The following is a 122918-nucleotide window of genomic DNA, read 5'->3' on the forward strand; positions in this document are numbered from 1 at the left end:
GTTGGTCTCTTGGTATTCCCATCGCTGGCTGACAGAGTGAGTGCCTATAAAACATGCAGAATGCCATCTGTGACTTTTCCCTTTGGGCATGACTTCTAATCAACAGCAGTCACAGAGCTTTGTTCATTTCTTTTGTTCTGTTGATGCACACAGCATCACAACATCCAAGCCCTTCAGTTCAGTTCACCGCTGATAATTGGATTGCATGAACAGTTTTGTGCGCGGCTATGTTTTTGCAGATTTATAAATATCTTATTCTCTGGTTCACAATATGCAGTATGCCATGTTCGTGTCAAGTGAAGCGGTTGGAGTTTTTACCGGTGTGACTGTTCTTTTTTGTCTCGGTTTAGAGAGGACGTTTTTGATTAGCATCAAAATTTCCTTGTTCGGATCAAATAAAATAACGCATTTGCTCAGTGAGGTCTAAATTACCTGGAGAAATCCTGCTGTTAGCATTAGCCATTCTGCTCATCTCAAAGGCAGGTTGGCAGGTTCATCTTGCTTATGTTTTTGTTGTTGTTTTGTTTGTTTGTTTGTTTGTTTACCTGAGCCATAAATCACATCAGTAATTACTGTGATCTACAGCAGCTTCACGATGCTGATTAGCTGTTTTAGAAAAGATTGAGCAATTTCTTATTTATCATACGATATACTGAAAAAAGTATATGTAACTTTTTTTTTTTTTTTTTTTGCACGTAATTGCAATTAATTGAAAATTTAATTTAGTTTAAATGTGTACTATATTTAGTAGTATTATGGAAATTTGCCTTAACCCTAAATCACAAATGAAATGTAAAATTAAAAAAACTGATGTTCAAAACAAATATTTTACTTTAAATATTTTAAATATTTTAGTGTATTTCTTTTTAGTTGAACATATCCTCATTAACATATTACTGGAACACATCTCTATTTACACATTTGTAACGATAAAGTTGCAAACAATTAACATGACACTATATTTATGGCTATTTACAGCAGATATATACATAAACATTTTTCATCCTGCATGTTTATTTTATTTTTTTAATTTTTTTTACCTTAACATGGGATGACATGGAGCATCAACCAGTGCGACATCCGACATGATGCTGTGAATTCACGCTTTTAATATATAAATAAATTATTTTTCAGTGATAAAACATCTACAGTATGTACAAATTTATATTTGTATTTAAACATAAAAAATATTAAATTCCTTGTTTATCTTTTTTCCACTTTTTATTTTCACTTGGCAATTCATCCGTTTCGCACTTGCTTATTTCTTATTGCTTGTTTCCTCCTATCATCAGATTTTCATACTTCCCTCTTTCTCTCTTGGCAGATCGAGGACAAAATGGAAAACATCTGACTGCAGTAACCCAAACCCAAGCTAGGGGGCAACAGTAACCACCTAACAGATGGTCAGGACAAGAGACACGTCCACACAGGGATATGTTGAAACACTTCCACTCTTCTAGCGGTCCCAAAATGAAAAATTACACACTCGCTGATTTGAGTGATGAGTAACCGAAGCAGATGCCTGAAGAATCTGGGCTGTACATGTAAGCTGTTTGCATGTAGATTTATCACAGTCAGTCATGATATGCAGGGGACTGGTGCAGAAAATAAACTTTTTATTGCTGCTGGAAAGTACAGTGCACATCTTCCAGTTCGATTCGGCTTTGATTCACGCAACTGTAAAATCCCATATAAATAAAAGAATCAATTAATCACGCGGACAACGCACAGCCGACATGCATGACTCCTGATGTGCCCGCCATTTCCGTCCTTGATTTATCAACGGCAATAAACGCAATTTCCGTGGTTAAAAAAAGCAAGTCTCTGAATCACCTGTTCCTACAGATGGGATCCAGCTGCTGTGGACTTGGAGAATGAAGTCTGGCTGTAGATCTCTCCATTGGGATGACAGCCGTGGGATTTTTCCATATGGACGGTGGTTATATACATGTATACGTCTAAAGCAAACACTGCTGTCTGAAAATAGAAATGTCGGACGGCGGACGAGCGTGTGCTTTAAAACGGTGCATTTCGGAAATAAGGATAAACAAATGTAATGAAATTTCCCCAGAACTTCTGCCTATAATCTCCCTCTTCCCACTGGAGTAGGAGCAGCTGGTCATCTTCAGCAAATGTTGCCCTGCTATAAATGGCAACCCAGACTGCTGAATTACGGCCTAACCCACTTCTTTTTCTGCAATATATTCTTTTTATAAGACTGGAGATCATAGCCTTTTAGAGACGCTGCTTCGCAAACAGGAAATGCTTACGGGGTGTTTGTCTTGCTCTGCTTATCCATTACACTGATGAATGTTTCGTCTCTTTATGAACTAACAATGTATTTTGCAGTACACTGTAAAACACGGCTGATTTATTCAAAGGACTTCTCGTTTGTCTCCGTAACTGAATTGCATAAAAATGAAAAGTAGTTTTCCGAATGTTCTGTGTTCAGCCTTCTTATCATTTCCCATTTATTGTTGCAGAAAAGATACATTCTTTAACATTTCTTCAATGGTGTGTACCAGCAGTTATTACTTGTGTTAGTGACCTTGTGACCTTTTTGACTAAAAGGCGCTTCATTGTCCAGAGCAATATCCAAAAGTTTAAAGCATAAAAATCCAAATTTTTGTTAAATATATACATGCATGGGTTTATATTTATATGTACAATTGTTTGACAGCACTAGACATAGAAATGCACACAAATGCACGTATATATTAAAGAAAAATGTGTTATGGTTAACCTCTTTAAGACCTTGCGTGCTCATATAAGGACATATATTTTAGTGAGTTTTTTTAGAGACTATACATGTCAAAGGATTGGATGTTTCATCATGATCACTCCCTCTCCTTGGTCTTTAAAAATGGTTTATTAATTTAGATGAATTTAGTGACACGCTTATGGAAATGCGATAATATTTTGTAATTAACATTTAAATAGATTTTTTAAATCGTGTGACATAAATCAACATCTCAGGGAAATGTTTTAGGGTTTCGTAACAAAATATGACTTTCGGGACGTTGATTTCATACATGTCCTCAATATGAGAAAACATAAGAAATTAATAGGGAAAGAAATTATATTTCAGTATTGTATGAAGTATTACATTTTATAATGAAAGGTTATTACTCCCATTATCACACTTCTTTTTCCATAATATGTTGCCCCAAAAACACATTAATATGCAAATTAGATTTAGCTTATAGATACATTGTATGTAATAAGAAAACCCTTTTATGACCGTTTTACATACATTTTGCTGAAAGGAACATGGTATATCGAATAATTCTGTTAAAATACAGTTGAGAATCATCTTTATACAGAAATTGTTGATTTGGTGATTTTAAAACTCAATTGTTTTTGCCTATGCATGTTCACTCAAGTCCTGATAACATAACTTATGGATGAAATATCTTTTTTTTTTTATTGCACATTGTTTTTATGCTCCAAACTATCTAAAAACGTTAAAAAAAATGTCCTTACAAATATATTTATATAATACAATGTATATGAATATAAATATATACATGCAAATACATATGCATATTTTAAAAATACATGCCGTATATGTGTGACTTTATGTATAATAAATAAAACACACAGTACACACACTTATATCATGTAAACAAAAACTTTTATTTTGTATTTGATTCGCACTAATTCACTAATCCCGATGGAATTTTAACCATCTGATTCATTTAAAGAACCTTCAGAAATCACGATCATAAAAAAACGTTTTGTGTATTCAGTAAAGAAATACTTTTCGTAAATAATTTTCACGTAACTTTAAAGACAGTTTTGTCTTATTTTAAATCATTTTACCCTTGGAGGTGGGTCCAGAACCACTCTACACCATCTCTGGCGCCGCACGACTGCCTCTGCTCAGATGATACGAGAGAATAACGAAATCCTGCTTCATTCACGTCACCCATTGATTACATAATTCCTCTGATACACTACGACCATGCTAAACAAGATGTGGGAGACCTTTTGTTCCAGAGCAGTTTGTTTCTGTCAGACGAAAAAAGGTTAGGTGGCGTAGAATTGATTTGCGTTCAACAAATGCAGCCGCCGTCAGCATGAACATGTCAGATTACAGCCCATACATGTTGCAGAATGCCACACAATCTAAATGTTAGAGCTGACACCGTGCTTGCACTGTAGCTGACTCCAACACTCGGAAACGCAGCGTTCCAAGGGCATTGGCGGCGGCTGCGGCTGTTACCCTGTCAGTGAATATGATATGTACTCAGACTGACAGCCTCTGAAAGGCTTAATGGAGTTCCGCAAGCTAACCATGCAAGCCAACAGTCTATTTCCTCCCCCAATGACGGCTGAATGATATGACATTGCATTACTTGCTACACGGAAAAGACTCAATCATCGTTAGGTTACAAAATACATACATCAGAAAGACTGAGAAATACTGTTAGCAGCTTATGAGCCTAAGCTGAAGACGTGCTCCGCTTTGATCTGGAGAGGAATGGTAGCGTAACAGCTTTCACAGAAACCATCCATAATAAAAACACATTGAGCCGGCTGGAGCTTCTCCGCTTGAGAGAGAATAAAAGGCGCTCTCCGTAGGGTTGTATTATATAAGTAATAATCTGTTCGCGTCCGGTATTTTTTATTTTTTTTCTTCACTTATTTCAAATAAATGACGCGTTTGAAAGTTGAGCACAACACAACAATTTATAATTATTTAAGCAATGAAGTTTTAAGTAAAAAGTTTTATTAAGATTCTAAAAGGCTTAAAGAATGTTATTTCTTTAGTGCCACCATATTAATAATTTTATTTAAATTAACCGTATCACCCCCCCCCACCCTTAATCCTTTTTGATACAAATGTAATAGAATTTTTAAGAATGTTTGATTAACTGCTGCCTGACATAAAATTAAGCAAAATTTAAAAGAAGTTTAAATTAATTTGAGCAAAAATGTGTTTTTTAGTCAGTTATTTCTATATTTTGCTGTCGTGTGTCAATAGGAAATCCAAAACATTTCCAAAACATTTTCATTTGGCATTAATTGTAGTGCACCTTGAAAAAAAGGTACAAATTGTTGAAACAAAGCTGGTCAACTAAATGTATTTATTTAAATGTAGCTAAAATAAACTGATTGCAACCACTTGCAAAAAATAAAATAAAAAATTGTACCTTTTGTACTCAATTGTAGGTGCACTAGAGCATGGTTATTTAGGTAGCTTTTCAGGTAGGTCTCTTGAAGCATCTTGAAGATGTTGCCACATTTCTTCTGGATTTAGTCTGCCTTCAGTGTTTAAAAATGTAGTAAATTCAATTCATTTATTTATTTTTTAATTTATTTATTTGCAGTGCAGGGCAAAAGCTGCTATTCTATGTATGGCTTTATTTTAAACGGCATCCTCATTTTAAAGCATTTTTATACAAGTGCCCATTAGCTTTGCAGACAGGTTTGTTGAAGCATCATGGGGGGGAAATGCTTGAAATTAAGTTTAATTAAATACAATTTATTTTAACAGAATAAAAACTTGCACTTTTAAGTTTGTTCAAATGCTTTGGATTTCGAATAGCACGTAACGCGTAAAAAGAAATGTGATAATGGCACCTGTAAACTAGTAGGCCTGTAGGTTTAGATCACTTTCCTTAGGCCGGTCGGAGACTACAGTGCATAAATAGACTGACTCTTAAGTTTTACACATGGGTCAGTGAGTCCAAAACAGTAAGTGTGTGAGCCAGCCATGTGTGTGGCTTGCAGCAGCTGTCCTAAATGAGTATTTTAAAAGAATGCGCTTTAGAAATTCAAATGCCAATTCACATTCACATTAATTCCATTTTCAATTAAAATCGTGCCTACACTAATTATATACAGTGCATTCCAAATAAATAGGCCTAAACAGGTATAGTTATAACTTATTGCAGATATATTCCCCTGTGCAGAATCTAAAAAAATCACTATTTATTAAATAAATATATCCGCTCTTATTTAGTACATGAATAAGCTATGAATTTTGCCATAAGTGTTCAAACAGCAGATGTTTACATATAGTCTGTATGACAAAATAATAACTAAATGAACATTACAACCCATTCTTAAGTTGAAGGTTTAGATAGATTTTCATATTAGATTTTTAGATAGATAGATAGATAGATAGATAGATAGATAGATAGATAGATAGATAGATAGATAGATAGATAGATAGATAGATAGATAGATAGATAGATAGATAGATAGATAGATAGATAGATAGATAGATAGATAGATAGATAGATAGACTGCTATGCTCCAAAGGATAGGCCTTCTGCAAGCCTTAGTTTTAATAATTTATGAACCATTAGGCTACTGCTTAAACAAAAAGCTCCAATGGAGGACTGTAGCCAAACTATCAGCTCTCTAACTCTCTATTGTATGATTTTGTTTCATGTTAAGTATTATTTGGACACATTCACCAAGATGACTGACTATAGAACTATAGTGCCAATATTGTAGGCTCGCTATTATATTAGGGACTGAAAAAAATGTTCTTTAAAAAAATGGTCAAGAAAAATTACAATTATAAACAGCCTACGTCTTAGTAAAATGTGTCAAATTACATTTAAAAAATGTCATATTGCCTAAAATGTGAAAATTCTCCTGTCAGAAGACTCATGCTACGAAGTGTCCTCCTCCCCCGAAATAGTATCCAGTACCCAAGGCGTGGTGATGTCTACGTCGTGTCTACATGTGCTACAAACCACAGGGAAAATACGGGCACTCAAGCTGTCTGTCAGGAAAAGCTCCGCCTTTACAGACGTCCTATTGGACTTTGCAGATAGCGCGCTGCATCTGATTGGTCGACCCCGCTGTCTGTCAGTTTTCAAGCGTTTCTCTGCTTCCTTGCCGCTGAGCGATGTTTTGAAGGGGAAATGGGTTCAGATTTCTTTGATGGGGACGGAAGGGGGAAGTAAATAATTGAAATGCCTGTAATATCTGGCAATATACATTAAGCGACTAAGCAACCAACACCCATGCCGTTTCCTTGCTCCTGAAAAAAGTCGTCTGGATAACCTCCTGGATTCGTAAGACTGAAGTTTGAATCCCGTCCACTCCTGTCTTTGTTAACGTACAGTAGTCGTACAGGGGACGTCCGTAATAAAGTATAGAATAAATGACAGTACCTTTGACATGAATAGCTTACAATTTTAAGGACTTTATGTTTGCTAGTCTTTACCGTTCTATTAAATGTATGGCTACCAGGCGATGGATAGCAGAGGGTCACAGTCTGGTTTGTGCGAACAAAGGATGTGTTAACTTGACCGAAACGGATCAATGTGTATATTATCAATAGCGCGTTTTCCAAAAGCGGAAATAAAGGACTCGCTATCTGGAAGTGGCCATTTATGTGGCTAGAGTTATAAAAATCGCACGAAAGAAGATGGCAGCAACTAAAGGCAAAGCTGGACTAAATAACGAAAGCAGTTCTGGTCGGGATAGCGGCAGAACAGACGCAGGCAGTCCCACGTTATCCGCAGGGGCCGCATCCCTGACCGCCAACAGGACCTACACGCTGGATGACCTGGACACCATCGCCACTGTCGGTAAGTTAACCCTTATGAATCGAATTAAAACACATTTTAGTCAACGGATATTTCCTAAAACGTCTGCGTGTCCTTCTAAACGTTTACAGCTGTGTTTGTCCCACCAAGTGTTTTGCTATGCCATTTAGCTACCGTTTTTTTTTTTTTTTTTTACCAAGGTTTAGTTTTTGAGCTTACCATTTAGAGACTGCCCAACTATACAAAGAGATAAGCTCGAGCTGTATAGCAAGCATATTAAGTTGCCCTGGGAATTCCTTCGGGATGCCTGCAGTAATGGGCTGTCAAGTACACCTGCACGCTCGCTTTACCTAAATATAGTTCGGTGTTATGCCTTATTGCTTGTCACCGGTAGAATCTAGTCACACTTTGTATTTATTTGAGGCCCTTTCGTGGTAACTAACATTTCAGCTGTCATTTTGAAAGTGAGGGTCAGGTGGGAAACCCCGGAAGTAGTAGGTAGTAAAGGTAAACATCAGGAACAAACTGCTGAGCAAACTATAATATGTATCAGGACTTGATGAATATCTTTTGAAAAGGTGAATCGCATTAACGTCTCACAAATGAATAAGTGAGCAATAAACATGCTAAAGCCTGATTTTCCCAACGGCAGGAATTTTTTGTTTTTTGTTTTTGGGGAAATGTATTTTCACTGTTGCATCAGCTGACTGCTCGGCACCCAGGTGCACGGCCTACTGAATAGTTTCCATTCACAAGAACAATGATTACACAATGTCTTGAATGCACCCCCTTTGCGATGAGCATGTTTTTATGATTTCTGTATTTAAATTCGAATGTGTTTTTTGGGGACGTGGTCACAAATATCGACGTGACACAGTTGTGCTGCGAAAACAGGAATAGGAAAAAAGCTAAGCAAAAACTTTAAAGCGAAGAAACAACGCGCTCTGCCTTTCGATTAACAGTTTACTTTAATGGTAAAACCTTCTATTCATCAAAAAATCTCGTTCCATGGTTTCCACAAAAATGCTAAGCAGCGCAAGTATTTTCAACACTGATAATAATGTTTCTTGAGCGGCATGCCTGCGTATCAGAGTGCTTTCTGAAGGACCACGTGACACTGAGCGGCTGCAGCGTCTTCAGCTAAAATTACATTAATGGCTTTTTTAAATATATCAAATTAGAAAACAGTTATTTTAAATTGTGCTTTTTGAAGTCCACCCACCCACAGCAGCTGAAATCCGTTTCATAATCCAACCCATAATGCTTTTCTCATCTGCGTTTTATAGATCGGTGTGCAAAATCGCTAATGGCAAATTCACTTTGTAATTTACTGCTTCTAATTTCTGCCCGTCCGTGAGCCAATAAGAAAACTCGATATCATGTATTTTTGTTCTTCCTCTTCCTTATGCCCCTGAAGACCTCACTATCTTAGTTCACTCACACCTCTAACACATTTTAATTAGTTTCATTACACACCTTCACTTCTACTCCCACATTCGGCAGTGAAAAGTAATTTAAATGCATACGTGCCATGCAAACAGATGGAACAAGGCCCATCTGACAAGGAGTAAATCTCATGTGACTGAATTGCATCTGTGAATAGAATGCTCAGTTTCTAAACAAGCCCATCTATTTATTTCGAAATACATAGCAACAACATGTTACCTCCTTCCTGAGCACCAAGTGCTTCCTGGTTCTCATTAGCGCCATGTGATTTCAGGCAAACGCTGACAGGATTATTATTATTCGAGCCGACAAACATCATGACTAAGAGGACGACCATCGTTCTAGCCTGAACTAGCTCCGCCAGTGGTGTTTAGCCACTGATGACAGTCATGTCACGTACATCTTGGACACTGCTAATATTAGTTGTGCAGTTTTTTTTTAAGACCTCCTGTCTAGGTTATTAGTAGTTGTGGAGATGTCTACTTTTAGCTGGACTGTAAGAAACCGAAAGGACAGCTCATTTTTTAAGGGCCCCGGGGTGAGGAGGAGAGCAGTTCATGTCTGTGAAAAAAAAAACGGGTCAGGTCGGAATCTGTACACTGGCATTTTGCACATGTGTCAGCTTGTTTTTATCTGGTATTAGTTGTTGTCACACTGCATTTTGATGACAGTTGATTATTAATATTATTATTATTATTATTAAGATTCCCCTTTTTCCTTTTTTACTCTCATCGACACTCAGCTGCACAGCCACAGTCAAAAGAATAAGCAACAGCAGTTAAACATGTCAGCTGCACGAACTTCACTCTGACCAAGGCTGATGTTAGAATAGCAGTATGTAAATTTGTTTAGCTGAAATATATAATTTTTGCATGCGAGTAAAAAAGTGAGCTAATTGCAACTTTAAGGCTGCATTTACACGACAACTATGTAGTCAAAAACCGAAGTTTTTCCTTCGTGCCTTCCAAAATGATTCGCAGGTCATTTACAGATACCTGTTGTTCATCCAGATGTCTTATTCATGGCGATAGCCTCTTGAGCAGCAACAACACTAACTTTTGTATGTTTGTTGGCACTTGCCTTAAAATGTGCATGTACTGCGCATGTCTACATACCTAACATGTACTACGCACATACGCAACTTCAATGTTTTCCTAAATGTATTGTGTGTGGCAATATACGATAATGGTGGTGTTTTCAAAATCTAGCTGAAAACATTGTCAGGTAAACGGCCCTTTCGTTTGTCACAGATTTTGTCTTCTAGTTGCAACATGTCACACTGTCACTTCATGTCATACTTTAAAGACATATACTTCAATCACACCTCACATTCACCTTTTTATTTATGTTATAAAGCATTAAAGCCTCACATTTATCTTTTTATTTATGTTATAAAGTTATGTTAAAGCATTAACCGTCTTCCATACTGCGCACTGTAAATAATATGTTGAAACTGCATCTGTGTACATCAACCTTGTGAGGTTACAGTTTCTTGAGGATAAGCTCGTCATGCTGGATTCCTGTGAAACCTAGCAAGCCAGTGCTGGTTAGCTACAGTGAGGGTTAGCCGGCCAATTAAAGCCTTTCCTGCTTTTAGTTTTAAACTTTAGATCAGAAGAACTTTAGATTCAGATTTTTTTTTTTTTTAAATATAGACAACATATATACAACTTATGATAAAACAAAAAATGAATCAGCCTAATATTTAAAGTTTGCCTATGCTTTCATACATACATAAATAAACTCAATAAACAGTAATGGGTACAAGTTCAAAGACTAAATGCATTCGCATTAGATGGTAGAGATCCAGATCTTTATTAGTTTGTCTAACCCATCAGTTATCAGTGTATGTGTTTGTTGAGCAAACTGAAAAGGTTATATATGGTTACTTTTACACTAAAACAAGTTCATACTCATTGAAACTAAAGAGAATTAACCAAAGAGGGCACTAATCATAGCAATGCCACCTTACACAACTGTTACAACAAAATATGTGTTATGGATAACAAATGTTTATTCCCTCACGAGTACTTTGACTAAAACGCATTACTCAAGTTCATCATAAGTGATCAAACAGCACCCTGCTGTGTTTTATTTTAACATTCTTCTGCAGAAATGCAGTAAGCCTAAGAGTAGAATTAATGCACCGAATGTTCGGCAACCGGAAAGACTTTATTATTTTATGCCTTTATTAAATTATGGCAAGCAATGGTGTGATGTGATCAAATATAGGCGTGTGTTAATGTCAGCTGCAAAGGTCCATGTAAAGGTGTAAATGTGTCTGAGAAAGAGAAAATAATAATTACAACAGCTCTATTAATACATTTATTATAACACTCATGCATACTGTTCCAGTTGAATTTTCGTCTACTCAGCAAGGCTGCATTTATTTGTACAGTAAATATATAAATGTTATTTTTATTTTTTGGAAAGCTAGACAAAACTGTTAAAAACACATGCTATTTAATTTATGCAGCTGTGGGAAAAATTGACTAAATATATGGGGAGAATGCGAAAAATCGTGTTTGGTATTTGGCCTTTGGTGCAGTGTTTCGTTTTGTTCGACTTCGGCCAAGAAATTTCATTTCAGTGCATCCCTACCACATGCTACAGATCCTTTATTTTTGCATAATTATCGGAGAAGCCTCAGTTTTTTTGTTTTTTTTTCCCGACCAGATACGTAAGTGCTATTTCCAAGAAACAACACTCTTTGTCATATCAGTGATTTACAGTACAAGGAAATTGCTTTGTGGTCTAGGGGTAAATGTTTCTCATAGCATGCTGAAGGCCGATCTCCTGTATAAAAATGGATCTGAAGTGTATACTATAGCATTAGGCCCAGCGTAAATAATCCAATTTGCAGAGCTTTTTGTGGGATGCTAGAGATTTACTGTATGACGAATGATTTAAGCTTCTATCCGAATTCTCTTATCGTTAAATTGTCATTAAAATAATGAGGAAAAAATAGTCCGAATTTGCTCAGTTTTTATTTATGGCAGAAGAGAAGTTGAATGTGGATAATACAGCACAAGTGTTCTTTTGTTGACAAAGGGCAAATGCAGCTAAAAACAATTGAAGGCATTTGATTTCACAGCAAGGCTAAATTCAGCTGAGTGAAGGTTATCCCTACCCAGCAGTATAAAGACTGGCACTGGCAGACTATTACTAAAACACAGGTTTCCTAGTAAAAGGCTGAAAATGTGCTTTACAGAGACATGCTTTTTAAAAGAAGCATTACAACCTTTAAAAAAAAAAGAAAGACCGGTTTTAGAAAATAGTTTGCCAAGAAGTTTGAGTCATATAACTTGCCAAGAAGTTATACGAGTATTAGATGTAAAAATAGAGAATACATGTGGGTTACACTTCTTTGCTAAGGAGAACACAATAAAGTAACATTTTAATTCCATTCTGGTCCCTGTTAAAAGAAAACGATTTTTGTGACAACAAAATATCATTTTAAAACACTAAAACACAAACCACAGAGATGACATTCATAATCATAATAGTACAGTAATCCAAAGGAGTCAAATTTAAAAGTATTTTCTTCACTCTCTTACTGAAACCCACAATCCGTCATGACCTAAATGTCCAAAGGCAGCTCGGTCCACCCCTGCGCACCAGAATACACAAATGCCCTTCGACCATACCATCTTAAACTTACCCGAATCAAGATCCATGCTCTGTCTAGAAAAAAGGCCATGTCTTAATATAACCTGAGAAAAATAAAAATGTAAATATACTGTCACTCTGTTATTAATTATTCTCTTTACTATTTGTTAAAATTCAGAATCTTTTCCAATCATAAGCACTTAAACTTTTAAAACCATTTTAAAAAAATGCATCTTGCCATTTTCCCAACACTTTTCAAGCAATATTTACTTCACTGTATTATCAGTCAGCGTAATTAACCGATGTTCTATTTGCTAGAACTATCAACTTTCAACAACTAAATCTTTTACCTCATTTTAACCTAAAAGAATGGATTACGGTTCACCTAAATATAATAAAAGCTTATTTTCTGTCAGACATTCCTTCACTCTAACAATGCATTTTTTCATGAATTTGTTCAGACTCGATATCTACAGTTAAAAGAGCAGCATCATCAGCATATAAACACTAATTTTCCTCACATGCAGCCTGAATATAATTTTTATATAATAAAAACAATAAGGGCCCGAGTACACTACCCTAAGGAACCCTCAGAAAGTACCCCTTTCACTTCTACTTTCTGCACTCTACCTGTTAAATAGAAAGCTAACCTAGATTTTACTGTGGAAAATCGAGCAATAGCATTAATGACTCAATTTAAGTGTTCATTAATGATTCAAAATAAGATCGGTGTCTCATAATCATGGTAATTGTGCGAAAAGTAAAGGGATGTGTGGGATTCCCTTATCTAGATAAAGTGCCATCTGCCACCTTAAATGAGACCTGATTGTTTAGAAAACTGGAAATATGTAATGTATTTGTAATGTATATTGTATATTATGGATATTCGGCTGGATACTGGTTATTTGAAAAAAACAAAAAAAACAAGCTATTAAAAAATGTGAATTGAAATTTGTACACTGATGGCCAGAAGTGCATTATTCATTTTAAATGACATAGAGAAATGAGTAATAAAACCTGGAAATATGTTGGTATTTTTACACTTACAGTTCCATAGCCCTGAAATAATTTGCTGAAGATATTTTCACCAAAGTTAAAGAAAGCACGCTCAACCACATGAAGAGGTGGTGCAACCAAAAATCAATTCATGTTTTTAAAGAAAAAAATTCAATCAACTTTATTGGGTAAACGTACAAGTAATGTTTCTTGCGATTTGTATTTAATATTTAGAATGAATGAAAATTGGTTAATTTTTGAAGATCTTGGTAAACTAAGCACTGAAACTCTAATCTGGCTTTTTGTTGAGTGAACCAGAATACTTCATCCCTGCAGCTATCTATTATGTAATTATGAGCAATGAGATATATTACTTGAGAATTTTTGTGATTATCATTTCAAATAAATCTGATTTGCATCTTACGTTGTGTTCCCTATAGAATCACTATAATAATCAACCTCTCAAGATGTGAATGAAGAGAGTTTAGACTTTGAGCTAAGGCTATGCTCTAAGTTTACATTGTGAGAAATGCGTGTGAATTGTATGAAATGTCAAATATTTACTAAACTGTGGGGTGGGTTTACCACATTACACTTCCTGCTATAACTAAACATTCTGTTCAATTCTTCTACAAAGTGCTTTTACTTTAAAGCCATGAGTGGTTTATTTTAAAAGGAGTATGGGGTAGGCCTGCACGATATATTGGAAAAAAGTCACGTTGCGAATGTAGTTTTTTTTCACGATGGTCCCCAAGAATGTTAATCCAAAAATGCTGATCCATTTTTATGTAGTTTTGCGCATATGTGTCATTTCAGGCACAAATAGTAGCTCAAGTCAGCCCAGTCTCATAAAAATGTGTATAAATAGTATGGTAAATAAAAATTTTAATTTGTGTTATTTATACGAAAAATGGATTTTGGCATATACTGTATATGTCGCACATGTTTTTGCATGCATATGACACAATTTATTGGTGTGCATATGATATGCAGTTTTCGCGTACATATGATACGCATCTACCTCACAAACCTAATACCACCCATCACGTTGCATAAGGACTGAAAATCTGCTGCTAAATTTATTTAAAAATGAATATCTGCCGCTGTATAGACCTAATCATTGTCAAGATACTCTATATAGCATCCATAATCCGAGATGAATCACCTTTGATTATGAGCGCAATATTGCGTAGCTTGTCAGCGATCTACGCCTCTGTTGATTAAATGCAGCTCCATCTGAATGCAGTAGATAAGAAGCCACATCAGATGAGAAAATTAAGTTATTTGAAACACTTGCCTGACGGAAACTGATTGAGCTTCGAAGTCGTCATCTGATTGTGGAAAAAAACCTAAATGTGATTGATTGCTTTACCTGTCAGTCATGTGGCCATTCATTCTTGGTCATTCAAAGTGTCGATGGATGCCAGACCTTCTGCTGTCAGTCTGAAGGTCTGCTGTGTGAGACCCACTCACAGTCACAAATGATTTGATCATGGCCCAAAAGTAGTTTTGTTTCTGAGATATTTATATTATAAAATGTAGATATTATAAGTGTCATTTGACTTGAATCTGGCCTGTTATCATTTAAAGCTGTAGTTCTGTACACAATAAAATCAATGCCTCCAATAAATCCATGTCTTTAACTTAATAAGATGGGACAAACATCTCTCCTCCACAAGCAGACTTTAGATTTGTGATGCAAGATGCAGTGATTTGGCAGTTGTTCATTTTCATTTTTGTAGATATTTTAATTAAATTCAATTTATGAAATTAACTGTGCCATTTTTAAACCGCTGGGTATTAAAAAAAAATAGAGAGAGACAGAGAGAGAGAGAATTTTCGTTGTCATTTCTGCCTTGTAGATAGGTCTATCTTTTATACCCAAAATATAATTTATGTACTCTGTCTCATCAACTGATTGGTTTGTAAGACCTAAATAATCATTAGATCTAAATACACCCCCCACCATTGATTATTGGATTATTGGATTATTTCAGGTCTGCATCTCTCCTTTCAATCCGATCAAAATTTCAGATCTTTCAGATCGAGCTCATTCAGGTCGATTGACATTTACAGGAAGCTTTTCAATCCTATTAAGCCATCAGTCCAATCGCTAACTGCTTATTTGGGTGCATGTAAACACAGCTATCGAATGCACCCGACCAATAAGAAGGTGGAGGAGAATAATGAAGCAGTCTGTCTGTCGTACTGTTGTATTCTATAGTGACTTTGATTTCTTCACTTATAAGTAAACAGCAATAACTGCCAGCTGAATAAGATTTTCCTGTAACAGGCAGGAAGCATGATCTAATAATGTGTCATCAAGTCTCTTGCTTCACGTGTTACCAGTCCCGTCCCCTCCCCTCTGACAGCTAAGGCATTTGTTTTCTTCCCTGCTTGTGTAACCATGTCAACTCAGTGGTCTCTGAACAAAGATTCTTTGTGTAAGGTAAATGTGTTAAATGCCAACATTCCATGTCAGTTATTCCATCAGTATCGTCGCTCGTAACTCATCACAATGCAGCTACAAGGAAATGTAGGTCATCTAAAACTACCCCGTTACGAAAAGAGCAGAGATTAGTTTGGAGACATTAAACTTTTTGCTTCTGTTTCTTGAAATCTTGTTTTACTGTACATGGAAAAAAAGAGTCATAAGTCTCAGTACTGGATTGTCCTTTTTAAGGTTATTATAGGAAATGGTTTTATTCAGAAATGTCAGTAATAAATATTTTTTTCAGAAATGGTTTTGAATCTTTATTAGATATTTAAAGGGATTGTTCGCACAAAAATGAAAAACAAATTGTAATTTACTCTCCCTCGTGCCATTTCAAACCTTTCTCGTGTTGAATATAAAAGAAGATATTTTGAAAATAGTAATTCTTTCCCTGCTGTGGAAGTTAACAACCCCTCAAAATATCTTCTTTTGTGTTCAAAATAAGAAAAAAAAGTCATAGGGGTTTGGAACGACATGAGGGTGAGCAATTGATGACAGAATTTTCATTTTCTAGCGAACTATTCTTTTAATTTTGTTACACAATTTTTTATATGCCTACCTTTTAAAAAATTTGATCTATAAAAAATAAGTAAAAATTTAATTGATCAATTTAATACATCTTTGCGGAATAAAAGTATAAAGTAAGATTAATTCAAGGTATTAAAGCAATAAAATAAAAAATATCTTAATGACCCCAAACATTTGAACGCTAGTATAAATCAAAAACCACAATTTCTTTTCTTTTTTTTTCTTCTTTTTTTTACGATAACATCCATCAAAATGTCAAGGTTGTTTGCTCTGTCTCAGGTGTAAAAAGTCTTTCTCAAGCCAAAGCTAGGTTAAACAAATAAAACACAAGGCTCTCTGCGGTATCTCCTTGATCTACTTCATGGCCCTTAAACCCAAACAACTGCCACTCCACGACTGTGGTTTTCCGCCTCCTGACCCGAGTGCTACACCCACGAGTCCTCACGTACACATTTCTGGGCACGTCCGTTTCTCTTTTTTTTTTTCCCATGATGCTGCAAAGTTGTTTGGTTCATCATCAAGGGTTAGTTAAGCATTAAGCGTGAGGCTTGGGTCTAAGATCGTATAATAGGATGTTTTGTCCAAATAGGCTGTCAAGTTGTCCCCTGTAGGTATTGACCTCTCAGGCTTGTAACAACACTCCGGTGAGACCGAGTAGCCTGTAATTTAGTGGGTGGTTCAAGGTGCCCTGCTCTCTCAGCTTGAGAGCTCTCTCTGTCTCCATTGATCATGTGTGCGTAACGTAAGATCTGTTACCCGCTGAAACTCGTGTCCCCGTACAGTAGAAATCAAAGACTTCTTTGAGACATGTCGTCTTTGAGAGTTTTACTCTCCCAGCTCTGAGTGCCATTTATCTGTGGACAACAAATCTCTGTGGAGAGACCAAACACAAACATGCTTCTATACTCTCAGATAATATTTAAGAAGCAGGCCGAAGTGGCCGTCACAAAGGAGTTTATAGATTTGATGGTTTTCTTTGGATACTGGGAAGAAAATCTCAGAAAAGATTCACACCCATTTTTAAGTACGGCTTAGGTGTCTGTCTATATATTTTGGGTTCACTGCGAATAAAGAAAATGCGTGTTAATATTGTTTTTTTGTATCGTAGCCGTTCACCTTACGTCAATATTCCATGTTGTTACAGGTACAGGAACCTTTGGAAGGGTATTTCTGGTGAAGGATAAAAAGACGAGAGGTTTTTTCGCTCTGAAGGCGATGAAAATCCCAGATGTAATACGTCTGAAACAAGAGCAACACGTGCATAATGAGAAAGAGGTTCTGACGGAGGTGAACCATCCTTTCCTTGTCAGACTGTAAGTGAACACTACTCTATATTAACATATAGGATATATAACAGAAGTGAGAATGTTGTTCAGTCATTTCAGTCAATTTTAAACACTGATTTTGTATTTATCTTTAAATTGTTAAATATGTTGAGCTATAGATACTAATCTATACTATACCAATGGTTCTCAACTAGCGGTTATCAAGAAATAGTTCTTTGCAAATTTTACTTTTTTTGAAGAGGGATCACATCTTGAAAAACTTTATTTTAAAAGTATGATTTCCATGTGTGAAGAAGTGTAAACGACTAATACAAACGTATAACTCTGTGGGCATTTTTATCACGAATACGCATGTTTCTAATTATACAAAGCATTAAAATGTTTTAAAAATAGGTATACTATTTTTAAAAAAAACGTATCCAGTAATTATCTAAAATCTAGAAAAGTCATGAGGCATTTGAATATATTTATGATATGGGGCCTTGGAGTCGAAAGAGTTGAGAACCATTGCACTAGATCATGATTACTACCTCCGCTAGTGTTCCTACTGTAATTATTGTTGTTGTTTTTTTTTGTTGGTTTTGGAATGCAAGTCTTTTGACGTATAGCCCATTTGTCACAAGCATATAGCAAGTGTACATACGTATATGTATTCTATGACATGTAAATCACATGTAACGCATAATGTGTAACTTTTTCAGGTTCTGGACGCACCACGATGATCGTTTTCTGTACATGTTGATGGAGTACGTGAATGGCGGTGAGCTCTTCAGCTATTTACGCAGTCGAGGACGTTTCAGTAACAGCACAGGAATGTTTTACTCAGCCGAAATTGTCTGCGCCATTGAATACCTTCACTCCAAAGAAATTGTCTACAGAGACCTGAAACCAGAGAATATACTGCTGGACAGTGAGGGGCACATTCGACTGACAGATTTCGGGTTCGCTAAAAAGCTTTCGGAAAGGTATGTTGGCAATTTGTTATCTACAATAAGAACAGGGTAGTTTTCAAAAAGTCGTGCACGTACACACTCACACACACACACACACACACACACACACACACACACACACACAAGAGTCACTCATGGTCACCAAAGCCGCATTTTTTGATTATAAATGCATATATATATATATATATATATATATATATATATATATATCCACAGTGAACAGTCATCCAAACAAAAATGTAATTATTTATATTTTTTATATTTTATCATTGTCTATAAGCCTAAATCTGTTTAATTAATTGCATGCATCAATTTAGGTCCAACTCTGTGTATACGCGCTTGACGAATAAACCAAACCAAAAACCAATACAGCGGAGCATTAGAGCTTGCAGACAGTTGAGTAGGTTCTTGTATTTGGTCTTATATAAAATACCATTGGTGCATTCCTACCTGAAACGGTCAACTTATGATAAAATTTAGCTGCAGTTGTCAAACTGTTTTTCTGTTTGTTGTTAATGTCTTCTCAGCTGATGTATTATTACATTGAAATATAGTCATTTTCCCTTAATACGCTCCTAGATAGATCTGTTGATGTTGTGAAATCTTGTGAAGTTATTTTTAAGTACATAAACCGGAGAGATAGAGATAGCTGAGCCGCAGTTATCTGAAGTGTGCACCCTTGAAGATTAAAGTTGATTTTTAAGATTGGATTAGGCATGCTGCAGATTTTTACCTTTATTCCATGGCATTTTAGCATTCCTAGTGTTCTCATTCTCAAATTAAATGTAAGCCATTGGTCCTGCCTTGAAATTCTGTAGGTGATCAAATTTAGTTGTGCGGTTCGTGGAGTTTTTCAGAATCTCAACTGTGATGTTGGTGAATATATAATGCAGTAACGAACCACCACATCACTCTCCGTCTTTCAGAGTAACCTAATAAATGCCTTCATTCGGTGTGACTCCCGTACAAAAGACATATACGATTGCTTCTCTGCGTGTTATTAAAGCCGTCCTAATATGAGTGCCTTTTAAAAAAGGCTTAGTTTGGCCCCCTAGAGCATCCATCAACCCACCGTTATTAATTCTGAATGAGTGCAACCAATGGACCATGGACCAATTTAAGAGTAACCTTGCTGAAATTGAAAATCCCTCTGGTTGTGCCCCCTGATAGTATCATTCAAATACAATAAAAGAACAAGAGATTGTGTGTGTGTTTGTACGTGTGTGTGTGTGTGTGTATCCATCTGCAGTGCATTGCAGAGTATTGCAGTGCTTTTTAGAGCAAGCCTTGACCCCTCTGATGTATAAGCGTGGGTTGTGATTCTGTTTCTCTGTGCAAAAGGAAGGACCTCAGAACATCGGGGGTCTGACTATGATGTGTAAGTGACCCACATATAGACTCCGGTCCAATAGAGAAGACAACTGTCCCTGCAAGCAACAGCTTTGGCTTTTACAGTTTGAGTAGATAATGTTTGCACAGACTGTCATGTGGCAGCAATGCCACCTGGTGGCCATATTTGAATTTGTCTTTATGTTTGCGAAATATTTGCTGTTTACTTTGATCAACGGTCATTTGAAGCACCTGTGTTGTTCAAACAAGTCAAGATTGAGGACAGGATCAGGCATCGGGGATTTTTTTTTTTTATTCTTGTAGGTGGCATTAGGGCATTTTTCATCTCATCATCTTGTCAGAATGTCTTCTCAAAACGAGGGCTCATTATTGTGTCAGAGTTACTGACGAATTGCAGGTCATGTTTGGGGACGGAGGAGGGAACTTGTCAAATGCTAACTGCGCAGCTTCAAGAAGCCAATCAAAAAGAAAAATAAATAAATTAAAGGAATTCAGAGAAAAGTCACCTTCATCACAACAGATTTGATGTCCTAAAAGTATTTTTTGAAAAGCCGACTGTATATTTTGAGACGTTTTTCCGCTTGTTACAGCAATGACATAAACTAGTCGGCCGTCTGTCACGTCTTTGTTGTTCTTTTGATTGATTAAAAGACTATTTTTGAACCACACCGTGACGCCGTCACCGCAAAGAGTAACAATGAAATAAATAACATACAGGCCTACCTTTTCTAGTCAGACATGCAAATACAACCCTGCAGACAAACGTATTGTTAAGTGAGTCATCTGTTATGCTTATATTAGTAACAGGATATGATCTTGATAACCGGATCATTTTCTTCACTGCTCCTATTAGTATGCAGTCTGATATAATTAGAGTAAACATAAATCATCAGAGCCAATCGAAAATCACATCACAGCAAACCTCTCTCACAGTTCATTGGAATGCTGTTGTGAGCTGACACTGAGGCTCCGGTTAACATAAGGGAAACTAATCCAGACAGCTGAGCACAGAAAGGTAAGGAAAGAGACTGAAATAGAGAGCAAGAAAAGAAGGGATATAAATACTGTGAGAGACATGCGCAGAAGCTATTCCAGACCCTCTTTCGTGTAAGTTTGCTGTCAGCAGTAATATGGCCCAGTGAAGTTAAACTGAGAATAGAAGAGGGCCAAGCACTGAACCCTGAGGTCCCTCGCTTCTGTGACGTGATCTAGACACCCCTACGAAATACGCATTACGTTAATGTTGAATAAAATATTAAATAAAATAAATCTGAATGTTGTCGCTATGTAAATATAATGTATAAGTGACAAGTTTATAAATCTGCAACTTTAGGTTCGAAAATTGATTTAGTATGTTATTATTAGACCTGTTAAAAAGTAATTTACTCTCATACTTATATAATGTACTTTTCTTAAACAAGGTCGAAGACCCAGAAACAAGAACAATAAGAAGGTTGAGCTAAATATCTGCTAAAACCACAAAATCTTTTTTGTAAAAAGTCTTCAGTATAGTGTTTATGTTACTAATTTTTTTTCTTTGTATTGACATGCGGGTATTGACAAGAAATCAGATCAGCAGCTCAAACCAAATAACAAATAAATAAAAAGACTCCTTTACATATATCCTGTCCTTTCCTTATTGACATTCTGGTATCAACAGATACAACCTTATAATTCTGTTACAAAACCATGTCCAAACAGAGAAGCAAAGGGCAGCCGTTTGCTGAAGGACAGGTCAACAGACTCATTTATCGACCGGCCCCATGGCCCCAAACAAACACAGATTTGTCATTTCACCCCATGGAGCAGCAGCTACTCCGTGTAATCAGAAACCCTCTACTACAGTGAGCTTTCACCTTAGCTTCTAGCTCAATATACAGTTACGCTTATAGTATTCTTGGCTTGAAGTGGATATACTGTCTTTACCTTACACTAGCCAATACAATCCGGTCTAGATAGCCAGCTGTCACATGATGCACTGTAATTACACCCCTCTGTGTGCTATCTAAACAGTCACTGTAGTAGATGGGCTATGTTACACTGGTTATATATCTATTTTTACTGGGTTAAATATATAGCCAACACAAATCAATATGTCACGTTCATTTATTTATTTATGGTAATTGTATTTGTCTTCCAAGCATTTTCAAAATATCTTCTAATTTATAGATAAACATAAGATATACAGGTTTAAACAACGTGTATGTGTGTGAATGATGACCATGAAAAATGATTTTCATTTTTGGGAAACCTATCACTTAACGATTTAACATGGAAAGCTTCAAAAAATAGTTACCTTTAACAAAACATTCCATTTATTTCCGGTAATGAATCAGATTTTGATCTCAGTGGTCTATCAGTTTTGGACCCTGTGGGATTTTCCTCTGTTTCTGTATATCACTGTTTTATTCTGTCTTCCTTTCCAGGACATGGACTTTATGTGGTACTCCTGAGTATTTGGCTCCAGAAGTGATCCAAAGTAAAGGTCACGGGCGAGCAGTGGACTGGTGGGCTTTGGGTGTTCTCATCTTTGAAATGCTTGCAGGGTAAGATGGCACTGTGATCACCTCCTAAACATTTTACACCAGAGATTTCAACCAGGACTCTGTGTAGTCCTGGTAGTGTGTAATTTACTTAAGGGGTACCACGAAGATGTATAAATCAAACCAATTTTTTATGACATACTTTGATATTTATTTAAAGGAAATGTATCCAATTATCCCTGGTAATCATTGTATATCGTAATAATGTTATTACAAAGTTTTACCAGTAATATTTATATCTGGTTACGCTTTATTTTATTGTTTGCATTCCAATGCACTTATATATTTAAGTTCTGAGTTATATTAATTAACTGCATGTACTTACTATATATTTAGGGGTTAGTATTCGAGATTGGTTTATGATTGCTTGGAAGTAATTATTCATCATTTATTGTTATAAGTAAGCAGATGTAACACGTAAAAGGTTACCTTAAAATAAAGTGTCAATATATATTTTTGTTGGGTTCGTTTAGAATCGGAAAAACCTCTGATTTACAGCAAAACAACTCCGTAATTGAATTCCCATCTCTTAAAAATTCATCACATGTCTGGGACTTGCACATGTTTGTGGAAAAAAAAAAAAAAAAAAGGGGGAATTTCAAATCTTATTTTATGACATCTATTTTCCATGTATAATTTAATTGCCCTTAAGCTAATGGCTACTTGACCAAAACCAGTCATGAATAAATGCATAATGAAAAAGAACACTTTCTATTTCTTCATGTATGGCACAGGCTGTATTTGTACTGGCTTGTGGTCAGGAAAAATCAGCAAATTGTCAAATATACACCACTAGAGGGCAGCAGTGGAATATTACTCGCTGGGTTCTGCCAAAGGCCCAAACCTCTATGTGCATGTCTCAAAGCAGATGGCCTCTTTCAGTGCTGCCTTGATATTCATCCATATTATGATATTTATCCTTATTTGCCTAGACGTTTATCCCTGCAGCCTACATTGTGCACAAACGGGCATATTTAATATTCGCACAGATAATCTGCTCATATTTCCAGTATGTCAGGGGGCGGATGCAATTCTTGGACTATATCTTGTTTACAGAAAGATTACATCCAGATTAAATTCTTATTATCAACACATGTGGGCATAAATGTGTGATAGAACAGCACGCAAAATTTTCTATAAATTTTGGACGAATTATATTAGATATTTTTATTTCTTTTGGCGCAATATCTGTCTTGCACAAGTGAATGTGTTGATTTTGTCACATAGACTCCAAAGCAGGTGTGAAACAAAACTTCTTCCCTTCTGGTATAATTTTGGATGCTGTAGCGCACATCCCGTCCAAACTGCTCCATTTCCCCACCTCGAAATCTGCCCTAGAGCTTTCACAGGCTCTCGTGTGGAGGAAAAAGTGACCCACCCTCTTCATTCATCCCAGACTTCTTTTGAAGTGTTGGCTCCTGCATGTGAGTGAGAGAAAATGACCTGCTCCCTTATTTTTTTTTCTTGAGACAGGCACATGGGCATAAGCACAGCTTGCCCAGACATACAAAAGCTCCCTTCAGTCACCTCTGAGACTGTGAGCATGCTTGTCAGTGTATGTCAAAGGTCGTTTGAGACTCCTTTTGCGGAAAATGTAGCAGGAGTTGAAATGTCTCCTCATGGATTGAGCCATGAAAAAGGTCGCAACCTCCACATATATATATGGAAGTGAGCAAATGTCTTGTTGGTGCTATTCTATTTCAGACATGTAGGTGCAAAATCGGTGTATATATCAAAAACTAATTGATATTGTTTCACCATATTGAATCACCTTAAAATCTACACATTTTCTCTTCTCATTGGAAAAAAATTGATTTCAGAGGAGAGGGAGAGGGTGGGATATCGCATACACTACTTATCATAAGGAATTTCTAACAAAATATGTGTTTTCTATTCATAAAATCAAAAATAGCATAAGAGACTTTCAAGAACTTTTACAAAATACCTTACCAACCTTGACGCTGATTAATCCTGAGGGGAAAAAAAAACAGCTACATTCCTGAAACCTGGAAACTGCAACAATCTTACAAATCTGGAGATGGCACAAAGTATTTGTGTATTATATTTTTGGCCGTATGGAATACCTTGACCAAAGAACAAAGCACAGGGTATTTATATCCACCTATACACAGTCATCATCTTCTGACCCATGTGCACACTTTGAAATGAGGATTTTTATTAGATTTTTAGGAACTGCTACAGGCGCATTTACCAAAAGCCTAAGAATTCAAAAACAGCTGAAGTATGTATGAAGTGTAACAAAATAGAACAGAATGCGAGGGTCTCAAGACACAAAGTGTCTTAAAAATACCGCAGTCACGGGGCACAGGGTGCTGAAAAAGAGCAAGAAAAGAGCATAAATAAGTGTCTGCATTTGTACATAGATTAATGATTTGAAAATACCAGATGGACAGAATTCAGTAGCTGTCTTGGTCAATGCAAATATCAACAAATTGATTGATTTAATGATTAACTAATATAAATGATTTTGATTAAGTGGTCTTAGCTATCATACAATAGTTACTTCAAGAGTTCAAGAGCTTTTTTGTTTTATTTTCTCAGTGGAATCTTGGCGACACCTGTGCTGTTATGTAAAAGTTTCGGTTTCATAATTCTCCTTTTTCCCCTGTCACCGGCCACTGCTTACAGTAACACTATAGAGACTAATACGTCTCTTCTGCTCACTTTCTCCTTCTCTCCATCTCCTTTTTCCATCACCCACAAGAAAGCATAGCTGCAGGTTCTGCTCTCCTGGCTTCTCTCTCTGTTTATGGTTTCCACGCTCAGTCAGTCCTGGTCAATCCATTATGTGGAACCACCTTATTTTACTTCTTTCAGAAGGCTGCAGTCTTCAAAGATATAGGACATTCTGTCATCATTTACTCACCTTAATGGCATTCCAAAACTTTCTTTTATTCAGTCAAACACAAAAATAGTTTTTGGGGTTTTTTTATGTTCTTTTCCATTAAGTGAAAGGTTATGGTGACCAGACACTCTCAGGCACTATACAAAACTGAATCAATCAATAATAACAGTAATACACATATGAATATGTGCATGGCTATTTTTTGTCATTAATTGATGGTATTAAATTAAGTATTAAATCTAAAAGGAATAGCTTACACAAAAATGAACATTTGGAAAAAACCTTCAGGACATTCAAGGTCCTGAGGAGCTTGTTTTATCAATGAAGCATGAAATAGTTTGGAGAGAAGGAAAAAAAACATTGCATTCGTCTTCACCAGTTGATCTTGTGCAGTGAATGGATGGCGTCAGAATGATAAAAACATTACATTAATCACCAGTCCATCAATTAACATTTTGTGAAGTAAAAATCTGCATATTTGTAATAAGCAATTGTTACTCTAAATGTCGTTTATCCATAGTGGAAAAAGTCAACTTGTCTGAATCAGGTGAAAAATATGCATAGATCAAGCACCATTTACAAGTGAAAACAGTCCAAATCAGTTATAAACAAATCTGTTGATAGATTTTGACATAAGAGGGATGCACACTGTAGTGTTGTTATGGATTACAGACTTTTTGCTTCACAAGACTTCAACTGATGGATTGGAGTCATGTGAATTAATTGTGGATTATTGAGATTGTTTTATCAACTGTTTGGTCTCTCGTCCTGACGGCACCCATTCACTGCAAAGGATTCATTGCAAGCGATGTAGCTCAAAATTTCTCCAAATCTATTCCCGTGAGGAAACAAACTGATCTACATCTTGGATGGCCTGATGGTGAGGCAAATTGTAATTTTTGGTTGAACTATCTCTTTAAATAATATGTTACTGCGGTCATTCTGGGTAATACTCTTTTAAGCCGTCTCACATTTGTCCTCCCTGTTGTGCAACTCTGCAGTAATGGCTTGTTCAGTGTCAATCACTGCAGGGTCTTTTGCTGCAGATGTATGTCTCATCTTCACTGTTGACACTTGAGTTCTGTCATTGTCAGTGATCTGTGCCCTCATGAGACTTCAGGTGGTCGCCTAGTAACAGGCTCATTAGCATCTCTCACCTTATCTATCCCTCATATTCAGCGGCTCTTTTCAGTGCCAGCTGGATGCAGGCTCATTGAGAGTGCAAGGATGTTTGATGGCATGTTGGTCGAGGCTGGAAGTCTGTAATGGAGGGGTAATGGATTACACAGTATGAGCTGGAGAATCACTCTAACAGTCATTAGAGAACACACATCACATGGGCAAGAAGCATTATACCGAGACACAGTAAACAGCAGTCATTTAGAGGCCTAAATGGTACATTCAGCCCTTGCGGTCCTCCTCAGTGGCACAGACTAGGGATGCATCTGTGAAATGTGCACCTACAAGTGATGCTTTATACAAAAGAATGGTCTAGAAAACATTTGTCTTTATTGAATTTATGAGTCATTTTTAAATTTGCAATTATATTGAGACGAACATTAATATATACATGAGTGCAAGTCATAGATAACGCCTGTGCATTAGTTCTTTGCATGCATTTCAACAGAACTAATATCTGTAAAGCTTTTCCTGCTCAGTGTCTTTCTGACACATTAATTGGTAATTTTTTGTAATTGTAGTTTTTTTTTTTCCCCTAAGGTATCCACCATTTTTTGATGATAATCCCTTTGGCATCTACCAGAAGATCCTGTCTGGAAAGCTGGAGTTTCCACGGCATCTGGATTTCTATGTAAAGTGAGTTTGATAAAGAAAACACAACCGAATGACACATGCCATATTTATAGTATACATAAAACACAATGTCTAGTGAAATCATGTCAGTATCAACATGAAATATTGTTTAATCTCAAACAAATGTTTGGGGGGCATCTGATTATTGCTATATATATATATATATATATATATATATATATATATATATATATATATATATATATATATATATATATATATATATATATTATTATTATTATTATTTATTTTTTTAAATGAAATACATCTGGGGAGAAACAAGATTTAACATTTGTTTTTAGATGTTAAAAATATTAGTTGAAAATCTATGTAACTAAAACTTCAAAAGATGAAAATGAGAAATGTTATCGAAATACTGAAAATAAGCTGAAGTTCTAAAACTGCTTGAATAAAAAAACTCCATTGAAATATTAAAGAAGATCTAATATAAATTACAAAAGCATATAACATTAGAACAAAATAAAAATATAACAATAAAAGAGCATTTATATTCTAAAAAATTAAATAAAGTAAAAATAAAGAAATATACGTCCCTGAATATCATAATGGCTATTTGAATGCCTCCACAACAAAAGCATCTTAAATAGAATAACAACATCTGTTAATATTGTACTCTACATGTTATAAAGATAAAACTTGTACAGACATTTTTATTTTCAAAAATAACAGGGTGTCCTTTCTGCATCTCTACAACCAGAAAGGGGTTTTAAAAACGTTGAAAACCCTTGTTTTAGAGAGTTTGTAGTTAAAAAGAGATGTTCTCACAGTTACTCACAGCATACATGTGCACACAGTTACTAACTAACCCGTATCCTCTAATGAACTTGTCTAAACACATCAGCTAAGCACACTGGAGTGGAGGCATCCAGATTACAGACAGGCGGGTGTCTATTTACTTTATTACTCATGGTGCTTTTGAACTAAAGTAGCTCAGGATTCAGCAAATGGCCCACTCTCCCCTCTTGATGTTGAAAACATCTTAATAAAACACAAGAATATCCTCTCCTAGTTTTAACAACTAAAAAGTCCTCGCAGCTACACAAACGCATACACAAAAAAATCACAGCTGCATTTCCTAACATGGCTTTTGTCCACTAGGGGCTAAATTAGCTCTCGCTGCTTCAAACGGTCTGCACTCCAAAGACAAAGACAACTTGAGGAAGCTCTCGGAAATAGAGACAGACAGTCACCTCGGGCAAAGCGAATCCGTGTTTCCTTTCCACTGGCATGTTTACTTTAGTTACAATTATGAAAGTAGCCAAAACTACGACTTATGTCAGTAGGGATTTACCAAGCTTGATAAGATAATGGTATCCTGAAGTCAAACACGCATGATCAGTGGAGAATGAATAACATCTGCAAGGGAGGCTAGAGTGAATGGTAAGGTCATCTGTAGCACGATCGCTCCAGGCATCTCTGGTGTTAGGTTGAGTGAGAACATCAACGGCGCAGCAGTAAACATGCTAATGCGCTCGTGTTCGCAGCTTGAAGTCTGTTGGGTAATAGATACAAAGTGATTTTAAAACCTAATACTGAAGAGTTATGTGAAATACTTAATACTGGTGGATTTTTATGCGTGTAGTAGAAAATGATTTTGTGTTAATAAGCGACATTATGAATAATAGGTTACACTTAATTTTAAGGTGTCCTTGTTACAGTGTACTTATACGTTTTAAGTAAAGGGTAATATTAAATGTATTACATGTACTTACAATATGGTTAGGATAAGGGTTTGTCTTAGGGATGTTTGCATGTAATTATGCATTTTGCATTTATTGTTGTTGTTATAATAGTAAGTAAAATTTTACCTTTTATAAATATTTAATTAACCCAACCTAACATGAACTAAAAAACAAGAATATGTTGTAGCAGTTGTTTGGTTGTTAATTGTAACCGTTATTGTTATTTATTTCAACCCTATTATCTAAGATTGATAAATACTGCAACTGTAAAGTTTTTCTTTTTCGCTCTTTTTTTTTTTTTATTTAATTTTAAGTAATATTAGCTTGTGGGTGATGCTTCTCATCATCCAGCACAAAATTATGGAAAGCTGTGCTTTATAGTGAAGATTTAACCAATTTTTCTTTAAAAAATTCATTTTACTTTTGAAAAAGTTTTTTTTTATGTTTTAACTATGTTAACAATATTACTTTTTCAGGACTTGTTTTGACATATGTGTATACTTATTTTAAAGAGCAGATTTCAGATATTGTACATTTATACTGCTGTGATGCCTAATTTCACTTCAGCATACAAACAAAAATATTTCCATAATTTACAATTTTTTTGTATCAGCCATTTATTGTTTATTACCCATAACATAAAAAAATATTCATTTATTTGAATCAGCCATAATTTCAATATTGGTGCAGTCTTGTCTGTATTAAACTAATTTAATGTAAATCAAGTGTGTTTCACCGCAGTGGTTCTCATGTTGTCTTTGTTTATCTAGGGACCTAATCAAGAAGTTTCTGGTGATTGATCGGGCAAGAAGGCTTGGAAACATGAAGGTAAGGAAGATCCTGGTGACAGATATTTTATATGGTTCTTCTCGTATGGTTGAGCAAAGTATTTCAGCAGGAATCAGCATCTGCGATGTTTCCTTTGAGAACACTGTATGGCTGTATGGATTTTTTATAGTCATATCAAATACAAGGCCGTCTATGAATCATCGAACAGAATAAACTAGGCCAGCTTTGCATCTTAATATAGCTACACGTGGCAAATAATAAGACCTTGATTGAGTCTTGCGAGAACGTTCTCTCAAAGCCCACAGTATGCCACATATGTTTCCAATTACGATAAGAAGGCTTCCTATCTGCCTAGAGGGGATGAGATGAGGCTCTGGAGAAACTCCCTGGACATTCAGAGAGCGATTCTGACACCGGGCAACTCTCCCACTATACCTCCTTCCAACCCCCATCAGACGAGGTGAATACAGGGGAAAGAACTACAGACAGTTCTAGTGCAAAGTGTTTCTGCATCTCCAGCTATAGTCATTCAAACCATTGCGGTTTAATGGCATTTACTTTACTAAATTGTCCCTTCAGAGGAAATAATTCTGTAACTGGCGCCAGATGAAGTGGCAGCATGCGCCAGGCCTGTCATGTGTAATGTGATGCATATTGCGATGGTGATGTCATGGGAAGTGTGTGAATGGTTGCGCCTGAGTGTCGTTTTCCCATTAGCTCCGGTTAATGCCGGTATTATAATTCTCCACAAGCGAGGAATGAGCTCTGCTGAAATATGCATCTCGCTGTTCTGTTTGTTTCGGGTTTGTTCTTTTTTTGTCATCAGATCAGATTCAGAGTAAGAGACAAAGATGGAAATGTCGCTTTGGGTGGACTTTCCAGGCTAGATGCTTCTGTTGTTAATTTAGCACTTTCTTTCTTTTGCTTTTTCTCCTCTGACTACATGCAATGAGAGTTTAAGACCCGGCAGCCTAATCACAGCTGTGTTTGCACTGTTTCCACAGCAAGGCCAGGTCCTGCTGGCAGCGCTCATTCACAAGTGCTGATATCTGTTATTCCACTTGAGTGAATGTGGATCTGTCATGCTCCCACAGTGCAACGCATGGCCCAAATTCTGAGGTTTCTAGAAGACCTCAGTAGGTTAGCATAGTTTTCCCACTTTTCTTTTCTCTCTCTAAGAAACTAAAAAAGACAGTAGAGTGGCTGAAAAGAACATTTGGGGTCAAATGAGAAGTGTCATGTACGAGATTAAATTACGTTTTTGTTCTTAGTGTAGTGGTTTGTCTCAAAATGTAAGACTTCATTCTACATATTGGTTTATTTAGTTATATTAATCTACCATGTTGTGTATCATTTGTGTCATTTTCCAGAATGGAGCTGATGATGTGAAGAAGCACAGATGGTTTAAGTCAGTAGACTGGGATTCTGTGCCCTGTAGAAAACTCAAGGTAAGCATCATATAGAGCTTTAGAGCACGTCCTGTTATGAATTATTAAGTTTTATGTTACTATTCATTTTTGTAAGATTTCAAAGTCATTACTGGCTACATAAACTGTGACAGCGCCTCATTAAAAAGTGATCATCTTTTACTTTATTTACTGGTAGAATTATATAGCCAGAATATTTCCCAGAAATACTTGGTTGCGGATAGTGGAAAGTATACATGCCCATGCAGTTTGGGGTCAGTCAATTGAAAACACAGTAAAAACACTAGGGTAAGACTTTAGTATTCTCACTGTAAACTATCCAAAACCTAAACTTAAAAACTACCTTACTATTAAAGCAAATTAGGTATTTACTGAGGTAAAAGTAGGTAACGGTATATTAATAGTGACAATTGGACCTTAAAGTGTGACCAACAAAGCATTGTGATCACAAGATAACAACAAGTAGACATGCATGCAAGGTCCTATTGTGTTACTACATGCATTTATTTTTACCTTACCCGGTCAATGACTCTCTGTGGACTCCCTCCCTCAACAATTAATTTTTTCAAACCCCTCCTTGTGGCACTTATCTGCAGTGATTTGTTCGATTGGTTTTATTCTCCTTTTATCATGCCTGTAATGTCTGATAAAGCAGGTTTGTGAGCATAGTGCTTTTTTTTTACAGTGTTATCAAGGAAACCACTAGTTTAAAGCTTAAAAAATGACACCTAGTGGCAAAGAATTAAATTGCATTTACATTCAGACCAACGTGAAAGGACCAACGAGTAGTCAGACAAAATGCTAATATTTCTTATTTATGTCAGCATGAAACGACTTTTGATTCAGTTTAAAAATGACTCTTTTCAGTGATTCAGAGTCAGCTCTTTCTTTTGAGAGACATCACAGTGCACTTTCAGATTTTAAACTTTGCATGAGGTTTTCATTCACTTGCCATTACTCACTGCATGAAAGGAAAATTTTCAAAAATCTGTAGAGGCCCTTTAATATTACAATAGTTATTTAACACAACAAATTATTAATTGAATATAATCGCTTAGTTTATTCCTGTGATTGCAAGGTCTTATTTTCAGCAGCCATTACAGTCTTTAGTTTTACATGATCCTTCAGAAAACATTCTAATATGCTCATTTCTTACTATTATAACCGTTGAGGAGAAAAAAACAGTAATACATTTAGAAACTGTAATAAATTTTTTTAAGATTTTTTTCATGAATACTGTCACTTTTGATCAATTTAATAATTACAATTATTATTTTCTTAGCTGACTGCACACTTTTGAATGATAATGTGTCATTCACTTTATTTAAAGCCTCTTTAATGACTTTTCTCATTGCTGTGACAGCCACCCATAGTTCCCAAAGTATCTCACGAGGGTGACACGTCTAACTTCGACACATATCCAGAGGATGAGTGGAAGAAGGACACGCCAGTACCAGCTAAGGATCTGGAAATTTTCAAGAACTTCTGAAAAAAAGATCTTTTTAATGAATAAAAAGACAGGACTGGTAGAAGTTAATGATTTAGAGCTGAAGTTTTCACCTAATCCTTCAGGGGACATTAAAAGGTCATAGTTGCATTATTATAGGCATGTCTTGCCTGCTTGTCCCTGAGTCCTGCACACTTGAGAAACAGAAACAGACTTCTTTCGATCATCATTATTGTCAATATAATCATGGTCAAACAATTACAGAGAAAACGGTTCATCACTTCAGCATCATCTAGTGGGTGATCGGCAACTTGATTCAACACCCTCTCTTATATTATGCAAAAGTAATGTTTTTAAAGATTTTAAATAAGCAATATCAAGGTTCTGTTCAATGTTCTTTTTGTTGGATCAAAACAGTGTCTTCGCTTATGCCTAAACATGTATGGTCATGGTTGTGTTTTGGCTTTATATCTCAAAAAGCTTGCTGAATTAGAGCTTTAAGCCTGACAAATTTAGGTTTCTGGTTATCTGAACTTGCTGTGTTGATCCTTTCCTCCCACGTGGTATTGCTATATAAGTTTCGTAACATTAGGCCTGTTTCACACTGCACTCTCGAGCAGGCATGTAAACAAAGCAAAAGCGTAACTGCAGCATTATGCTTTTATACTAGCAGTGTTTTTTGAGTGTAACAACCTAGTAGGTCTATACAAAAAAATCCATAGACTATGTAATTGGCGGCAATGCATTTTAAAATGGTATTATTAAAAACAAAACCAAGAATAAGACTACTAAATTTATAGTCTGCAGTGTCATTTACATTTGGTTGTTATTAATCTACAGAACCCAAACTCCAAACTAGAACGGTGACTTGGGTTCAGTCATATTTACCTAACAGAAAGTGCTGCTGTGTGTGTGTGTGTGTGTGTGTGTGTGTTTGTTTGTGATAGTTCACTCCTGTTTTGGATTTTTTTGTATACTGTAACCTTTTGGTGTTGTATGTAGACCCATCAGAAAAAAAAAAACGCTTTGGCAAATTAATTGTTACATCAAGTCATAATTATGAGAGGGAAGTGGTCGGAATTGTTAGTTAAAAAGCTATAATTATGAGATTAGACAAGTTAACCCTTAAATGCATGAATTTATTGTCATCATTATTGTATATCCAGGTCTTTAGCGATCCAGACCTATTTATTTCAGCACGGCACGGATGGATCTCTAACTGCTGCAATAGCAAAACAATTTTTTTTAAGGTCAGTTACAGAAAAATAAAATAAAGCATTTGTTGTTACCTTTTCAAACTTTTCAAAAGGAATAGTTCACCCCAAAATGAAAACTGTGTCATCATTTATGTATGAATTTCTTTGTTCTGCTGAACACAAAGAATATTTTGAAAAAGTCTGTAACCAGGCTGTTTTGGGTCACCATTTACTTCCATAGTATTTTTTTTCCTGCTGTGGAAGTCAGTGGAGACCAAAACAGACTTGATGTCTAACTTTAAAAAATGAAAGAGGGACAATGATGCCTTAGGTCTCTAAAGACCCACGGTATGCATTTAAAGGTTACATTTGTCACAACTTCAACTGTTTGTGACTTTATATCTAAATTTTGACTTTAACATAAATTATTACAAGTCATGACAGAATTTTGAAATAATTCAATTTTTAATACATTTTTTGTATGATTTCCAGTTCCCTCAGTTTCAACTTGTCATAACAGTTTATCTCATAATATGAGATTTTTGACTTTTTGTCATTATTTAAGCTTTTTATCATTTGAATTTTTACTTCTACTTTCATCTCATAATTTTATCTTGTAACAGTTTCTTTGTCATAATTGCAAGCTTGTATTTCATAATTTGTTTTATTTATAATTTAGGCACTTTGTCCTTCATTTTATTTACCAAAGCTCTTATATATATATATATATATATATATATATATATATATATATATATATATATATATATATATATATATATATATATATATATATATATGTGTGTATGTATGTATAATATATATATCCCAAAATATAAGCACAGGAGTCATCTGCAATGTGAAACAGAACATGTTTTTTCTGTTCTACTGTGCTGCTATCCGTGCATTAGACAGATGTGTTTGACCATTGCGTCTTTTTTGTTTTTGTTTATTTTGCATCAGCACTATATGTTAAAATAAGTACGACTGCCCGGCTCTCCCTGCCGTCTTCTCCGTTCATCAGTGTTGCAGCTCTGCAGTTAGATGCTATTGTGCAGTATCTCAAGTTGACCGCAAAAGCGCAGTTTGTGTGAAGAATCCAAAGAGCTTTTAAACACATTCCTGCCAGGATGTCAGACTAAGAATAGCAGGTGGAAAAAGAGGCACAGTAGCACTAATCATGACCTCACAAACCTGTAGGTAACTAATAAATTAGCATTAATGCTTTATTATTAGATGCCTGATCACATACTTTGGCTGTTGTGCTTAATGATGTTCTATATGTGTTCACTAATCGGTGAAGTGCATAAACAATTTACTAGCCAGGTGTTTTCTAAAGTTGCCTATCCTAGTCATGATAGGCCCTGAATTTAGCAAACACAGTTTACATTGCTTCGTAATGCTACTTAATGTATGTTCGGCATTTAAAAGCCTTGCATAATGGGAAGAGAGTTGACTATGGTGTGAAATGCTTTAGAAATGTAGCTACTGTGTGTACGTTCAAAACAGTTCTTCTGGACTTCCATAGTTTTTCTTAACTGCTTGTGTCTGAAGCAGTAATCTATCATTGTAAAGTGTCTACTGAATATCATTTATTTGATATCATTTCTTGAAATGACTGTTCTTTTTAAATTGCAAATGCAGTTTTATACTAAGGAAAGCAACTTGAGGATTTCATATGGACTCGACAGCTGTTACCATCTTGTGGATTTTTTTTTTCTTTTACTGATTGTTTGTTGTTATTTCCTGTGTGAATAATTTTGCTGTGTTCTCAATTTTTAGTGTTTTCTTTTATATGCTTGTTTGAGAAAAAAGTAAATAAGTAATTTATATTGTTTGCAACAGCAAAAACTAAAATGAAGTTCTGTGAACTTAAAAATTGACACAGATCCAGCATAGGATTTTATACTGGTGTTTAATCACACTTTTTTTTTAGTTTATCAGTACTTTCATTTTATTGCCTTCTGAACATTTATGGTGTATTTTGGATGGTACAAGTGCAATGTTACCTGCAACCAAGCTGTTATAAAAACTTGAGGAAATCTGCAAATCCTTTATCCATGAAAATAAACTGAACTTTTCATGTGGGCAAAACTATCCGTCCTATAGTCTGTTCTAACTTTTCAGTGTACTCTGACCAAACTTGTTGAAGTCTTATTGAGAAGGGATGGACTCTCACTTTGATGGCACCAAGCCATGCGTCCATTCACACCATCCTCAGGAACCTTTTAAACTACAAGCTTAGTGGAAATTATTAGTCCATTTACTCTAAGAGACTTATAATATCCTCATTTTCCTATATATCCACGATTAAATGCCTGCCACAGTTTCATATGCTAGTATTTCCCTCAGTTGGTCCCTTTATAGTTTATTTTCCTTAAGTATTCATGTAAATGTACATTAACAGGACAAATTAGCATCACTCCTTTCCTGCAAAAGCAGATGAATGATCTCATCCATTAAGGTGCCTTGAGACTGTTGCATTTTTAAGAGGTTATTTCACTCTCTAACCCCTGTGGTTAGACTTCACCCGTAGAGAAATGTTCAAACATAACTTTCTTTCTTCGCTCTGCTCCTTGTAAAATCTGACTACAGTTTAAACATTTTAAAGACTTTAAGTCCAGTCAGACACACTGCTGGGACAGACTAATTTTACTTAATAGTTCCCTTACGGTCTTCAAAATGCCTGTACGATGGATCTGTCCTCAACCTGATAGGAGATGGTTTTAATGTACGGTATATGTACCCTCCGCACTTTGGCAGCTCTGCGTAATATATTTCTACTTATGACAGGAAAGGAGAAAAACACATTTCCATTTAACAACACGGTTATGGTGTATTCATCTTTGTGTACACTCATGTGTTTGCGTTTGGGTTGCTTAAATCCAACAGATTTTGGATTAATCGCCATTTGAAAGCTGTGATGTGAAAAGTTGCAGCTGCTGTTTAAATTCTTGGTACTGTCAGCACAGTTCTTACCTGATGACACTTTTTGGCTGAGTCTGGCGCTGAATGATGTTCTTTAATCTCTTTTTGTCCTGCGGAAGACTGATTTTGTTCGTTTCTTGCATCAGAGTTACTTTATTTATTAGCAAAAGAAATTACAGTGTCGGTGCTGCTGTGTTGGAAATAAACCTGATGTGAATTTGCAGCTTGGAGCAAGGAACCTTAAAGTTGCTGAGTGCGGTGGACTCTACTCCTATAAACCCAACAAACCTACCATTACTCCATCGTTCACCTACATGGCTCTCGCTTAACCCCTCACCTCCTGGAGTAAACGGGTCAAAATGCCTCCATTTAGAAACAAAACTATGGGACGACACCTTGTAATGACTGGTAACCACAGTGATCGGTGCAATTAAATGGCTTTAGGTTCTGATCTCATCAAAGAGTCCTGTCATCAGACCACCACCACACCCGCAATGAGATATTATCATAGAGGAAACTCCACCCATCTACCTGCTACACCTTCACATGCTATCACACATGAATGGCCTCTCAAGTTGTACTAGGAACTTCTGAGGTTAAAAACATAAGTCTTTCTTGTTGCTGTGTAAATGTACTATAAACCGCTTATTCATTTTTCAAACATGCACTGTAAAAAATTCAGTAAAATTTATGGTGAAATTTACTGGAATTCTACTGTAAAAATGCAGGAATAACGTTGAATGTTTTAAAGGTTTTAACTTAAATTTACAGTCAATTTAAAGTACTGAAATCTTTTGTGTACCTTTTGAAATGCTGATGACCACCAGAAGCAGGTGGTGACGAGAAAGTTGCATGATGAACCAAAGCCCATCACAAGCAGCTTTTAAATAGTGACATATATAGAAGATGCACAGTGTCGTTCACACAAACACTAAACACCATCATGGACTCAACTCATTAAATTGAAATATGCAATAAACATTAATTTAACAGCATTAGATGCATTAACATGCAAGCAGTAACATGCAACCCTGATAAACATAACTGATAAGATAAGCTAAGAAAAAACAATGATATTAAAGAAAAAAACATCAGATGTGAACAGTTTTTCCCTGTATATTTTACAGGAACTTACCATTAACCATTTAACAGGTTTTTACTGTAGCATTTTTTTACAGTGTATACATTGCATACACCTGTGTATATTTACATTATTTTACATAGCAAAAACTTTCATTCTATGCAGTAGTGTGAGGGATGTTTGTAGGTTGGCAGTGAATGTGGAGTTACATTGGATCTGTTCAAATCTGTTGGATATTGATATGCTAAATGAATTTGGATTTAATAAGATTTCCCCAAGCAATGGATAAACACAACCCTGGCGATCTCTACGATTCCTATTATTTCCGATAAGAAAGGAGATGAACAGAACTAATATGTAATTACACCTTTAAAATTGGAAATTCAGAAATCAGCATTTTAAGGCAGAGTCACACAGCTTCTTGTCCATAATGCCAAACTAATTATGATATTAACAGATCTAATTTAAAACCCCTTTAAAGCCACCTTGGTTAAAAATGACAACAAACAAAACTATCTTACTTTCGACTTGTTCTGTTAAAATATTCAGATTATTGTAGATTTATTGTTTGATCATTTTATTACTTACTTTTAAAGACCCAACATTTCCATAGTTACTGTAGATATGTTGCACACATCAGAAAGCTGTTAGTGGGCTATACACCAGGCTTTTGAAAAGGAGGAGTGTGTCTGTGAATGTGATCAAGATGCCTTCAGATACTTGACTTGGTTTGCATTTGGCTCTGATTTAAACTTTTTCTGTGTAGAATTATCATATGCAAGTCTTTTACTGATACACACCTGTTAGTACTTAGGAAGGGAAGCTCACCGTCTGAGAGTTTGTGTCTCGGTCAATAGAAAAACAATGATGGTTTATCCCAGATTTGGCTCACATTCAGTCTCCTGGAGAAGCTTTGCATTGTTGAGATCCATCATTATCAGCACTGAGTCATGCAACTCTTTATTATCCCTTATATTTAATCACAAGGGGGGAAAGTACACTATATAGGACCCAAAATTTGTCATAATAAAATAAAGTGACTGTGAAGATTGTAAGATTTTTTTGACTATTTGTATACTTGTGCTATACATCTCTTGGACATGCAGCAACATCAGACAACTTTGAAGTAAGAACAGGTTGGAACAGCAAGCTCCAGACAAGCTATTAACTAGGTTAAAAACTAAATATTCTTTTAGGTTTTAAAGGGATAGTATACTGTTCCTCCAAGTGCACTCACAGTGAGCAGCTTCTTGGTAATTAAAGGAGCTGTAAGCGAGTTCAGGCATTTTTCTAGTCTCCACCATTACACTAACTTCCATTACCAAACTCCACCCTCTCTCTCAAAAGACAAACCTGCAAAGTGAACTGAATTTCAACTTACAGCTACTTTAAGAGAAGTGTGTATCTCCATTCTGATGTTTCCAGTTGAGTCAAATGTGCATTGTATTGCCAGCCCAATCTCACTGCAAACCTCACTTGTACAAATTCATACGATTTTTGCTAAATCCATATATTGCAAGTTGCCAGTTCGAATGAATTTGTGTGAATGACCTACACATAACCCCACCCCTAAACCTACAAGTCACTGGGGTTTAAATTCGTACAAATTAGCCACCTCGTAAAATAGGACTGAATTGGTTGTGAGACTGTGTTGGTATTGCAAGGGCTTTGATTAAAAAGCTAAGCTGAGAACATCAATGAAATGCGATAAAGCAGACGAAAAAGCAAATCATCAGTAGATAGTTAAACAGCTTACTTCATTTCAAGCATGGTTGGGAACATACTTCTTAGAGATTTGTTTCAAGTAAACACAGAAAGCAGGCAGCTGGATATTGTAACAGGAATAAGTCAACGTGCATCTGTTTCTAAGTTATGCACTAATTGCATTTCTCTGCTCATAATTTCCATATCCCTGTGCCCTTTAGCTGATCAAGGTAAACACATAATCTAATATAAATGATTTTGCAGACTTGGAGAAGTTCATAGATCAAAAGAGAATCCAAGCACTGCTCTATGAATGAAGCCATAGGTTTTGCATTTATATATTCAAAAACTGTCTAATTTATAACAATTACAAATGTTACTAGAGAAATAGTTCACCCAGAAATTAAAATGATCATTTACTTTACTAAATATATGTTTTACTTTATTTCAATATATTTTTTTAATCATGCAATGAAAGAGTTGGTACTAACGTTGCTTAGTCATTACAAAAAAATGTTTTGATAAAGGTTTCAACTGAAACGCATGAAAACCCTGCAGTTTTGGGGACAGTTAAGGTCAGCCATAAAAACCATATCTAGGTCAGCCTAGAGTCCCCATTTTACCACCGGCAATGCTGTAATATTTCTTGATTAACCAGCTGTTGAGTGTAACAGCAGCTGAATTTAGAGCAGGCCTCTCTGGTGATGGTCATTGCACAAATATGCTTACTCAGATCTTAACGTCCATTTGCAGAGCCTCTAGGGAAGGAGTGAACTGTAGCTCTCGTGATTACAGTCTAACGGTCTGATTAGAGGGGACGTTGTTGCACGGAAATGAGAATGAAATTAGAGGGGATCTTCTTGCATGGAGAAGTAGAAGATCTAATAGGAATAATATTACATTTGATCTGTGTCTTATCCAAGTGGTGGATAAGAGCAATAGAGGAGACTGTTATATTAACATGTTTATGATTTATGGCTGTAACTGTCACAATGCATCAGTATCATCATGATTTGGACTCGTATAAAAGACTGATCCAAAACGCTCAACGCTTAATTAGCTCTAATGCTTTTCTCTGGGCCTTATGGGTACCAGATTCCTTCACTGTTCATCCAGGGTTGTCTTGAGTGAATTTGATCTGACTTTATTCAGACTTTTACAGAAAAGCAGACACACATGTATGACACAAATAAATCATTTTAATGGTTGTTTTCCACAAAGTCTTCAAATAATGGCAAGGCTCTTTGTAAATGAATTGCTTGGTGGTCAGTCTGCATCATCAGATTGACTCGGTTTGGGTTTTATTCATAATGGGAAACTGACTGATTTGTTATGTCTCGTCTTTGTTCTTGTTTGGGAGTAATGGCGTCAAATTTTTCGCTTATGAAAACAAGTTTAAGATCTATACACCCAAATATAATCAAAGATGTCTCTCAAAATCGCGCCTGGCTATTATTTAATACAACAAGCGCCACGTTTTTAAGATATCAAGATGTCAGAGAAAAACAATTCTGTTTGTAAAATGTCCTCCAGACCTGCATTCTGCCTGTGAGTGTTGTTGAATGAGGAACGTTGTGTTTTGTAGCAGCATATGGATGCAGCAGTTCAAGCTTGAATTGCTCAAATGGAAAGAAAATCTTATCACAAAGTCTAGTTTATTTTAAGGTGTTGCTTTGTATATGTGATTGTAATAAATTGCATATACTGTATACACTGTATATGTGACCCAGCTGGATCCTTTAACGGAAGCATTCTGTGGTACAGTTGTATCTGCTGTGGTGTGTCTGTGTTTTTATGCTCGCCACTTGAGGTTCTGACATTCGTCATGGCTTTGTTTGTTTCATCGCTCCAGCAAGCACTGCTTGTTTGGACATTTTAATTTTCCACTTGCACTCATTGTGTTTGGACTGGTGAGTCACTGCATGCTGATCCATACATACCATCACCATGAACTATTCCGCTGACTCAGATTATAACATTGGCCTTTGTCAAAACAAAGCACAAAGAGTTTTCCGAAGAAAAATACAATTCTTAACTTTATCACGTTTTAGTAAAGCAACAGTTGGTATTCTATTTGCAATTTATTATATGAACACGAACTCACTTTCTACCTTAAAGGAACATTCCACTTTTGAAGTGGAAATAGGCTCATTCTCCAACTCCCCCAAGAGCTAATAAGTTGAGTTTTACCATTTTTGAATCCATTCAGCCGATCTCCGCGTCTGGCTATAGTACTTTTACCTTATCTTAGTATAAATCATTGAATCTAATTAGACCAGTAGAATTGTGTGCAAAAATGACCAAAGACTTTCAATATTTTCCCTATTTTAAAAAACGTGCACACTTTTACAATGCCTGCTACACCCCTGTATGCAACACTAGCTTTTTACAATCAAATTAACAACCAATTAATAAGATCAAGTCTTGCTCTGTGTTGTTTGAAACTCAATAAAGTTTCTGTGTCAAGTAAGGCTGTACATTATACAGAACTCATAAGGATGTAGCCATATAACGGCAGGCCTCTGATGTGAGGTCATTACAGTCTGTGTTCCTTCAAGAAGAGTTTGTCGATATCGGTATTAATCAAGCATTTTCCATGTGATCTCAACATGGAAAATAATTGAGTAGGCAATATGGTTCATATTCGAACATTATATGCAAATGGAGAATGAATGCTGCAGTAAGTGTGATGCAATATAATTCGATTTGATCATGGTGAATTCAGTGTCCCACATCCCAGCTGTCATTCCTTTTATAAGCCCCTATAAAAGCCCCTCAGTCCTTGACACACTGACATACTCAATAGGCACCAGTAGACAAGTGAGTCATGTCCTGGCAGAAGTAAAGTGTATTCTGGCATAGTTTCCAGGAGATGTCTTAGCTTTGAGAGAGGAAACATAAAACTAAAGCTCATGGCTGAAAGACAGTCCAAAGATTTATCATACCAGCAGCACACTGCAAGTTTAAGCACTGCCTGAGGCCTTCCTATCAACTCATCTTGTTATTGTATGCAGTTTACTTTAAAATAAGTTCAGACATTTCCAGGTCAATGATAACAGGTTGATTTCATTTCTTAACAAGTATATAACAATGCATTTCACAATTGATACAAACGCTGTATAAGGATTGTGGAATTAATTACTGTACTAAGTAACTTCTGTGCTATGTTGAGGAAATAAAATGAAATCAAGAGAAGAGCTACTAATTTCCATGAATGTCTTTCTAACCTTTTGACATGGAGTTATGATGCAAACATGGTCTCCCATAAAGGTCGACCCCTGTCATCACCCTGTTATTACTGCCTTGCAGGTAAACTGAAATTAGTTCACCATTTCTTCACCTTTGAAGTGTGACCAAAGACATCTTATCAAAGGCTTTGCTGTTGTAGCTTCAAACATCAAGATATCCTAAAAGGGGCATCAAAACAGGTTAAAAAATAACTGGTTGACTGGCCATAATCTTCAAACATCTAATAAAAGTAACAGAAGTTTTGTTGCTGTTGCTCTTGTTTTTGAGAAAGGCTGGTGTGTTCCATAAATGGAAAGTAAGTGCCAAGTTAGCACCAGGTACAAGGTATATAGACACCAAGCAATAATTTGGTTCAATAAACTTAATATAACTTAAAGGGTTCGTTTTTAGGACAATTTTTAATATAACGCCGATTTGATTAATCTGACAAAACAAAGTCACATAGGGTGAACTAACAATTTATAAATGAATGGCTTGCATACTTTAATTACGTCACAATTTTTAACAGACTGTTGTTGTTTTGGCTGGCACATAAAGTATTATTTTGCTGTGCCAGTGAATAGCATGTTAATCAAATAACATTCAACCCTTCTGTTGTTCACTTGCCTCGAAAGACATGAAAGATAGGCATGTTTATCTTGAGATATCTGTTTATCTAAAGTTTATCTCATTCCAGAAAGCAAAAGGCTAGTACTGTATGCAACTTTGATTTAACACTGGCTGTCAGGGTAGTGATGTGGCAGCCTCATTAACGTCTGCCACAGGAGGAGATATAAAACTAATTGCATTTATGCTTCCAGATCTTATCATTTCATACCATCATACAGATGCTCATCTACATTAATGAGCAATGTATGAATCTAACATCTCAACCTGTGTAATTTAATTACTCTCCCACAGGCGACCCTTCCTGAATCCTGCCAGAGTCTCTTCCTCTGGGGGTCAAAATCTTTTTTCCACATTCTAGTCCTTTCACCAAATTCCTCCAAAGGAGTCCATGAGGATTTCTTTAGAAGTGAATCTGTTAAAACCCCAAATACTCTCAGTTATTAAATGAGAATACTTAATATTTTCCTATTCAACATTTTGCATTGTGTGATATCAATCTTTGCAAATAAGCACTCTGAGCGTTGCTGGTTCAAACCTATTCCTCTGTAAACAGTTGCTGTAAGAGCAATAATGTATTAGTAGAACATATCCGACACACCCCAACCATGTTTAACAAGTTTCCGAAATATTTCAATCATAAAGTGCAAAACAACTGTTCTGGAAGCACAGCTGAATAAATCTCAGTTTATCACCCTTTGGTGGACAGGCTGCTCTACAGCAGATGTTAAATGATAATAGGTCTGTTACACCATTTAGTGATTCATTGGTAAGTTTATGTCCAATTTGATGTCCAAGGAACATCTCACGCCTCTTACTGATTTCACCGGGAAGAACATTGGACAGAAGTTTCCATTGTTTTTAGGAGGTGGCAGTTTTGAAAGGAATTCTTCGAATGTGTTGTACATCTGTTGAGTTAATTATGTGAGCAGGTTTGTGTTTTAGTCATCACTGGTGCTACAGGTAGTTGTTATATAATCCTGCACTTACAGTAGAGCATTTTATGCGCTTAGCATCTGTTTGCGATCTGAGCCAGGCATGTTGAAAATATGTTACACATTGTAATCTGGAGTATCTGGGATAATCCTGATTTATATTCTCTCTTTGACCTGAGAGGTTTTCCAGTCACCGGGGTTCAACATTTGCATCAATTTCATTTTGTTAAGGTGTAAAAATTTCATTCTTTCAAGCTCAATTTGTATTATCTTTTAAAAGTTGCCTAGCTTAGTCAGAATCACTTCCATTTTGCCATTCCATTACTCTTTTTATTTCAGGGGTTTTATTAATGAACATTCTAAGATATTCTATTTCACATGCGACAACCTGGAAATAAAGGACTTAATTTCAGTGCCATTCCACAGATGGTCTTCATTAAATTGTCTTAATCAGAATACCCAAGCTCTGCTTCCATCTCTGGAGACTGGATTTGTGAGAAGGGAAACCCCCCTAGAGGACACAGACTAATGTAAGACCTACATAAGGCTGAAGAGCTCTCCATAATTTTGCGATGCCTCTAACCTGTAAAAAATAAAGAATGTGCCAGGGCATGTTTGGTTCAGTATGCAATCATATCCAGTAGTTTCCACATACCTCTGCCATGATTTCTGTAGTACACACAGTTCTGTGATTTACTGTCATCTTATATCACAATAATCAAGGCCAGGTGTTATGTTGAAACTGGCAACATGTTATTTAGCTATTGCAGGAAGCAGTTCATTAACAAAAGTGGGGCAAAATGCATTTGTGGGTAAACTGAAGTTTGCCCTCCTCATACTGCAGTATCTTGCTAAATTGAACTATAAAGTATATATAAAGATTCAAAGACTGTTATGAAGGGCTAGTTTAGCACAGAAGATCTTTCCTGCCTGCTGTAGACAGATGTGTCAGTGAAGAGATCGTCTTACCTTGTTTGCGGAAAGACTGCATGTGCTCATTCTATTTAAGATTTATTTGGTTGTTTTTAAATTCTGGGCGAGATTAACGGTATTAATCTTGAAAGTATGATGAATATTTCCCAAACCAACTTTGTATAACAGATAAGTTTGCACACTGAAGGAGTGCTATGCATTTGTCTGTGAATCATTTGTGTAAAGCTTGATTACACGACTTAGATACGCAGTGTTTTCAAGCTGTTTCCTACAGTTTAGCTGGATAAATATTGACTCAGCTGAAATGCATTATAAGAGCATTTGAGGAACATCAGAACAGTTTAGTCTTTGTCTTACTTTAGACTGCAGAATACATTGTGTCAACACAAAAATAATTGCTTAATGTGTGTAATTCTTTGCAGTCTTTTGCCAGTCTTATTTCTGCTTATTCTGGGTAAATAAGTGAAATTAGTGGATCTCCAGAAGAAAGGGGTAGCTCTGTGACACTTGTTTGAGTGTTCTTACTAGCCAACTCAAGCAAATGTTCAAGCAGCCTGTCCAATAAAATACATTTTTGCACTTTTGCTACACCAAATAAATAAGAATTATTATGTCACATTATTGACTTTTTATGTAACGTGAGACCCAAACAGAAAATAAGTGACTGAACACAGAGCAGTTTACTGACTAAATGATGAGTGCCAGTGACAATATCTAAAGTATGCAATAATTGAACTGGTGAATGTCTCTTTTGCAGCGATGCAATGTTAAGATAAGTGTTCTCAGGTGCTTGATAGCTGATGTGAATAAAGTGTGGAGTATGAATGAGTCTGGGTTCTAGTTAGTGATTGTGAAATTAGAATTAAAGGGATTGTAATCAATGAAGGAGAATGGAAGGTGGAACCTAGTGTATGCATGACAGATAAATCTCTGAATTATGAGGGGGTGTCACACATGTGGACTCCTTTGTTGTTGTTTTTGTCTTGTGCCATGTGTTCGGTGTGACCTATTTCTGTTAATTATCTTAGTGTGTTCACCTGTGTCTAGTTAATTTTGTGATTTCCTGTGTGTATTTAAGTCCAGTGTGTTTGAATTCAGTTTGTCAGACTTTGTCTTTTATATGTGTGGTTTATGTTCTGCCTGCCTTCCTATTTGCAAGGATATACTTTATTTTGTGTTGGGAAGATTAAAAGATTTATTTTGTTGCATTCTCGCCTAGAGCTCCTTCTCTCAAACCACACCATGACGGTGGTGGAGGAGTCAGAATTTTAAGATTTATCCCGTGGCAAAAATAAGGTTCCGTAACTACTGGTGCAAAAGTTGGACATCTTATCTTAAATGCTTTTCTAAACAATTTCTTTATAGGCTGTAGTATAAAGTAACTGTCTGTATTTTGAGGTGTCCATGGTTTTCCACTCTTTGTCTGGATTCTAGCAATAGCCCCAGCTGCACACAGCAGGTTGGGAGGCTGTTTATTATACAGTCCTGTCCGTGTGGAGGCCCTGGGGATCTAGGCCAAAACGGCAAGACAAAAGCTATTTGAGAATTCAGGGAAATGGCCTATAAACGTGAATGCTACAGTTTAATAGTGACACTGAAAACCACCTAGTCTGCTCTACAAAAAAAAAAAAAGACTAAAATGGTACCTCTTATATCTGTCTTGTCTGTGCTTGCCTTCCAACTTTTTTTTTTTCTCAGATATGCCCTTTAAATGTCCATCAACTGCCTTTTTTTCATTAAAGCTGACAAGGTTGGAAATATTTCAAGAGTCATGGCAATAACAGATGTGATTAGTTGTTCATTTCGGGACTCAAAGTTTATTTTGCATGCTTTGACCAAAAATGTGTGTAATATATTCCTTTATTAGAAATATGACAATGTAAATAAAAGCTACTTTACCCATTATAGGATCATTGTCTCACAGTTATCAGTTTAACATATGTGGGCAGACCACCAGGGAAAATAAACAGAATTTCATTGTCTACGGGATGTTGTTTATTATTCGTTGTATTCTACAGGTCATTCTTCAGCCAGATGGTCAATTTGCTGATTCAAGACCAGATTTACTGTTTCCTTTCTTAATGGATAAAGCAAGGAAACTGATCTGGGAGCAGCATGAATGTGCAACTGACACTTTTTGATTTATGCGAGGAGAAATGAAAAACACATTTCGGTGTCTAAAGATGACAAAAATGGAAATGTAAAAGCTGGTAAAATGTTGTAAATCACTGAGGATAGAGAAAACAGGTGCTAGGTTTTTTTTGTTTCGCATCTGTCACAGGTGCTGTGGGTAATGTATTCAAAAGGTAAAAAGTACATGTTATACTCATAACTAATGGTTTTGTACTTGTTTTGTTTTGCATTTAAAGCTGGAAATGCTTTAGAATATATTTTAAAAAGTACAATTAATATGCCGAATGAATATTAGCGTTTTCCTACATGTATCATAAAGATCTCAATTGCCTGAAACAAAGCTTTTTACTACACCTGAAAGGTATTTGCAAGGATATCATGCATATACTTGGTCTATAGGTCACTTGGATGTCAGAGGAACTAGCGCTCAGGGACCACTGGTAACATGTGCTAACCATGTGGACTGGCCTGCATTGTATACTGTAGATTCATTGTTGAATGGTAGCTACATTCACTTTCAAAACAGTGTCTGGAAAAACAGGTGCAAGCTTTGATGCTTCCCACTACACCAAAATATTATTAATCCAATATGAGGTTATTGCTAAAGTGTGTGCACACCCTTCAAAGCTCATTTTAAATTATACCAACAAAGGTCTTTGATTATAATCTTATCAAAGAATCGTTGACCTCACAACTTGACTTGTTATGTCTTTAGCCTCCCTGTTATTAAATTTACTCATGTCTCAGACATAACAAACTTACAACAAGCCTAAAAGTAAGAATAGCATTTTTTAATTTTTACTGGACCCTCATACTTTAATAAAAGCATAAAACCTTCAATTTAAATGCACACTTTCTAAAGATATTTAGCTCATCCTTATACAAAGGGAAAATTTATTACTTTATTAATTTACTATGAAATATATTGTATGCAATTTACTTTAGAATTATTTTCAGTTAGTAAATTTTCCAAATTACAATATCAAATAACAAATTGAGTAACCCTGTAATAACCCTGAATTACACTTTTTTATAGAAAGGCTAAAATCATGTTTTGCAATTAAAAAAAATCTTTATATTACGTATTTTCAATGTTTAATATCTACACCTAACAGGTTTTAGGATGAATATAATATAATATATAATTTACATGCATATATGTACAAAAATGTATTACACATGCATAAACATACATATTTGTATGGATTAAATACATTTTAGTTTATGAAATTGTTCTAGTCTCTAAAAGGTTTTGTCTGTTTCACTACATAAGATAGTAATTCTATAAATGAAATAAATGATTTTTTATTTTATTTTTGTGTATCTACCATGACTTTCTGTTTTGATTTGGTGTACTATGTAAATGCACATTCATAAGATCGGGTAAATATATATATATATATATATATATATATATATATATATATATATATATATATATATATATATTGATGTATGGGTTTTAGTATAAAAATGTTTACATTTTTTACTTAGGAATCCACCTTTAGTATTTCTGCAATAAAACAAATTGCAGACTATGCTACCCATAGCCCTAGATCTTTGTCATACTGCAGGTTGACTCATGCTTAATAAGAGTCTGTTCATATATGCAGTGTGTAGCAAAGGCGCTGGAGGATGAACTCCCAAGTCTGCTCCAGGTGCACTATTTCATCTGACCACAGCAGAAGTATATTGAAAGACCACTCAGCGTGACTGTGGTGTATGACTGGTCTGTGGCAAAGCGTGAGACATTTTTAAGAGAGGCCTGTTTTTTAAAACCACTCAGTCAGTTGTTGTTAAAAGATTCTGACAGCAGGTTCTTTCACTGTGTTTAGAAGTTATTCTGCCATTAAATGAATGACATGTGGAGGACACAGAACATGAATTACTAATTTGTTGAGCATGTCGTTTGAAGAATGTGTAAATGTGCTCTCTGAGAAAACCAGTTACTGCGGGATATCCTATAATAGTCTCATTGCATTTGACATAATACTAATAAAAAATACATTTACAAAATGCACACTAATGTTCTTGGGTTGGTGATGTCTCGATGTATCTTATCGTTTAATAAAAAAAATATTTTTAGTAATTTATTAGTATAACATTTTGCATTCATTTATTCTAATATCAGTGATTTATTGTTAATAAAACCTCTGTAAACTGAAACGGTATTAAACACTTTAAATGGGATGATCTCCCTAACAAAGAAAGTTTCTTTCTTGAACATGGTGATTACATTTTGTTTCGGATTCTTGTCTTATCACGATCACAATCTGTGTATGCTCAATACCTCTGTTTCCATCGCTGAAGATGACTGCATGTACGTACATATCATTTTCAAACAGGTGTGCTTTCTGCTTGGAATGACATGACGTGATGTATGGAACCTCCCAAGTGGTCAATAACATGGGCAGGAGCTTGTGACCTCTGCCCTTGCCAGCCCCCTGCATTTTCTTCTCTAAATGCTTCAGGGTGCCTTGTGAACTCAGGGGACTTCATGCATCAGTTTAGAGTACACGCGGTATGTGTATGTGTTTGTCTGTGAATGGAATGGAGGACCAGTGTCTAGAAGGGAAATAACAAGGCTTTGAACTCTGTGTAACCTTTACTTATACAGAGCCGGAACCTTTAAAAAATCACAGTGGGGAGATGCAGTAATTTCAAAGCTACCGTAAACAACATGTTCTTGTTAGTTAGTATTTCTTTTCAGGAACTAATAGGTTGCAGTAGGCCTTAATTATCTGAACTTATACACTATACTACTATACGTATTACTCAAAAAGATTGTATCTCATTTATAGCATATAATGAGTCGTGTATTTTGCAGAACATGAACACCCCGAATGCAACAAGGTGGGGAAAGAAAAGAAAAGAAACCACAAAAAAGTCTGCTTTTAGTCTAATGCGATATAATTATAATTTTTCTCTTTCCTCTAACATGAAGGGTTAATGCAGTACCGTTTGCCTGGGCGGCGTGCTTTTTAGCATCTCCTCGTGTCGCCCAAAACACTACTTTGAGGAACGCGTGTAACAGGCGCACAGTCGGTCACTCCCCCGAGCCCTGCGTCCTTTGCGCAGACGCGTCCACGCGTGCCACCGCCAGCTGAAAGTCCCATTCTCACGTTTCTAACAGAGCGCGCGGCTTCACAGCTGGATCGCGCTCCGCTTTCTTTAAGAGTTTACTCGTTTATACTGTTTTGGCGTTTCCGCTCATCGGAAAACTTCCAATTTGATTCGTTTTGAATTAACAAGAAACAAAACAGTTGATACCTGACCGAAAACATTTTCAGTTTTTCTCCAGTGGATAATTTGCTGCCTGAAGTAAATTGGACTGTCGTGTGAATCTTGGAAATGCGGTTTTGAAGGGCTGTTTGGACTAAAATCATGCCGAATTGTATATGGAATAATCTCCTGTTAACAAAGTTAACATAAGGTTTGCTCTTTCGCTTTTCTTGAGTGAAGTCTATTTCAGCTGCGCTCCCTTACGTATTTTTCTTTTTTTAAAAAAACAATAGCCTGACCTCACTACATAACCAGGGTTTTATTATAGTAAAAGTGTATTAACCATGGTTTTTTTTTGTTGTTGTTGTTTTTTGCGTACTGATAGTGATTAGTTTTGCAAAACCATGGTTACTATGGTTTAACTCTAAGCTGGCTATCGTTTAACTTTAGTAACCATGGTTTTTTAGTTGTAGTAAAACCGATGTTTATTTGTAGTAAAGCTAATGTTTAATTTTCGTACGGGGGATTACTCATAAACGCGACATTTAAAACTAATTTCTTTGTTTCAAGTTTCAGTAAATATAGTTTCACCAGTATTTAGTCATCTCTGGTTGGGGAGATACTGACAGTATTTTGTAATACTCCGCGTCTTTCTGCAGTCTAAGGCGCTGCTGTGGAGCTGAAGATGGGTCGCTTGAACGCTCAGGTTTTGTTGATGCTGGTGATGGTAGCACTGCCTGTAGTGGTACGGTGTTGCCCACGGTCTTGTGCCTGCCAGCAGCCCGCAGAGGTGCACTGCACGTTCCGCTCTTTGCTCACGGTACCTGCTGGCGTGCCCAAACAGGTGGAGCGGATGAATTTGGGGTAAGAACGAGTGTCATAAGTTCATTATTCTTAGACATTGTTTTCTGATATCATCTTTCCTAAAATAACACTTTAGCACACCCACTTCTAAAAATGATTTATCTTGTGATTGTCATACAGGTCATGGAAACATGCTGAAACTGGCTCTCATTTCGCGTTGTTTTAAAACGTTTAATTCAAGTGGGTTCATTTGTAGGCTAGTGGGAATTTCCCTTGATGATGTTAAATGCCAGGGATATTTCGACCATTTTACAGGTGACCTTCAGCTATTCGGGTTGTTTAGGACTCTCCCAGGAAGGATTTGAGATGGTACTTTGGGGAGACAGACTAGTTTTCACACTTTGTATGTTTTATTACTCAGTTACTTAAAGATGTACAGTACATTTCTGTTATTGCCCAAGAAATCTAAGATTCAGTTGTCAAAATGCAATATTTCATCGGTGTGTGTGTGTGTGTGTATATGTATATATATATATATATATATATATATATATATATATATATATATATATATATATATATATATATATATAGTAAATAATAAATTATAGATTAAAAAATTATTTTCTTTTATATTTATTATATTTCTTAATGCAAGGAATATCTGAGCCTGCAAGAGAGGTTTGACCAAAAGTAACAGCAGGAGGACTTGAATGCGACCTTTAGGGTCTATTACACCATAAAAAGAAGGGTGGTGACACCTGGGGTTAACTATACTGGAGACGCACCTTTAAAAGGTGATCCATTGTACTTTTTTCTCCTATCTCCTATCCACGTTTGGAAAAAGTACAGCTGTTTAAGAATGGTAACCTTGAAGGGTGAGACAAGGTATAAAAGGCAGGACCGCCCTGTCGTCTTTGTCACTTTTTCTGTGTGTTTCTGTATGACCTTCTTGCAAGAATAAAACTCTAAAAGACCATCCTATTAAGTCATTTGTGAGTTGTTTTTCAAAATTGCCACAACAAACCGTAAGTTATAATCAGCTTAGTTGAACCATGTATGTAATTGTTGTTTTATTATGTTCACTTGTTTACCCCAAAAAAGTTCAGAAAATATTATATTCACTGTGTTAACTTCACTTTTAAATTAATTGTAACAATTAGGCATTTGAATACATATTTATGCAATTAGTCAAAAACATGCTCTGGTCTGCCCATTTAAATTGATAAAAAAAAAAATTTGTAAATCATTTAGCAAAATCATTGTATAATTAACATTGATCTCGCTGACCCCTTATTATGTCCCTTCTTCATTCAGGTTTAATTCTATACATAGAATAACTTACAGCTCTTTCGCTGGGTTACGAAAACTGGAGCTTCTTTTAATGCATGGCAATGATGTGCATCAAATTCCTGATGGAACATTCCATGACCTCATATCCCTTCAGGTACTGTCAATTTTTTCTTTTGAAAATTCATTATTTCTGCATTTCTTTTGTTGTGCTACTGTTCGCCATTACACTTAATATATTTATGGAACAGCTATTGCAATGAAATGACACAAGTTAAAATGCCTTTCTTCACAGATGCTGAAACTAAGCTATAATAAACTGAAGGTAATTAGCAGACAGACACTTGTGGGTCTCTGGAGTCTCACTAGGTTGCACCTGGATCACAACAGACTTGAGTTCATCCACCCCAATGCATTCCAAGGCCTCACGTCTCTTCGCCTTCTCCAACTGGAGGGCAATCAACTTCAGCAGCTCCACCCAGCCACCTTCTCCACTTTCTCTATTCTTGGGCACTTCCCAGTTTCCACCGTGAAACACTTGTACCTGTCTGATAATTTACTGACCACTTTGTCACAAAGGATGCTAGCAGGCATGCCCTACCTGGAGAATCTCTCCCTACATGGGAACCCTTGGGCCTGTGACTGTCGCATGAGGTGGTTTAAAGACTGGAATAAAAATTCACCAGGTAATTATCATAATGTCAATCATTTTGATGTTAACATTAAAAAATAGGATGTTGCTTCAGTTCATAGGGAAAAGTAGTAGAAATCAGGAACAGTAATAATCATATGGGATTATGCATGGGATTATATAATGTTGTTTATGGTTACACTTAACATATAATAGTAAAATTAGTTGCAGAATTGTTTCCAATATTTATCACTTTATTTTATCTTGAAGATTTTCCCTATTTCTTTTCCAGGAGTGCTGAAATGTAAAAAGGACAAAGCCTATCCAGATGGCCAGCTATGCCCTATGTGTTTCTCTCCAAAACATCTAAAGAAGAAACAACTCCAGGAGCTGGAGAAACCCACTTGCAATAGTCCCATCATCAGCATGACTCACAGAGCCATTTCCCCAGATGATACAGAAAGTGACCTCTTGACGACTGATGAAATTCGTCAACCCCTTGGCAACATTTCTCTGAGCCTGTCAGATGAACATGGGCATCAAGTAGACCTGGAATGCCTTGTCACTGAGCCAAGAGAGCTAACTAGCATAGGCTGGGACTATGTTAACCAGTATCAAATAGCAGCAAATGTGACTCTGACATTAGATTTAAAGTGTGCAATTGACAGGTCCAGTTATGAGAGGTTATGGAGGCTGATTGCCTATTACAGTGATGTTCCAGCCCACCTTCAAAGAGAAATTATGTTGAGTAAGGAGCCTTACACAAGCTTCAGATATCGGCAAGATGCTGAAAAGGATGCTCTTTACTACACAGGAGTAAAAGCTAACATAGCAGCTTACCCACCTTGGATAATGCAGTCATCAATGAACCTTCAGCTAAACCGACTTCAGTCTACAAGTAAAGGTGTTCGACTAATTCTCAGCACTCATATGACCGAGGTTATGGAAAATGAATCTATAAGACAGCAGAGTAGGGGCTGGGTTGTAATTGAGTCCAAGAATGACACTAGAACAATGCAGGCTGCTGTCGTGGGACATCCTGCTGAGATAAACTGTTCCATACATAGCTCAGGGAACGAGTCAGTTAAATGGATGCTACCCGATGGCTCTACGTTAAAAACACCTTTTAGCAATGGTGATAATAGGCTTGCAGCATCAAGTGCTGGTCTTCTTAAAATCAAGACTGTGGATCATTCTGATTCAGGAGTGTACTACTGTATTGCAGAGGTTTCAGATGACCTTACCATACTCCCTTTTCGCCTAACAGTGGAGGAATCCTCCAGTCCACCTCCTGAAGGTGAAGGAGTAACTGAGCCAGTTACAGGATTCACAGGTGGACCTTTTTTGCTTCCATGTGTTTCCACTGGATCCCCTGACGCGGATATACACTGGATTCTCCCTGATGGTAACATTATAAACAAGTGGGTAAACATTTCCAGGATATCTGTGGCTCCAAATGGATCTCTGATTATTCGACACAGTCAGCTTTCAGACAATGGATACTATAAGTGTGTTGCAGGAAATCAGCATGGGATGGATACTTTGGCAACAAAAGTAATAATATCAAGGCCACCGGGGCTACCATTAAGGAAGTACTCTAGTAGACCTCAGCCTGCTGAGGGAGTTTCAACTCAAGTCCTTGTGACGAATGACATGGAGTCTTCTGGGGATAATGAACCTGAAGAGTTTTTAGAGAAAGTGCTTCCTAGGCAAGTGGACTTACCCAATAGGCGGCGGGTCCCAAGTGTAGAAATAAAGAGAGGTCATCCATTTAGGAACTCTTGGAGACGCCCTGCCACACCAAGAAGGAAAATAGGAAGCCCAGTAGTGGATAAGGTTAAGACTGTGGAGTCAAGAAGAAAAATGAGTGTATCAAACAACCAAATAGACCCAAAGCGCTGGGCAAACATTTTGGCAAAAGTTCGCAGTGGTGGAACTAGTTTAAAAACCACTACTCCAAACTATGCTCAGTCCAGCACAAACAAAATACTGGAGACACAGACTTCCTTTACAAAGAAATCGGAAATTGCTATCAAGATTGAAGGATCATCTGCAGAAAGTGCAACAATAGAGGGCACCAGGGCACCAGTAAAGGATGTGTTGAACTCAGTGTCTCACAGTGAACTCACAGTGTCACAGATGCCCACTGAGGCTACTGAGTACAATTTGGATATAAGAGCTCTGGATTCTAATGATTCGAGAAATGTTATATACCAAATAGCTGCTCCTGAAACAGATCCAAATTTGTTTACAGTTAGTACATATATCACACAACCCACAGTAGGACCACTGATGACCCATTTCACTTTGGGAGATTCAGACGTTTCAAAAGGAGCAGAAGAGAACACTGTGTGGAGTACAGCATCATATGGAACCCATTTACAGGAAAACCAAAGCCACACAATGGATGGTGGCAGGGTAACTGAAGCAATTCAGAAGTCTGAAGAAGATGAAGAACATGGGGTTTTACAAAACCCAGAGGTTTTGGGAAAGGTTTATCAAGGAAGGATGGATCACAGCTTAGCATCAACCACAGCAAAAACCTTCACAGAACCAAGTCCAGAAACCGCTGTGTACTATTTTACTGAAATTCTTACTACAATTAAGCAAGGACCACAGACCCCACAAAAGCACATAACTCAGAAAAAACATAATGTCTCAAAAATTCCACTGCTCCTTACTGTGACACCAACCACCAAACCCACCTCAGGACATAAAGCAACCTTCACTAATTTATTTAATGCCTCTTCCTCACGTGCTAGGAACTCATCCAGTTTGAGGAGGAGGAATGGTGGAAGACGAAGAAAGCCTAATCGAATTAGAACTAAGACAAACAGTTCTAAATCATCAGTACATGTCACAAATGTCACCACACAGCCCACTTCAGCTGTAACTGTGGAGGTTACAAATGGGTTTTCAGTCATTACTAAGACAACTGCCTCCTCTCAAACTAAAATAGAAACATCTCCATGGGCCAAAAGTGCAGGAGCCAAGATGAATATTACTGTTCCATTAACTGACAGCCAACCACCGTCACTAGGCAAAATGACTCATGAAGAGAACACAGATTCATTATACAGTGGCAGGAATAACAAAATCCATACATCCAAATCTCAAGAAAATGTATTTATGACAAAGGATACACACTCATCTAATTCTAAGTCAGCTCAAGAACTTAAAAACACTGCAATAGTAAGAGGGTCTCCATCAATATTGAGTAATTTTGGAAGAGAACAAGAAACGACAGCTATACAGAAAGAAAACAAATCTGCCTTGTCCTCCCATATTACAAATCCTCCTGTGAAGGTAGACATTAATGAGTGGTTTACAAGCATTCATACCCCTGCGGCTAAAATGTTTGTAGAGACTCAACAGGGAAAAATTACAAGAGACCCCAGCTCAATCCCAACATCAGACAGCTCTCATGCACAATTAGAGGAGCTTCCAGGTGCAAGTCCAGATAAAACAAACAACCAATATAACTCCACAGAGACTGAAAACATTCTGTCTTACAAAGAGCTTGAAGGAAGGTTTCCTGTGAGGCCATTTACTTCATCTTCCCCAAGCGCTCAGAATGAAATACTTAAAAATAATTTGGATATCCAACATGATTTAGCAACAGCAGCCACTGCAATTTTTGAGGGGACACAACATAATTCACAGACTCCAACAGGCAGCCCCAAAATCTCTCCAGTATTAGTGTTGGCAACAACAAACCCAAGCAGCCTTCCAACTGACAGCATTCACAACAGAGCAGAATCTTCTTTATCCATGAATCCTTGGGCTCCATTAGAAAATTCTGATCTGCCTCCAGTTACAAAAGAAAACATTATTTCCACGACAACAACTACAACAGCTCTGAAATCTCCTACAGTATATACCCATATGTTTTACCAAAATACACCCACGTCTGCAAATATGCTAGATGAACTAGACAAAGTTAATCACATTCCAGACAGCAACAAAGCCATATCTGTAACCCCAGGCAAAGAAACTATTAGTAAGATAGAACTTAGCAAAACAAATAGCAGAGCAGGACCTCGAGTGACACAATTTCCTTATCAGTTAGCCAGTGTTTCTGAGGAAACAGTACCTCAAGAATTAGAAGACGACATTCACAGAAAGACAACTACAAAAACACCCACGACTCAACCACTTCACTCAACTTCAACAGGTTCTTCACAAAAACTTTCTAGTAGGCCAGGTGTTCAGGGTAGAGGAAGCTCTTTAATACGTTATGCCACATCAGGAGGACCTCAAAAAAGACCAACAGCAGCGCCTGAGGGTAGTAGCAAGCCTCGGATCATCAGCACAGACATTAGATCAGTAACAGCACATGCTGAGACTGATGCCTATTTGCCTTGTGTGGCTGTGGGGAAACCCAATCCCTTCCTTTCATGGACTAAAGTATCCACAGGTAGGGAAAGACATGGTTATATTATAATTCTGTTTCCAATACATTGTTGACACATGCATGTAGAAATATTGTAGAATATTCTGTACTTAAAATGTTCAATGTATTCCTGCAGGAGCAAGTGTAACTCAGAATACCAGGATTCAAAGATTTGAGGTCTCCTCTAATGGTACCCTCATAATCCACAATGTACTTCCTCTGGACCGGGGCCAGTACCTCTGCAGTGTGCAAAACCAGCATGGAGAAGATAAAATTGTTGTCAATTTAATTGTCCTGGCTGAACACCCCAAAGTGCTGCAGCCTCGCTATAGTGAAGTCACAGCATACCTTGGAGAAACTGTTGCATTTGAGTGTCAGTCCCAAGGGCTTCCTCGGCCTCGGATCACCTGGGTCCTACCTGATAGAGAAATGGTACATTCTAGTGGACTTACTCAAGCCAATCCCGAAAACAAGGTCTCAGTCTTACCAAATGGCACACTTCACATGAAATCGGTCAGTCACATGGATCGAGGAATTTATAAATGCATTGCAAGCAATGCAGCGGGTGCTGATACCATGTCTGTTCGGCTTACTATTATGGCTTTGCCACCTATAATTCAGCAAACAAGAACTGAAAATATCACTCTTCCAGAAGGTAGCACTGCATACTTGAATTGCACCGCCAGGGGTGCCCCTTCACCTTCTATTGGCTGGATTACCCCTGATGGAATGCAACTCCGTCCCTCACAGTTCATCAATGGACGTAACTTATTTGTATTCCCAAATGGAACACTCTATATTCGTAGTCTCTTTCCGACAGACACAGGGAGGTATGAATGCTCAGTAACCAATGTGGTTGGCACTGCACAGAGGACCATTATTTTGACTGTAAGGAAGTCCATGATATACTCAAGAGCCAAGATTACATTCTCTTCGCCTCATAAAACAGATGTGGTCTATGGGGGCAGGTTGCACCTGGACTGTATTGCATCAGGGAATCCAGAACCCAGGATCATCTGGAGGACTCCATCAAAAAAGCTTGTGGATGCTCACTACAGGTAATATAAACACTTTATAGAAGCACATCTCCTTTGAATTCTGGGTTTACACAAATTTACAAAAATATGCACATAGCTACTGTCTACTCCCTTTTTTTCCATTCTCTCTGTATTTCTCTTGCTCCTTAAACCATGCACTTAGACAGTTTTCATAACTTTGCATCTTGTTTTGACTGATGAGATTATTATTTTTTTTACATGTAAATCAAACACTCTAACCGCTCTTCTAAAAGAAGGGCACATCTCGTAATGAAATCTCAAGCATCAAGAGTGCAACAATACATAAAAATCTAAAATCTACTATTGGAATCATTACGGTGATGAAATTACACCTATTAAATAATAACAATTATAATTATAATGTCTTTTTGGTATATTTCAGTTACGATCCAAGGATAAAAGTGTCTGCCAATGGTACACTATCCATCACATCTGTGACAGAGATAGATGATGGTGAATACCTCTGTGTTGTCCGCAACAAAGTTGGGGATGATTTTGTGCCCTTTAAAGTCATCGTCTTGGCAAAACCTGCTAAAATTGAGCAGAAGACAAAGTCTGATAAGAAGGTAATGTATGGAGGAAACCTAAAAGTTGACTGTGTGGCCTCTGGACTACCTGACCCTAAAATCCAGTGGGCACTGCCTGATGGCACCATGATCAACAATATTGTGAAGTCTGAACGTAATGTTGGCAGTCGAAGTCGCAGGTATGTTGTCTTTGCTAATGGAACCCTCTTCTTCAATGAAGTAGGGATCCGTGAAGAGGGCGACTATACTTGTTATGCCGAGAACCAGGTTGGAAAAGATGAGATGAAAGTCCATGTAAAAGTAGTCGCAGATGTTCCCATGATTGCTAATAAGACAAAAGACGTAATCAGGGTCCTGTATGGGGAATCTGTTTCTCTGCAATGCGGTGCCAAGGGTGAGCCAACACCTCTTATATTGTGGTTTTCACCCACTAATAGAGCCATATCTTCAGGTTCAGACAAATATTTTATACATGATAATGGGACACTAGTCATTCAGAAAGTTCAGCGATACGATGGTGGAAACTATATATGTCTTGCTAGGAACAGTGCAGGGCAGGATCGCAAAGTTTCCAGAGTAGAAATCCTTGTCTCTCCACCTGCAATTAATAGCCTCACCGGTACCATAAACTCAATGAGGGTTTCTAGTGTGAGAGATCAGCGCAAATTGATTGACTGTGAAACCACAGGTACCCCTGTTCCACGTGTCATTTGGGTTCTTCCAGAAAATGTTGTACTCCCTGCACCATATTATGGCAGTCGAATAACAGTACATCGCAATGGCACTTTAGATATCCGTTCAGTGAGAATGACCGATGCAGGCCAGTTAGCCTGCGTTGCTCGTAATGAGGGAGGCGAAACAAGGCTTAACGTTCAGCTTGATGTAACAGATATTTTAGAGAAGCCAAAACTTAGGAGTCCTAAAGTGGAGTCACTGTTACTAACTGTAGGCAGGACAATTAATCTTAACTGTTCAATTGATGGGTCCCCAACCCCACATCTGACCTGGATCCTTTTAAATGGCTCTCCACTACCGAGTGGTGCACAATTCAATAAATTCCTCCACAAGTCCGATGGGACTTTGGTCATTAGTAATCCTGCTCTCTCAGAGGCAGGCACTTATCGTTGTTTGGGGCGCAATGCTGCTGGAATGGTTGAAAGAACTGTTACATTAATGCCAGGACACAAGCCAGAAATCAATAACAGGTACAACTCGCCTATTAGTATCATGAATGGGCAGAGTTTACATCTGCATTGCTTGTCAAACACTGACTCTGTCCACCTTGCCTGGACCCTACCGAGCGGGATGGTCTTAAACCGACCTCAAAGAGCAGGTCGTTATGCTGTTCTTACCAATGGAACCCTCTCAATCCAACAGGCCTCTGTCCACGACAGAGGCTCGTACACCTGCAGGGCCTCAAATGAATATGGAAGCTCCCTACTAACTGTACCAGTCATCATCATAACATATCCACCCCGTATTGCTAGCGGTCCAGCTCCTGCCACCTATGCTAAAAAAGGAGTAGCGGTACAACTTAACTGTGCAGCCATGGGTATTCCCAAAGCAGAACTTGCATGGGAGACCCCAGACAGAACACGGCTTATTGTCAGCCCCCAGCCACAACTGATTGGGAACAAGTACCTCAGTCCTCAGGGTTCCTTAATCATCCAGAATCCTACCATGAAAGATGCTGGATTATACAGGTGCACAGCCAGAAATGTGGTAGGGGCCGACACAAAAAGTACATACCTTTACGTGTACTAAGAAACGCAGGAGGTCTGCTCTTCATATGCCCAAGAAACTGCGACATTGAGCTGTAACAAAGCTTAATAGCAATAGCATTTGTCAATGTGAAATATAGAAAGGAATCAGTCCAAAGCAAAAACATTACATTGTATTTTATTCAAGTTCGCAAGTAAAACATTGCGAAATGTAAAAAGGTACTACCCTTCTTGGTATGGGATTCATGTAATGTAACCAACCTACTGATATTACAAGGCATCTTTCTGCTTTTATTGTTTGACAATGACAGTTTATGTCGAAATGTATAGTTGAAATAAAAGATTTATTTGTAGCCATGAAGAAAAATATAAATGATATATTCTGACTTTCATAGGCAATAATTCAGAATATTTCACAAATCAGGGATAAAATTATTTTTAATAATGCATCAAGTAAAGAAAAAAAATATTAAAATCATTCACATTGGTTTTTTTTTTTTAATGAATCACATTCCAAAAATTACTTTTTCCCCCAGTATTACATACAGATTCTCAGCTTTCAAGAATTACTATCAAATCAGATACAAAGCTGCCTACAATAGCTTTCTCATGTTTTTTTGTTTTGTTTTTTGTTTCTAAATGTTTCATATCTTTCTGTTATTTCAGTTGTACCACTTATAAATTATTTGTTCTTTGAAAACTAATGTATTTGTATTTGCATATTTTTAATAAAGATAAGTTTTAATAAAAAAAGTCAAGACGTCAGCCATTGTGATACACACATGATACACATGGAACACAAGGAACAATGCTTGTTTTATTAACAAATATTATGTATTATATTATCCTACCTTTGGGTGGATGTCCCATAAAATTTTGATGAAACAAAAGGGCGTCAATCATTGTACACAACAATCTGCTATAAATATATATATAATATGTATAGGTATATTCTTTAAATAAAGCATTTGTGCCTTTATTATATGTATATTGTATAAAGCAAAATTTGTAAATTTTTTGATTTTTGACTAGCCTCTGATAATATAAACATTCTCTAATCAGTAAGTGGTTCATTAAAACTAGAAATTCTGAAAAAATGTAGCTAAAGTTTTCTCAAACATATTGAAAGCAAAGGAATCAGACGAGCCCTAAATTTTTTTCAACAACATATTGTGCAAACCTCACTATGTGACATATGTTTGTTAAAATGCAACCTATCAAATTTGCACGCAAACCAACTACAGCAGAATTATTATTATTATTATTGAAACAACGCAAAAACTTGACAACAAAACCACAAAACATGGAAGAGGTCATATAAAGCATGTCGCATTTATTTGTGACTCTGAAACCCTTTATGTACTGTATGTACCGGACTATGACACACAGCACAAGTAATCTCTCAGAATCTCAAAATTTTTAAAAAGAGTCAAAGCATGCTCATAGATATAAACGTATGTGGTTTGTCCACGTGTCAAAATACACATTTAAAGAGAATAAGAGTTCTATTAGATAGTCTCTTAGATTAGAACATATGAAGAGAGAGAGAGAGAGAGATCTATCAGAAGAGAAGACCTCAATATACTGAGAATGGCATAATTTATTGAACCAAATCAAGTGAAAGATGTTCTCTAATTGACATAAGCATAAATAGTTCATGATTTCAAAGAGCTGTCATGTAAACAAGGCAGAGCCAGAGAGTAATAAATGGATCTAAGTTTAAACTCAAGGTTCCATCTTAGAACTGGCTGTGACTTAGTCCAACCGCTAAAAGTTAGTAGTGAGACAGATGATTTGGAGACAGGGTTATGAAAAGACACAAATATGTGTTTATGATTCTATTTCATCGTCTTTTTTCAACTGAGATGTCTACTCTGCTGGTGGAGTTTGTGTAGGTGTTAAAACTAGAGAGTGTTTATAGGCTGACCTCTAGTGGCAAAAAAGGCAATTTTGCTGTAGGGCACTGCAAAGAAAGACATGTTTTTGACCGCTTATGTCATTAGGCGCATTTCCTCTCGGTTGAAGCATTTGTTACTACATGATTTTTGTCAGACACTGACAATAAATACTAAATAATTCTCTCAGTTCTTTTCACGTGAATTAATAGTAATCGACTAATGCTTAAATAATTGATTTGAAACAGTAAGCCAATTTCAAAGCCTCTCTTAACAGCTACAGAGCGTATTTATAGCCAATTCTTAAATGATACAGATAGATATCACATACTTATTACATATAGGTTCAAAATACCCAAACCGAATTACTACATTTAAATGTCTGTCTAGATTTAACATAAATGGTAAATATATAGTAGAGTATTTTTTCATACGATCCAGTGATTTCGGCAAATGCACAACAGAGGTAGAAAAGCAGCTATATTTGAGGAGGGGAAAACGTAACAGTTGGGATCGTTGATATGTACAGTACAAATGAAAGTGTATAGATGCAGTGTTTTATATAACCTAATGAACACACATCCAGCACATACTCACAAAATTAATCAAGGAACAGGTCGAGTTTTCTCATGATGTTGTTAAAGGCGTCTTTACCCACGTAATCAGCATGGCCTTCCTCCCACATGCGGCGATGCTCCAGGTCATCCACCTCTGTCTCAGCAGCAGCCTGCAATTTGAGGAACCACATGAAAAAAATCTTTAATAACACCATTTCTATCAAAATCATAATTATATGTAATCCTGGGGGGGATATACCGGTGGATTCATGACTGCAGAAAAATTACACAGACGCCATTAGATGGCACTATTTACAAAAACAGACCCATCTCGAAGTTCATAATGTTTTTTTGCATCTCTTTTTTAAATACTGTTTCAGTCAGTATTTACATTTATATTTATATTTTAGTATAAATTTGTAGTAATTTTGTGTTTTAGCATTTTTTAAATATTTTAAGTAAATCAAGTTAAACAGGCAAAATGAAAATGAGAAATGTTACAATATATTTGTTAGCATTTTAATTTTTGTTTCACTTAGTTAACTTTATTTCAAATATCCATGTCTGCTTTTTTGTCCATTTTACATTTTGTAATGAACCTATTTTAACCTTTTTTTTGAAAGACAAATATTAGAAGTACTACAACAACGAAGCCATTCATGTTTCTCATAAGCAGGTATGCAAGCGTATTTTTCTACATACAGCTTCTCCGGTGGCTGTGGCAGAATCATCAGCAGTCTCGCTCTCTAGCTCAGATGGAGGGCTGACTACAGGGGTCTCCTCAGTCTCCCCACCAGACAGAACATCAGAGAGAATATTCTGACGTTACGGGATAAATAAGTAAGTAAATAAATGCATGGTCCTTCTCCTAAAACATTTTTGCATAAGAAAATATATGCACTTTCGCAATATATGCAATGCATTTTTACTACAAAATCAGGATTTGAAGGTTTGAAACTTTAGCCTTTAACTTGATATTGTATTTTTGCTCAATGCGTGTGCTCATTTAATCGTAAAATTTGTTTGGAATCAAACAACGCTTCGTGCAATGAACATACATAAGGCATATACAATCTTGTGAAGCAGCGTAACGGATTGAATGGATGGAGAGCGAACTGAAAACAGTTTTATCCCTTATTTAAATCTAAGGTTCTGGCCCAGTTTAGCTAAGCCTTTGCACTGCGTGCAAACCGAACTCTTCGCATGCACTGTGTTTTTGCAGCCATCTGATCTAGTTTATGTTCTCTTCGTGTGAGTCACTGCTGGGTGTGTCACCGCATTTGTCTAAAAGCCCAGAGGGAACAATACTTTTAAAGGAGGAGGAGTTGATTTAGAGAAAGCCTCAAAGCGAGAGGCAGTTCAAAATTGCATAATATCACTTTTCGCAGTTCTTCATCTCAGTTCTTCAAACCTTCATTTCTCTGGGCAATACCACTTACCGATTCCTCTGACTTTTCGGATGAGCTAGAGCTGATTGTTAGCGGGTCCAAAGTCAGAGGTGGAGAGGGCATCGTCATCTCTTTGTGGTGGGCTTCAGTGCTGCTCTTTTGGCTTTGTGATGGAGTCTGATGTGTCTGTGGAGAAACCAACCGCTGCGCTGACTGCAAGCCAAGAGAAAGAGCGGAGATGACTGACGGTTTAAATACAATTTAATATTAGGTTCGTTAAATCAGATAATTATGCTAATGGTGTGTTAAAATGAGAGTTCACCCAAAAATGAACGTTCAGTCATCATTTACTCAACCTCATATTGTTCCAAACCCATTAATGGCTTTATTCAGCGGAACGTAAAAAAAAAAAAAAAAAAAAAAGATTTTTAAGAACGTTGGAAAACAAGCTTTTTGTTGCCAATGGCCTTGATTGTACAGACTTTTGGAACCAATATTTTTCAAAATATCTTCTTTTATGTTCCACAATATGTCATACATGTTTAGACTGAGATGAGGGTGAGTACATTTTTTAAAATGTTTTAATTTTATATACACAAACAAACACATATATATGTGTGTGTGTGTGTTGTGTATTTTTTTTGTACTTTTACAGTTACACATAATAATTAGCAAAACCTTTGTTGGTTGTTGGATAAAAGATTTCCACATCATGAGAACATCCAAAAAGACCATGTAGGTATTGCTACTATGTACACACACATAAAAATGTCTGATGTTAGTGTACTCTTCTTACATAGTCTTCATTCTTGTCGTCCTTCTGAACTTGTAGCCGTCTTTGACTGTAGTACTCCACCCACCATAAATTCATAAATTGCTGAAAGTTGTTGCTGGGATCTCTTAAAGACGCCTCACTGGAAGCCTGTGGGTCATATGGAAGGTGCCAGGGCTTAGTCCCACCCAGGAAGTGGACGATTTTAGCATGGTGGCCATACCTGCGCAAAACCACAATGCTTATTTGTCATACTTGTGCGCGTTAAATGTCATGTGCGATTAGTTACTAAACAGTTGAGAAATCCAGTAATTATCGGTATACTTCACATACTGCTGAAATGCTGGTAGATACGTGTAAACGACACCGGCTGTGAGGTTGTACACGAATGGTAAATGCTTCCTGATATCTTTTACTGCCCAGTCACTGAAGAACGTGTTTAAAACACCCTGGTCTCCTCCTACACATGATAATAATGTTTTTTTTTTAAAATAAGCTTTATGCTCACCAAGAATATAGTATAGTAATATAATATGAAACATTAGAAAGATAGTTGTCATCATTTCATTGCCACCACCCTCATGTCATTCTAATTATGCTGAACACAAAATAAGATATTGAATCATTTTGAAGAACTCAAATGTATTAATTTCTTTCAAATAAAATCATACTGAAACTCTTGAACGGTAAAGCATATGTGGTCCTCTTGTTGTTTTTAAATATTAAAAAATACAAACGTGACAAAACAGCATTTGTGGCTAATTAAAGTTCCAACAGGTTTTGCGTGCAGCCGATTTAGCCTGAACTTAAGAGATCTGAATGTAATATCAGCTAAATATAACCGTGTGATTCACCATCAAAGCTGCCGTGCTGTGCAGCGTGTTCCAGTATTTGGGTATGGGTATCCAGGGAGGGCCTAAACACAAATACCCCGGAGTTGAAGCAATCCGGCCAGCCTGGATCAGGTGCAGCAGACAACTCTTCATATTCAAACAGCTCATCGACATTACACAGTACCTGCGGCACAGTCATATTACGTCCAAAGCGTGAGACCAGCAACTCTCTAAAAGTCTGGAGTTTGCCTGCACATTAACGTATGTTCATTTTATTATTGCGTTTTGTGAATAAATGGCTTTTGGATATAATTCCTACTGTCGGGTACTCACGAGCGTGTCTGCATCCAAGAACACGCACTTGGTGTACTGTGTGAGGGTCCAGCAGTGGAGTTTGGTGAAAGTGACCCCCAGTTCAGGACGTCGCAGCAAGGAGAGATGGGCCTTGTCTCTGCTGTCCAGCGCATCTACCTCCACGACTTCATCAAACACGTCCTCCAGGGCCGATCTAGGCAAATCCATAAAAATCAACGAGCCGATCAGACAATGCAAGATAGATGGGAAGCAACCAAAAATAAATTAAATATTGCGCTAAAAACTATTACAGACTTGCAAACGCATGGCAAAGTATAATTAAAATCAGGATGCAGAATTAGATTTACATTGATGTTGTTTCAAAATGAATGGTGGAGGATGGTTAACTTTCTCACCTCGATGCTCTGGAAACGCCGGGGGAAACCATAGCCACTAACTTCCTCGATGTTTCATGCCTGCGCAGACTTTTGCCTACTACTAAACATCCCATGCTGTAGGCATCTGTGGTGGCCAGGGTCACAAAGGCCTGAGCCTCTGAGAGACAGAGACAGAAAACATTACAAAGGAATGGTACACACACGCATAGTTTATATGTGTGTGTGTGTGTGTTTGTGCATGTATATGTATATTTGTACGTGTGTTAGTGTTGATTTTGTTTTGAATGGACCAGATATTGAATAAAAAGAAGACATCACATTATTTATAATAGCCTTTCATGGTCACACATCCATTCCTCAAAAATAACTATCAACTGTGACTTTTGCCTCAATAAATATAATTAGCTGCTTATTAGTTAATGGCCCGGTATCATAGAAAGGGTTTAGCCGAAGTCAGGATTAGGCCACGAAATTTTAAGTAATTTTTAAAAACGTGCCAAAAAACCACCCATACACACACATTACAGGTGTGCATCTTAAGACAAAACAAAGGAACTGATATGTTTTAAGATCAGTCAGTGTAACAGCTCAGATGTACATTTTTTGTCTAGGACTACATTTAAGCCTCGTCTGTGAAACCAGGGTAGTTGTCAAGGTTAGGTACTGGGTAGGATTAGGGATCAAGAATAGGGTCACGCACAATATGTGCTTTATAAGTACTCATAATCAGCCAATAAACTAGTATGCTTCTTAAAGTTAATAATCCGAATTGGTCCCTATAGGTGTCACAGATTCAATTAACATTTGTTAAACAATTAAAAAAAACATCTGAAGCATTTCAAAATCTTAGTACATATTAATTTCGGCATTTATTAAGACAGTAACTTGAAATAAAAACGAATGCATTTGTATTGTTTGTTTTTTTTTTAGATTAATAAATATTACCACAAATGCGTTACTAATGAAACCTTATATTGTGAAGTCTTACCACTGCAATAATAAAGTAGCCTGTCGATTTTGGAGGAAGGTTTCCAAATACATAGAATACATTTATGTCAGTGACCCGTCAGTGCGAGCTGGTTACTATCCCCAGCTATCCACACTGTTGTCTTCCTGACCCCCTTTTTAGATAAAAAAGCAGATGGCTCGATGACACCTCTCTGTATGGTTAGTGACTGAACTCAGAATGAAACAACAGGCTTCAAACACAAATAGGGCGCTAATACTATCGGTAACAGCACACGGAATAAAGTGTCTTCCAAACGCCATTTTGATAATAAACAGCCAAGTTTGCCTGAATAGGTCAAAGCACATCACACACACTACCCACTCAATGATTTAAGGGTGCTCAATTATATATTTTTGTATGACATTTGGACAAAAATCGGTGTAAGGGTGAACTTACCCGCCATTTCAGTTTTTATACGGCTCTTCCAAGCAACGAAGAAAGACTGTATGAAACGAGCGCTATTAAGTAAATAGCAGCGTTTAAAATAAATGGCAAGTCGATGATAGCATATCTCCAAACAGCAGCGCGCCTCAGTCCGTGCTCAATAACAAGTGAAATCTGTTAGTAGCCTAACGGTCACACGACAGAGGTCATTCAACCCCGACACGACACGACACGACCCAACAGAAGAGATCTACCGAGATCCTGCAGCTTATTACACCGAATACTGAAAGAAGGGAACCAGAGAGCAACATCAGAACGAACAACAACGTTCTTAACCCAGGAATGGACATAGATTTTATTTGGTTAAAAAGGCAGCAAATACATATTTTAGACACTTTATTGCACATACAATAAGTCATGACTCATAATTTGTCTGGGTGGCGAAAGAGTTGCATTCAATGAAAGTCGTTGTGATTATAAACTTCTTCAGTAGTATTTACAGCAGGCGTCTTGTTACCTCGACAAATCATTCCACATTTTAAATGTATTTAAATATAAAAATTCTAATGACAGAAGTTGGCGTCCCATCATTTTATTTTAGTTGGCATTGTGCTACCGGTAACTCAGATTCTCATCAGCATACATTATCAGTAACATCCTCCTCTTCCTCATAGCCTTCGCTTTGATCGGTTCAAAAAAAAGAAGAAGTCAGTTTCTAATGCAAGAATGTACAAAAGCCTAACTGATGCATTCACCTGTATATAGACAGCTTGACCTTTGCAATAGGAAGTCCTTTAAGCAGCTTGCTGTACTTCAAAAAAAGTGTAACAATTTGTCATTTTAAAGTGCAGTATCTTACATTGGCACTATCTGAAATACTAAAAGAACACTAAGAGCCATTTATTGACCTCCTCTAAAGATGAATTAGTTACACAAAAGATTGAAAACAGAAAACTAAAAAGTACATTCTTAAACGAAATAAAAATTAGAATCAATACAACTTAGATAATCCAAAAAAAAAAAAAAAAAAAAAAAAAACACTTAACATTGTTAAAACACTAAAATCAGCCAATCACGTAACAGATGTTTCCCATGGGGTGGAGCTCTCATAGCTGTACATGCTCAGTGTGCATCTACAGTCAGCATCTCAAGTGGATTAAAAGAAGTGGATCAAAGTGGTTCCAAGACAAGAACGCATTTAGGTTTTAGGACAACTTTGATGGAAGGTTTTTAATCCACTTGTTGACTGGCGCATACTTTCAGTGTCCAGATGAACGGAGCAGGTTGCTGAGAACTATGGGAGAGAAAACAGTAAAATGTTATCCACTAGGTGAGACTTGCATGAAATCATCATAAAAGAAAACAGGTCAAAGAAACATAACTTTCATAACTCCAAGTTAGGAAAAGTTGGTTGAAAACAGTTTGTATATAACATTGTGTCAGAATCGCATTCTTACATTTACGTTAAGCCTAAAATAAAACAGCCCAAAGGAGGAAAGAAATGAAATAAAAAATAAAAGCCTTTACCTTGAGGGTCAGACTGAGTACCAGGGTTTTTGCCAATCTCTGGATCCTCCCCTACAAGAAAACGCACTTTTTAGCTTATCCCACAAATTAATTTGGTTGAAGCCATTTTCATAGGTCGTAGGGTGGCATAACACGCACTTGGACAAGTCCGTACTAAATGTTCCTTTAACCTCTTTTTAACAGTCTCTCAAAAAACACGACTCTGGTGGGACTCGAACCCACAACCTTTGAATCACTTCTCTAAGTGTAGCTTAGAAGTCCAATGCGCTATCCATTGCGCCACAGAGCCACCTGTTGAGGACCCGAGGGCTTTTGTAATACAAGCAGAGCAGTTAAACTGGCTGCCACGTCATACACCCAACCCCCACTTCCTCCACACCAGCTGCTGCATTAGTTCAGCTGCTTTAAAATAACCCAAGTACCCTGGCTCACATAAGTGCTCGTATACAGCTGTGAAGCAAATGAATAAAAGCTTTTAAGAGTTAAAAAAAAAAGGTTTAAAGTCTAAAGACTTGTTTTTGCAATCAGAAGTGCTGAAAAAAGTCATCAACTTTTTAAAATCAAAACCGAAGTAGTGCTTATATGAAGATTCTGACTCTTTCACTGAAGAAGAGCGCCAAACTCACCTCCTTGTATTTTGAAACACAGTTTCTTTTTCTGGTAGGCGAAGTAACTTGAGGCGGCACCGAGGAGGGCGACACCCACTGAACTGATGATGGCAGCCATAGCTCCGCCTGTGGGAGATATTTAAAGAGACAGAACACATAATACAAGGAAAAAGAGGCCGCTTTCGAAATCCTTTAAGAGTGTACGAATTTAATATGGCTTCATCAATAAATAAATAGAGCTTGATAAGAAAACTACAGTGACTTGGGAATATAACAGGAGGGAAAGCGAACGGTAATAGTTTTTGCCACTAGGGGGTGCAAAAGAAGTCTCCACAGAAAACTTGGCAAACGTTACTGTACATATTGTTCTTTAACCAGACCTGTTTTTAATTTAACAGATATAGCAACTAGTACAGTTTGAAGCACGCATACAGACTTTTTTTTTTTTTAAATCATACAGTATTTAATAGCACTAAGAACAGAGAAAAAAAGTTTAAGGAAAAAAAGTTTTCTGATTTCTTTACATTGTTTATTGCATTAAAGACATAGATTAAAAAAAAAAAAAAAAAAAATGCTATGCTATGTCCTGAGTTTTTTAAGACATAACTGAACATGCATAGCCAAGAACATTTTTAAAAATCCCCAATACATTTTAGTTTGGTATTAGTTTATTTCGTTTAAATAGATTTTTAGTTTTTTAACCAAACTTTGTATACCTTTTATCTTTCTGCAAAATGTGTGTAGAATGGCCATAAAAGGGTTTTTTCATTATATACAATGTATCTATAAATTAAATCTACTTTGCATATTAATGCGTTTTTGGGGCAACGTGTAATGAAAAAAAAGCTGTGCAATAATAGGAGTAATAATTGACATGATTTTCATAATAATATAGAATATTTTATAGTATACTGAAATATAACGTCCTTTCCTATTCATGTGTTATGTCTGCTAAAATGTGTAATAAAAATGCTTTTAGTCCTGGATATGTATAAAACATCCTGTTTCGTGATAGAAAGTCATATTTAGGTTTGAAACCCCATAACATTTTTCTGAGATGTTGATTAATGACACGCAATTTCAAAAATAGACTGATTTAAATAATAATTAATCTTAATAATAAAATGATATTTTCATAAGAGTGTCACTAAACCAAGGAAAGGGTGTGGTCACGGTAAACATCCAATCATCTGGTATCTCTGAAAATTCACTAAAATGCAATGTCCTCATATATTAATAGGATAGATCAGAAAGAGAGACATTCATAATATTAAAAGTGAGTCACTACATACTTGAAATTGTGCAATTCACTAAACTATAAATGCAGTTTTCGAGTTGCTATGATACCACTGGGACATATTATCCAGTGTAAACATGCTGGGTGTGGCCTGCTGACCTCATCTTTGAGCAGGCACACATGCATGAGGTCACCTGACTAAAACTACTTATCCAAACTAATGACTGCTAAATTATTTGCCATCTGAAGATACGCACGTTTGTCTCCTTAAACTTCGAGCGGCTAGATAAGAAGCAACTGCTAATTAGCTGACAGGCCAGTGTTCTTCACACACGCTCAGTACATTCTCTATGTGCCACCGTTGATGGTGTTTACACCGCGAGATGTGCTGACAATTAAAAGAGCAGGTCACGGCCCTCGGGGCATGACTACGACATCAACCCAACGGAGGGAATTCTCACGTTTCACTTCATTAAAAAGAATCACAGATGCAAAAAAAAGCTGCTAAAATGTTTCGAGAAATCAAAGAGCGACAGAAAATAGCTACTTCAGTGGAAAAGGAACTAGACAAATTGTGAGGCTGACCAAAAAACTGAGAACGTTAAAATGAACACAAAAGAACCCCAATGCTTTGTGAAAAAAATAAAAATAGCAAAAATAGCAAAAAATTAACAACGTGCTTCAAAATACATGCCTGCCAAAAAAAAATTGAGTTTTAAAAGGGTTTTGTTATAACCATTGGGATTTCCCAATAAACAATAGTGTGGAGAAAATATAAAAGAACCTAGTAGCACTATAAAGAAGATTTTGATTTATGAAAAGGTTCTATGGCCTTATTTGGACAGATGGGGGAAAAAAATATTTTTAAATTAGATTTGAATGTCTAGACATACACACACACACACATCCAAAAAACGAACGTGATTCCAATCATATTTTTACAGATGCGTCTCAGTCTGGATGCTCTGGCTGCTCAAATAGGATTTCAAAATGACTCCTGCATCAGCCTAAATGACATCAAAATCGGTGACAGAAACGGCAGAAGTATCCGTATAATATTCAAACAAAGCCAAAGCTGCATGGTATATACAATATATTCTTTCGCAAGTTGTGAGTTTCTTATTTGGAGATCGAGATGTCCGTTTGGAAATCCTCATCAAAAAACGTGGCTACATCTGCGTCATAAGCACAGCAACCCATGCAGATAAGCAGGTTATGTCTGGACACAGAAATCTGATTTGATCACTTGCAATTAATAGTGCAGATAGTCTGCTTGAAAAGGCCTGATTTGAAAAAAATAAATCGAAATAAATCTGATTTGCCTGTAGAGTGAATACAGCCCATGTTAAAGTGGTGGCAATAATGAGGATTTATTTTTATGATTGTCTGTGTAATGAATCAGCCTCTTTTTTTACCTTAAAACATCAAAGCATCTGGGGTTAAAAGCATCCCTATAGCGCCTCTACTCTCTTGGAGATTCGGGACAGCGTAATCCCTGCATGCGCTAAGCTTTTGGTCGAGACCCACACACAGACAAACATTTGCCAACTTCAATCTTCTGGTACATTTTCGAGGTCAAGTAAGTCTAAAACTGAGTTTTGGCCAAAAGAGAACTGTGCGACAATGTTTCAGCGACAAACATTCATTCTCATGAAACGGGAAATAAGATGGCAGCCACGAGCCGATGAAAAGGAAGCGCGGTAATGGAATGCTTAACATGGCCTTGGGGTTAACTCGCTGTACTGTAAAACCGGCTGAGATGGGAAACTCCTCGTTTGAGAACTGCCATGCAAAACCAGTCAATCTCTTACACTTTTACATTGTGCATACACAAGAAGAAGGAGGCTGAAAATAGAATGACCTGAAGTCATAAGGATGTCCTGAGGAAAAGAATTTTTTTAAAAAATGCTATGATCAGTCTTTATTTCACAATCTTTATTTGCTTTGGCTTCCACCTGCTGCTTTTTTTAAATATACAAACATGTTATATCAGTAACTTGGCAAGATTTAAAGAAGTTATTTCATGTTTTATGCTTGCCAAGTCTGCGATGTATTCTAACATATTATTACAATTTAAAATTCATTCATTTTTAAAACCCGTTTCAAATATTTTTGATCAGTCCTTTCATTTCTAAAAGTCTTTTTAAAAACCTTACCAACTCCGAAAGTAGCCGTATGGTCTTACAATCCTTACCGACACGCAAAGAAACCAGTAAAAACAAGTCAGTAATACGATAAGATAATTCCTCGTATCCAATAGCTAAATCAACACGATCACTAATCACCTGATCATCACCAAACATGCATCTCATCCTGAAAAAGCACCAGCAGTCCCAACCTTACAACCAAGCGTAACCTTCCAACCATGTAAACAATGTGTAAGACCATTTAAAAACCCCGTACAAGCAAAAGAGGCTGCTATCCAGGACAGTTAGAGCTCTGCCTTCTCCTCTGTTACATTCAGAAGTCCTCGAAACTGCTCTAGCAGGGGCTTTACTACTTGATTAAACTCGGAAATCCAAGCACTGAGGCCTTCTGGTATATTATCGACTAGCATCTTGATAATCTGGAGCCACTGCTGGTTAAGATCTGCAACGACAGGCAATCGGAGCAGAGATTTAGGGCACAGCCACTGGCAGAATGAATAGAAAAAAAATGTCAATTATACTAAAAGTACAGCATACGACTATTCACCAACCACTGGCTGTTCTGACATAGAAGAAAACATCTGCTAGTGGACATGTACTGCCCGCAATAATGGTTTTTGTCTGTTGAACTGCCCTGTTCTTATGTAAGTGACAGTTAGTCATCAGACTAGTGCAGTCTTCATGGTCTTGCTTTGTAGGTTAAAATATTCTAGCTTTGCGGTCAGACATCTGAACTGTCTCATTCTTGATTAAAGAAATAATCTAAACGGGACATGCTGGCTCCACTAGCAAAGACAAGAACACTAGCAAGTAAGCCAAGCTTTGGAAAGGACAAACAGCTAAAGCATAGGCACTTCCCAGAGGCACTCGTTTTCATATATTTCAGTGGAATCCTCCATAACCTTCACTTTGTGGCCCACTTGTGGCTTTTTTAGTTAAAAACATAAGTTAAATTTAAATCATAGGGATAAATGTTTAATATTTACCTTGAGGTTGATCAGAGGCACCACCTAATGAGAAACACATAAAAAAAGAAAACCTCTCTTACTATTTCAAGATTAAGAGATTAAAAATGTAAAAAAGTATTTGCCATAAATTGAAATAAATACCATTATCGTTATACTGAGGAACATCTCCTCCACGCCCTTAAAGCAAAAGCAAAAAAATCACAGTCAGATTCACTCAAAGCACTGATCTACTTCATAGAAAACATCATTAATAACGAATGCTTGCAGGTTTAAGTAATTGTGACTGCGTTTGGGGCTTGGACTTTGAAAATCGGCTATATCTGAGTCATAGAAAACTGAAAGTCAGGAAAGAAGTCTCCTTACGTCGGTAGCGTCGGACAAAATAAAAAACTCTGCACTCAAGCACACTTCACAGACTTCAGCTGACTGCATGTAAACATGTGTGTAATGAACCATAGTCTATTCTCAAATAGAATTATATATTTCTGTATAAGCAGCTATCAACAGTAAATTATCAAATGGAGAAAGCAAAACAAAGGTATATAAGATCAACGCAGATATACAAAACGTAAATAAAGCAGAGCTTGATTATCATTTTGAATATCAGTTATGCTGATAGCGTTATTCTTTTTAAGCTGCATTCATTTTCTTATTTGTTTTCATCACTTTTGCAGCAAAAAATTGTCCCGACAGACGCTTGCCGACGGCGTGATGACAACTGACGGCCAATTGTCGACTTGATGTGTCCAAGCCTTAAGAAAACCCAAATTAAGAAAAATAATGATGCAAACCTCCACTTCGGCCCCCATCGGGTTTGTATTCACCCCCTTCATTCACATCAGAGAGGTCTGTGTCATCAAAAGTTCCACCGCCTTGATAAAAAAGATAAATGCAAAGTTTCATGAGAACAGCTGCGTAAATACACTTTTGTTTTAGTGTGCTAGTTAGCAAGTAGTTAGCAAGTTAACAGTTTCGGAGAACGGCTTGTCAGCCATGATTCTAAACAATAACAAAACACTGCTATAAGTTATTTCTTTATGTAACTGAAGTCATGAATTATGACAAAGTGGCATCCAGTTTCCACCCTCTCAAACACAGTAAAAATAATCCAAAAATGACACCAGTACAAGACCCTTGTAAACATAAAAACGTACCAGTTCCTCTCTCTTTAGGTGGGACCACGGGCTTTTTGGGCTCAATATCTGGAAATAGTGGGGAAAAATACAAAATATACAAACGTAAAATACAATATGAAAAATACAAACGTATGCCATAATCTGTTCATTCAAAGCAGCATACGCACGTGTGCCTGAAATGGACACTAGTGTGAACACTAATATTGTTATTTTTATAGTTATTCTAATTTTCGGTGTGAGCGGGGCTCTGTCTTTCCAATCATTCTAAATAGCACCTTTATAACAGCTAATTGTTGCTTCGCACGACTATGTAATGAAATGCATTAATACCCATTATCTATATTTTTAGATTATAAGAAAGAAACTGTAAGCACACTACACACAGCCTAATAGAAAAACACTCATTTTTACCTGGACCAAATGCATCAGACAGATCGAAATCACCTGAGAATGAAAATATTGTGTTATTACATTTTTAACCTGATTACTGTAAAAAATGAAGTAACACCTGATTTGAGGTAGAAACAGAATTATGACGTGTATGCATGTGTATATTTTACCTCCAGATGGTTTCTTTTTATCTGCAAATAAAATAAGAAAGGAACAATGCAGTACATTAGTCGCATTCAATTCTCGGATTGAACGTTCCTATGTAACCTGCTAGCACTTTCTTTTACATGCACTTACTTGCAACTAACCTTAAACCCTAACATAAATCCATGCTGTTAATTCATATTGCTATAAAACATGATGAAACTAAACGGAAACCCTAAAATAAAAGTAAAACCCACAAACTTTAAACAATTTCATAAACACCTCAGTATAATGCTGTCTTACCATCTTCTGATTTGGGGGGTGCTACTGGAGGTTTTTTCGGGTCTGTGTACAAAAAACAATTGTCCAACATTTTCATTTTGAGTTTAGGGTAATTCGAACTTTGTTATTAAACTGAAAGCCAAAGGATTTGGGAAATTTTAAATTTAGAAAGCTTTTCTAGAACATTATAATACAGAAACAAGAGCATGAATAAACAATAAGTTGATCATATTCAGGAGGACCTAATGAAAGAAACTAGCATGAGCGTAATTCTTACCCGAATCGAAGGCATCCGAAAGATCAAATCCTACAAGAACGAGGTGAAACCATGTTAAATAAGTCTCCATGTTCATATACTTCCATGTGCCTAACTCGATCGGTACGATTATGAAATACGGCAACTAAAATATGCTGAACGTTACCTGAATCGGGTTTTTTTGGTGGGGCTGGTTTCACTGTTGGCTTTGCAGGGGCTAGAGATCATAATAATACTGTTAATAGTTTGAACATTATCAATAATGGTGTACTAGAACAGTCCGCTTTGGGAGTATGGCGTTCCACATTTTCTTTCGAGCTACTTTATTATATTTTCTATTTATTTATTTACATTTAAATATATCAAATTAAACATCAAAAAGCAGATATCAATATAATGAGAGACCAAACTAATTAAATAGAAAGTCATCTTTACTTACGCTCGTCATCATCAAAAGCATCAGAGAGGTCCAAATCTGCAAGAAAACAGTTATTTTAATATTTCACATTTCTTTAGTACTTTCATGGCCAGTTTAATCCAAATTTCAAGATTAAATTTAATTACTCTTAACTAAATAAAAACTGCCAAATACATCAGAAAATGTCTAGAAAACTGGCAGATAGGCCTAGAAATTTCCAAAGTTTGTCTTATTAAAAAAAAAAAAAAATGAATAACTTTCCAACACGGAATGCATCCAATCACTATAAAAGCACTGGTTGGTTTTACTAAGGCAAACATTTCCACTGAAAGCACCCAATTCATGCATTTCTAAGCAATACGCAGTCACATTACAAACACAGCCGATATGTAAAATATTCATTACAATAAACAGCCCATAAATGCCTAATGGAATTTGACTAATTAATTTATGAACTAGTTCATTAGCAATCCAAATTGTTAAATTTGATCAAATAGAAACCAATTAGCATGATTTGAGCTGCATTATGCGATTTGCATGTGGCTCCACACCACCGTGCGCAGCCCAAATAAAGGATGCAAATCGAACTCAAGCGAAGCGACTCAAATGACACCGAAAGTAATTGTTTTTCTTGAAATCATTTCCAAATATAAAAGGCTATTAGCATTACAGCGAGTCGGCGAAGGAAGCGACAAAACAGCATCTAGCGCTTTTCCTTGTTCGAAGTTACTACTAAATAAAACCATCTGTGTCACCAACTCAAAAAAACCAGTCTAGTTCCCAGAGGGCCTTGACTAGGCTAAACGACTGGAATCTGACAGTTCGCTTTTACATGAAAACCCCACCCAGTTAAACACTGTATGCATCTATTGTACCTCGTATTAGATAGGCATTGTGACCAAACCCTCCCAACCCTCGATGGCATAAAGCAAAACTGTACGCCAAGTTAGGTTTAACATCAAAAATATGGATAGGTTTTCGGATGTACACTACACGCGACACATTTGATGTTAAGCGTGCGACTGTATAACCGCCACACGAAACACCACGGCGGAGGCCGCATCCTGTGGCTTATGTTGCCAGGCAATGGACTGTTTTCATTGTGGTCTATGCAAAACCCATGATGCCTGTTGGTTGAGTCACGACTGAAACCAGAGCGATCCTTTTATCCGGGTGCGTGTTTTTTTGCCATATTCCGTGCATTGCATAAAAACACATTTGCGAAGAACTACATTTAGAGTTGAGGAAAGGTGAAGATTCAGGCAAACTTGACGCAGGTATTACTTGCAAACGTTAAATTATCGTTTGGGTGTGTCTGATTTTGCTTGTGGCCTGAAAACTTCGCACGTGGCGCTGCTCTGTGAGCATTTCGCACCATTAAAACCCTAAACAAGCTAGAAGAAACTAATCTCAGATCGCGCCAAAACATCAATGTCTCATTCTGTACAAAAGAAAGCGGCTGCGGTTAACTTTGAGACGCAGTGCAGGAAAACAGGAAGTACGGGTCGGCATCACGGGATAAAGTATATTTAGTACACTGGTAAAGGCAATTTAACAGCTGATAATGCAGAGCAAAATGTTATGCTTTTGAAAAAAAAAAGTTTTTCTATGGCCTTCGAAGTCTAACCGGAGATGACGGTTGCTTTCCCAGCTGGGCAAAGAAACTAAACAATGAGAAAGTTGTTATCATTGGTTCATTAACAATGTTTGTATTAGTGTTTGCCAGAATTATTTATTGTCACTCACTCATATGCCTGCAGCAAACATTAAATATGGAACAGCGCAGCGTTAAAACATGACACCCATGCATCTGCTAGCGTGGAAATATTAACTTGTGAGTCAAAGAGAAACGAATAAATGCTGAAATGTGCATTTTAACATGTAAAGTACGTGTTTTTAAATGAGAATAAAGGCAAAGGGAGTTGGGAATATGTTCAAGGATGACTAATCTCAACTTTATTTGTATGTCATAACTTTTGGTCATGCTTCTAAACATTTCCTTTGTGGAAATTAACCACGGTTTCATTGTAGTATCCATGTAGTATATATATATATATATATATATATATATATATATATATATATATATATATATATATATATATATATATATATATATATAGACACACACACTATACCCACAGCGACATATACCACGGTTAAACTACTGTTAGTGCAGTAAAACCATAGTTAATTTTCGTAAGGGTTTATGTGAAGGTTAGAGAAACAAATACACTTAGTCCTACGATTCTCTTGCCATTCTTCCCATGGGTTGGTGAGTCATGCAGCTTGTATGTGGAAAGATTTCATTTCAGAGTCAAACCAATGTACCAAACCAAAGTTTTCGGTCATTCAAACATTCACAGCCTTTTCGTACGAATAAATAAACACCCGTTATTATCGTTCATACAGAGCACGGTTAACGGCGTTCTTTTTGGGTCTTACTTTGGGCACAATACTTAGTACCCATTTATACAAGCGCTGTTACCAAAACAAAACGTCAACAGTTTAGACAGAAACCCATACCTTGCGCTCTTGTCGCCACAAGACTTGCCAGAAGAAGTAAAATCCACGCGTGTGAAGTCATCTTGCTGCAGAAACGCACGATTATACCGAAAACAATGCAATTTGAAAGATATCAAACTTTATGAGTTTTGAATGCCACAGCCGCGAGTATGTCGAAGGCAAAGTCGCGCAGTAACTTCGGTGACCCGCCCCTCAGAGAGTGACCCGAGCGCGGTCCGGTGCTGTTCCTCGGCTCGGTTCTCCTCACGTTCTAATTAGAGAGAAGATTCAAAACACTGAGCAGGAAAAAGACGCGCCTCGCCACGCCCTACCTGCGCCTTTCTGAGCTTGGCGGCGCGCGTCGTTGAGGAATTGTTAAAAAAACATTCTTCATATAGCCTGTACGAAATTTACAGATAGATATACAACTCTTACGTTAAATAAAAGATGTTTACCAAAAATCTGCTGAAGGTGACGTTGTACAAAATGGACTGTTTGGGCTACTTGTGGTAGACTGACAGTCTCGTTGTGTTTTGAATTTAAGTTAAGTTTTTTTTTTTTCTGGTAAACGCTAAACATGCGCGTGCCAGTTTTAGACGCGCTTCTAATTTCAACGTTTTTTTTTTTGGCTTCGGCGGTGACATGGAGACAGCGCCCCCTGGCAGACAGCGAACACACTGCTTTCTGTCGCCATCTAGCGCTAAACGAACGCCTTGCAACAATACAAGCGTCCAAACGGCTCTACAAGATGAATAAAACTACGGTAAATATTTCTGATCTGACTCACTGAGAATCACCGTTATAGGCTACACGGATCTTCCCAGCGCGATTTGGATTAAAGTTGAAATAAAACACAACCCATTGTCATTTTTTGTCCTCTTAACAATATAATTCAAGGACACCTCGTTTGTAGGACAAAAACCATAAGAGCGTATACTCATTTCAAAACCTTTTTTTTAAAAGGCACTTTACAACGCAACCATAACTATAAAGAGCTATTTCGTTTCATTTTCCTTTCTGAATGTCTCTAACATTTCGCGTTAACACCCTTGTCGTTTTAATTGATTGAATCTGTGTTTTGAGCGAGCGGTATTGGATGATGGGTATCCTGAAGGGACCTCAGAGTATCGTGCCCCCTTGCGCAAATGGTGTGAGAGATCACCAGTGGATGAGGCAGCGCTCTTTCGCGTGTCATGTGTTTGAAGAGCCCACGCGTCTCACTCTAGGTTCCCCACTCGGCACGCACCAATGCAGATACGGACCGGATCGGACGCCGCTGTCGCCTGAACGCGTATCCATCTTCATTGCGCTCACGGTGTCTGCTTTCTCCAGCTCGCCGGTATCATGCAGTCTTTAATATCCCCAGTCACCAAAGCAATACTGGTTGCACTGTTTATTTTTGCGATCCTGCTCATTTTGTACGTGATATTGTGGTATATATGTCGAGATGTGGATTGTGATCACGGAATTTGATTGACGTTATTGGATGCGTCTTTAAGGACATGCACCGGGTGTCCCAGCTTTGGCACTGATCAACAAGGGAGCAAAAGGTGACTCTGGTAAGTGCCCTGTTACTAACCTGTTAAACTCTTGGAATGAGAATCTGGAGCGCACTGCACCGATTCGCTATTTTTCGGGGTTTTTTAATACACCGACATTGACTGTGGTGTCCTTTTGCAGTAACGTGTTGCGCTTCGCCGGCTGTCGGCGAGCATCGAAACGATCCGCTTTCCGTCCACCTGTTAATGTGGACAAATACCGGCTCGAATCACTGCGTATGCGCTATTTCCAGGCTTTTGAACTATTTAAATCATTTGAAATCGGGGACTCGAAAAAGGCGTCTTTGTCGCGTTTGAATCAAATTCAGTGGACTTTTTTTTTTTGCTGCCGTTTTTAATGAGCGAACTTGTTTTCTCCTTAAGTTTATATGCAGGTACTGCATCGCATTTCATAAACGTGATTCTCACCTTCCCAAACAGACAGCAGAAAGCAAAAAAAAAAAAACGCTGCGTTTCGAGCGAAAACGAACGATAAAAGTTGCGATATAATATAGAGGTCTGTCAGTGGTTTTTGAGGTGCACAGTTTATGGATGTCTCATTTTTCTGCTGTCATATACACTAAAGCAAATATCTTATACCAGTTCATCGCACTTGAACTTTATGGAAACCTATGGCAAGCCTATTTAACATGTATTCCTTTAAATTAAACGACATCTCTCTCTTTTTTTTCTTCTTCAGGTTGTATGTTTAATATGTCAGCTATGGCAGAATATTGTATTTCAGTTTTGCAGTAGCACAGGGTTCTCCATCATCCTGCAGAGTTTAGCTCAAGCTCGTCCCAGTTTACCTACCTGAAGTGATTACTTTAGCCCAGGTGAGTTTTTTGTTAGTTAGTTTTTTTTTTAAATTAAAGCTAAACTCCAATCTCTCCAAACCCACGATCACTGAGAAATCTCAGTAGTTAGGCCATCCATTTCAGTTATATTAGAGCTTATAAAAGCATGCTTGCGCGTCCGTGACCAGTGTTCAGCAACATTCAGGCTATCTGAAGCCAGAATCGATTATGCACGTGCAACCGGTCAGAAAGCCTAATTTCAGCTCAGTTATTAGCAATATTGAATATGGACGTTTGGGTTTGCGCAGTGAAACGGCTTGCCATAGAAACCTGTGGTTCGCCTGTTGTGCGCTTAAGACCCGAGAGAGCGCCTTTGGAATTCGGTTCGTGCCCCCAGCCGTTCGTTATGGAGATCTAACGAGAACTACAGCTTCACGTGTCTTCACGTGTTTGTTTCCGTTTACGACGCAGACGTTCTCGACAAAGCCGTCCCTGTTTCCGTTGTTTAGACTATATTTCTATTCGCCCGTTTCTTCTTTTGCGAAACGGCTACAATTTCACGCCACGAGCATTGTGACTCACCGATTAAATACTCCTCTCTGAACGTGAGAGGAATCTCAAGAGTCGGCGCAGTCACCGCCGCGCATCACGAGCCGCGGCGCCCTCGAACCCGGGCCACCTATGAGAGGGAGCTTGAGAAAGAACCGCCGGACCCGGACCGGTGTCGGTGAAGCGCTCAGTGCCGACAGAACCCGGAGGAGAGCTTATCTCCCGCGTGAAGGACAAATAGAGGGCAGATGGGTAGTTAACCCAGATGTATTGTTCTTCAGCTCGATGTGAAATCTTGGATAGAAACAAAAAACGCATAATGAGTGGATATAAAACAAGTTGATGCGTAATGTTTCTAGGAGGGAGAGGGAATAGAATGATGTAGAGCCTTAAACTAAACTTGTCTTTTGGCGTCGGTGTTGATGTTCTAGTCATATAACTGTTTTAAATAAACAAATAGATGGGTGATGCACATACGGTACATATTTTTCAATGATTGTGTCAGGGGCAGACAAATAATTGTATTAAAGATATCAATAAACACATATATTCACTGTATTCATGTCTCTAACCGCTATCAGTAACAATGTGAAGCTGGGTGGTGACATTAAAGAAGTTATAATGCCACATCGATTAGTATATTATTATTCATGCAGGTAAAATATTTTAATTATCATTTGTTCACTCTTTTGTCATTCCCAAAACCACAAGACTCTGGTCAAACCTTCTGAACTAAAACCTGAGAAGGTTTCTGTCTCCGTGTTAAAAATGAATGCAAGAAGATCCGAACTGATCATAAAGGCACTGTAAAATAAATCCATATCACGTTCGAGCTTGACCACAAATGATGATTTCTGTTGCCGTTTTTTGCATAATTGCTAAATGAATAACTCAAAAGACATATGGTGATTCACGTGGATTCATTTTACGATGCCTTTATGATCTTTTTGGATCTTCTAAGTGTTAGTTACCAGGACTTTCGAACGAAAGTTCAAAATGAAAAGGTCTTTAATTTGTGCTTGGAAAAAGAGCGACCTGTGTTGAGAGTGAGTAAATAATGACAGAATTTTCACACTGACTGCCAGCTGCACTCCATGTAACAAATTTCACGACCGTTCTTGGAACAGTGGAAGTGGAGAGAGAGAGAGAAAGAGAGAGAAAATAAGAAGCGGTAGAGTTAGAGATGGGGGAGGGTTGGCGCTCCCAGGTTAAAAGTGCTGTTGTTCTGAATGCATTCTGACAAGGAGTCTGCAGATACAAACAAACTCTGAAGGGGGAAATACAACAGCTGTTTTGCTATCCAGCATCCAGAGTAAGAGGAAAAGAGGGAGAGAGAAGATCGAGTTTATGCGTGAGTGCTTGTTTGTCTGGAGGCTTAGCACTTCTGGAAAGAACGAGTGTGAGTAGGGATTCAGGTCAGTGTTAGAACATGCTCAGGGGAAGCACACTCCCTGGCCCTGAAAGGATAAAGCAACATGCCTGCTATAAAAGATAAAGACAAGAAGAGGAAGCAAGGCCGAATCTCTTTGGGTCACAATGGCACGTAATTATTCGTTTTTGATAAGTGGCATTGATATAACCTTTGAGGACAAATCCTGAGTGCAGAACCAAGTTGTTGTTTTGACACACCTCTTTAACCGTGTCTCAACATTTTCCTTCCCCCCCCTTGAATTTTCAGACCTGAATTTTGATAATGTTTAAGTTTAAATTCGAACACAAAATTAGAAATCGTCTGGTCCTCAGTTTCCACGATTTAAGACATTCAGCCTCTTTTCACAGACAAAATCCCTACTTATAAGGCCTGAGAGCACTTGCGGTAGAAAATGTCTATTTACATAGCGCTAGTCAAACATCAAGGATTCTCCACAACCTGCTGTCACTGCACCAAAGCTGAGCTCCAGGTTTGCGTTTCTCTCTCCTGAGGGGTTTTCATGGCACACGACAGTAGGCTACATAAATGCCTGTTTGCTCCTAAAAGAAAAAAAAAAAACAGTGTGCGTCGAGAATATATAGTGGAAGATTCGAGGTTATTCACATACATACGTTTCTCTAATACAACTATTTTCAGGGCAGATTATTGTCAGCATAACAATTCAAGCGACGATTTGAACCGCAAAAAAAGAACACGAATTTTGAACTGTCTTGGTAATTGACAGCAGACCTTAAGCTGGTGATCTGGCATCTCCACAAGTAAAACTTGATGATCCATGTTGTGCAGAAAGATTTGAGAGGGTTCCAAAAGCACATCTTGTGTTGTGTAATTCAATGGCGCAAGAACATCTGACGCATCTATATCCCAGCTCCGCTTTTCCCAGAATGTTTTAGAGATCTTGTTTATTAACGCGCTAAAAAGCTGATGAGTTGAATCAGGTGTTTTAGTGAGACATCTGAAACATTCAAGTAGGTGGGTTCTCGGTGTCTGCGTTTTTACTTATTAAGAGAAGAATCTAAAGTAAATTTAAAGAGGTTTTGATTTATTAGTATCACAATTTAATCTGTGTCGGCTGACAATTATATCCAACCAAGCCAGTTATGCACATTATAAAATCAAAATTGACAATGTGATTTTATTCGTATTTTGTGAATAGTAAATTGTGAAGAAGAAGAAGAAGAAAAGATTTCTTATAAATGAAATTATATTATAGGGCATTAGCTCTGCACTGGCCACTAAAATCTCTATTTTAAATCATCACTTTGAAGTTATATTTATATTTTGAAGAATGGGTAACCAGACAGTTTCTGGTAGCCACTGACCGTCATAGTTTTTATTTATTTATATTTTTATGCTACGCTATGCTACGCTATGCTATCTAAGTCAGTGGGAACCACATTCATCATCGTTAGTAACCTTCATCAAAATACATTATTTTGTGTTCAAAAGTAACAGGCCCACTCAATATTGGAGATATTGTCGACTTTATTGCACATACACTATTTTTTTAAAAAAACTATTTTTTAAACTATCCCTTTAAAGCGGTTATATTAAACTCGTTTTGACCAAAATAATAAAAAATATTTTATCTAACAGTTGTTTCTCGCAGTTTCGAGGGAATATATCAATTATATGAATTTGCTATTCTGATTCTATAGCTCACAATTTTGACTTTTCTCTTCTCGGGAAAACAAAAAAACAAAAAAAAAAAACAGAACTGTTAAAGATTAAAGCCGCAATCGCTTTTTTTATTCCGTGGTGGAAATGCGTTTCTATAGTTCCGTAGACTGAACTATTTACTTTTCTTTAAAGGCTTGCTGCTAATCTTCACCAGCTACTTTATTTTTTTTCTCTCTCGGTAGCGGTTACTCCCATAAATCTGCACCCAGTCTCTCTAAGGTGTCCACAGTGACGCAGAAAGCGGAACTATAGAACAAACAGCTGATACCATCCTGCTGTACTTCAGCACGGAGCGTAAATACTGAGACACTCGCTGTCATCTTCAAACATGTGGTGGCTTTTGCCTTGTATCCTCGGGTTCATCAGACTCTACTTAGACGGCGTCAAAGTTCTTCTATACCAGCTTTTCAACAGATCCTTCACCCTGCCAGGTTAGAGGTTTTTGTGGTCACGGATTTGTAGTGATTTGACGGGCGCTTGTTTTATTGTCAAACGGCAGTTATTCAGTAGTTAGGAGCTGTTTTGAATCATTCCGAATAAATACGCTTAAAGGGACAGTTCACGCGAAAAAACATTGCATTTATTTGCTCTCGTTCATGCTTTTCCGATTCGGTTTTGTTTATTATTTATTTTTTTCCCTATAAATATATATTTATTTGGATAGTCCGCTTTAGGCGTTACATTGCAGTATTAGTATTTGTCCGTTTAATATCTTCTAACACTTTATTTTGATCGGTCAACAACATACTGACTGTAAGAAGCTTTGTAGTATTTGTGAACTTATTCTACTTACCCTAAACTTATCCTAACGGTCTGCTCCGATGGCTAGTAGACCTCTAGCTGCAAGTGAATGTAAAGTAGTTGACATGTAGTTACAAAGTGATGTCTAAAGTGGACTATCGAAATTAAGTGTAACTATAATTAGTTACATGGCAGCATAACATAATCAGACCTTGTTCACTTCTATTGTGTGTGTGTTTGGATATACTTTCTGACATTGAAACAGCTCGTGAGCTTGTATATTATGAATCCTAATTTTGCTGTGATTTATGCAGAAAAAACATAAAAAAATGGTTTAAACATTTTTTAAACATGTTTCCCATAACATAACTGAGTGTAACCTTTGACCTATTTAGTCAAAAGCTGAGGTCTAATTTTTTTTTTTTAAAAAAATAATAAAATGTTATAATTGAAATAATTACATAATATGGGTCATAAGTCGATGTTAACTTAAATAGTTTATATAATAATTAATGTATTTATAATGCATTTGTTTTAAATGTCTCATAATTTCATTTGCCTCTTGCTGAAATGCTGGCTTTAAATTATAGTTTACATAAATATATAATTTATTAAAGAAATAGTTCACCTGAAAATGAAAATTATGTCATTATGACCAAAACAGCTTGCTTAGAAACTTTTTTCAAACAGAACAAAGGAATACATACAGGTTTGGAGTTACTTGAAGGTGAGTAAATGATGACAGAATTTTGATTTTGGGTGTGAATTATTCCTTTAAGGAATATTTAATTAAATTTATAGCAAAGTATAGTTTAGATTGCTGCTGTAGATTGAGTGAACTAATCACATGTTTCTACTCAAGATTGTTCTGTTGCAATTTTAGAACGCTCTTTATTTAAATTTAAATCACTGTTAAAGTCCTCGATACATGAAAAACAGGGTGTACCCGACCAAGGGAGGAAGGTAACTTGAGCCTAACAACCACCGGACTGAGAACCTTGGTGATCTGGTATGGCCCTATGAACCTGGGCGCCAGCTTGCGAGAAGTCGCCTGAGAGGCAGGTCCTGGTGGAGAGCCATACCTTCTGACCACAAACGTAGCGAGGGGCTGGAGTCCGATGACGGTCAGCTGCTGCCTTGGTGCTGTCTAGAGGTCTGGGCCAAGACCCTCCTGGCCTTATTCCAGGTGTTACGACACCTCCGGACAAAGGCTAGGGCAGACGGCACCGCAGCGTCGGGTTCCTGGATGGGAAACAAAGGAGGTTGATAACCAACAGAACATTCGAAGGGTGACATACCTGTGGATGCCACTGGTAGAGTATTGTGGGCGTATTCTACCCAGGACAGCTGCTGACTCCAGGAGGCAGGATTACGGCGCCAGGCAGCGGAGTGCTCTTTCAAGATCCTGGTTGGCTCGCCGCATTGACCATTAGACTGAGGGTGATAACCTGAGGACAGACTCAGAGTGGCCCCGATCTGTCGACAGAATTCTTGCCAAAAACGGGAGACAAACTGGGGACCCCGATCAGAAACCACGTCTGTAGGCAACCCATGGAGCCGGAAAACGTGGTCGATAACCAGTAGCGCGGTCTCCTTGGCAGAGGGGAGCTTGGGGAGGGCAATGAAATGAACCGATTTAGAGAAACGATCCACCACCGTAAGGATAGCGGTGTTGCCCTTAGAAGGGGGAAGACCAGTAACAAAGTCCAAGGCAATATGAGACCAAGGACGGGTGGGGATGGGGAGGGACATAACAGACCTGACGGAGGCTGATTAGAGGTCTTAGTCTGGGCGCAGACTGAGCAAGCCAACACAAACTGCCTGACATCCTGGCCTATAGACGGCCACCAAAATCGTTGACGGATGGCTGCCAACGATCTCCTGACTCCCGGGTGACAGGTTAGCTTGGAGTCGTGGACCCCACTGGAGCACTTCAGAGCGAAGGGGCTCAGGGACAAACAACCAGCCGCTGGACACCCCACAGGAACAACCCTCCTCGACCGGCCTCGCTGACAAGTCTCTCGATCTGCCAAGTAAGAGCCCCCACAACCACCCCATGAGGGAGGATTGGGTCGGCAGAAGCCGCTTCTCCCGGGGGCTCAAAAAGGCGAGACAAGGCATCAGGCTTGACATTCTTGGATCCGGGCGGCACGAGAGGGTGAACCTGAAACGGGTTGAAGAAAAGTGCCCAGCGAGCCTGCCGAGAACTCAGCCTCTTGGCTGAACGGATGTATTCTAAATTCTTGTGATCCGTCCAGACCAAAAAGGCTGAGTGGCCCTCCAACCAGTGACGCCACTCCCCAAGGCCAACCTGACTGCCAGCAGCTCCTGTTGCCGATGTCATAATTCCGCTCAGCAGGGTTCAGACGGTGCGAAAGAAAGCACAGGGATGTACTTTCCCATCCTGGGAGGAGCGTTGGGACAAGACAGCGCCGACTCGACATCAGATGCGCCAACCTCAACAATGAATTGTCTCTTGGATCTGGAACAGAGAGAACAGGAGCAGAGATAAACCGGGACTTAAGCTTATCAAAGGCCTCCTGAGCCCGTGAATTCCATACGAAAGGAGACTTAGTGGAGGTGAGCGCAGTTAAGGGTGCAGCCACCTGGCCATAATTCCTGACAAACCGCCGATAAAGTTGGCGAATCCCAGGAATCGCTGCAGAGCCTTTCTAGAGTCGGGACCGCCATTCGGCGACTGCCTTAACCTTGACAGGGTCCGGTTTCACCTCCCTTCCGAAACAATGAACCCAAGGAATGAGACCGACTGGCGTGGAACTCACACTTCTCCGCTTTGACAAAGAGCTGATTCTCTAACAAACGTTGGAGAACAAGGCGAACGTGGTGGGTGTGTACCTGGAGAGAGGGGGAGAAGATGAGAATATCATCAAGGTACACAAAGACAAAACGGTTAATCATGTCTCCCAACACACTGTTAACCATGTTCTGAAGACAGCAGGAGCGCTCAGTGAGACCAAACGGAAGGACCTGATATTCATAGTGTCCCGAGGAGTGTTGAATGCTGTCTTCCACTCATCACCCCTCCCGGATCCTGACTAAGTGGTAGGCATTGCGGAGGTCTAACTTGGTGAAGACCTTAGCTCCCTGCAAGAGCTCAAAAGCAGAAGACATCAAGGGTAAGGGGTACCTATTCTTGACAGTGATGTCATTGAGTCCCCTGTAATCAATACAGGGACGCAGAGAACCATCCTTCTTTTTAACAAAGAAGAAACCAGCACCCGCGGGAGATGAGGAGTGGCGAATGAGCCCATTACGGAGGGATTCCTGGATATAAGTGTCCATAGCCTCTCGTTCAGGAGCAGACAGGGAGAATAAACGCCCCTGGGTGGAGAAGTGCCCGGGAGAAGGTCAATAGCACAGTCGTAGGGTCGGTGGGGAGGAAGGGATAGAGCTCGGGACTTGCTGAACACCCGACACAGATCACGGTACTCCACCGGAACGCCAGAGACATCCACCTCCTGATCCTGATGAGAGGGAGACACAGAGACAGGAGAAGCAGCACCCAAACAAGACACATAACAAGACTTGTTCCAAGACAAAATTAAATTATGGGACCAATCAATGTGAGGACTATGCTGCTTCAACCATGGATGCCCCAAAAACAAGACGAGCCTGTTGGGAGTCCAGGAGAAGCAGCACAATGTTCTCACAGTGATTGCCCGACACGACAAGACTTACACAGGGAGTGGAATGCGTGATGGTGGAAAGTCTTTGGCCAGACAAGCCCCAGACCGAACAGGGAGGTGAGAGGAACGGCTGGGATGCCCCAACTTCTAGCAGTCTGGACATCGAGGAAGTTGGCCTCGGCCCCGAGTCAACCAGAGCCTCGCAGCTGTGAGGGGTTCCTAGACAGGTTATTACCGCAGGGAAGGAGGGCACGGGAATAGGAGAGGGCATGGGAGATGAACCCACCAGGACGCCCCTGGTATTCTAGTGGGCCTTGGCTTTAAAGGGCACCTAGAAACCCGATGTCCAGAGTTGCCACAGTACAAACACAATCCCTGAGCCAGACGATTTTGTTTCTCCTGAGCCGTGAGGTGGAGACTTCGACCCAATTGCATTGGCTCAGGATCACTGGAAGACAGGGATGGGGAACACTCAATGCTCTGGGACCCTTGGTGAAGTCCCACGCTGACCGAGGAAAGAGATGCTTTCGACGAAGACGGATCCGGGCCTCGATGCGTAAGGCTAAGCTGATCACCTCCTCCAGATCTGCCGGGGTCTCCTGAGCCGCCATCTCATCCTGGATCTGAGGATCCAGCCCCTCCCGAAACAAGGCCCGCAGCGCACCCTCATCCCACTTGCACTCGGCGGACAGTGTTTTGAACTGAATGAGGTATTCTGTGACAGTCTGATCTCTCTGACGAAGTCGAACCAGTTTGGCAGCCGCTCATCTCCCCTGACGGAACGGTCAAACAACTTCTTCATCTCTGTGCTGAAGCCCACAAAACTGGAGCATACAGGTGACTGAGCATCCCACACAGCTGTCCCCCACGCTCGAGCCTTGCCGGTGAGAAGCGTGATGACGTAGGCCACCTTGGTTTGTTCAGAGGCATAACGACTTGGCTGAAGTGCAAACACCAGAGAACATTGGGAGAGAAAGGCTTGGCAAGAGTTCGGGTCCCCGTCATAGGGAGGAGGATTGTTGGCATGTGGTTCTGGGTTGGAATGACTGTGGGATGAGACTCGGACCTCCTGCTGAAGATCTTTAACCTGGCTGCTTAAATGAGCCAGTTGAGAGGTGAGGGAGTCAACCTCCTGAGAGGTAGTTGAAAGTTGATTGGCATGATGACCAATCATAGCCCCCTGGTGGGCCAGAGCGGTACGGACGTAGTCTTCTTCCGCTGGGTCCATGTAGGTCAGTCCGTACTGTCAGAGCAGACAAGCAGACCCAATTGCAGAAGAAAAATGAAAACGAAACAGCTCGTGAGCTTGTATATTATGAATCCTAATTTTGCTGTGATTTATGCAGAAAAAACAAATAAAAAAATGGTTTAAACATTTTTAAACATGTTTCCCATAACATAACTGAGTGTAACCTTTGACCTATTTAGTCAAAAGTTGAGGTCTAATTTTTTTTTATTTAAAAAAATAATAAAATGTTATAATTGAAATAATTACATAATATGGGTCATAAGTCGATGTTAACTTAAATAGTTTATATAATAATTAATGTATTTATAATGCATTTGTTTTAAATGTCTCATAATTTCATTTGCCTCTTGCTGAAATGCTGGCTTTAAATTATAGTTTACATAAATATATAATTTATTAAAGAAATAGTTCACCTGAAAATGAAAATTATGTCATTATGACCAAAACAGCTTGCTTAGAAACTTTTTTTCGGCAGAACAAAGGAATACATACAGGTTTGGAGTTACTTGAAGGTGAGTAAATGATGACAGAATTTTGATTTTGGGTGAATTATTCCTTTAAGGAATATTTAATTAAATTTATAGCAAAGTATAGTTTAGATTGCTGCTGTAGATTGAGTGAACTAATCACATGTTTCTACTCAAGATTGTTCTGTTGCAATTTTAGACGGCTCTTTATTTAAATTTAAATCACTGTTAAAGGGCAACCATGTCCCAGCGCAAAGCAAAAGGATTAGACTCAAATCCATCCTCACAATGGTCTTTTGTATCAGAAATATTTAAATCTTCTGAAGCCTGACAGGATTAGCTATAGAAGAAACAAAGAAAAAAAAAAGATGATTGAGAAACACAGATTTTAAGATTTGTTTGTTTATTGGACTATGCTGTTGTAAAGAAATGTAAGCTTTGCAATTAAAACAAAAAAAAAGTAACGTTGCTTATCAGTGATGATTGGCATAATTTATGTTTAAAAATGCGCAATTGCACGTGTTTTTCCATTATTGTTGTTAATAATGATAAATACAGATAAAAGCAAAAGAGTGTGAAGGAATGGCATCATTAGTAGGCTTATCACAAAAGCAGGTCATGCTGTTCTTAGTACATGAGCGTAGGATGCAGTTTCTACATTTAATGATCTCTGAGACCACGGCACATTCAAGAATACTCACAGAAGGATGACAGGATATGTCCCAAACAAAGACAGTCCATGACAGCGTAAAACATCTTTTTTTAGATATTACACAGTTAAAGAAAAAATCATAATTTTCTTGTTTCCTGTCTTGCCCAGATTTGCCCAAGCAGAATGGAAAGGTTGCCATAGTTACAGGGGGAACCAGAGGAATGGGATATGAGATTTCCAGACATCTGGTCAGCCTGGACATGCATGTGGTCATCGGTATAGTATCATCTCCTACCTGATTTATAAATTATTGCACCAAAGCCATTTCCATTGCTGTCTCGACTCCGGCTCAGTTCAGCCTCCTGTTTGGTTTTCTTCTACTTCTCATTGATTTGATTTACAAATATTTTCCATTCCAAACAGTCAGTTATAAGTATGACTGGTGCTAACGGAGCACCATCCCAATGTTTCTCCCCTTTTTTTTTTTTTCTTTTGCTGTCGGTGCGCATTATCAGTAAGAGCTCTCTCCTGAAATATGGCGTCACATAAAAGGCAATAAGAAGGGCTTATGCAAGAGTATCTCTCCCAACGTGTTCATTCAAACTCAGGACAGGTTTCATAGGGTACTGCATGTGTAGGAAGTGATCTTGACAGAATTTTATATGCACTTTTTTTTTTCATTAAAGCCTGTTGGTAAAAGTCTGTGCTAAAACTGTTGTGCAATTGCTGCTTGAAACCTGAGGTAAATCATTGCTTTTTTTTGTTGATGAACTGTCAAAAAAAAAAAATTTATTACTGGGGAAGGAGCTTATCCTCAAAGGTATATTTTTGTACGTCATCTACTCCTAAAGTTGTGCATTAATTACATGACTTATATTGAGACTTAAAGCAGTAATATGTTGAGTGAGTGTTTTTTAGGAGCTAAAATGAACCCAAAAAGTTTGTTCGGTGAGTTGATTCGAACTGCCAAAACTAACTCAAACGAACTTTGTTTTGGGCCGATTTTGTTCGAATTTGCATCATTATATTGAATATTACTTTGAAACTCTTTGGTCATTTTTGAACGCGATGCTCGTGGTCTAATTGGATTCATTGATATATGCTAAGCTATGCTAAAAGTGCTATCACCAGACCCAGAGATCAGCTGAATAGATTCCAAAATGGTAAAACCCAACTTATTTTCTCTGAATGAGCTTAAAAAAAGTGAACAGAATTTTAGTTTTTTGATGAACTATACCTTTAATGCTCGATCTGATATATGCAAATCCTTGAGCAAATAAAGACGGCAGATTTATTAGTTTTTACTGATTTGCTTTTATATACTGCATATGCATTGGCCATTTGATGTAAATGATAATAATTAGTATACTTAATGGAATAGTTCATCCAAAGTTAGGTGAATTAACCATTTAATTCGGTTCTTTTCTTTTCTCTCCTTCAGCTGGGAACGAGGAGCAGGAGGGTCTTGAAGCAGTGAAGAAGATTCGAAAAGAGTTAAATCAGGGAAAAGGTAAAATTCATTCAATTCAAGCTAAATGTCTTTGAAGAGCCTGGGGTTTTTAAGTGGTCGGTTGCGTAAGAAAAGCTCTGCAAGCTGAGTTCCCCAGCATCATGTACCCTCCTCCATCGGTGCTCCTGACCTTTACGGTCTCCTTGAGGTGATGATTTACTCCTCAATGACCTGATGCTGCTTAATTTGCAGCTAAACAGGATCATTTTTCTTGCCTTGTTTGGATTGGTGTGTTTACTGGAAGAATGTGTGAGAGCAAGCAGAAGAATACCAAGAGAGAGATGTTTGATGATTGTGTTCGCTGAAGAACCATAACCTCATTGTAATGCAGATGGGATATTGAGAGCCGCAGTTCGGATGAAGACGCGCTCACTTCCCTACGGTATCTACCCCTCCCCCACGTGGATTTTTAACTGCTAGCCGAGAACAGGCCCGTCGGTTTTCACTTCTAGCTTTCATCATAGTGCTATTGAACTTGAGAAATAATGCACTGCAGGGAAGCTGTCCTTCTGCCCTCATCTAGGGTCAGTTTGTCTAAAACCATAACCTTAAATACCAGTTTTGAAATCGGTCTTGGTTCAGAGGGGGGAAAAAAAATGATGCGGCGAAGATGACGGATGTGCTAACAAGAAATGAGTCTTTCAAAACAAGCAAAGGCCTGGCTGGAGGTCTGTTTGTGTGCGTGTATGCGTCTGAGGCTTTTGCTCAGCACGATCTGTCACTGTACTTCTCTAAGCCGGTCTAATAATGACACATGATCGCTCTTTATATGGCTACAATCACCTAATGAGGGTTAGACATCACATCCAGTTAAACGGAGGAGGTGTTTTAGGAAAACAAGATAGACTGAGCTGACAAAGATAAGACATGTAATTATAATGGGCTCAGACTGCTGTAAAGGAACTTTAAAGTCAAACGGCCATCTTATTCAAGATGTTTACCGCTGTTTAATTGGACAGTCTAAATGCTGCAGTGCTGGTTATTAGAAAATATTGCTGTTCCAGAATGATGCGGCTTTAAAACCAATTGATGGGGTCAAAGATGTCTCATTTAAATGTTTGGTTATAATGGCTTAGGTTATATTTGAATAACACTAAATTACACTAAAGCTGCCAGAGGTATGTTGCTTCAACACAAGCGTCTTCATGACTCATGCTGTATGTCAGCATTATTAAAAAGCGAGCTAAATGAAACTTAATTGAACTCAAATGAAGTGAATGAATTTACAGAGGGATTCACAATTAATTGAAAAGTAATCAAGATTGCGATTATTGGTACAGCAGTTTAAATTTGTCACCGTTAACGACAACATATGCTTTGTATTTCATTAACTTGCAGCGTTAGTTTGAATTGTTATTGTATTGCTCGCTGCACATGCATAATGTATTAAAAATCTGAGTAATAGTTTTGTTCATCTTGCTGCTATGAGTGTGAAGTTATAGGCACCGTTACATTAATAAAATTGAGTCAGTGCTTCACAGTCATTTTAATGTTAGTTATATTCCAAAAAAAAAAAAAAAAAACACGGTACAGTTTTCCAGATCAAAGTCAAAGTTGTTACCCATGCTCCAACTACATTTCTGCAAAACATATCTGTTTATGCTGATTATCTGTAATTGCTGCAGTCTCAAGTTGAAATAAACATTAGGAGTCAAGTGACTTTAAAATAGAGCCTAGCCACAGTTTTGATTAAGAAACCTTATTATTTGCACAAAAATTCTGAATATTATGCTATGGACTAGATTTACTAGGGCAAAAAGCACTGATAGAGAGGAAATTTCTACAGATGATTTACTGACAAGATGCACATCAAAGAACACAGATGCAACATCTTATTTCCATAATGACCAGCACAATCTATAAGAGCAGTGCAAATTCCCGCCTGCTTTAAGGCATGCCTTTTTGGGGCGTTCAGGTAGATCATGCAGAAAATTCCAAATTCCATGGTACTATAGAGAAAAACGACAAAAGTGAGATATAGCAGTTTCATATGTAATAACGGTATGCAATATCCGTGTCATAGAATAGTTGCTTCAAGCAACTTCCAATGAGAATAACTTGTGGTGGTTGTGGAAACATTAGTTAGAACAGGTTTAATATAAACATGCCTAATGCTTTGCTTTTTCTTTTGCAACCGTATGTCATATTTGGCCCATAACATAATTTATAGCATATCTTAAAAAGTAGTATTACTACTACACGCATCAAATTATCCACAGAAATATGATGCAGCATAACATGAACGAATATTACTTGAACAGCAAGTTTTATTAAAATGATTAAGGATCATGTGAAACTGAAGACTGGACGGTTATTTTTATCAAATAGAATAAATATAGCCTTAGTTTGAGCATTACAAGACCTTTCTTACTGACCCCAAACTTTTGAGCGTTAGTATACCAATCTCAGCTCGGGCACCAAAGGGGAAAAATGTTTACTGTCTAGCCCCTAAATGAATTTCGATAACTTTGAATACCCAAGCTCAACTGAACTGAACCACCCAAAATGGCACCGGCCAAGCTCATCATGGGGTCACGCTGACCCTTTACTCTGCGGCTCCAGAGATAGTGTCCGTCTTAGACAGATAGCGCTGAGTGACTGATTCAGGGCAGAGCGCTGCTGGCAGACACACTCGTCCCACGCTGATCCGCTCTCCTCTCTCTTGCCCTGACAACACAAGGCAGACGTGCAGAGCTGAGCCATGGCAGGCGGCAATACACCCTGTCAACGCGTTATGGATTCAGTCACTCTGGATGGGCGGACAGTTATGTTCCCAAGGCTGTTTTCCACCCATCCTCTGCTTGTCTTATTTCTCCACGCAGCTGCTGCAGCTCCGGATCTGCGGTGTGATTTGTGAGTGACGAGGCCTTTGTAGCGGTTTTCAGAAAGCGTCTGTGTCAGATGTTAGATGTGGTCATAGAGTCTGCCGTAACGACACGCACTTTCAGGGTTTACTGTATCAGTTCGACCATGATCTGCTGAAATGTGATATACATATTGTATGGCCATAAAATGTACGTTTAAATATCTCTTCCTCATCACGATTCGCTTTTAAATGGTATTTAAGATTATAACTAGTGCCTAATGAAAAGTATTTCAAAGGTGCTTGGATAGTATACATTACCCAGATGATTACGTTGACTTATTTTATTAATACTGTCTGTCAACTTTGCATTCGTGCACTATGGGATTTGTTTGGTTTCCGGTCATTGTCAAAGAAATGCCAAATGCAAGTTTTCACCAGACATATCAGGGCCTGTAATAAAGTTCTTGAGGATCATCCAAGAGCTTCTTGGCAAACATGAGGCAAACTTTTATGTACTTCTTAGTGAGGAAATGTTTCTGCCTTGCTGTTCTGTCATGGATCTATTTTTGACCATTGTCTTTTGATGTTAGTCATGCTGAGCAATCATTGGATATTGTATTTTGTGACTTCTTAGATTGGCAACTATTTCAAAATGTTCTCCGTTTGGATGACATTGCTCTCATTGTGGTTTGTTAATCTGACCACTTGTGGTGGAAATTTAGATTTCCAACCAGTGACTATATCTTTTGAATATTTCTTTCAGAGTCATTCGATTCTTGTCATCTGATTCTACTCTGTCCTTGTTGTCAGTGACTTGCATGCTAAATTGAGCAATCAATATATGCCCCTTCATGCATTTGTCCAGCAGATTCTTTTTCACGAATGAGATGCCTGATTGCTCATGAATGAAAAATCTCATTCAGACTAATAGTTGCAGCTACTTAAAGGAATGGTTCACCCAAAAGTGAAAATTGTGCCGTCATTTACTCTCCCTCAAGTTGTTCCAAACCAGTAGGAATTTCTTTGTTCTGCCAAACACAGAAAATATTTTTGAAGAAAGTTTGTAACCAGGCTGTTACCATTGTCTTGTATAACAGGAAAAAATAATATGCAAATCAGAACTGGGAAGTGAACTATGGAAGTAAGAACTATTTGTTTAAGTGAAAGTTTCTACTCGTTCTATACTTTTCAATAGAAATATGGTAGTTGTGTTCTTTCTTAAATAGAAAGTTAAAAAGAATGGCATTTACTAATTTTTACATTATAAATGCCTTTACTGTAATTTTTGATAAATTAATGTTATCTTACTGAATAATTGTTATAAATAAATTTCTTGTAAACAACAGCAAATAATTCTGAAAATGAGTTTTAACAAAAAAAAGCGATTTAATGAGAAAACAAACACTAAATTAAAATGGGAAAATTTTAAATATAGGCCATAATAGTATCTCAATAACACTAAAATAGCACAGTTTTTGACTCTCATTGCTGGTCTTATTATGTACTCAAACTCAATTGTTCATTGCAAAGTTCCTATTAACCTGAATGTAATTCTCAGTAGGTCATGTTGAGAGTTTATTGTGGTACCTGTCGACAGCCAGCTGGCAGCTGATGTGAACAGCAGACGTCTGCACAGTCAGAACCTGCACAGAACCTTCTGGATCCTCACCAGTGGAGTCAGTGTTTGGTAAAATGTCTGCTTGTTGAGGGCTCGTTGCAGGGGTGACGGCACCCTACCGACTGATGTAATTAGACAGACGCCCCAACATATGCCCAAAACACACATTGTGTGTCAAAGGTTCACAACAGTTGTTTACAACATGTAAAAAAATGTTATTATAGAGACATGGGTGCATATGCACTAAACAGGAGGCTCATACATCTGTAAGGTGTCAAAGACACAGCACTTGATAGTGTTTGTGTAAGTCACTGTGTGCTATCATCTGTTTTGCATTTTTATTATATGCCACTCATACATTTTTATCTTCTGCGGCATCATTACAATAGCAGTGACACTGCAATTATGACATCAGTGGAAAAAAACAGCCAGTTCCTTTCTTTATCTCTGTCCTTTATTGATCTACTCCGTCACTTCCTGACTTGATATGGAGAGATAAATCTTATCATCCCTTCTAAGATTTACTGTCCAATCTCTATCTTCCATCTACATTTCGTAGACCTGTTGGAGACCGAGCCGACTGGCAAAACCTTGCGTCTCAGCCAGAGCTGTCACTTACCCAGGAGTTATTCTCTATCAGTCTTCCTCTCTCAGGAGTGCGTGTCTGATTTACTGGCAGCCTTTGAAGATGGAGAAGGGGGGAAATGTCTTTGTTGGTACTTGAAAATGGCGGTATGCCAGTCACTGTGTCCTCCAGCTGGCACTGTACCTCTGGTGCCAAGATTACCTCATTACCACACTCTTTGGCACATCCAAACTGAAAAATTATGAGAGGAAGAGCAAATAAGGATGAGACGGGTATATTCCGTGGCGGGCCGTATCCCCAGATTAACTCACCTCTTATAAGGCAGACCTGTTGTTCCGGTGCCATCAGAAAACGGCACTCATGAGTTGTTCATGGGCTCTTGTGCTCATTACTGTGGCTCGGATTCTTAATCAGAACAGAACATCTGCAGGCTTTTTCTGTCCAGCAGCGCTCCGAGAGACACGCCAGCGATCAATCATGCCAGAACAGCCACCAACTGAAGGGCTTTGAGGAAATCTGGAATTAAAAACACGGAGCGGAAATATGTGGACAGAACTTGCACGATTGTTGGCTGTGGTCTCTCATTAAGCACAATGGAAAATAGGGCGTGTTTGTATATAGTCATTTCCATAGACAGAAAGACTTTTGAATGATAGCGTATGTATATTTTAAAAGCTAAATTGCAACATATTTCTGTCGTGACAGCCCTCTGAGGGATTGGTGTGGTAATGCACATGACAGTGTTGCTGCGTTTGGTAATGGTGGAATAGATCTGCTACGCTGCCGCTGCTCCTGCTACTGCCAAATACATCCACAACATGCTTCTGTGAGCGTCTAAGAAATACTGCAGCGGCACATATATGAAATGACCCACATATAGCATACATGAATCTCCCTGTAGCAGATCTATAAAGGTGGAGCTGGGGAAGGTGGAGGGTTTCTGAAATGCGCTGCAATTGTTTTTAAATCAATCGTTAACTTTATCGGACTGCAGAAGGAGAGCATGTGGCATCAGCACTACTTAGAGATGATTGTGTGTTAAGAATCTTCATCTTGTTTTCATTTGCTGAAGTTCGCACGTCTGGCTGAAGAGATGCTCAACATTCACACAGTCATATCTGACAGTAATGTTATAAAGTCTATAACACTTACACTTACACTATTTTACCATTTTGGGCAAAGTAAAATTTTCAACCAGATGCATTTTACACTTGTTCTGTTTTGTCTGGAATGCAGACTAAAGACCTGGAATGTCAGACCACCTCCTGAAGTGGTTTGAGCGATAGGATTTATATCTCGATTGTGTTTCAGAGGGCATTTGCACCTGGTCTTTTCACGATCGGATAGCTATCCGAACAGGCAAAACGCATTAAGTGACCAGGTATAAATAGCTGGCCGTTTTCATAAGAGCGTCTAGCTTTTTTTTTCAGCTAGGTTAACTGGAGCCAAACCTGAGAAGGGAGTCCAGAAGATTCCACTGCGGTCCTGGACACGAAACGTGTATAGTTGCCTAAATGTGAATGACCATGCACTTGTGACCTAGTTTCTAATTTTTGGAAATCATTAACATACACTTTTCTAACAATTAAATACATTTTTTACAATGCATTTGTGAATCTCAAGGAGAGTTTTTGGGAATTTTCTCATGTTTAACGAATGAGGCCCAATGTACACTTTATGTTGGCAATGCACATACTTCACATATCAGTTTAAACCAACCGTCCTTTGAGCGCTGAATCTAACCAAATGTAAAAACACCCTAAGAAGTGCGTGCTTAATAGATCCTTGTTGACAGTATTGTAATGGAAATGGCCTGAAGCCGGAAAAACAGTAGCTTTTTCAAGACAATACGCAGGCTTTAGTCATCTCTTTTGCCTCACACCATAAACTGCCTCTTATATATGCACAACACAGAGAGAGAGAAACCTAAGGGAGGGCATAATACATCATTAGGGTTCTGCCCCATGAGCATGTCCTGATATATCACACATACAGACTCATACACACTCAGCTGTATCTCACCCCCTGCCCTTTCATTTCTATGAGTCATGATACACAATGTCACCATAGAGAGACATCATTCTTCCTGTTTATATCCCCTCTGTTTAATACTCTTGTCATAAATTCAAATCATTTAATTTGTGTGAAAGGTGAAACTAGGAGTCGATGGCTTTTATAGCATTCTCATGAAACAAGTGTAGAATATGGCTAGAATTGCTATGCGTTTCATATTTAAAGTAATATTTTGACAAATCAAAAGTGAAAAAGATGATCAAAAAAGGGGCTGTCAGTTTGCTTGTATTGATTGGAAAAAAAAAGGAATCGGGGGGCGGGGGCACATGAAATGATTGGGTAATTCTGTAATTTCGTACTTTTCCACTGATCTATTGATTTTATAAAAACATGGAACAAAACAAATGTCTTCATGAATGAGTCATTAAGTCCCTAAGAATCAATAACGCAGAAAAGATCAATATTTCGAAAACAGAAAAGGGAGCACTTTAACCTAGTCATGAGTGAAACTGGTCTATCATAGGTTGTTACTTTTGAGCTTGATAAGCTGTCTAAGAACATTCTGTTATTTGGGGATGAATGAGTGGTTTTTGTAATGAAGGGTTGCCGGTCAGAATGGCATTTCACACTCTAAACTGGGGTAGCATCAGACGATTAATGTAATGTAGTGGGTAATTGCTGTAATTGTGTAACTATAATTAGTTTAATTATGCGGTTGAGTACTCAGCACTGGAAAGGTGCACGCTGTGCCAAAGGGTTGAAAGGAATAGACACTCACGTTTTATCACTAGTATGAGAGCTTTGCTTCTAAGTCACCACTGAAATAGTATGTAATTGCACGTCTTAATGGGAGGGCCAGACAGACAATATTTTTCTGTTTGTATAATACATAGATCTGATGCAGCATGGGCCTATTATCAGCTGTTTCCAGTACGCCTGTGCTGCCATCCCAATCTCTGTTCATTGCACCTGGTTTTCTCATCCCTGGAATGCCATCCCATTCTCCTTCTTCCATTCATTATTTTATTCTGGGCTGATCTCATGGATTGATAGCATTCAGGTCAAGAGCACTGTAAGGGGCCCAAAGGGGATTTTTTTTTTTATCCATACAACCAATTTCAATCAGCCAGAGATGGGCTATAAACCTTAAGGGAGTGCTGGTGTTTATCACAGTAAATTTCAGAAATGGAGACACCTTGAGGATCAGAGAGGTATTCATAAAGCAATTAACTTCATTACTTTCTGTTAAATTGAATAATACAATCTAGCAAAGTTCTAGGTTCTATTAACTAACTTTATTTTATATAGATACATTTTTGCAGTGACTGGTTACATTGATAAAGACACAGAGACATTAGAAATTGATTGATTTATTGATTATTTATTTGTATTTTTTTTATTAATTATTTTCTAAGTTCCTTCTATAGTATATTTCTGTTTTAAATGCTTACATTTATTTTACTGATTTCTAGTCTAAAGAGCCTTGAGTTTATGTGTGTTGGGTCATTTTTTTTGTGCAGCACAATGGTGAAATGTTTAAGTGAACTGAGCAATGCAAATATAAAACATCAAATATGGTAAATGTCATGTTAGTACATGACAGTTTTCATTTTTGAATAAACTAATAGTTTAATATACAACTCTATTACTCAGTAGTATAAAACTGGCCAAAAAGTGTAGTATTTTGTTGAAGTAGAGTGGTAAAGGTAGTGAACATGGTCTGATATGAAGCGTGTATGGTAGCAAAATCCATTAATTGAAAATTTATTTGAATTAGGTTCATACAAAACCGATTTATTCAAACTAATTACTTTACGTTAAAAAGCCTTGTTTAATTCATTTAAAGGAGTTTCAGCTGGAATTCATTAATTGTTTTTACAAACGAATTAAATCATAAATTGACAATCCTGAATGTAATAATGTAATTGGGGTAACAATCATTTTAAGAACATCACCGCATTTTTACAATTTTTGCACACGTCTGCCATCGTGGGCCACCTCTAAATCTTGATGACTCTGTTTTGATGCGATAGCAAAGGTGAACGTTTTGTCATATTGACCTTGCCTCGCCTCACTATTATGCTGGGAGGGAAAAAAATGAACAAAATACCAGGATTTGCATAACATGACAACTAAAACTGATTGAAGCAGTGATGTGCATATGACTGGAATATTTTAATGTAGTGTCTCATTTTCATAAGCTGAAAGCCCAAAGGGCTTATTGAGGTAAACACAATAGCATTCTGATTCACATTAGAGCAACTTGCAGATGCTGCAGTTTTAAAAGCTTGGGTTTCCACACGTCAAATTTCTAGCCATACTTGGGCATGTTCTGACAAGCATCAACAGTTCCGCTAAACATTTCATTTAAAAGACATCCTTGAAGTATCACTGCTCTTTTATGGGCCTCCTGTGTACGTTTCTTGCTGTCCACCCCGGTAGGCATGTAATGGTCTAATTCTCACTTGGGAGCCATTATTAGCTCAAAGGTTAGTCCCGTCAGACTGAATGAATGATAAGCCTAATTAAAGTTGATGGAGAACAAGAACAGAAGGGATGAGTGGGCAAAACTCCAGCTTCTGTTTCCACAATTGGGATTGTGACCCCCTTTAAATAGAGATATAAAAACCTCTCATATTATTCAGATTAGGCTTTAGAGACCAAGCCAGATCCATACATGGTCCGTTCATTCAAATTAAAGCATAATGTTTATTAGTGTTGCGTACATGGTTTAACACTCTTCAAGATTATTAACTAAATTACAATACGTATAATAACACATTTTTCAAATGTGCTCTATATTAATATATAGTCAACAGTATCCTTCAAATGAAACTATACTACCTGGTGAATATTGTTTTGTTGGTAGTTTTCTATCTTGGAGCGTATTTTTCGAAAGATTTAGTTAATTTAAAAAGAACCGATCGATGAAACACTGATAGGTCATTTGGGATGATGGAAGAAATGTCCTTTTGACTTTACTTGAGCGTTAGCGAGTGGAATAATTTGCATGCTGTGAAATGAGGCTAATTGGATATGTGCTTTGATGTACAGACCAGAATAAGGTTATTAAATGAACTACAGCATGAGAATGCTGGATGAATCAACAGACATTTAGCCTGCAACTACTGTTTAAAACCAAGCCCTGTAAAACAAGCTGACAAGCTGTGTTTACTTGTTTTATTTGAGGAGGGCGAATGCTTTGACTGTTATGAGCCGCTTATGAAAATATACTGTGCATTCACTATATGTCATCTTTGTTGCGTAGCAATTCTGTTGCAATATTGAATACTGTTTTGCTGTTATAATGTAAGCTTGTGAACCGATTTATATCCTGAAAAGACCTGTTCATCTGGTCAAAGGAAGACCTTTCACAGATGCTTCATTTTATCGGATGATTCAGTATTACTGTCATTTGCATGCTTTTGTGTCGTCCTTGAGCAATTCATTGTGTGCTTAACAGGGTTATGTGACATATTGGAATTGAATTGAGAATTCCTTTTAAATTCTAATTCAAATCCTGATTTTGCATTAATAGCAAACAGGATGCATAATTGCAAGTCAGATTTTTTTAACGTAAAGCCTACTTTTTAATTGCCTAAATTCATTTTCAGCATGTGTTCTTATTATAGTATTTAGTACTGATTTTGTAATCTCTTGCTTTCAGTGGAGTTCATGTACCTGGATTTGGCCTCTTTGACATCTGTGCAGCACTTTGTCCAGAGATATAAAGCCAAAGGTTTGCCACTTCACGTCCTCATCAATAATGGTATGTAAATTCCTTAATTTCTCGAGTTTCTCTGTTTCTCCGTTTCTCAGCAGTTTTGCTGAAATAGTTGAAATGATGTCATATTTGCAGTGTCTAACGTTGTTATTTAATGAAAGCATTACTGTTTTTAACAGTAAATCAATTCTGAAGATGCACTGCTTTTTGCAGCATTTTTTACGCTCATATAGACGTTATAACATTTTCCATTTATATATGAATATGCACAATGTACAAACATGAAATCGCAATGAATAATAGTATTCGTTTTTACATTTAACCTAGATTAATAAATGTCACAAAATTGCCTCTCGTTGTTATTTTGCCATGCTTAATATATTCATGTTAACAAATTGAACCTTACTGTGAAGTGTTAGCTATTTATCGTTTTTAAGAGCCGTACATCTTGTCTCTCAACCTGAAATCTCTTGCGTCCTTCTAAGCTCGCTCTGTTGGACATGTCTGGTCTGTGTCCTGAGGGCCTTAGGGGTTGTTTGTTTTAACTGAGTGACTTTTATTTAGAAGCCTGCCCCAGGGAATGTCTCAAAATGACAGGAGCAGTCACACACTGTCCTCTCCCTAACAGAGAGAATTAATAATTCACGCTCCCCTTTTCACGTTTGTTCTCTGTGGCACACCCCCCTCCCCTCCGATGCCGGTTGATGGGTAAATGCATGTGTGCCACCCCATCGAGGGTCTAATGATGCAGAAAGGTCAACTGTTGACCCCTCTAGTGCCCTGCCTGGACAGGACACTGCATGTGTCTGAGGGAGAGTCAGGGGACATTGATTGTCTCTTCAGAGGTCCTGCAATCATGGATCAATAACATTAGGATGCATTAGTTTTAACTTTCCAGTAGGTTTGGGCAATAAACTGTAACATATTGGGTTTGTGGTAAAATTGCTAAGATGATAAGCTTTTGGACATTTTTGCTCTGGAAAAACTGCCATCCAATATTAACCAAAACTCAAAGATCTTCACGACAACTCGTTAAAAGAGGGGGGTTTAACTTAAAGAAATTATGACAGAAATATATTACCTTAGGTACAGTATTGCATCACCCTAAAGGGGTTTATTCTGCGATAACTGGCTGGATGTAGATTATACCACTTAATACGGGGCTACTTCCCACAAGTAAATAATTAGATACAAATTACTGAGTCAAGTTGAAATATTTTATAAACCTCAAATACCAATCAATGGTATTATTTGGCATTGCTAATGGCACCACTTGCTGTCTGGTATTATTACATGGATTTGTGGAATACTCAATTCTGATTGGTCAGTCACCTCGTTCCAAGGTTTGTTATTGCCAAATTAACCGTTAAAACTAATAGCACAGACTCATCTGAGTAGCTACCTGCAGTCAGCACCGTTTACCCAATGGGAAATTTTTTTTTCGTCTTTTTGGCTAATAAAATATTCAAACTTTTTTGTGTAATACATGCTATGACTGCACAGTCTCATTTAGTTGTCCATCTAGTTTGAACTTCAGTCTTATACAACAGCTGATAAGCCTGTCGGGCTTTATTCTGCGATAACAAACTGCTGGATGTACATTATCCCTTATATAAAGACTGGGACACACCAATGTTGACCGTTGACCAATGTTGGACCACCATCTAGTGTCCATCAGACGAGTTTTACACACATCGGCTCACCTCGAGCTCATGTTGATGGCAGTTTGCCCGGTTAAACATGTTGAATGAGCGTTAGGGCCATCGGTGAGTGCAAGGACTCTGATTGGTTGTTCTGTTTAGTGAATGAGTCGAGAATTAAAGCCAAAGTTATGAAAATGAGCAAGTCAAGACAGCGCAGACTGTTCTAAATTGATGTTGTCTTACCAAAGCCTTCCAATACACAAATATTTTCATAACAATATGAGGTGCGTAAAATGAAGAAAGATATCAACATAATTGATTTTCAAAATGGTAAGAGAGTACTACTTTGTTTACATTTGTTACATCTATGTATATCTTGTATATCCTTGTTTACATTTCTTTTGAAAGACAAATATAAACTGTAGATACCTGCTGATATACAGTTAATTTTGTGAGGAGGCAACACCTTTGACTTTCGATGCTGCTAGTACTTTGAAGTCGATGTCTGATCAATCAGAATCATGTATACCAGAGAGCTGTGTAATAACATTCTCTAAACTAATGGGAATATTATGATTTGTTTAGTTTTTTTCACTCCCTTTAATTGCTACAGTTTTGCAGAACTGACAAAACATAAAAAGTCTGTGCTTTGTTGTAAAGTAATAATTTTTTAAATTTGATCACATTTTTAAAGATTTAATAAGTTACCGTATTTCATTCAACACCATTTTTGATGAGGAGTTGTATTAAATAATAAAACACAGAAACTAGAATCTAGAAAAACACAAAAAGGATTTCAAAAAAAAGGAGTTTGATTGGGAACAAACAAAAATTTTTGTGCCTACCAAACATTTGGGAAGCATTTCCTTCTCTATTATGGTAAATGAATATTGTGATAAATATCACTATGTATGATGTGGAAAGAAATATCATGATAATTTTTTGGCATATTGCCCAGCCCTACTTTCCAGCACGAGTTTAATTAAAGAAAACATATTGTTTCATGTTGATTTAATATGCTGAGGACATTTTTATAATCCTGATTACCGTTTTCTCCTGCAAACTGAGCTGTAATTCTGTTAAGAGCAAAATAATGATGAAACATGTTTTCAAGAGCACAAGCTTATTCCCGCATGAATGCTGGTGCTCAGTCTCGGTCAGGGTTTTAAACTAGATTACATCCATTTAATATTGGGATCCACCAACTTTAATTATCTTGTGGCGCTCCTTTTAAAGACATAGAAATGCATTTCTGTAGAGGGATATTTTTTTAAGTCTGAATGTGACACGTGATGTTCTTCGCATCTTTTCATCGAAAACATGACTTCTTGTCGGCGAGACCATGAATTAGGCAGAAAGAGACACATTAAGAACGTTAGTTTAGGAAATGGTGATTCGCTAGTTCGGTTTCATGTGAAGACATCTCTGATATCCTTCTGTGTGTGCCAAAAGCCATTTAAAAAGACACAAATCAATAAACCAGCAATACCTAATCCACAGTATTCAGAGCGCTGCATGCAGTAAGATGTTCTCCGAGTGTGTGAAGTTCGTCGCTTTTCAAACCAAAGGAAAGAGTGACTCAGAAGTGACTCATGAGCCATTTTCGAGGTGTGAATACTTGATCAGGCCTAGTAGGAATCTTCCTGGTGGCCTGCATATTCTGTCTGTTCATAATATATCAGCAGTGACGTTCCTTTATGTCTGCAGCTGGCGTTATGCTTGTTCCGGAGAGGAGAACAGAGGATGGATTTGAGCTACACTTTGGGCTAAACTACCTGGGCCATTTCCTGTTGACCAACCTGTTGCTGGATGTGCTGAAGAAATCAGGCAAACCCGGGCAATGTTCCCGAATAGTCATTATGTCTTCAGCTACCCACTATGGAGGAAGATTAACTCTGGATGACTTGCAGGGAAGGTTAGAAGCTTTTTTCGAATTATAAGTCAGATGTTCTTCTAGCCTCAAGCCTTTTTGTGAATGGAAAGGACAAGCTGAAAGACAAAGATTTAATCTTCATACTTATATTTAAAAATGTATATATTCCGTTGTGCACAAGGTCACTGCTGAATATATATAGTGTTACATGTAGTGTTGTGTTTTCTGTGTTTGCACAGTCTGAATGAAATGTATGTTCATTAAGTGTTTACAAACTGTCTTCGTTTTTATTCTTCGATTCATAATTTAGAAGTAATAGGCTATTTTTTATCTCTTTTTTGACCCCCTCGTCAGAACGCTGTGCTTGAATAGAGCATGGAGGTTTGTAGACTCGGAAGGAAATGTTCACTGCTGTGATTGGCTAACAGTTGTGCATGTTACATCCTTCTCAGATGGACGCTGCTGTGATTCTGTGAAATACTCGGGACATATCAAAAGGCAATAGTGACCATGAAATAAAAACCGTTACTCACACTTGCGTGGTGTGACATTACTTATAGATCCAATGTAGTCAGCAGCACAGCATTGTCTTTTAGTTTGTCTTTCCGAAAATCCTTCATCGAATTGTGTCTTGTTTTGTAAATGGATCGGTGGGTGGGGCTAAAGAGGCAGTGATGTTGAAGCACACGTTAATCTTCCTCTACATTATTACATCATAAAGTGGCACATTCATTTTGGTGGATTGATTTCGATATAAGCTGTTTTTAAAATGATGAGAAAGCTTTGAGTGCTAAAACTTAATGTTTCTTACAGCACAATGACTTACTATATATCAACGGATCAAAAGAATTTTGATATGTAATATTTAATAACATTTTTGAGCTTGGAACACACATGAAAATACTCTTAGAGGTGTGATTAATTTAGACTAGTTGGTAAAACTATAGGTATTAGGGATGTAGATTATGGTCGGGTAGAATAAAGCATTAAAATGTGCTTAATTAATAAAGGACTAATATTTTAGTAATATACCTGATAATAAGCAACTAGACCCTAAAAATAAAGTGTAACTGACTAGATTTATTTATTTAATAAACAATCCACACAGCAACAATAGTCTAGTAAGTTGATTTAAGAAAAAAAAATGATATACTGTAGCTATCTAGTGCTTTCCTTGCTGTATCATGGGAGTGCAGCAGGCGCTTGCAGTGAAAACATGAAATATAGTTTATTTTAGGACTTAAGGAAGCAGCATCATGGAGGTCAAAGCTGTAACTAAAATGTGGAAAGGCGTTTCATTTATTAGGCCATTCTTCAAGTGCAGTGGATGTGACTGACGGCGCTCTAAAAAGTGAAATGGGCAGAATTAGAGATGGTAAAAGTAAGTGGCTCCAATATCATTGGTCTTGAGGGATTGGTCTTGTTCTCACAGTGGTTCTAGTTTTGTGATCCAATCTCTGTATGGTTCAGTTGTCTTAGGAGTAGATTACATTGACTCCCCACATTTTGAGGATGAATGAATGTAAAAATGACCATATATATATATATATATATATATATATATATATATATATATATATATATATATATATATATATATATATATATAAATCTTTATTTTGGAATTTGTGTAGGTAAAGTTTGAATATTAACGTAGTCATAATTTCATAATTCTACCTAGCACTTCAGCTTAGGGTCGAATATTCACTATTAACTAATTGGTTGTTCGCATGCATATTGACAGTTTATTAGTACTTAAAGTACATATAAATATCTCATTCTTCATGCGCATATTTTAGTTTCCTTACTCCTACTCCATACTTAACAACTGCCGTACTAACTATTAATAAAAGTATTATTGAGAAGTCATAATTCATAGTTTGTTGATATTGGTCCCTAAACTAAAGTGTGAACATAATTGAAAGAATACTAAGATCAATTAAATATTATTAATATTCACCCTTTAAACAAAATAATTTTGAGAATTCAAAAGTGGGGCAAATGGTAGAACTAGGACAGTTTTTTGTACATTTAAACCACTAATACTTTGTTATGAAACAGAAAGTTTTCCTAAATTTTATTAGATCTCCAAAATAAATATCCATTTACATCCATTTTACATCCATTTATATACATTATAATAGTGTGATGCCAGAAATCCAGTGCAGCATTTGAAATGATTGCCTTTTAGTTTTTATATTTTACTTCAATTTGACAGAAAAGTATTGGATTTTAATATTAGCCATTTATCAGTTGTCATCATGGAAATAATATTGTCTTATCGGTATTGGCCAGAATTTTAATATTGGTGCACCCCTAATATTCTCAAAGTTGAAAACATGTCCAAGTCTCTCATTAAACACAGATCTTCCTGTAGTGCGGCTCTGCCCATCCTGTTTGCATCTGCTTTATTTCTTAAAATATTGCTGCTATTCTATTTTTCCTCGGGTCTGCTTTTATTGCTTTTCAGTCTTGAGAGTCCTCATCCGTTTCTGCAGTCATGTACTGCAGAGACTCAACGGCTCAAGGACACTGTCGCTATAACATGCAGCGTGATTCAGAGCACCATGTGTCTATTGATTGACTGAATGCAGCAAAGCCTCCTGGGAGGCAGAAAGGGGTGGTTATGAGTGTTACAATAAATACTGACAAACATCAAATCTAATACAGCAAACAAGGTGCCCGTCTGCAACTGACTTCTTGTCACGCTGTATGTTAAATGTGTGGGGGGGCCATGCTGTGGGTTGGCACAGAAGATTCCTAATAAATACGTCCTTCAAGGTGATAGAGGGAGAGAGGCAGGGGTGGGCGCAAAGACATCTGCCGGTATAAATAACAGATAAATGAGTCAGCTGAAAGATTAGACATGGATTCTTCATTCTAGGGCATTCTAGGACTTCGAAACTTGCATAGAAATGCAAGATTTTTGATTCGTTAATGTGGGGGTCACTGTCTCCTCTAGATGCCTGAGAGTTTTTATTTGATACTTAGAGCTTCATAAAGCACGTAGCATTGTCGTGAGACTAACGCTGGTGAAATATCATGATTCTCAATGACAAGTCCAATACCACAGCTAAAACTGTACATGAATAGGCTGCATGCAACTCGGTTTATTTACTAATCGTTTGAGGCCATTTTTTTTTTATTTAGTATTTTTGGTTTTCGGCCGAACACCGAAAGAGCTTTTTTTTTTGCTATTTTCGGGTCGAACTATTTCGGTTGCAGAACATTCTGTGCATCCCTATTATTTATCATATATATTTTTTTATCATGTTTACTTCGGAAATGCATCATAAAATGAGTTGCAAATTCTGTTCATGGTTGTTAACTGTACATTTAGTTTGAATAATTGCCTTTTCAGTGTGTGTTAAAAATATTCCAGCTGCAGTGAACCTGAAATAACAGAAATATCACAGGAAAAACTTAAATGTAAAGCTAGAAAAATATTAATGCTGTAATGAAATATAGAAATATAGTTGTAAAAACTAAGTCCAAATCATAAATATTATAAAACATTGTGCTCAGTGATGTTTTGTTGCTTCAGTTGTGATCATTCTCTCTGTCACACACACACACACACACACACACACACACATCAACAAGCACATTCTTGCCATAATGGGTTTACAAATGCAAATTACAGCAAACAACACATTAATGATCATTGCCACCAAAATAGCTGTTTAACCACACTCAGTATTTCTCTTTTTCTTCTCTCTCTTGCCCAGGATGTGTTACAGCGCTCATGGTGCGTACGCCCAGAGTAAACTGGCCCTGCTGCTGTTCTCCTACCACATGCAGGACCAGCTGTGGGTCAAAGGTGACCCTGTAACAGTTAACGCAGTGGACCCAGGCATGGTGGACACAGCCCTGTATGACAATCTGTCTAGCCCGGCCCAGCTGGCCAAGAAACCTTTCGCAAAACTGCTCTTCAGGGTAAGGAAAATCATATCGCCCTCTATAAAACCTAGTTAGTCAAGTTTACTGGAGGGTAATAATTGCCTGGACATATTTGGAATGCCTTATTTCACTTAAATAACTTGCCAAACTTTGGAAAGTCAGCCAAACTAGGCCTTAGCCACTGGCGTGATGGTTTATTCAGACATCTGTCTGTGCTTGGCAGGGAATTCTTGAGGTGTAGAGCTTTAGCTTCACTCATGTTTGGGTTGATTTTTTTGACACTTTTATTGACAGGACAGAGAGGAAATTGAGGTGGAGTTGGACTAGAATAGACACTAGAGTGAATAAAAAATATTCATTAACAATAGAACAATAATTATTTTCGTATTATAGATGATCTGTGATCATATACAAATTTTCATTTTTCTTCTCATTAATAGTAGGGTAGTTTTCAAGGTTAGGTAGATGCAGAATATGTGCTTAAACATTAGTACTTTTGTATTTCTTTTTTTTTTTTTTTTTTTTTTTTTTTTATGATAATCCTGTTTGGGACCCCAACCATTTAAATGCTGTCTTAAATTTTTGTAAAAATGTTAAAAACTTTTTATTAAAAGCTAGAACAACTGTCATTACTTAACAGTCTTATAAAGAGTTTGCAGCTTTTGTATCTAACACATTAAATTTCGCAAGTGCATGAATATTCTCCCTCAGATGCATTGCGTCTGCGTGTAACACGCTTTGGAGTTACTGACAAAGGCCATTGTGAAAGGTGCACTGTTGAATGACAACACTTTATGACAAACCCACCTGCCCCAATATGTTGCAATAAGGCATTGTGACAGTGCGGTGTATCCCGGGAGACACTGTTTTCACTCTTTCTTTTCTTCTTCTCCATCTGTCTGTCTCACCCAATCTCTTGGAATTCGTCTTGAAATCTAAAGGTTTGGAGCCGCTGTGTCAGGGTGAACAATAATTGGATTTATCTTGTCTCTTTGCTTCAGAGGTGTGTGTTTGTGTGTGTGTGTGTGTTAATCAGATGTGATTCTTTCATCTTCCTTAAGAATATTTGTTACACCTTTCAGATGAAAACAAGAAAGGAAATCTAAAATACACACTTACATTATATACATTTTTATATGTAATGTTTCCAGATTTTTCATTATATGTTACATGATACCTATACAATACCACCCGTCTATAAGCACTGATGTGTTGCCTCAAAATGATCAAAATTGCTGCCATTTTCGCAGGTTGTTTTACCGTCATCCCTGATCCAATCAGAGTTTCTTTCTGCTCCATTAAATTCAGCTGAGTTTGTGCTAAAAGAGCTTCAGAGATGATCAGAATAGCAAACAGCAGCGTATGATAGTGTCGCGCGCGCCGTCAGAACAGTATATGATTCATTTTTATGTGTGAACAACTCTCTTTTGGTTATGCGCAATAGACCGGATAAAGCAGAAAACGAATACCTCAACAATGGCCGGCGACCTTCGCCTCTCTTCAAGGGGAATTATTTGTACTACAAAAGATAATTCAATGCGTTGAATACAAATGTAATTTCCTCGAAATTCGTCCTCTTGTTGAGGTGAGGTGTGTTGATATTGATTTATTGTGATCGTTATCAGCACGGCAATATCCTTTTGCAGGGTGCTTATTTACGGGTTGAGTCACGGTCCGTGGCGTCTATTATGCATGCGGCGCAGGAGTTGCTGTAGAAAACCCAGAAATCACAGCGCTCGGCGAGGACAGTGTGCTGTACGCGTTTAAAAGAAAAGACGACAAATTATAAACGTCTCGAGGGGGAAATATTGTTATGACTAAACACTTTCAAAATAGAAAAGCACACCCACTGTAGAGAATACAATTTTTGGGCACTTGGCGGAAAGAAAAAGAAACGCGAAGGTTTATCCGTGAGCAAAAAGATATAGTTGAGGAAAAAAATGTCAAAGATAATGATGTGTTTTAATAGGTTTTTTGTTTCCTGAAAAAGAGTTTCCTTGCTGTGCATGATGTGAATACTGAACGCGTATACAATTTCTGAAGTTTATTTCTGGAACCGTTTGTGTTCAGAGAAGGAGAGCGATGTGACATCTTTCCTATAAATCAAATGTGCTCTCAAAACTGAAGTATACTTACTTTTTGAACACTTCTTTTACATTTACACAGCTTTTCCACCAGTGTTTTTTTTTTTTTTTTTTTTTTTCTCTCAACTGACAGCTTTTCAGAACCCGAATGAGAATAACAGAATGCTTGGATTTAAAATATTAGGGAAGGGTGGTATGGTTCAAATTTTCAGGGTATCTGCATATTTTTATAATTTTGTTCATCTTCATATAAAGGAACACTCCACTTTTTTTTGAAAATAGGCTCATTCTCCAACTCCCCCAGAGTTGAGTTTTACTATCTTTTTAATTCGGCCAATCTCCAGGCTTTTAGCATAGCTTAGCATAGCTTAGCATAGATAATTGAACCTGATTAGACCAGAAGCATCTCATTTAAAAATTACCAAAGAGTTTCTATACTTTTCCTATTTAAAACTTGGCTCTCCTGTAGTTACTTTGTGTACTAGGCCTGAAGGAAAATGAAAAGTTATACCATGACTGAAATCACATCACGCAGATTGGCTGAATGGATTCAAACATGCTAAAATTCACAATTAAAATTCTTTTTAACTTTGGGGGAGCCTGTTTTCAAAAAAAGTGGAGTGTTTTGTTAATATTCAAAAAATAATGCTTCAGAAATTAAATAACCATATGAAATTTTCTATTATAATCAAGTGAATTTATATGTGTTCATCTCCTCATCTCTGTTGATTATTTTCTCTTTTAGTTGGCAATTGATGGCTAGATCATGCTTAAGTGTTAATCTACTTAGCAAGACGCAGTTTATTGATTTTAAAGGGTCACTCCACCCGAAAATGAAAATCGTGTCACAGCGTAATCACTTATTTCATGTCGTTCCAAGCCTGTAAAAGCTTTGCCTTCAGAAGACAATTTCAATTTAGTATAAACTGGCCAGGTATGCATAGCATACAGGAAATGTAAGATATTTTGGATGAAAACCGGGAAGCTTATGACTTGACAACCGCATAATGAACACTGTCATGGCCCAGAAAAGTATGAAAGACATTACCAAAATACTTCATCACTCTTCTGTGTCAGCCATGCCAGAAGGATACGCTGTTTTCATTTAAATCAAAGCGTAAATACACACAGAAAAACATATCTTTGTCTCGCAGCTGACACAGAATAGCGTAAGCTCATTTGCATTCAGTGGATATTCTCCAAAATGACGGTGATGTGGAGGAAGACAGAGACCAATTGTCGAATCATTTGTTCTTTTTATTTTTTATGCATATAAAAAGTATTCTTGTCACTTCATAAAATTTTGATTGAACCACTGATAGCTTATTTTTGACAATGTCTTTCATACTTTTCTGGGCCTTTGACCAGTCAGTGTGACAGTCACAATCATCCCCGTTTTCATCCAAAATATCTTAAATTGTGTTCCGAAGACGAACAACTCTTTTACGGGTTTGGAACAACATGGGGTAAAGTGATCAATGATAACATTTTATTTTGGGGTCAGTTTCAAAATCAAATTCACAAATTTTGGGGGGATTTTGAAAAGCCTGTTGAGTTCTGCCATCAATCTAAGTGATAATGGAAGTAATAATAGCATTTGTTTTTAATGTATTTTGTTTTACGGTTTTTGCTGATTACTGGTGCTGTGCAAAGATCACAAGCCTAATATATATAGTAAAATACACCCATTAATCTTTAATAAAAGTAAAATGATGTAAAGCAGCCCTATTCACTGATGCAGATGAGCATATGTGTATACAACCCAGCAAAATCTCTGCTTTTTCACATATTTCTGCCATTGTGCAGTATACAGCGTCTGTAAATGTCATACTCACTTTTATAAAACAATATATAAATGTGTTAAGTGTGGAGATCTGTACCATAGCTGTTGCTCCATTTCCCCTTAAGCACACAGGCCCCGTACGGCCCAATACTAACAGCTTTAAGAGAGGAGCTTTTCTCACACTCTTTGTGCTGTATTGATTCAGCTCAGTATCGAGAAACCTTGTGGCTCCTGTAGTTTAATCCAAATTCCCTCAGACGAAAGAGATTCTTGAAAAGAGAAAAACAGTGCTCAGCCCCAATTGGCCGGCCTCAAAGAGAGCCGTTTGAAGTGCAGAATCTGGCAACGTTTTTTAGAGAAGATCGGCTGTCCTGGGTAATTGATCCGTCTGGAGGTCATAGTCCAACTGACCGTCTGCATATCAATCTCACCAACTCTGCTGCCCAACTTTTAGATCTTCTGATGTGGAAGCGAGCCATAACATTTGCAATTAGAAGGATAATTTGAATAATTAACCATGGCAGCTGGAAAGCGTCTTGTGTAAACATGAGGCAAGAGTCACATGAGAAAGTGTATAAATTAGGACCGACAATAAATAAATTGAATTACATAATCAAATGAATCACACATATGCATATTTTTTGGGGGAAAGCCCCAGATAAAGGTTAATTTATAACATTAAAGTGTTGTGGCAGATAAGTAATGCATTTTAATAGACGCTTTTCATTTTGCATCAAGAGCACAGGTTTTTGAGATGTCATGCTGAAAGAACTTAAGGGATTCAACCAAAAAATGAAGGATCTGTCATCAGTTAATCCCACCAGTGTTGATCTAATCCTGTATAACTTATACTCTTCTACTGTGAAAAATAATACAATACCGACCGAATGATGAACAAGTAACAATAATGTTTGCGATATCATATTGAATCATTGAATAGTTAAGTAAATATAATAGTAAAGCTCATTGCTGGCTATCTCAGCTGTGTGTGACGGCCACCGTAGCTTCTCTAAAGGCAGGGGCGAACGGGGAACGAGCAGGCGGTTGCAATTCGAAATAGAAAATCTACACAGTCCACCTTTAAATTCTGATAATTCTGTGCTTAATGCACTTTCATTGTGCAGAAGTAGTGCTAAAAGTCCAAATAAAAATATAATGAAGTATATTTAATTGAACTATTGTAAGTATACAATAAGTACACTTAAAATGTCTTTCATTTAAAGACCCGTATTATTCAAAGGTCGTACAATCCTGATGTTCATATAAAAACACACTCTAGGCCTAATATTGGAAATTTTGGGAAGTCATTTTTATATCAGTACGTCTTGAGTGATGTATCAGTAAATGTGTTAATAGAGCTGAACTATATTTAGTATGAAATAAATGTTTTTTTTAAAATAGATAACTTTTTGCTAGGGAAGAATGTTTAAATTAGCATTTAGTAAAGTGGGTATATTTTATTATTAGTGTATATAAATTGGGAAACACTTCATTAGTGAACATTAGTTAAAACAAACTAAAAATAAACAACGTTTATTAATCTTACTTAATGCTAATTCGAGTATTTACTAATGCATTATTAAAATCACAAGTTGTGTTTGTTAACATTATGTGCACATGAGCTAACAATGAATGATTGTATTATGAATTAACATTGAAAGATGAATAAAGAATGTAATACGTGTATTGTTCATTATGTCATTTAACACCTTTAACATGGTTTGTTCGTGTTATTTCAAAAATGAAAATTACCCCATATTATACTAAACCCGAAGCCATCCCAGGTGTATATGACTTTATTCTTTCAGACGAACATAGTCATAGTTTTTTCTCCTGGTTTTTCCAAGCTTGGTAATGTGGCTCGATAGTGGCTATTATTTTGAAGCTCTGTAAATCAGTTATATCCGCAAGTACTGTGGCTTAAAACTAACCTATCACATATCAGTCAGTAAGTTGTTTACAATATAATTTAAAAACTAGAAATACTTTGTTACAAAAACCCATCGATCTGCTTCAGAAGACATGTGATGACCCCTCCAAAGGCAAAGGCGTATCCAATTTATGGAGCTTCAGAATGGCCACTATCCATCCGCATTACCAAGCTTGGAAGAGCCAGGATAAATAAATAATAATAATAAAAAAACACTCACTCCCTCTGTTTTCTATTTGTTTAATTTATTATGCAATTTAAAAAAAAAACTTTGCTACATGTACTACGTTAAGGCGACTTAGCCTTATAGCACTTGCGTATCATTACTCTTTTGTTGATTTTGATTGCTTCCATTGTCCTCATTTGTAAATTGCATTGGATTAAATGTAAATAGTTGAAACCTTATTCTAAAGTGTAACCAAAGGACAAACCAGCAGTCTTGATACAGATACAATACTAGCATACTTTGCCGCAGGTTTATTTACCGGAGCAACTTACAAGAAAGTGCACACATAAGTGACAATTACCAGAGCTAGCAGCTGCGGATATATATGTCAAGTACTAGGGTCAGACTTCAAGTGCTAAAAAGAACACTACAGCACAAATGCACTGTAACATTTCGATGGCTGTCACCTACAAGGATCGTGAAGTCATTGACATCGGCAGACATTACTAATTTATATTTTACTCCAGGAATCGGGAACATCTTTCCTGTCCTTCTTAGATATTTAATATCCGTCTGATGAAATATTCGTACCGTGCCCACAGCTGTGTTGACTTCATCTCTGATTCCTGTTCATCCACAGACGCCTGCAGAAGGAGCATCCACGGCCATCTACGCCGCAGCTGCCTCCGAGCTGGAGGGGATCGGAGGACTGTATCTGTACAACGGGCGCAAGACGGAGTCTTCAGCGCTTTCTTATGACCAACGGCTGCAAACCAAGCTGTGGAAAGAAAGCTGCGCTCTAGTAGGTCTCCAATAGACCTGTGAAAAAATGCACTGAGCTCCTGATCACCGAAACCTTGGCCCTCATCCATATAACATCCACCTGAAGAATTCAGCCTCATGCCTTATTAAGTTAGTTTCCCTGTTTGCCAAATTATCCCTTGCTCTTTAAATCATCTTATTACCTTTATAGCGTTCTCGCAAGCCATCTTAGACGTGTACCTCAACCAAACGTGACAAGTCTCGAAAACCGCTCTCTTCCTCTTCACTTGGGAACTCTCCGAACACTTTTTCCCCGAACTAAGCAAATAAAACAACGATTTCGACTAATAATCTAGTTTCTTGTTCTCTGCTAAGCCTTTTTGGGTGCTTAATGAATCAGGACCGTCGCAATGGCTGTTCTACTGATTTTGTCAACAGACTATAAAGACAATCGAAGGATAAAAGGATTATACGTGAAATCTCCAGCTCTCTAAACTGGGCAAATACCAGCCTGTGTCTGATGATTCTCTTCGTTTCCGTCTTTCTTTGCAAGTATAGCTGTATATCTTCAGTGGCGCCTACGTTGGGTTATTCCGCCCATCAGTCAGTGTCATTCCTCCCTCTGCCTACCGCATCTAATTGTCTAAACACAAACTGCAGAAGGGCTAAGGGGGAAAACATTTGTCTGGCTAAGCCCTGCGTTTTTCATTCCCTCACTGTGCAATTTGCAATGCCGTGTTTTGAATCTTCCACAAAAGAGACGGCTGCCCCCATGCCAGGTGCCTCACCTTCATTCACCCTCTTTCTCTGAGAGGGGGAAATTTTGTCCAGCTGTTTTGTTCGTGACCGTGACGTGATTCCAATGTGTAATAATGTAGTTGTTGTTTTTTTTTTTGTTGATTTGTTTTGTTTCATTTTGGGGTTTTTTCCACAGACCTTGAATCAGAACCATTTAAAATATGTGCACATATTTTATAAACCGAGATTTTCCTTTGAGATGTTGAGACTTTTAAATATATTCAGGCATCTTTTTTTTTTTTTTTTTTTTTTTTTTATATATGTATTTATCCAAGGTTGATGTGCAATAGCAAACCTAAAGCTAATTGAGTCTTGAAATAATGGAAAATGTGAACGTTTTCCAACAAGAGATGTCGCTTCATAAATACCAATATCTATATAAAAGTACTGTAAAATGAGTTACTTTCTACCCGCTGGTGTCTGTGACAACTTGGAGGTGTCGTCTCAAGTTTGGCCGCTTTGGTAAAGTGCTACTTTGACCTGTTAAATTCTAATTTAAATGTACTAGTGTCAAAATGTGCCTGTTATTTGTGTATTTTATGTGACGTCGATCATGCAGTTGACCAAATGTGTTCGCATTTAAACTTCTCTAATTCAGTTTATTTTCTGTATCGTACAATGAATGGGATATATGACGTTTTTGGGTAAAAGAGAGATGAGGATATCCATCCATCATTTGCATTGCTTTTGAGAATTCGCTTTTAGTTTCGCTTATTGTATTGTAATTACGCACTAATGGAAGTGCTGCTGTATTTTAATGTATCTAGCGTTATAGGAAGGGTAAATAACTTCCGTGCACAGATAATAATGATACAACAGATGAATTATATGTTTGTGGTACTGAGAAAAATAAATTAATAACAGTGTTCGGAGGCACCAAATGGTTGATGATAAATGAATCGAGAAACAAAATGTACAAAGAGGATTTTGCGTACTTGGCTCCTCAGCCACATGCACTGTGAACGAGCCCAATGTTTCTGTCATTTGTGTGTGTGAAAGAGAGGGATGAAGAAAGAGTGCAGCGTTATCTTGCCAGGAGGCTCTGAAGTGTCTCATCTTCAGCTCTTGTAGAAAACAGAGTGAATGAGTTTCTCTTCCAAGGCTCTTGTCTAAATAAAAACACTGATTTCGCTGTTGCAGTGGTTGGTTTTTTTTTTTGTTTTTTTTTTTTTCTGCTAATGTTGAAGTGGATATGAAAATATGGGGTGTAAAAGGCAATTTATGTCGTTTCGGGTTTCGTAAATTGTGCGGGGTCCGGCCATTTGCCGTTTCAAGGACATCAAGCAGAAGTCATATGATCCACATGCTCTGTTAAATTGAATAGAATAAAATGGTTTCATTCATCCTTTGCTCCAGACGTTTCATTTGAAAATTATTTAGTTCTCACTAATACTTCGCAACAAGTTCAGTCACGCATAGTCACATGTAATGTTTTTTTTCCCCACTGTTTTGAAGTAATAGTTGCACATTTTGCCTTAAGCAGATGGTACATTTCAAGAGATGGCTGTTGCAGGCTGTGTGTATATATATATGTGTGTGTGTGTGTGTGTGTTTGTGATGTGACCTGAAATCCTCTACAGGAGCAGATGACTCATTTTAGGTTTTTTCTGTCATGGATGCCTGTGGCAGTTTGTGGGACATCCATCTCAAGCACATCCTAGCACCCACTCTCAAACACACGCAATGCCATGCAAGACTCGTATTTAAATACTGACGCATCTGATTGCTTTTTAAGTGATGCTCTTGATCGCAAATACTTACTGATCGCATGCGTTTCTCTAAATGTTCACCTGTTCCTGCAGTTGTCTTCAGATGTTTCAGCGGACTACTCCTAACCACAAAATGTTGGCTTTGGTTTACCATTGACTTCTGTGAGTAAAAAAAAAAATAACTTAACAAAACACAGAGGCATTTCTCAAATGAATATTTTAAAGCGAAGAGAAGCTGAATATTTAATGTATAGCCTATAGTCATAACAATTAGGCTCATGAAAATAAAAGAAAACATTTTAAAAATGTAAAAAGATTCCTAGAAATCTCCTAAAGGCCTGTATGCATATAATGTGTCCCCATGTAGGGCTTTATGCTTGAGCTACTTTCTTAACAAAAGTTTGAAGAAACTAAAAGGGATAGTTCACCCAAAATTGAAAACTGTGTTATTAATTATGCACCCTAATATCATTACAAACCTGTAAGACCTTCATCACGACACAAATGAAGTGAAAATCTTGAAGTGAAAGCGATATTTTTGACAAAATCCCAGAAAGGTATAGTAAAGTGAATCGATAAAACAGTCCATTTGACATTGGTGGTTCAAACCTAGTCTTATGAAGGGAAAAGCTCGGAAAGCTCTCAGATTTAAAAATTATTATTATTATTATTACTCCAAAGATGAACCCAGGTCTTACAAGGCTGAAAGGACATGAGGGTGAGTAATTATCGACATATATATATATATAAAAAAAAATTTCCCATCTTATGTTTTTTTCTCAACCATGAGTCACCTTGGATGAAAGCATTTGCAGAGTGAATACATTTTTCCATCTGAAATGAACAACCTTGGTTCCTTTTCACAGAAATTATGATTAGCAGATTATTGTTTCATTTATGTGCAGTTCCTAGCACGATACCGTCAAGACATCAAAATAC

The 122918-nt window shown here is 37.5% G+C and overlaps 5 protein-coding genes and 1 non-coding gene across 11 annotated transcripts; 3 read left to right on the top strand and 3 right to left on the bottom strand.

Annotated features, from left to right (window-relative positions):
• Positions 1-6858: 6858 nt before the first annotated feature.
• Positions 6859-34666, top strand: prkx (protein kinase X-linked). The gene is made up of 8 exons (XM_043249799.1): positions 6859-7556; positions 17732-17900; positions 18575-18838; positions 22603-22722; positions 27305-27400; positions 29871-29928; positions 31260-31337; positions 32680-34666. Exons 1-8 carry the CDS (start codon positions 7394-7396, stop codon positions 32803-32805), a joined length of 1074 nt encoding a protein of 357 aa, XP_043105734.1. The 5' UTR covers positions 6859-7393; the 3' UTR covers positions 32806-34666.
• A 15740-nt stretch (positions 34667-50406) lies between these two features.
• Positions 50407-61457, top strand: mxra5a (matrix-remodelling associated 5a). Its single transcript, XM_043239892.1, has 7 exons — positions 50407-50961; positions 51410-51614; positions 52872-53001; positions 53140-53530; positions 53768-57892; positions 58005-58926; positions 59309-61457. Exons 2-7 carry the CDS (start codon positions 51436-51438, stop codon positions 61215-61217), a joined length of 7656 nt encoding a protein of 2551 aa, XP_043095827.1. The 5' UTR covers positions 50407-50961; positions 51410-51435; the 3' UTR covers positions 61218-61457.
• A 137-nt stretch (positions 61458-61594) lies between these two features.
• Positions 61595-68942, bottom strand: gyg2 (glycogenin 2). Of its 3 annotated transcripts, none has more exons than XM_043239911.1 (9): positions 68717-68942; positions 67330-67468; positions 66953-67127; positions 66641-66803; positions 66120-66246; positions 65811-66009; positions 65066-65200; positions 64329-64445; positions 61595-63796 (listed from the first exon to the last, which is right to left on the bottom strand). In XM_043239911.1, the coding sequence occupies exons 1-9, from the start codon at positions 68721-68723 to the stop codon at positions 63671-63673; spliced, it is 1188 nt and encodes a 395-aa protein (XP_043095846.1). In that variant the 5' UTR covers positions 68724-68942; the 3' UTR covers positions 61595-63670. The 3 variants fall into 3 exon arrangements, with proteins under 3 accessions (XP_043095846.1, XP_043095839.1, XP_043095855.1); XM_043239904.1 differs by having other exon boundaries at positions 65066-65227; positions 68717-68940; XM_043239920.1 differs by lacking the exon at positions 64329-64445 and having other exon boundaries at positions 65066-65227; positions 68717-68937.
• A 995-nt stretch (positions 68943-69937) lies between these two features.
• cd99 (CD99 molecule) lies at positions 69938-80924 on the bottom strand. Of its 3 annotated transcripts, XM_043235414.1 has the most exons (15): positions 80778-80924; positions 80344-80593; positions 77839-77874; positions 77566-77616; positions 77421-77450; positions 77165-77206; positions 76888-76908; positions 76739-76771; positions 76346-76393; positions 75983-76063; positions 75333-75368; positions 75210-75233; positions 70858-70965; positions 70232-70282; positions 69938-69998 (listed from the first exon to the last, which is right to left on the bottom strand). In XM_043235414.1, the coding sequence occupies exons 2-15, from the start codon at positions 80402-80404 to the stop codon at positions 69964-69966; spliced, it is 657 nt and encodes a 218-aa protein (XP_043091349.1). In that variant the 5' UTR covers positions 80405-80593; positions 80778-80924; the 3' UTR covers positions 69938-69963. The 3 variants fall into 3 exon arrangements, with proteins under 3 accessions (XP_043091349.1, XP_043091340.1, XP_043091357.1); XM_043235405.1 differs by lacking the exon at positions 80778-80924 and having other exon boundaries at positions 80344-80660; XM_043235422.1 differs by lacking the exons at positions 69938-69998; positions 70232-70282; positions 70858-70965; positions 80778-80924 and adding an exon at positions 73997-74665 and having other exon boundaries at positions 80344-80667.
• trnar-ucu lies at positions 70429-70520 on the bottom strand. The gene is given in 2 exon segments: positions 70429-70464; positions 70484-70520. It is a non-coding gene; the product is annotated as a tRNA-Arg (tRNA).
• A 517-nt stretch (positions 80925-81441) lies between the features above and the next one.
• dhrsx (dehydrogenase/reductase (SDR family) X-linked) lies at positions 81442-121409 on the top strand. Of its 2 annotated transcripts, XM_043235391.1 has the most exons (8): positions 81442-81661; positions 81822-81881; positions 93243-93350; positions 94516-94584; positions 105275-105376; positions 108682-108889; positions 112576-112783; positions 119351-121409. In XM_043235391.1, exons 3-8 carry the CDS (start codon positions 93296-93298, stop codon positions 119525-119527), a joined length of 819 nt encoding a protein of 272 aa, XP_043091326.1. In that variant the 5' UTR covers positions 81442-81661; positions 81822-81881; positions 93243-93295; the 3' UTR covers positions 119528-121409. The 2 variants fall into 2 exon arrangements, with proteins under 2 accessions (XP_043091326.1, XP_043091321.1); XM_043235386.1 differs by lacking the exons at positions 81442-81661; positions 81822-81881 and adding an exon at positions 86596-86749.
• Positions 121410-122918: the final 1509 nt, after the last annotated feature.

Source organism: Puntigrus tetrazona, chromosome 1, assembly GCF_018831695.1.
Source record: "Puntigrus tetrazona isolate hp1 chromosome 1, ASM1883169v1, whole genome shotgun sequence".
Lineage (NCBI taxonomy): Eukaryota > Metazoa > Chordata > Actinopteri > Cypriniformes > Cyprinidae > Puntigrus > Puntigrus tetrazona.

Excerpts from the sequence above, each read along its gene's own strand:
- prkx (XM_043249799.1), top strand. The coding sequence starts at position 7,394 with ATGGCAGCAACTAAAGGCAAAGCTGGACTAAATAACGAAAGCAGTTCT. Across the intron at positions 22,723-27,304 it reads ATCTTTGAAATGCTTGCAGG|GTATCCACCATTTTTTGATG; the intron begins GTAAGATGGCAC and ends TTTTCCCCTAAG. Across the intron at positions 31,338-32,679 it reads TGCCCTGTAGAAAACTCAAG|CCACCCATAGTTCCCAAAGT; the intron begins GTAAGCATCATA and ends TTGCTGTGACAG.
- mxra5a (XM_043239892.1), top strand. The coding sequence starts at position 51,436 with ATGGGTCGCTTGAACGCTCAGGTTTTGTTGATGCTGGTGATGGTAGCA. Across the intron at positions 51,615-52,871 it reads GTGGAGCGGATGAATTTGGG|GTTTAATTCTATACATAGAA; the intron begins GTAAGAACGAGT and ends TTCTTCATTCAG. Across the intron at positions 58,927-59,308 it reads CTTGTGGATGCTCACTACAG|TTACGATCCAAGGATAAAAG; the intron begins GTAATATAAACA and ends GGTATATTTCAG.
- gyg2 (XM_043239904.1), bottom strand. Across the intron at positions 66,247-66,640 it reads ACAGCACGGCAGCTTTGATG|GAGGAGACCAGGGTGTTTTA; the intron begins GTGAATCACACG and ends TATCATGTGTAG. Across the intron at positions 65,228-65,810 it reads ACGACAAGAATGAAGACTAT|TCAGCGCAGCGGTTGGTTTC; the intron begins GTAAGAAGAGTA and ends CTTGGCTTGCAG.
- cd99 (XM_043235414.1), bottom strand. The coding sequence starts at position 80,404 with ATGACTTCACACGCGTGGATTTTACTTCTTCTGGCAAGTCTTGTGGCG. Across the intron at positions 77,451-77,565 it reads ACCAAAAAAACCCGATTCAG|GATTTGATCTTTCGGATGCC; the intron begins GTAACGTTCAGC and ends TCGTTCTTGTAG. Across the intron at positions 76,394-76,738 it reads GTCTGATGCATTTGGTCCAG|ATATTGAGCCCAAAAAGCCC; the intron begins GTAAAAATGAGT and ends CACTATTTCCAG.
- dhrsx (XM_043235386.1), top strand. The coding sequence starts at position 86,647 with ATGTGGTGGCTTTTGCCTTGTATCCTCGGGTTCATCAGACTCTACTTA. Across the intron at positions 105,377-108,681 it reads TCACGTCCTCATCAATAATG|CTGGCGTTATGCTTGTTCCG; the intron begins GTATGTAAATTC and ends TTATGTCTGCAG. Across the intron at positions 108,890-112,575 it reads CTGGATGACTTGCAGGGAAG|GATGTGTTACAGCGCTCATG; the intron begins GTTAGAAGCTTT and ends TCTCTTGCCCAG.